The 143,246-nt window shown below is 47.8% G+C and overlaps 1 protein-coding gene across 4 annotated transcripts; it reads left to right on the top strand.

Annotated features, from left to right (window-relative positions):
* The first annotated feature begins 40,750 nt into the window (after window positions 1-40,750).
* MEF2D (myocyte enhancer factor 2D) lies at window positions 40,751-138,080 on the top strand. Of its 4 annotated transcripts, none has more exons than XM_056853175.1 (9): window positions 40,751-40,837; window positions 82,006-82,209; window positions 97,322-97,456; window positions 104,562-104,772; window positions 107,996-108,052; window positions 115,602-115,801; window positions 123,671-123,797; window positions 133,064-133,241; window positions 137,746-138,080. In XM_056853175.1, the coding sequence occupies exons 1-9, from the start codon at window positions 40,784-40,786 to the stop codon at window positions 138,071-138,073; spliced, it is 1,494 nt and encodes a 497-aa protein (XP_056709153.1). In that variant the 5' UTR covers window positions 40,751-40,783; the 3' UTR covers window positions 138,074-138,080. The 4 variants fall into 4 exon arrangements, with proteins under 4 accessions (XP_056709153.1, XP_056709150.1, XP_056709152.1 ...); XM_056853172.1 differs by lacking the exon at window positions 97,322-97,456 and adding an exon at window positions 97,033-97,170 and having other exon boundaries at window positions 123,668-123,797; XM_056853174.1 differs by having other exon boundaries at window positions 40,757-40,837; window positions 123,668-123,797.
* The last annotated feature ends 5,166 nt before the right edge of the window (window positions 138,081-143,246 follow it).

Below are 143,246 nucleotides of genomic sequence, written 5' to 3'. Positions count from 1 at the left end.
CGACGGAAGTTGGTTTCAGGTAGACTCAAGGTTGACTCAGCCTTCCATCCTTCCGAGGTCAGTAAAATGAGCACCCAGCTTGCTGGGAGTAAAGGGAAGATGACTGGGGAAGGCACTGGCAAACCACCCCGTAAACAAAGTCTGCCTAGTAAACGTCAGGATGTGACGTCACCCCATGGGTCAGGAATGACCCGGTGCTTGCACAGGGGACCTTTACCTTTTTATACAATGAAAATCCTAAAGTTACAGAACAATTCCACATAAAGTCAGCTCAGTGCAGCTGTAGTGACTTGAATTCACCAGAACTCAGTTCATAGCGCCTATGAATTGTTCAGTAACTTTAGGATTTTCATTGTATAGCAGATAGTTATTTAGGATCATAGCTGATATTAGTGTATGTATTGGTTGGATATATTATATTTTGGCATACATACATCATGATTTTGTGAATGTTGTTTCATGAGGTTGGTTCATCTATGTGAACTATATTTGTGGGCAGAAAGGTGGCATTACTAATTTAGTAAATACATTAAGGAGCAGTGCTGTGAAGTGAATCCCGTTTCCCCATGGTGTGACTCTGACCTGAATTGGGGTTCCGTGGAGCTGCTGTTTACCAAGAAAGAATGCAGTGGAGATCTGATCTGATTCCCGTGCATCCTCTGATTTTTCCCTTGTAAAATGAATGGGTCAAGAATTAAAACTGACCTTGATAAACACCTGTAATTTTAGCTAAAGCAACAGGCGTATTCTTCCTTGTTTTGTCACAAGCTTAAGTCACCAGGATCTGGTTTCTGTTTTATTTTCTTGAAGAACAGCCTGACACAGAAATTACAGGTAGAAGAAGAAGGTTTTTATATGCGAACTTTCTCTACCACTTAAGGGAGACTCAAACCAGCTTCCAATCACCTTCCCCTCCCCACAACAGACACCCTGTGAGGTTGGTGGGGCTGAGAGAGCTCTAAGAGAGCTGTGACTGGCCCAAGGTCACCCAGCTGGCTTCGTGTGTAGGAGCGGGGAAACAAATCGAGTTCACCAGATTAGCGTCCTCCGCTCATGTGGAGGAGTGGGGAATCAAACCCGGTTCTCCAGATCAGAGTCCACCGCCCCAAACCACCACTTAACCACTGCACCACGCTGCTCGTCTTCTGTGCCAGGAAAAGCTTGTCCCTCTAGCAGGGAGGAGAAGCAGGTTTCAGAGAGTGAGATCATGAAACCGAGAAGATGTTGAAGGGGTTAATCCTCCTCCCCCCCTTTCTGGAGCTTCAAGGCAAATTGAGACTGCGGGGAGCTTGCTATTTGCATTTCATGGGCGGAAGATGAACAGAGCCCTTGAGTGTTCTGAATGGTGGAGGAGCAAAACCAACAGAAAAAGTTGTCTACCCTATCAGCGTTTTGAAGTCCTGATTTCTTTTCTGTAAGCCAGATAAGAGAGAAATTGCCCCCCCCCTTGTGCCTGTTGAGATAAGAGGCAGTGGAGAGATCACATTTTCTTGGGTAGACTGGTCAAGTTCGGGGGAAATGAAATTTCCTCAGGCTTCCAGTATCCATGGCTAAGCACATATGAGTATGCATGCAGAGCCAGGTGAGGATGTAATGGGGATGGGATGTGTTTGCAGAGCTAGATGGGGCCACACGCCATGGAGTTAGGCTGGAACGTGGTGGGAACATGTGTGAGTGCTGTGCACATGTGTGTGTAGACCCAGTCGATAATGTGTCAGGGAGTAAACGCAGAGACTGGCTGGAATCTGCTGCCTGAATCTTTAGATCTTTGCATAGTCTATTTCATGAAACATGGTTTCGTTGTCCAAACCTGTAAAATACTGGTTTGGTTATCATCCTGTATCTTTCATCCTTGCCACAACTGTCCAATGTTGTCTTAAACGAGATATGCTGGAAGGGGTGGGGGTGGAGAACACAACAAAATGGTGTCCTGACCCAATCTGGCTTGATCAAGATCACTCTAAATTTATGTTTCATTATTTATTTACTTCTAGACATTAGGAAGAATTTTCTAACAGTTAGAGCGGTTCCTCAGTGGAACAAGCTTCCTCTGGAGATGGTAAGCTCTCCTTCCCTGAAGGTTTTTAAGAAGAGGCTAGACGGCCATCTGTCAGCAATGCTGATTCTATGATTTTAGGCAGATCATGAGAGGGAGGACACCTTGGCCATCTTCTGGGCATGGAGTAGGTGTCACTGGGGGTGTGGGGGGGGTAGTCATGAATTTCCTGCATTGTGCAGGGGGTTGGACTAGATGACCCTGGTGGTCCCCTCCAACTCTGTGATTCTATGATTCATTTATAGTTCGTCTTTCTTGCGGAAACCCAAGGGAGATGTTCACAGTGGTAATGAGAAATAAAAGTAAACAAGAAAAGGGGGAACATTAGATGCATAAACAGGAGAGTTTCATGTCAGTATATTCTTTGCCCTATAATTTATATCTTTGTTTCATTGCTCTTATTGTAAAGTGCTCGCCTCGTTGCTGTATGTAATGATATTGTGGCATGCGGAATGCGAGGAAGGCTGTTTCCCCCCCTTTTAAATTTAATAAAGGTTCATGGTTTTGTGTAATGTACATTCTGCCATTTAAAAAAATCAATACGAGGAAAGATAATTTTGTTTTAAAAAAATGACTCCGGCGCTAGAAGTATGGGCACTCATGTTAATCTCGAAGAAACGGGGTCGCAATAATTTCATAGGTAGGTGCAATGTGTATTTGGATTTGAAGAGCAAATTGACCCGCTGGAACAACGCAGTTAATTTGATCCTGACCTTGCAGGAGGAAAAGGCCGAAGCACTGAGGGAGCGAGGGGTGGGGGTGGGCAAGCTTGCCTAGGGAACTTCTTGGCCAAGGGGGGATTTGAACCCAGATCTCACTGCTCTCTCTCTCACACCCACTCACAACGGTGAAGGATTGTCACTGTTCAGTTAATGATGTTTAACCACTTAACATATTTCTATCAGTGTGCAAGAAGGGGCTTAGGATCTTGAAATTCAGCCTGTGGGGACAGAGCAGAAGCGTGAGGGACATCAGGGTGGGGATGCCGCCGACTATGAGTTCTGTTCAGTTGGCTTTCTTCCAGTTGGACATTCAGGGCCTGGGAGTTGTGCAAAAAGGTTAATGGGAACAGTGGGTTTTGATGTGGAATTCAAAGGGGGGGGGAGGAAGAGAGACAGCATCATATAAAACATGTTTTTCAGCAATCTTGCCCGAGTAGCCACTGTCCTGGTTTTGCCCCTGGGTGGAGTGGGGTCAGGGGAGGAATGTTCATTTCTTAGAAGCATGCAGCCTCGAACTCCATTAGAGGAATAGTGTGATTAAAAAAACCCCCATGAGGTAATTTTATTAAATAAAAGGAGAATGTCTCTGGAAAAGTGTGGGATATCAGCAGTGATTGATTTAAAGACATTACTTTTTTCCGTCCACGGTGTGCCTGTCTTGCCTCCGACCACAGCCCCAATTGCCCCTGCTTAAAGAGAGCCAGAGTGGTGAAGTGGTTAAGAGTGGTGGTTTGGAGCAGTGGACTCTGATCTGGAGAACCGGGTTTGATTCCCCACTCCTCCACATGAGTGGCGGAGGCTAATCTGGTGAACTGGATTTGTTTCCCCACTCTTCCACATGAAGCCAGCTGGGTGACCTTGGGCTAGTCACAGCTCTCTTAGAGCTCTCTCAGCCCCACCTACCTCACAGAGTGTCTGTTGTGGGGAGGGGAAGAGAAGGTGATTGTAAGCCGATTTGCGTCTCCCTTAAGTGGTAGAGAAAGTCGGCATATAAAAACCAACTCTTCTGCTTCTGATTCTGCTTCTGGTGGGTGGAGGTGGGTGGTGTTTTGGGCTACCGCAGGCGGCAAGAAAGTCGCATTCTGAGAATGGAAACCCTTCTGCCCCTGGAAACCCATCTATGCATCCTGATGGAGTTTGCATGGTCTTTACCAGGTCCTCCCTGGCCCCTGGCATGGGATCAGTTGGGTAGGGTTGCGAGATCCAGGTTGGGAAACACTTGGAGATGTGTGGAAAGAGGACAGGGACCTCAGTAGAGTACAATACCATAGAGCCCACCCTCCAAAGCATCCCTTTTCTCCAGGGGAACTGATCTCTGTAGTCTGGAGATGAGCTGTAATACCAGAGGATCCCCAGGTCCCACCTGGAAGCTCGCATCCCTCATGGAAACTGCAGGGTGAATGCAGCCCAGGTTGTTATTTTATTATCTGTTTAGAGACTTGGTGGTCTTTGAGTGAGTTGGCAGAAAGGACGTATTAAAAAATAACATGCCCTTCTTGGGAAAAGACTCCTCTTCTGGGCTGTTTAGCCAGAGACTCACAAAAGGAAGATATGCTCTGCCCTGAAAGCGTTAACTGATCTTGCACTGGGACTAGAGGTCCAGTAGCACCGATTCTAGTGGAATGCTTTGGCTCCCACGCTTGGACTCTGTACAAGATCTGCGCAGGCATCCCGTGATCCGTGCAACGTGCACTTTGTATTCCTGGGCTGATGCCCTCTATGGGACAACCTGGCTGGCTCGTTCAGTCTGTCCACATCTAATGGAGCTTCCTGGAGAGAGGCTGTGGGTCAGAGCCGTGGTCTCCATCCTGCTTCCTTGACAGCGGCAGAAAGATTGCTTCCTTTTTTGGCTGTTATTTTCCCAAATGGGTGCTTGTGAACTAGGCCGAATGCTTCAGGGCTTTTTGTGTGCTAGGATTCGCTGGAAATGCTGGGGAAAAAACAGGATGTTGCGTTGTGCACATAGGTCCAAGCTTCTCTGCTTTCATTTAAGATTAAAGGGGCGGGGGGAGAGAGAAAGGGGGAAGTTTCTAGGTCTTATGGGTATTTTCATAAGCTAAGAATTGTGTGGATGATTCCTGGTGAAATCGCAGAAGATGAGGGTAGAATAGAATTCCTAGGGGTTGGATATAACATTTCAAAGCATATGGGGTTAGTAATGCCAGCCTACTTTTGAACACATGAACACGTGAAGCTGCCTTATACTGAATCAGACCCTTGGTCCATCAAAGTCAGTATTGTCTACTCAGACCGGCAGCGGCTCTCCAGGGTCTCAGGCACAGGTCTTTCCCATCACCTACTTGCCTAGTCCCTTTAACTGGAGATGCCGGGGATTGAACCTGGGACCTTCTGCGTGCCACACAAATGCTCTACCACTGAGCCACGGCCCCTCACGCAATAACGGTCTTATTACAGTCTTATTGTTAGGATTTTTTGGGGGGGGCGGTGCCGTCAAGTCACAGCTGACTTATGGTGACCCTGTAGGGTTTTCAAGGCAAGATAGGTTCGGAGGTGATTTGCCATTGCCTGCCTCTGCATCAAGACCCTGGTATTCGTTGGAGGTTGCCCATCCAAATACTCACCAGGGCCGACCCTGCTTAGCTTCTGAGATCTGAGGAGATCAGGCTAGCCTGGGGCTATTCAGGTCAGGGCATTACTTGGATTACAACACAATCATGTGTGAAGCGCTTTGAACACCAAAAGTACTATATAAATACTAATAACAGGTGCTCTGCTATATCAGACTAATGATCCATCCAGTCTAGTATCTCTCACTTCTTGCAGTTGGATGGCGTAGCCAAACACACGATAGATATGCCTGATTTGTACTGCTGTATTATAACACCATAGAAAAATATGCACATGTACTTTTCATACTCGATGGGGTTCGTATGTTCCCTTCTGTCTCTGTTTGCCAGCAACAGGCTCTATTTTTCTGGTCTCCATTCCTGGTAAATCACCGTCCTTGTCTTTGCCTTTGGGGGACGTCTTATTAAGACTTTGTTAATGTAAGTTGTTACCATTGTCATTCTTCAGGATTTACTTCCTTCCCCAGGGAAGCTTGAAGCCAGATCTCCGAGACAGATGGATGCATCTTGTCTCTCTTGCGCACGTTGGTGTCAGCGCATGCGCGTGAACACGCTGCAGTTCACAGGCTTGCTATTTCACATGCTGCAGCTGCTGAGAAGGATTGCCAGCATATTGGAGCGCACGTGGGTTGTCAAAAATGTACCTCGGACCCAGAGAAGCAGACAGCAGCAGCCTCTGACTCATTTGTGTAGACTAAGTGCAACTTTTAGTATAGGAGTGTGGGAAGAGGTGAAAAGTCTTGGGCAGTCATGAGCATTTCCCTGCTTCCCTCTGTGAAATGTCGGAGGGTAATGCGTAAGGTTGCCAACCTCCAGGTGGGGCCTGGAGATCTCCTAGAATTGTACCTTCTTTCCAGACTACAGAGATCAGCTTTCCTAGAGAAAATGGCAACTTTGGAGGGTGGACTGGATGAGTTTCGCTAGGTCCTTCCCCTCCCCAAATGACCCCCTCCCCAGGCTACCCCCCCCAGATCTCCAGGAATTTCCCAACCCAGAGTTGGCAACCTCAGTTATGCTGGTGTATGTGTGTATTTGTCCCCTCTGTGCTGCAGGAGGAGAGGAGGATAGATGATAACAGGAAGAACAATTCACCTTTCCGATAATCTCTTCTATCATTTGAAACACTCATAGTTTAATGCTTAGTTAAATTGTGGAACTCCCTGCCCCAGGATGAGGTGATGGCTGCCAACTTGGAAGGCTTTAAGAGGGGAGCAGACATGTTCATGGAGGAGAGGGCTATCCATGGCTACTAATCAAAATGGATACTAGTCATGATGGATACCTGTCCTCTCCAGGATCAGAGGAGCATGCCTGTTATATTGGGTGCTTTGGAACACAGGCAGGATAATGCTGCTGCAGTCGTCTTGTTTGTGGGCTTCTGAGAAGCACCTGGTTGGCCACTGTGTGAACAGACTGCTGGACTTGATGGGCCTTGGTCTGATCCAGCATGGCCTTTCTTATGTTCTTATGTTCCTAATGTTTAAACACAAAGAAAATTTCTAGTCCTTAGAGCTGTAGCCACGTGCTTCAAAATATCTGGGGAATGCCTGCTTAAAGCCTGTAGAACCGGGAGGGGGGGTTGCTTGAATAAAATTTTCAGCAGTTACCGGCTGGGATACTTCTTCGCCCCTCCCCACGTTTGGATCGATACTGGAAAGTCTGTTTAAAAGTTTCAAACCAAATTACGTCCAATGCGAGAGAAGTGAAATTTGCACGGCTTAACGCCGCCTGCAGAACCCCAGCGGTGCAGGACGGCAGTGCCGAAAGCCCGGGGTTTGTGCGTCAGAGTACAGAGCGCTCAGCAAGACTCGGCCCCAGGGGGACCCACGCCAGAGGATTTTCCAGTCTGAAATGTCAAGATCACTTTGGTGTCTGTCCTGCCAGAGCGGCGGGGGTGGCTGAATTCCTCGACCCCCCCCCCGCACATACACACCCTCCCACCTCTCTTTCCAGAGATGGCCATGGCTTCTTTTGGCCGCAAAGGAAGTGAAGCCATGCGGCTGGCTCTGGGGCAGCTGTTTCTAAGCAGCCACCCGGCTCTCCCCCCCCCCCGCCCACTGCCACCGCACACCCTTAACACCCTCCCTCCCCTTCCCGGTGAGTTTTGCATCTGTTCCTGCCCTTTAGCCAGGCCGGTGGTTTCTGCTTGTCATCCCGGGATAGTGTTTGGGCAAAGGGACGGATTGGCTGGACGACGAACAGGGATATACTTTGGGGGTGGGGGAACGAGACTGCCGTGCTCCTGGAGGGGGTGTGTGCTTTGCTGCCAGTGACATTTTAGGGACATTTGTTCAGGCAGTGGCTCGGAGAGGAAACGGGGGGGGGGTGGGAGGCGTGGGGAAGGGGGCACAGAAGCCTTTCTCCTCTCCCTCCGGCCTGTCTCGCGCTCCCGGTTTCCTTTCTGAACATCCCGGGCCGTGTATACGTGGAAAAGGACGCGGCCATCCCGTCTCCCGTAAGTACAGCTTCACTCTTTCCACCGGAGAGTTAAAATTAGCAACTCTTCTTCGTCTTTCCCCCCCCACCCTCCCTCTTCTAAAGGACAGGCATTGCTTGAATGTAACCCAACTACTGCAGAAGGGCCTGTTTCTTTTTAAAGAAGCGGATGGCGTTATGGTTTTTGGAGCCGGTACCAAAGCGTCCCGGCCCAGCTCCCCAGATTAGATCGCGGAGGGGAAAACCTTGGAATGCAACCAGGGACTTCGGCCTGTCAGTGGCCGGGCTTCTTTATTGTACTGTTTTCCTGTTGGTATTAATACTTGTTCCGTTTTTTTTTTTTTTAATTCCCAAAATAGATTCTGGAGGCGTGTTGGGGGGGGGGGAATTAGGGTTTGTTTTCCTTCGTGCGCTATTCTGAGAGGTTTGTTAGATCAGGGGAAACTCCTTGAGGAAAGATTTCTGAGAACTTTTTTTAAACTTGCGAGATCGCGTCTCAATTCGAGCCCCTGTCCCGGATCTTGCCTTGCTAGATCCAGACCGGTTGACTGCCCAGTCCATCGCCCTGTTTCTAGCGGCAGCTTCTGGAAAGCCCTCCAACAAAACAAGTTACAGTTTCCCCTGTATTTGCCACTTGGCACCTGGAATTCTGAGGCATACTGCCTCTAAACGCGGAGGTTCCATTTATCCGTCATTGTTTGATTGACCTCTCCATTTTCATGATTTTGTCTAGCTCCCTTAAATGCTATTTAAACTTGTGCTCATCACTTGTTGCTGTGGCAACGAATTCCATATGTTCCTTGAGCACTGTATGAAGAAGTACTTCGGTCTGTCCTGGATCTATTCTCTTGCAAAACCAGTCAAAACATCTTGTGCTACTTCAACGACTAATAAATGTATTGTGGCATAAACTTTCATTGGACAGACCTCTTTTTTGTTGCAATACACTTTGCTATGCCGTAGTGGTTAGATTTTCAGACTAGGATCTGGGAGACCTAGGTTCAAATCCCTACTCTCTGGGTGTCCTTGGGGCAGTCACTCCTTTTCAGATTAATCTACTCCACAGGGTGGTTGTTGTGATGGAATAGTGGAGGCAGGGGGGAATGTTGTTGTAAAGTGCTTTGGGTCTCCACTGAGGAGAGAAGCAGGGCTTCCGTATCTAAATAAATACAGCTCTTCCAGAATAAATGAGTACACAGTATGCAGAAGGCAGAGAAGAACCAAGGGCATTGTGTAGACTATGTGTGCGTGCATGTGAAGTCTTCAGAGCAATGATCTCATTGGCATGAGAATAGTGGTGGTGAAAAGTCCCTTCAAGTCCCAGCTGAGTTATGGTGACCCTGCACGGTTTTCAGCTGAAGAGACTGTTCAGAGGTGGTTTGCCATTGCCTGCCTCTACAGAAGGACCCTGGACTTCCTTGGTGGTCTCCCATCCAAGTGGTAACCAGGGCCGACCCTGCTTAGCTTCTGTGATCTGACGAGATCGGGGTGTTCCAAACATGTTCCTGTTTTAATCTCTGAAGCAATCGGGCAGGGATTATGTTTTAAATAATTTTTAAAAATATAAACAGAGAGAAGATTGTTATTACATGGTTTCTGTGTATGTAAGGAGGAAATGAATCTGTAAAACCACATGCATAGATACATAGCATTTGTGAATCCATGCTTCTTTGACAGGTGAGATGTAACCTGGATCTGGGTTATATCCCGATTTAGGCCAGGCTGCCCAGCTGGTGCTGTTGGTGTTCATGAAAACGTTTTAACGGCGCAATCCTAAGCAGAGTTAACACTCCAAAGTCAGTGGGCTTAGAAAGGTGTAATTCTGTGGGGTGGGGGTGCTGTAAGAAGTTGATGAAAAGCAGCTCTGAGATGGGGTGGAAGATCCTGCCTCCTGGAGCGACTCACCCACTTAGTACTCCCCCCCTTTGATTTTGCTTGGTCGCTTTGCATGGCTGCCGCAAAACAACTTGAGACTTTCTGTACAGGCCTGCAGGAAGTAAACCTTTGCCGGGGCCCACCTTGTTGTTACGAGCACTTTAATGAAGCTGTTTACCAGGATTCCTTTGCGGTCGTCTTCCTCTTGACACCTTTTTTTCTTCTTCTTCTTTAAAAAATGGGCCTGTGTTTCATTTGGGCGATTGGGGTTGGGGGTTTGCCGAGAGGAAACAGATGCATTGAGAGGAAGGTTTTTTGGTGGGGTTTTTTTTGCGAACCGAGGAGACATATGATTTTGTAAGGGGGCGGCAAGGGACGGGGGTGTTGAAAGGGGCTGAGGCATCTGCAAGATTCTTCATCCAAGACTACTTGATTTGTGACTCTGCAGGGTGCCTGCTCCAGGGTATGGGGCGGTGGGCCCTCCTAAGCTACAAGAGGAGGGACGTCGAAGCTGAAAATTCTCTTGTGTATTGACGGTCCAAAGCAGCTTTTCTGTGGACAGGACTTTCGTCGCCCTTCTGTAGTAGGGGATAAGATGGATTCATGGAGGACAGGTACATAAGAACATAAGAAAAGCCATGCTGGATCAGACCAAGGCCCATCAAGTCCAGCAGTCTGTCCACACAGTGGCCAACCAGGTGCCTCCAGGAAGCCCACAAACAAGACGACTGCAGCAGCGTTATCCTGCCTGCGTTCCACAGCACCTGATATAATAGGTATGCTCCTCTGATCCTGGATAATAGGCATGCTCCTCTGATTCTGGAGAAAATAGATATGCATCATGACTAGTAGTTAGGGTTGCCAAGCTCCAGGTACTAGCTGGAGATCTCCTGCTATTACAACTGATCTCCAGCCGATAGAGATCAGTTCACCTGGAGAAAATTGCTGCTTTGGCAATGGGAGTCTATGGCATTGAAGTCCCTCCCCTCCCCAAACTTTGCCCCAAAAACCTCCCGCTGGTGGTGAAGAGGGACCTTGCAACCCTATTAATAGCCATTCTGACTAGTAGCCCTACGTAGCCCTCTCCTCTGTGAAGACATCCACTCCCCTCTTAAAGCCTTCCAAGTTGGCAGCCATCACCACATCCTGGGGCAGGGAGTTCCACAGTTTAACTGTGGTCTACCAGTGGCTGCTAGCCATGGTGACAAAAGGCAGTAGACCTCTGAAAAGCAGTGCCAGGACACAACATCGGGGAAGGCCTTAGCCTCTATGCCCAGCTGTTGGCCCTCCACAGTAACTGGAAGGCCACTCTGTGGGTCGGGATGCTGGAGCATTGTGGACCACTGGTCTGACCCAGCAAAGCTCTTATGTTCTTACGAGATCCTTTGGTTGGAGATGCCCGCCAGGACCAATCTGTGTGTGTTTGCTCTGCCACTGAGCTGTGATTCCTCCCTGTCTTTAGGACCGCAGGCAAAGGGGGGCGCTTCCCTGTGCTGCCATCTGAAACCCACTATCCGGAGACTGAAATTGGAGCTTTCTGCATGCAAAAATATATATGCTCCACCATTGAGCTCTATTGTGGATTCAGACCTTTTGGGATGCTCCATGCAGGGTGAAAATGGTGGTACGGTCGGGGCATTAGACCCTATCCACTGCCAAACCCTCTTGAGCAAGCCAGCGTGGCGTAGTGGTTAGGAGCGGTGGTTTGGAGTAATGGACTCTGATCTGGAGAACCGGGTTTGATTCCCCACTCCTCCACATGAGCGGCGGAGGCTAATCTGGAGAACTGGATTTGTTTCCCCACTCCTACACACGAAGGCAGCTGGGTGACCTTGGGCTAGTCACAGCTCTCTCAGCCCCACCTACCTCACAGGGTGTCTGTTGTGGGGAGGGGAAGGGAAGGTGACTGTAAGACAGTTTGATTCTTCCTTAAGTGGTAGAGAAAGTCATCATATAAAAACCAACTTTTCTTCTTCTTCTTGGTGTGGAATTGCGACATACACACAGCCAGACATACACAACTACAGAAGCATCGACCAAGGGAGTTCTGACCTATGATTGCTTCAGCTTCTGGATTATTTGCAGGCTTGGAGGTGTGTGTGTTGGGTCCCCCCGAGGTCTTCTGCAGAACCTTGTCTTGCGATGAGCGCTACGCAGGCCTGTGAGAAGTCTCTCTCTCTCTCTCTCTCTCTCTCTCTCTCTCTCTCTCTCTCTCTCTCTCTCTCTCTCTCTCTCTCTCTCTCTCTCTCTCTCTCTTTTATTAAACATTGCATTTGTGTCTGTGCAGAATTTGTTCCTTATGAGTGAGCGGCTGCAGCTGATCACCAGCTGTCCTAATTTTTGTTTTGCATTTTCAGCTGCTGTTTAAGAGCCAGCAACAGATTCCGCCGTGTACACAAAAGGCTGCTTTGCTGCCCGTCTGGTGGCTAGGGGATCGCGCAGGCCCCAGGAGAGAGAGGTGTCCTGATTAGCCGAGGAGCCCCCTCTTCCACGCTGTCCTCCCCCTCTCCCTTGCTGGCCCTTGTTCCACTCCTGTTTGGTGCCTTTAACTTGCAGATAAAAGCTGCTTCCTCCTTTTTAAACAGGATTTTACTAGGGCAGCCCAGTTCGCTGGGCTGAGCAGTAACCATAGCAAAAGAATGAAGAGGAGATGGTTAGCAGGCCCTGTGGTCTCGTGACCCTGATTTATGGGTTTGAGTCCCTTCTGATTACTTAGATATTTGTCTTTTATATCCTCCTCCTGTTTCAGCCCTTTAGAATAAACTTGTGTTTCATTTTACTACCACAGTCTTAAGGCGGCTACCTAGAGTTGCCAGGTCCCTCTTTGCCACCGGTGGGAGGTTTTTGGGGCGGATCCTGAGGAGGGCGGGGTTTGGAGAGGGAAGGGACTTCAATGCCATAGCGTCCAGTTGCCAAAGTGGCCATTTTCTCCAGGTGAACTGATCTCTATCGGCTGGAGATCAGTTGTTAATAGCAGGAGATCTCCAGCTAGTACCTGGAGGTTGGCAGCCCTACGGCTACCCCTCTGCCCTTGAGGATGCCCGGAATGTGGCAGGGGTGTCATTCCATGCTGGGTTGGCAGCACCCCTAGGAGGCGCTGTGCCTGGCTTTGCTTGTGTTTTTGATTCTGGGTTCAGTCTCCTTTAGCGATGCAGACAATTCTCCCTTTCCACCCCAGCTCCCCAAAATTTGTGTTGAGGGGAAAGAAAAAAAATCTAAGTTTCCCCCTCATATTTCCAGATTTTTATCTAAATTCTGCTGATCTAGCCATGCTGGTCCATGCTACTGTAACACCCCCTATGTGGGGCTGCCTGTGAAAAAACCTCCCGAAGGTTCTCATTGATGCCCAATGCAGAGTACCAAGGTTATCTGGGGGCAACCCCTTGGAATGCATAACCTCTAGGGCAGAGTTTCCCAAACTTTTTGAGTCATGGAGCACTTTTCAGGAGATAAATTCATCATGGAGCACTAATTTTAATCTAGCACCTATATACTAAACCGAACGGCAGTAGTATTTTTCTTTCCACTCTCTTCACGGAGCACTAGGAGATGTTTTGCGGAGCACCAAGCGCTCCGAGGAGCACAGTTTGGAAACCTCTGCTTTAGGGGAACCGGTTGGCCACTGTGTGAAACAGGATGCTGGAATAGATGGACCTCTATTCTGATCCAGCAGGGCTGTTCTTATGCTCTTAAGTATTTCCCAGGAATATGACTGCTTCAGGCAGGAAGTGGGGGATGAAATAAAATATCTGAATGCTGGACTCTTAACAAAAATTCCCTGCATGTGGGGAAAAAATTCCCTGCATATGGAAAATGTCCAGCAGAAGGAATGAGCCTAACCAACCCTGATATGCTCTTCTTATGCTTTTTACTCTTTCGCTGCATCTGCTTGCAGTGGCTTGCAGGTCCAATCCAACAGGCTGGGTATTACCTTTAAAGCCCATCATGGCCTTGAGCCCTCATATTTACCAAACTGCATCTCCCTAAATATTCCCCTGTACCAATAATGTCCTATGGACAGCCTTTAGTTTAAGGTGCCCTCCTTTATGATTGTCAAACACATGAACACGTGAAGCTGCCTTCTACTGAATCAGACCCTCAGTCCATCAAAGTCCGTATTGTCTACTCAGACCGGCAGCAGCTCTCCAGGGTCTCAGGCAGAGGTCTTTCACATCGCCTACTTGCCTAGTCCCTTAAACACATTCTGGAATAAGATTGCCTTCCTAAAAGTAGCAAAGAAAGGCACTCTCCAGGCCCACTCTTTCAGGCCGTTTCACAGGAAGGGGCCCACCATGGAAAAACACCACGATCTCACTGTAGTCGTGGGGGGGAGGGGGCTGTGGCTCAGTGGCAGAGCCTCTGCTTGGCATGCAGAAGGTCCCAGGTTCAATCCCTGTCATCTCCAGTTAAAGGTACTAGTCATTAGGTGATGTGAAAGACCTCTGCCTGAGACCCTGGAGAGCTGTTGCCGGTCTGAGTAGACAATACTGACTTTGATGGACCAAGGGTATGATTCAGTATAAGGCAACTTCATGTGGACTTTCGAGGCAAGTAAGAAGCAGAGGCAGTTTGCCATTGCCTTCCTATGCAGAGCCTTCCTTGGTGGTCTCCCTTCCAAGTTCCGACCCAGCTTAGCTTCCGAGATCTGACTGTACCTTACATTCCACATTCCCCAAACTGCGAATAACCTTGTCTCTTTTGCAAACAAGCCTTGTGCTATTCCCCCTTCCAGGACAAAGTCTTGGGGCCGTTTTTTAAAAGGAGACTCCAGTAAGGCAAGAAGTACTGCCTCGTGGGTCTTTGCACTTTTATGGGAACTTGAGTTAACCAGGTTGCCTCCTGGGCATTTTTTTTTTTTTTAAAGGCAGCCCTACATTGCTTAATTAGTTTGCCGGAGAATGGTCACCGGGGCGAGCGTTGTGCTGGGGTGCTAATTAAGCTGCTTTGCATGGGTAGCAGCTCAGCCATGGCAAAGTGTCCCCCCCCCCAAGCTCTAATGCCTCTTCAGCATCACCTTTGAGAAAATCAGGCCTAAGTGTTGGATGATGGCCTTCCTAGCTAAAATGCAGAGGCAGGCAATAGCAAACCACCTCTCAACATCTCTTGCCTTGAAACCCAACTGGGTCGCCATAAGTCAGGTGTGACTTGACGGCACTTTCCTCCACTGCCGTCAAAACAACAGCATGGGCATTTTCTGTTGCTCCCTGATCATCCATTGGGCATCAACTAGATACTGTGTGAAGTTGCTGCTCTTTGGTCAGTGAAGCTTAGAATTGTCTCCTAGGACCGGCAGTAGCTCTCCAGGTCTTTCCTGAAACCTGATACCTGAGATACTTTTAACTGGAAATGCCAGGGTTTCAAGCTGAGATTTTTTGGCATGTGAAGCACATGTGTGTGTGTTAAGTGCTGTCAAGTCTCCTCCGACTCATGGTGACCCTATGAATGAAAGTCCTCCAAAATGTCCTATCCTTGACAGTCTTGCTCAGATCTTGCAAATTGAAGGCTGTGGCTTCCTTTATTGAATCAATCCATCTCCTGTTGGGTCTTCCTCTTTTCCTGCTGCCCTCAACTTTTCCTAGCATGACAGTCTTTTCCAGTGACTCTTGTTGTCTCATGGTCTCATGACGTGACCGAAATACGATAGCCTCAGTTTAGTCATTTTAGCTTCTAGGGTCAGTTCAGGCTTGATTTGATCTATAACCCACTGATTTGTTTTTTTGGCAGTCCACAGAATCCGTAACACTCTTCTCCAACATCACATTTCAAAGGAATCTATTTTCTTCCTATCAGCTTTCTTCACTGTCCAGCTTTCACACCCATACATAGTAATAGGGAATACGATGGCATGAATTAATCTAGTCTTGGTTGCCAGTGACACATCCTTACACTTCAAAATATTTTCTGGCTCCTTCATGGCTGCCCTTCCCAGTCTCAATCTCCTTCTGATCTCTGGGCTGCAGTCTCCCTTTTGGTTGATGGTTGAGCCAAGGAATAGAAAGTCTTGAACAATTTCAATTTCCTCATTGTCAACCTTAAAGTTGTGTAATTTTATGTGAAACACATAGTCTACTACTTTGTCTGTCCCTATAACACAGTTGCCTTTGCATTGGATCTTGGAACAAGCTATAAAGTTTCTGGAAGTTTTGAAGCTGGGGGGGCGGGGATTCACCTAGAAGTAATACTTACTGCCTTACTAACCCTAAACCTATTTTACTGCTCCAACAGTAAAAAGCTTTACAATGGGGACTAGACAGATTCATGGAGGATCGGTCTATCAGTGGCTACTAACCATGATGACTAAAGGGAACTTTAACGTTCATAGGCAGTATAACTCTGTACCCCAGTGCCAGGAGGCAATAGCAGGGGAAGGCCGCAGCCTCTATTAGGGTTGCCAACCTCCAGGCACTAGCTGGAGATCTGATATTACAACTGATCTCCAGCCGACAAAGATCAGTTCCCCTGGAGAAAATGGCAGCTTTGGCAATTGGGCTCTATGGCATTGAAGTCCCTCCCCTCTCCAAACCCCACCCTCCTCAGGCTCCACCTCAAAAACCTCCTGCTGGTGGCAAAGAGGTTACCTGGCAAACCTAGCCTCTATGCACTGTTCGTTGGCCTTCCGAGGCAACTGGTTGCCACTGTGTGAGACAGGATGCTGGACTAGATGGACCACTGGTCTGATCCAGCAGGGCTGTTCTTTTGTTCTTAGGCATTTCCAAGGAATATGACCACTTCAGGCAGGAAGTGGGGGTGAAATAAAACATCTGAATGCTGAACTCTTAACAAAAATTCCCTACATGTGGAAAACTAGCTTGTCTGGCAGAAGGGATGAGCTTAACCACCTCTGATGTGCTACTTTCTGTATACGGGGAGATTTATTTTATTGTACCTGGTGACTTGGAGGTATAGCCTAATAGAAATAGGGACAGGGCTTATAGCTGAAGCTCCTTACGTCAAGCAGAAAATACCTTGGCACCTTAATTCAAACCCATCATCCTGAAATGTAGCTTTCTCCAAATGACGCTACATGTTTGCCTGCCTCAGTCCAGCCCTTCCTTCCTTCCTTCCTTCCTTCCTTCCTTCCTTCCTTCCTTCCTTCCTTCCTTCCTTCCTTCCTTCCTTCCTTCCTTCCTTCCTTCCTTCCTTCCTTCCTTCCTCTGGGAATATCCCTTCACCTTGCTTTGTGCCGCCGAGCTAACAATTATTTCTTCTCCTCCTCATACCCAAATCTGCTATTGGAATAGCCAGCTTCAAAATCTGCCCTGCTTCCGAATACTGGATTCACTGCGGGCTCTGGCTTAGCGCATCGTCAACAAGCAGGCGTCCGGTAAAAAGCCCATAGCTGCTAATGCGGTTCCTTCGCCCCCAACTTCTTGATGAGGGAAATGCACTCACTTGCGCGTGCACAACCACCACCACTGTGTGGTTTGGGAGAACAGAATCCAGTTCAGGATGGGAAAGTAACCTGGGGGAGCAGAGGCATTCATTTTCCTTTTGGATAATTTTTTTAATGAGGATGGTTCTCATCTGTCACACTGAACCCCCCTCATTACCAGGAATCTGAATTTTCACAATGACAATAGTGACAGGGAGGTAACTGATGGTTCCACCTTCCTGCCGAGAGCTGGCGCTTGCTTATTTCATGCCCTGCAGGCAGGGCCATCTTAACACATGGGCACCCTGGGCAATTGCCCGGGGGCCCCACGAGCATAGGGGCCCTATGCTGATCTATGTATGTTGTGACTTGCTGTCAATTAATAAATGAATACTATACTAAACTATAAATATTTGTTATTGGAAAATATATATTTAACATGTGTTTTACTAAAGATAATGAACAATATTAATATTAATTTGGGTTTGGATTAAGAATAAATACTGACATATAATGTAAGAAAGGACTTGTTCATTATAGAAGCACCAATAAATATATCTATAATTTTATTGACCATTTACATTTTTATTCCTGTGAGTGGTTGTGTAGGTAGGGGCCCCAGTGCAGTGCTTTGCCCGGGGGCCTGTAATGCTGTTAAGATGGCCCTGCCTGCAGGGTGCCAAGAGGGGTGTCGGCTGAGGCTGGGAACTCAATAGTCTCACATTTCTCTTCATTTGGATGGAAAGTCATATTTTAGTGCGGGTTGGTTGTGGGGAAGGGAGTCAACTGGCGCCGGTACCTTTGATGGATGGGGAGGAAGGATGTGTTGACTTCCCGGGAGCAAGAAGCAGATAAGTTCACTGTATGTGCTCACTCTGTTCCCTGAAAACCTTGTTTAATTTTGTTCTCAATCCATTTGGCCTAGCAAAAGTGGAGAAGAGAGTGAGTTGTCATCCAGGTAGTCTCCAGTTCAGGGAGGGTTGCCAGGCTGTGTGGGAGCTTGGGAAGTGGAGAGATGGGGTGCGTATGCTGTGTGTGTGCCGTGACATCATTTCCTGCAAAACCTGGAAGTGACGTCATGTCACACTAGGAATTGCCAGAAACTGTATGGCAAAACCATAGAGTTTCTGGTGATTCTTAGAGCAACGTGATGTCATGTCTGTGTTTCCCCTGGACGTGACATCATACTGTGTGCAATGCCAGTGGTTTTTGAAAAAAAATTGTCCCACCATTGTTCAGAGTGGCAGCAGTCAAAGAAATGGCCAGTGGGAAGCTCCCCCCCCCATAGTAGGAGGCCTGGCAACCCTAGACTAGGTGCGCTGGTATCACACAAGCCATACTGTGCCTTGGCCTCCTTGGGAGTAGTCCAGGTCCAGCAATCAAAGGGCTGTGGCTCAGTGGTAGAGCATCTGCTTGGCATGCAGAAGGTCCCAGGTTCAATCCCCGGCATCTCCAGTTAAAGGGACTAGGCAAGCAGGTGATGTGAAAGACCTCAGCCTGAGACCCTGGAGAGTCGCTGTGTTAAAATTATTGTTGATTTAGAGGTACAACCTATTATTTACAGATTAAGCAGGTTCATGATTCCTGAAATATTTTCTGTTCTCAGTTTCACATATTCATAGCCTCAAGATGTCCCTGGATTTATGTTCCAGAAGCTGAGAAATCTTGTCTGCAAAAATTTATTGATCAGTTATTATTCTCTTTTTCTTACACAGTTGTTTTATTGTTGAACACACTGAGACTTAAGCATCATTATAACATACATTCCATTCATTTGAAATATTTGTTCTTTTTTGATCATTGTGTGTGTGTGTGAAATGCCTTCAAGTCGCAGCTGACTTATGGCGACCCCTTTTGGGGTTTTCATGGCAAGAGACTAACAGAGGTGGTTTGCCAGTGCCTTCCTCTGCACAGCAACCCTGGTATTCCTTACACTTTGCTTTTCTCCCCAGTGGGGTACCCAAAACAGCATACATCATTGTCTTCACTTTATCCTCTCAACAATGACCCGTTGAGGTAGGTCAGGTTAAGAGTGACTGGCCCAAGGTTACCCAAAGAGCTTCCACTGCAGAATGGAGAATCAAACCTGGGTCACCCAGTGCCTAATCTGACACTCTAACCAATTTAAAAACAAATAAACAAAGCTAAATAGCTTATAGCATACATTTGTGTTTGAAATTGTGGTGCTAGAATTCAGGTAAATTTCTGTACCAATACAAAAGGGTATTGTAGAGCCGGAAAAGATGTGGGAAAGAGTTATCAAAATGATCGCTGGAGAGGGAAAATTTTGAAAGATTTGGTGTGAGAACCGTTATGGGGAGGAGCAAGATGTTAGAGGGAAATTTAATGGGCTGTAGAGGAGGGACAGGTAACAGAAAGCACTTCTTCACCAAATGCACTATTACCTTGTGGAACTCACTGCCACTGGATGTGGTGATTAGCCACTGGTTTAGATGGCTTGAAAAGGGAATTAGACCCTAATCCATGTAGGAGAAGAGGTTAATTCCCCTGCTTTTAGCCAAGAGAGAGGAACCTCCGCGTTCAGAGGCAGTGTACCTTCCTGGTTATCAAGTGCTGGGGATTAAAAAACAACAACACAGGGGAGGGCTATTGCCTTGACATTCTGCTTGCGTGCCACTTGGAAGCATCTTCCTAGCCACAGTTGTGAAATGAACGATGGTCTGGATGGACCCAGCAGTGTTTTCAAGCCATCATTCTGGTTTTTCCAGGTTCGAAGTGGCATTGTAGTGATCTGGCCTCTTCTGCGTCGAAGCTGGAGGTTGGGGGGGGGGGGGAAGCTTCCATAGGTCGACCGACCCTCCTCTGTAATAAGGCCTGATAGTTTCCTTGCTTTCTGCCGCGACCAGGTCTTCCCTTTGAAGGAGCCTCGCAAGCTCTCGTTTCCTTGGGAAATCACTTCTCATAATTACTTGCAGGCCTTTGTGAGCCTGGAGACAATAAACTATCTTTCTCTCTTTCCCCCTCCCTTCTGCTCCCTCCGGCCGGCTTTTACATTTTCCTGGCCTCGCGCAGGGCTGAGAAAATCCACTCTCTTGGCCTGGCCTTGCTCCGGGCAGGCACTCGGCAAGACATCCCCCCCACCTTTCCCAGAATCGCTGATGCCGCGTAATCTTGTTGCCTGCTGGCAGCTACCCCTTGATGCAGGAGAGGTGGAACAGCGGGGCCGGCCTGCGTTATTAGACCTTTTGCCTCACGAGAGCCCACTTCCAGTAAAAGCCCCTTATAGGTCACACCGGTACGCCAGCGAAATGTGTTGCGGGATTTGAAAATAATTAATAATAGCAGCCTTGAAAGAACTATCCATATTCGAGTGCTCAGTGTGGGGTAGACTGAGGAGATCTGATTGTAATCGCCTCTCGTCCTGGCTCTTAGGGTCAGTCTCTAGGGTTGCCAACGTCGGGCCAGGACCGAGGAGATCTGATTGTAATCACCTGTCGTCCTGGCGCTTAGGGTCAGTCTCTAGGGTTGCCAACGTCGGGCCAGGACCGAGGAGATCTGATTGTAATCGCCTCTCGTCCTGGCTCTTAGGGTCAGTCTCTAGGGTTGCCAACGTCGGGCCAGGACCGAGGAGATCTGATTGTAATCGCCTCTCGTCCTGGCTCTTAGGGTCAGTCTCTAGGGTTGCCAACATCGGGCCAGGACCGAAGAGATCTGATTGTAATCGCCTCTCGTCCTGGCGCTTAGGGTCATTCTCTAGGGTTGCCAACCTCCAGGCACTAGCTGGAGATTGCCCGCTATCACGACTGATCTCCAGCCAATAGAGATCAGTTCCCCTGGAGAAAATGGCCATTGGACTCTGTGGCATTGAAGTCCCTCCCCTCCCCAAACCCCGCCCTCCTCAGGCTCCATCCCCAAAACCTCCAGGTATTTCCCAACCCAGAGCTGGCAACCCTATCAGTCTCTCTGTCTAAAATCCCTCACAAGGCGGGTGTGAGGATAAAATGGTGGTGGATGTGATCTTCTGGGAGAAGAAGAAGAGTTGGTTTTTTATACCCTGCTTTTCTCTACCTTTAAGGGGTCTCAAAGCGGCTTACAGTCACCTTCCCTTCCCTCCCAACAACAGACACCTTGTGAGTAAGGCTGCCAGCCTCCAGCTACAAGCTGGAGATCTCCTGGTATTACAACTGATCTCCAGCCCATAGGGATCAGTTAACTGGAGAAAATGGCTTTGGCAATTGGACTCTATGGCATTGAAGTCCCTCCCCTCCCTAAACCCCTCCCTCCTCAGGCTCCGCCCCAAAAACCTCCTGGTATTTGGAGAGAGCTGTGACTAACCCAAGGTCCCCCAGCAGACTGCGTGTGTAGGAGTGGGGAATCAAACACGGTTCTCCAGATTAAGAGTCCACAGCTCTTAACCACTATGCCACACTGGCTCTCAGTGAGAGCAGTGAACAGGGTTGCCAATTCTGGGTTGGGAAATTCCTGGAGGTTTGGGGACGGAACCTGGTGAGGGCGGAGTTTGGGGAGGGGAAGGACTTCAATGCCGTAGAGTCCAATTGCCAAAGCGGCCATTTTCTCCAGGTGAAGGGATCTCTATCAGCTGAAGATCAGTTGTAATAGCGGGAGATCTCCAGCTAGTACCTGGAACTGATGTCTGTGGTCTGGAGATCAGTTGTAATTCTGGGAGAACTCCAGGCCCCACCCTGCAACCCTATTGGACAGTTTGTAAAAAAAATCTGATAAGCACCTCAGTAAACCCTCAAATCAACCCTGTGAGGCAGGACTGTCAAACGACATGAGATGTTGTTAGCAAAGGCCTCGTTTTTACACGCAATAGAATAAAGTGGTACAGCTTTTCCTGGACTGTACCACTTCAGGCTGCATGTGTGGAGGGACGGGAAGACCCGTTGAATGTAAGGAAATAGCTTGTCAAGATAAAGCTAGATTGAAAACCATGCCGCATTAAATGCATGGAGATTTTTTTTGATAGGTGAGCATTTAGGCATGCAGTTTCCCTCCTGTAGCCTGAAGTAGTACAATTAGAGCAGCGGTTCCCAAACTTTTTGAGTCAAGGAGCACTTTTCAGGAGAGAAATTCATCACGGAGCGCTAATTTTCACTTAGCACCTTTATACTAAATGACAGTAGTATTTTTCTTTCCAACCTCTTCATGGAGCACTAGGAGATGTTTCGCGGAGCACCAATTGCTCCGCGGAGCACAGTTTGGGAACCACTGATCTAGAGGAAGTCTTGATTTTTATCTTGGATCCTCTCAGGCCTTTTGATGGCTCTTTTATGGGACCGGACGCATTCACGGTGGAGGGCAGGCCTACCAACAGCTGTTATCTGTACATGGGAATGCACAGGGGGCTGTGAAGAGTAAGTGAGCGTCTGTCCTTGGGAAGGCAAAAAATCTCCCGGCTCCCCTGCGGAGCGACGGTGCTATCAGTTTCTTAGGAAGCCCCACTTTCTGGCAGGCTCGCATCACTACGCTTCAGGCCAGGCAAGCCTGAACCAGGCCTTCTGAAGGTGCCACCCTGCGACTAGGTAAGATCGGCAACTGACCATTCACTAGGGTTGCCAACTTCCAGGTACTGGCTGGAGATCTCCCGCTATTACAACTGATCTCCAGCTGATAGAGATCAGTTCACCTGGAAAAAATGGCTGCTTTGGCAGTTGGAGGGGAGGGTTTGGGGACCCTCCCCTCCCCAAACCCCACCCGCCTCAGGCTGCGCTCCAGAAACCTCCCGCGGGTGGTGAAGAGGGACCTGGCAACCCTGCCATTCACGCACATTCTCTGCTTGTGGCTTCCTTGTGGAACAGCCTGCCTGAGGAGGTCAGGAAGGGACCCCCCCCCCCCGCCCCGCTTCTGTCATTTTGCAGAAAGCACAAAACTAAATGTTCAGGAGGACATTGCTGTAAAGGGATTAGAATCGTAGTCGAACAGCTCAGGAGGTCGCTTCTGTAAGGGATAGTATTGTGGTCTGTTGCAATGTTTATTGTACACACAGCCTCTCTTTGTCATGCAGTGTCTTCTACCTTTACAACCTCCTTTCTTCATGAGGTTATGTCATGCCTCGAACCGTTTTTGCTGCTTTAGACCAGGGTTCCCTGACGTGGGGCCTGTGGGTGCTGTGGGGCCTGCTGACACCTTTTCTGGTGCCCGCCAAGTCGGGTTGCCAACCTCCAGGTACTAGCTGGAGATCTCCTGCTATTACAACTGATCTCCAGCCGATCTCCAGCTGGAGAAAATGGCCGCTTGGGCAATTGGACTCTATGGCATTGAAGTCCCTCCCCTCCTCAAACCCTGCCCCCCTCAGGCTACGCCCCAAAAACCTCCCGCTGGTGGCGAAGAGGGACCTGGCAATCCTACCACCAAGTGTTTTTTGGAAGTGGGTGGGGCCAGGTAGGGCTTTTGCCCAGTTTCTGATTGATTATTGGAGATGTGATTGGCTGTGCAAATTTTTGTAAATGTTGCTTTGGCAGCAGCTACCACTACAGCACAAGGATCGGCACTGTGTTACTGAAGTTAAGCTGTAGCAATCGTTTTGTGGCTGGCTCTGCCTCCTGCGGCTGTTTTGTGGCAGCTGTTTTGTTACCGTGCCCACCGTGCCATGTCAGAATTCCAAATATGCCCGCCAGCTCAAAAAGGTTGGGGACCCTTGCTTTAGACAGGTATTTTTTGTTTGCATTGTTTTCTAATTCTGTAGTACTTGCCCTGTTGCACTATTTATTGAAGGGCTTTGCCATCTGATTTAATGGCTGTTCATATTCTATAATCCACCTTGAGACTCACAGCCCATTCCTGACTTCTGAGGATGAAAGTCTTCAGGAGGCCAGGAAGGGGCTGCGCCGGCATTGGGCCCCCTCGCTGGCACTGGGCTACTTACGCCGTTGTGAGTGGTCCCAACGCTGTCGGGGAGGCCTGGACGCTGGTCTCCTGACACTGCCGCAGCAGCGCCACCCTTGGATGCGGACTGGGTCTTCCGCTGGCACCCCACCGGCATAAAGGCCTGCACTGGCATTCTGGGGGCGTGCCGGTGCCCCGGAAGCATTCCCGGGGGTTCCAGGGGATGGGCAGGGCTGCCTGTAGGCAACCTCCTGTCCCCTATCACCCTGGCAGGCGCAGCTTCGCTATTTCCGATGGGGTGAAAAGCCCCAGTTAAAAAACAAAAAGCCTTTAAAAGGCTGTTTTTGAGCTTTGGGTGGCCGGGAAACAGGTTAGAAGGGGCTGCGGTGGCGCTTCCTCCCCGCCGTCCCCAGCAGCCGACAGCTCAGGAATGGGCTGTCAGTGAGAGAGGTGGACTATAAATGAAGTTAGTCCAGTAGCACCTTAGAGAACAACCAGATGTTCAGGGTTTAAGCTTTTGAGAGTCAAAGCTCTTTCCGTCATACAACAAAGGGAGCTCTGACCCTTGAAATCTTATACCCTGAAAATCTTGTTTGTCTCTAAGGTACTGCGGGACTCAAATCTAGCTCTTCTGCAGCAGATCAACACGGATACCCTCTGAGACTGTAAATTAAGTTGGTGTAAGCTGCAGGGAGCCTCCATGCTCCAAGGTAGTATACCTTTGAATACCAGATTCTGGAGGGAGGTTGTGTTCTGTTGCGGATGGAGAGTGCAATGCTGAGAGCACTTTGGAGGATATAGAGTATTTGCCAAAAACCACAAGTTCACAGAAAACAATTCTGAAGGAGAAGAAAAGAAAAGACTTCATTCCTTCTCTTGTACATCTTCAAGACCACACAGCACAGATTAATTGCCCATTTGTGGATGCAGTCAGGGTAGGGTTGCCAGGTCCCTCTTCCCCACTGGTGGGAAGTTTTTGGGATGGAGTCTGAGGAGGACAGGGTTTGAGAAGGGGAGGGACTTCAATGTCATAGAGTCCAATTGCCAAAGCGGCCATTTTCTCCAGGGGAACTGATCTCTGTCGGCTGGAGTTCAGTTGAAATAGTGGGAGATTTCCAGCCAGTACCTGGAGGTTGTCAACCCTAAGTCAGTTTGGCTAAAAAAGTGGTAAAAAGTTCACTTTCCCCAGTTTCTTATTTGTGTGCGTGGCGAGCCATTGTGAAGCCAACAAGATTGTTGGTTACTGTTTCCAATTAAATAATCTGGTTTCGTTTCCAGGTGGAAGAAACCAGGTGGAAGAAAGTAGAACAGTGTGGCAGAAAAGATCGCCCCATTCATCTCTGTTTCTCTCCCCATCTTCTCCCAAAAAATGGATTGGGAAAGAATAAGACCCCCCCCCAACCTGAGATGTATACAGTGATGTGAACTTACTAGCATGTTTTGAACGACTAAAAAATGCTCTACATATACAGGCATTTGTCCCCTCTAACTCGTTGCTATGGCACCTGGCTTTTCTCGTACTCTCCAATGAAATGTTCCATGTTTAAACTTACCCCCTTCTTGGGGGCTAGGGTATGGATTAATAATTATCATCTTGTACTTGAAAAAAGGGGAAATTAGGGATGGTAGATGGAGAGAGCTCCTCCCGTTCCCCTGCTTTTTGAGGTTGCACATTCTTGTGAGAAACCTATAGTTAACATGCAGTCATAAAGCTGCTGAATACCGAGCCAGCCCATTTGTTTATCCAGGTCAGTATTGTCCACTCTGACTGGCAGCTGCTGTCCCGGGTCTTGTATGAAAGGTCTTTCTCATTAGCTATTATCTGAGATCCTTTTAACTTGGAGATGCCAGGGACCTGGGGACCTGCTGCGTGCAAAGCGGATGCCTTAGCAGTAAACCATACCCCCACCCCTAGAAGTAATAAATAAATAAATCCTGCTTTTAGGCTATTCAAAATAATGCTTTTTCCACTCTCCTTCGGGGCTGGTTGTCTGCTCACCTATGTATAAGTTCTACTCCCCATAGGTGAGCAGGCGCATGACCGAGTACATCTCTGGACCAAAGGACCTTTGTTTCTGAGCATGGCCAGTCAGAACAAGATGGAGAGTCGAACAGCAGTACTAACTCAACCGAACAAGTCAAAGCAGAAGGCCGGCAGCAGGTGGCTGATCCAGAAGCCCACCTACCTCTTGCCAGTCACAGAGTCATCCTTTCTGCCCAGCTTTTGGTAGGGAATGAGCTGCGTGTGGGTCTAGATTAAAACACAGCAATCCAGCGGGGATGGATGTGAAAGGGGAAACCTACTGAAGAAGTATGAGGCGGCAGCTGTTCAACGCATGGGGACGGGAAAGGGAAAAAAGATTGTGCGGAGCTTGAAAGGGCGAGGAGAGGGGCGCCGGGAGGAAATAAGGGGTTCTTTCTTCCAGCTGCCCAATTTTATTCCTCTTTCCTATTTTTTTTTTTTTTAAACGAGTTGCATTGCGGATTGCTCCCCACCCCAGATGGTGTCTAACTTGGCAAGGTCTGTGGAACTGCAGCTGGCATCCGATATTCTCCAGGGAAAGCTTCAATCTGGGTCAGGAGAATATTATATATGTATCTCTTCTCTCGTCTCTTCCTCTGTCTCTTAAAAAAAATCCTCTGGGGACCCGATGGAATCCATCCTGTTGGTTTTTTTTAAAATCATTTTGGATTCCTGCTGGTGGTACCTGCCTGCTGACGGCAGGGTGACTCGGGAGGCCTTCTGCCAGTCAGACGGGCCTAGCCGACAATCCTCAGAGTCGAGGGCCAAGAATTAGGGTTGCCAGGTCCCTCTTCACCACCGGCGGGAGGTTTTTGGGATGGAGCCTGAGGAGGGCGGGGTTTGGGGAGGGGAGGGACTTAAAAGGCCATAGAGCCCCATTGCCAAAGCGGCCATTTTCTCCAGGGGAACTGATCTTTATTGGCTGGAGATCAGTTGTAATAGCAGGAGATCTCCAGCTAGTACCTGGAGGTTGGCAACCCTAATTGCACCCCACCCTGCTTTCTTGAAACGGCGAGTTTCTCTCTAGAGGAGAAGACGGGGGACCGGGTCAGACAGGCGATACCAGTCGCAAAGCCTCTGGGACGGGACAGGGGAATTTCACTGAATGGGTATTTGCTCAAGGTCTGAGTGGTCACAGCGAAGGGGGTTTCCTTCCTTCACTTCGGGCTGGCCAGGGTCGCATTCTCCCAATTCCTCCAGGCCAGTTGCTGCGAGAACCAGCGCCTCCGTTTCTAACATTCCTCCGGCTTTTGCAAAACAGCCTTCCAGCCCGGGGTGCCTTCTTTCGTATAATTCTCTCCTCAAAATTTTTTTTGTCAGCCTCCAGAAAGCAAAACCCTTTTTTCTCCCCCCCCCCTTCAATTTGAGGCAATTTATTGGGAGTTGGGTATGAATTACAAGGCGCAGCGCTAACGAGCACCTGCTTGTATGTAATTGACTTGCCTGCTAATTGCTGGGATAATCATACTTTCTGCATAATAGTTTTCAGGGAGAGAATTCTTTGCTGTTTGCCAGCAAGTTGCTTGCCTGGCTCTCAAAGGAAACCTGTCAGGCGTCCTTTTTTCCCCACTGCAAGCCAACCACCGAGCTGGTTGCAAGTACTGCATTGAAAGCCACAATAATGGCTACCGGCTTGCGTGCCGCAGGTAGTGCCTTCCTCTGCAAGTGGCCAGCCGGGGAGAAATGGCTTACCTGGTTGCTAACCAGCTGGTGTTTTATCGGTCTGCCCAGCCAAACCTTGTCAAACAGCCAGTAATAGAGTTTGAAAAGGCAATAAACTGCAGCTGGGAGACTCCGCCCAGGAGTTTACCAATATCAAGGTGAGGCCTGGAGTTCTCCTGGAATTACAACTCATCTCCAGACTACAGAGATCAGTTCCCTTGAAGTGGTAGGTTGTATGGTGTCACAGCCCCTCTGAGCTCTTTCCTCCCCGCAGGCACTGCCTCTAGATCTCCAGGAATTTCCCAAGTTGAAGATAGCAACCTTGCTGAGCCTGTGATTTCCAGCTTTGGTCAAGAGAAGAAGGAGAAGAGTTGGTTTTTATATGCCGACTTTCTCTACCACTTAAGGAAGACTCAAACCGGCTTACAATCGCCTTACCCTCCTCACAACAGACACCCTGTGAGGTAGGTGGGGCTGACAGAGTGTGACTAGCCCAAGGTCACCCAGCTGGCTTCATGTGTAGGAGTGGGGAAACAAATCCAGTTCACCAGATTAGCCGCCTCCATTTATATGGAGGAGTGAGGAATCAAACCAGGTTCTCCAGATCAGACTCCACCACTCCAAACCAGTGCTCTTAACCGCTACACCATGCTGCCTCGCTTCCCTGCCCATAATCTTTCAGGTTGCAACTCACTGAGGTCATAAGTCATCAGATCTACCATGCTTACCAGGTGACTTGAGATACTCTGAAGGGTAGGGTGCCACCTCCCAGGTTCCATGCTGGTTCCTCCTCCCAAGACTCCACCCTTGGGTCCTACCCATGCCTCTCCCCTCACTCCCATCTGTATTTTTGAAACCCAAAGGTTGCAACAAATACCTACTTTGGATTCTGTTGGAAGCAGGAGGTGAGGGTGGTGGAGGGATGGAGGAAGAACGCCTTCTCTCTGGAAGCCCCAGCTTAGGGATGGGTGGGCAGTTGCCTGGCCAGATTTACTTGTTCTGTAGCCTGCGGCTACTTAAGATGTGGTAACAAACACCATTCTTCATTTGAAGGACCTTTTAATATTTAATTTCTTGTTTTAGTACTTGCTGCCTTCTAGTCGTTGGTTTTAAGCTTCCAGTGTAACGGGATGTCTTTGTGTGTGTGAGTTCTCTAGAAACCCGAGTCCCGAGATTTAAAACTGAGGCAGTCTCTGGTATTAAACATTAAATACAGCATTAACTGCGCATGTGCAATTTCACCAAAGTTTTGGGTGCCTTGCATCCCCCCCGATAATATCAGGGGATCAGTTCACCTGGAGAAAATGGCTGCTTTGGCAATTGGACTCTATGGCATTGAAGTCCCTCCCCACCCCAAACCCCGTCCTCCTCAGGCTCCACCCCAGAAACCTCCCGCCAGTGGCGAAGAGGGACCTGGCAACCCTAGCTGACAGTTACTGCATCTGATGAAGTGAATTCTGATTCATGAAAACGTAATAAATTTTCTTAGTCTTTAAGGTTCCGCTGTTTGGTTTTTGTTTCTAGTCCTGATTGTCGAGACACTACAGTGGAATAGGAGGGAGGCAATTTTGTACAAGCTCCCTCCTGTAGTATTAAACAAGGAAAGGAGGCGGGGAGTAGGGAAAGTTACCCTCTGGCTACTTCATGACAGAGTAATTTGATGGTGATTTAACATTATTTTAAAGTCTGTGTTTACAAAATTGTGTATGGATCCTGTGCCGATGCTTCATCAGGGAAAGCTGTGTTCATCCGTGCCTTTCATTGGAGTGGCATCTTGTGAAATTTTGGACCTGCAGAGGAAGCCAGTGTTGAGCTGAAAACCCTCCTCTCTGGAAACATTGTACAAACCCCTCTTGGTCGCCTACAGCTTCCCCAGCTTGTCGCTTGCTGGTTTCCAGACCTGTCATTGCTACCTTAAGGGCTAGAAACTTGAGAGCAAGAAGAGGTTCCTTGGAGACTGAACTTGTGCAGGCAACCACATAACCTCCGTGCTTGCATTGTGCAATTGTGGAGTACCCACAAAAGCCCTTGTGGTCGTTCCTTCTCCCTCCCCGAGGGTTTAGGACAGCACCTAAATGCTACCTGAGAGGTAGCTTCTGACCCGAAGAAACTTGCCCTCCTTTCTCTTCTCCCCCTCCAAACGCTTCCCATCCTCCAATTCTTTCTCTACTCAGTGAACCGAGGGGGAAAAGGGAGGAGGGAATCCAAGGAACTGTTGCATGGTAATAGTTACCATGGAGACCACTCCATCTGTAGCCATGCATCCAGGATGCTAGCATCCTATTCTTTTTTGGCACCTCCTGTCTCTCTGCGAATCTGTGAGTGTGAGAGAGAGGAGGAGGGGGCGAGAGGGGCCTTGCCGGCTGGGCTGAAAGGAGCATATTCTTCCCTGGTGGAAGCACCGGAGATTAGTGGCTGTCGCAGTCTGTTGGATAAAGCCATTTGGGCTCCAGATCCCATTAAGCAGTTTCACAAGCGCACTGAGCAGGTGAAGGGTAGGAGGTCTGTAAAGTGTGTAGCAGCAGAGTTTCTTTTTGCGACGGGGGAAGTAAAAAAGGGGCTGTGGCTCCGTGGCAGAGCATCTGCTTGGCATGCAGAAGGTCCCAGGTTCAATCCCTGTCATCTCCAGTTGAAGGGACTAGGCAAGTAGGTGATGTGAAAGACCCCTGCCTGAGACCCTGGAGAGCCACTGCCGGTCTGAGTAAACAATACTGACTTTGATGGACCAAGGGTCTGATTCAGTATAAGGCAGCTTCATGTGTTCAACCTCTGGGCTCTGCTGGGCCAGCTTGGCATTTGTATCGCTACTGCCCATCTGTCTCCCTAGTGGTTACCTGTCCCCCTCCTTTGAAGAAGAAGAAGAGTTGGTTTTTATATGCCGACTTTCTCTGCCACTTAAGGGAGACTCAAACGGGCTTACAGTCACCTTCCCTTCCCCTCCCCACAACAGACACCCTGTGAGGTAGGTGAGGCTGAGAGTGTGTGACTTGCCCAAGGTCACCCAGCTGACTTCGTGTGCAGGAGTGGGGAAACAAACCCAGTTCACCAGATTAGCCTCCGCCGCTCATGTGGAGGAGTGGGGAATCAAACCTGGTTCTCCAGATCAGACTCCACTGCTCCAAACCACTGTTCTTAACCACTACACCACGCTGGCTCTTTAAGCCCCTCCCCTGGATGTGCCGTGAGTCACACATTCCTGCAATTGTAACCAATAATACAGTTGGTATGGTAGTTAAGGTGTTGGCCAGAGAGACCCAGCCTTCAAATGCCAACTCTGCCTTGAAGCTCACTGGGTGACCTTGGGCGGGCTTCGCCCACCGTCAGCCAAACCTCCCTTGCAGGGTGGTTGTGAGGATAAAATGGGGAAGAGGAGAACGACATAGGCTGCCGTGAACTCTTTGGAGGAAATGGTGGGATAAAAATGTGCTAAGTAATAATTTTTAAAAAGGCATTTCAGAGCTGGGAAAAGTACAGAAGGGGGCTACCGAGATGATTAGGGGGTTGGAGGAAAGACTGAAGAATCCAGCGCTTTTCAGTTTAGAAATGAGATGAATAAGAGGGGACATGTTAGAAGTTTATAAAGATGTGCGGGGTGGAGAGAGTTGACAAAAGATAAATGTTTCTCTCCCAAAATACTTTCCTTTCCTTCCAAACTCCCATGACCCACAGGTCTTGAGCAGTTAATGGGGAGTTTTTTTTCCTGTTTCTTTAAGGAAAATATGTTGGAGAGATACTTGACCCCCGCCAGTGTTATATTTGGATCTCTATCCACCAGCAAAAAGGAGGCTATTTTATCACCTGTTACGGTGGCAGGTAGTGTAGTTAAAATAGGAGTGATCCATTGGTCACGTTGGAGTTTGAAATGGGGGCGCTCCAGCCTCATGTGAGGAAGCGTATCATTTTTCTTAATATTACGTGAGCAAAGTCTTTCTGGGTAGGGTGAACTCCCAAAACACTAGAACAACGAAGCTGATGGGTAATAGATTCGGGACAGAAAAAAAGGAAATGCTTTTTTTTTACACAGGTAGTGATTAAAATGTGGAATTTGCTGCCAGAGGATGTAGTGATGGCCACCGGCATAGATGGCTTTAAGAAGGTATTAGACCAATTCATGGAGGATTGGTCTATCAGTGGCTACTAGCCACGGTGACTGTGGCATAGGCGAAGTTTGAACCACAGACCTCTTTGATCTCCTCTTATTCCCCTACCCTCTTAGCTACATGCGCTCTATACAGGTTACACTCCTTTACTAGGTGCGTGTGTGTGTCAAGTGCCGTCAAGTCGCCTCTGACTCATGGCGACCTATGAATCAAAGTCCTCCAAAATGTCCTATCTTTGACAGCCTTGCTCAGGTCTTGCAAACTGAGGGCTGTGGCTTCCTTTATTGTCCATCCATCTCTTGTTGGGTCTTCCTCCTCTTTTCCTGCTGCCTCCAACTTTTCCTAGCATGATTGTCTTTTCCAGTGACTCTTGTCTTCTCATAATTGACCAAAGTACGACAGACAGCCTCAGTTTAGTCCTTTTAGCTTCTAGCGTTTACTAGGTAGGGATGCTGAATGTTTATCGCTTTTTGTTTTTTAAAAAAGCCCATTAATATAAACGCTGGCTGAGTTCTGACATAACATGAAACCACTGTTTATTTTAACTCTGGTTAGTTTGTGGAATCAGGACTTAGATCCCTCAAATCCATGCTGGCCTCAGCAAATGCTGGTTTCATTATAATCTCTGTCCCCACTACCTCCCCGTCAGAAACCTGGCTGGTGTCCCAGGCTGCATTGCTGTGCACCGTTGACGGCACCAGGGTACAAGTCAAGAGGTCTGCCTTTGTATGTCATAGGAAACCTTAGTTAAGGTTGCCGGTGGTTAATGAGCCAAATCATGGTTTCAGATCCCGGTTGGACAGATCCCGCTGACCATAGTTGGTGTAGTCGTCTACATCCATGTTTAACTAAGCTCTCCTTCCCTGGAGGTTTTTAAGACGAGGTTAGATGGCCATCTGTCAGCAATGCTGATTTTATGACCTTAAGCAGATGATGAGAGGGAGGGTACTTTGGCCATCTTCTGGGCATGGAGTAGGGGTCACTGGGGGTATTGGGGGGGAGGTAGTTGTGAATTTCCTTCATTGTCCAGGGGGTTGGACTAGATGACCCTGGTGGTCCGTTCCAACTCTATGATTCTGTGGTTTCGGGTGACTTTTGAACTGAGCTGTTTTGAGTCTGTAAAGAAATTAAGCAATAACCAGTAACATGGAGAGACAGATAATGGATGAGTATCATTCTTTTGCCTGTCGGTCTAGTGTACATGCAGAATTTTCAACCTTCTTCATGCATAGGCAGCTTGGGCATTAGGGCATTGATATGGATTTCAGAGTAGGCAACTTCGGTTGTACTTGTGCCGGTCAGAGAGCCAGCATGATGTAGTGGTAAGGAGCAGTGGACTATAATCTGGAGAACTGTGTTTGATTCCCCACTCCTCCACATGAGCAGTGGACTCTAATCTGGTGAACTGGGTTGGTTTCCCTACTCCACATGAAGCCTGCTGGATTACCTTGGGCTAGTCACACTTCTCTTGGCTCTCTCTCAGTCCCACCTACATCACAAAGTTTCTTGTTGTGGGGAGAGGAAGGGAAGGTGATTGTAAGCCGGTTTGAGACTCTTTAAGGGCAGAGAAAATCGGGGTATAAAAACCAAGTCTTCTTCTTTTTCTTCTTGGTCTATCAAGGTCAATTATTGTCTGCTCTCACTGGCAGTTGCTCTCCAAGGTCTCAGGTTGAGGTCTTTCACATCTCCCGTGATCTGATCCTTTTAATTGGAAATTCCAGAGTTGCATTGGAAGTTCCATTCTTGGACCTTCCACACACATATCGTTCTGCCCTTCTCCGGCATCCATGTGCATTCTCTCATGTGCCAGTGACTGTGTATGTGCATGAATCTGCCCTTGATATAGTTTATTTTTATCTTGTTTTACATTTCTTAATTAACCCGGGGGGGGGGGAGCTTTGTGTGGAAGGGTGGGCATCTGTGTAAATATCAGAATGTTTGTCTGTAGAAATAAGTAATACATTTTGTGGCGGCTTTGAAATGGGATGAGAGGAATTTGCACAGGAGGAGGAGACGGTCATATCCAATTAGCCATGATAGTTAAATAGACTCTTCGTAGTCAGAGGCAACCTACTTCTCAATACCTGTCCGTAAGGGGGTGGGGGGCAGGTCGTTGGCTTCATACTCTGATTGTGATTGACCTGGAACTCTCTGGCTAGACACTTTGGGAATCTGATGCTGGACTAAACAGACCCTGGTCTTGTGTGGCAAGGATACTTAGATTTCATAGGCTTAGTAGGTCAATGAAACTTCCATGCTCTAAGGCAGTAAAGCTATGTACCAGGTGCCTGGGATAAAACAACAGAGGAGGAAGAAGAAGAGTTGCTTTTTATATGCTGACTTTCTCTACCACTTAAGGAAGAATCAGACTGGCTTACAATCACCTTTCCTTCCCCTCCACACAACAGACACCCTGTGGGGTAGAGAGAGCTCTAAGAGAGCTGTGACTAGCCGAAGGTCACACAGCTGGCTTTATGCGTAGGAGTGGGGAAACCAACCCGGTTCACCAGATTAGCCTCCGCTACTCATGTGGAGGAGTGGGGAGTCAAACCTAGTTCTACAGATTAGAGAACCACTGCTCTTAACTACTACACCATGCTCTTAACCACTACACCTCGCTGGCAAGAAGGTCTGTTGCCTTCTTGCCCTGCTCGCAGGGCTTCCTAGAGGCACGTGGTTGGCCATTGTGTGTGTGTAGTGGGTGGGGGAGATGAATGCTGGACTGTATGGACCATTAGTCTGCTCCCGCCCAGTTCTTCTGATGTGCTCAGGAATGCTGGTGTACAAAGCCAGGCCCGATTTGTAAAGCATTCACTTTTGGGCAGGTGCATTAGCAAAAGCAGTGTGTGGTTTTGAGAGCATCGCCTCCAGCCTTCCCAGGAATGTTGCAGAGGTGGCTGGCATTGCAATTGTCAGGGCTTCCTGCGAGGGCGTGAGATTTAATTTTACCTGCTGACTTCTCACTCTTTTGAACGCGCAAAGCTGCGTTGTACTGAATCATCCCATTGGTCCATCAAGGATGGTATTGCCCACTCAGACTGGCAGCGGCTCTCCAGGGTCTCAGACATTCAACTCAGCTACTAATTTATTCTTGCACAGATGTCAGGGATTGAACCTGGGACCTTCCGAATACCAAGCAGATTCTCTACCACTGAGCTCCTCTTTTATGTATAGTTTTGTGATTGATAGTTGATTGCATTCACTGCGGGGGTGGGGGGTATGTGATGCTGAAAAGCAGTTCTGTGGGTGACTGAAGCAGGCAATGCCTTCAAACTTTACCGGCTTCTGGAAGTCACAGCGCTGCCACAGCTTCAGCATCTACACTTGCGTGCAGCTCCCTTTCTAATTGAAAGGGAGCCAGCGTGGTGGTTTGGAGCGGTGGACTCTGATCTGGAGAACCAGGTTTGATTCCCCACTCCTCCCCATGAAGGGCGGCGGCTAATCTGGTGAACTGGATTTGTTTCCCCACTCCTACACACGAAGCCAGCTGGGTGACCTTGGGCGAGTCACACTCTATCAGCCTCACCTTCCTCACAGGGTGTCTGTTGTGGGGAGGGGAAGGGAAGGTATTTGGAAGCCCGTTTGATTCTCCCTTAAGTGGCAGAGAAAGTCGGCATATAAAAACCAACTCTTCTTCCTCCTCATCTTCCTCCTCCTCCTCCTCTTCTTCCTCTTCCTCCTCCTCTTCCTCCTGTGCCCACACCAAGCAATTCCCTGCCATATAAGATTTCTTGTAACGCTCTCCCCCCTCACACACACACAATGATTCTATTCCAATGAGCAGCCAGGGCATACTTCAATGTGTGAGGTGCAGCAGGTGAAATTTCAGAGCAGTGTCTAAGACAGGAGGCGCTTAACAGGCTTTGCAGAGGGTGGGGACTGCAGGGCATTGTGGGGGCCTCTTTGCTTCACCCCATCACCTGCATGAAACATCTGCAAAAGAAAGCAGGTATGTGTGCATTTCTGGCCCAGCATGTGGCTTTAAGAATTCTCAGTATACACTTCTGAGAAGGGAGAGAGCTTTGTTTAAAAAATACACAGCAGTCTAGTCCTCGTCTTTGTTTTCCATCCAATTTGGGCAAAACCTTTTAGGGATTTTATGTCACCTCCCGAGGGGGATCCTCTCTGCCCAATTTCAGGCAGGTCAGAGAAAAGTTCCCAGTTTCAGAGGCAACGAAGTTCAAACAATAAGGAAACGAATGACATTTGCTCGTTTTCTGTTGTTCCCCTTCCCTTTTGCTGTCTGCCTGCCTGCTGGATTGTGTTTTGTTTTTCCATTAGCATGGGACCAAATGTACCTCTCTATAATGTCTGCATAGAGCAAGTGGGACACAAGCATAGAGATGCGAGGGAGTGCCAATCCCTGTGAATCATGTGTTCAGAGAAGCAGAAGTGGCTCAGTGGTAGAGCCTCTGCTCAGCATGCAGAAGGTCCCAGGTTCAATCCCCGGCATCTCCAGTTAAAGGGGCTAGCAAGTAGGTGATGTGAAAGACCCCTGCCTGAGACCCTGGAGAGCCGCTTCCGGTCTGAGTAGACAATACTGACTTTGATGTTCCAAGGGTCTGATTCAGTATAAGGTGGCTTCATGTGTTCAAGTAGCTTCTGTTTCTGCCATCCTGAAACCACCTAGTGGGTCTGTGTGGAGCTCAATAGGGATGAGCAGACCTTCGATTTTGGTGGAGTTCTGCCGTTGTGTTCCCTGGTGTCAGGGAGAACCACGGAGACTCCAAAGAGTTCTGCAGAATTTATGAACCCCTTTATGCACGTGTAGAATCATAGAGTTGGAAAGGGCCATACAGGCCATCTAGTCCAACCCCCTGCTCAAAGAAGGATCAGCCTAGAGCATCCCTGACAAGTGTTTGTCCAGCCGCTGCTTGAAGACTGCCAGTGAGGGGGAGCTCACCACCTCCCTAGGCAGCCAATTCCACTACTGAACTACTCTTACTGTAAAAAAAAAAGTCTTCCTAATATACAACGGGTACCTTTCCGCCTGTAATTTCAACCCATTATTGGGAGTCCTATCTTCTGCTGCCAAAAGGAACAGCTCCCCGCCCTCCTCCAAATGACAGCATTTCAAATACTTCAAGAGGGCAATCATGTCCCCCCTCAACCTCCTCAAGAGAGGCAGCGTGGTATAATGGTTAAGAGTGGTGGTTTGGAGCAGTGGACTCTGATCTGGAGAACCGGGTTTGATTCCCCACTCCTCCCGATGAGGGGTGGAGGCTAATCTGGTGAACTGGATTTGTTTCCCCACTCCTACACATGAAGCCAGCTGAGTGACATAAGAACATAAGAAAGGCCCTGCTGGATCAGACCAAGGCCCATCAAGTCCAGCAGTCTGTTCACACAGTGGCCAACCAGGTGCCTCTAGGAAGCCACAAACAAGACGACTGCAGCAGCACCATCCCGCCTGTGTTCCACAGCACCCAAAATAATAGGCATGCTCCTCTGATACTAGAGAGAATAGGTATGCAGCATGACTAATATCCATTCTAACTAATAGCCATGAATACCCCTTTCCTCCATGAATATGTCCACTCCCCTCTGACCTTGGGCTAGTCACAGCTCTCTCAGCCCCACCTACCTCACTGTTGTAGGGTGTCTGTTGTAGGGAGGGGAAGGGAAGGTGATTGTAAGCTGGTTTGAGTCTCCCCGTAGTGGAAGGGAAAGTCGGCATATAAAAACCAACTCTTTTTCTCCTCTTCCTCCTCCTTCTCCCTTCTTCCTTCTTTCGTCTTCCTTCTTCTCCAAACGGAACATTGCCAAGTACCTCAGCCTTTCCTCGTAGGGCTTGGTCTCCAGGCCCCCCATCATCTCCAGGCATCTGCACTCCCCTCCCCCCCCATCAGAAGCTCTGTCTCCCCTTTCCTCTTTTTTATTGGCTTTCTAAAATAACTGTGCATTATCTGTCCTCAGTGCAAAGTCCTCAAAGAGCTGTGGTGGAACTGCCAGGGCCTGAAACCCCTTGTCCGTTTCATCTGTACATGGACGAAGCATCTTGTGGTCTCAGGTCCATCAGTTTTGCAGCTGTGTTTGGTAGCCCTCGCTGCGGGCGGACGAAGTGAAGATTTGTGTACCGATGCTGTGAAAGAGCAGCTGTGACACCCGTAATCTCCCTCCCCCCCGCACACCTGCTGAAAGTGTTCCCTCCCGAACCTCCTTACTGTAGAAGTGAAACTGATGAGGTTTTAAAGCCCCAGAATTTCTCAGACTTGCTTTCCAGGGTGTTTGGTTATGTGTTTAAGGAGCAAGTTCCAACACTGCATTTTGCACGGTGTATAACGCATGTTTCTCAACATGTGAAAGATGGGCAAAATGTTTCTGCTTCTAACAGCATCTGATTATTTTTTATCCCCTCCTGAGTACCTTGGGTAGAAATTTGCTCATCCAGCTGCTGTTAATTCCCCCTCCCCCTAGAATGATGCACATCAAATCTGATAGAATATAATGTAAGAAAGGACCAAGAGGCTGGTCTACATCAGCAGAATACAACATCCATGTCAGAAACGAAACCTGTCAGATGACTGTGGTGTTCCTATCTCATAAGGGAGGGGAAAGCTGTGATCTCCCGTGGGGTGTTTTTTTTATTTTTTTATTTTTACTTAAAAGCAGCCACAGGGGCCTCTGATTTGGGTAATGTCTCTGTCATGGGTGGTGGTGGGGTTAACTTTTCTCTTCCATGCCCTTTTTCTCTATGTGGGGCAAATTTTTTTTTTCCATTTTTTCTCTCCCTGGGGCTAATTGTAAACCTGTGGGAATTATTTTGCTTCAGGAAGATGGTGCAGGGGGATAGAATCATAGAGTTGGAAGGTACCCCCAGGGTCATCTAGTCCAACCCCCTGCACAATGCAGGAAATTCACAACTACCTCCCCCCCACACACACCCAGTGACCCCCCTACTCCATGCCCAGCAGATGGCCAAGATGCCCTCCTTCTCATCATCTCCTTAAGGTCACAGAATCAGCATTGCTGACAGATGGCCATCTAGCCTCTGCATAAAAACCTCCAGGGAAGGAGCGCTCACCACCTCCCAAGGCCTGTTCCACTGAGGAACTGCTCTAACTGTTAGGATTAATGCCCCAACTGTAAGCTCTGCCCCACTTCTAGAAAACCTGCAAGGAGGTTCCTGGATCTCATGGCATCCCGAGTAACCTTTCCCTCACCCAGTTCCTAGTGTTTAAACTGTGGAGTCTCCCCACCCTGGGCAGGTAGGGTGCGATGCCGGTTCCAGTAGCTTGAGGTTGCCACCAGCCCTCAAAGGGCCATGAAGTAAGAGTCCATTCGGAGAGGCAGAGAATTTTATATGAGATGACTGAAAACAGAGAGAGTTTACGCAGGAAGGAAGTTGAGATGGAACTCCGTTCCTTATCGCAGGCTAAAGTCAGTCGCTTAATCGCCTCCTTTGCTTACTGCTATTGCTATTTTTTTTTTCCAATCTGCTTTTCTTGAAGAATCGCAAAAAAAGGGAAAATGAGTCAGTTGTTTGCTATGACTCTTTTGTCTTTGTGCCTACCCAGGTGTATAATGAGCTCTTCCTGTTTACGGCCTCTGCTGTTTTGGAGGCCATTCTGAGACCAAGTACTGCATGGGGAAACGTTTCCTTAAGATATCTGTATGTGTGAGGGTGTTTTTTTTTTTTTTTTTGGGTGTGGGGAGGGATGTTTTGTGGAAGCTTCCAATGAGTTGGCTTTTAGCCCTTGGCTTCACACTGCTGAAGAGATGGCATGTTGACTCTTTTGAATTGTCCTGTCTCTGCTTTTCCTTTTTTAAAAACACGCATCTTGCCTTTTAATGGCCTTTTTACTTATTTATAGGTTGCCTTCTGCATTTATTAGAATGGGGTAGAAATTTTTCAAAATTAACCTCAACACACACACGGTGGTTGGGGTGTGTGTGTGGCCGTGTTGTTGCATGAAAAACAAATAGTGACACCGTAAAGTTTTATTTTGGCACCCTAAGCTTTTAAGGACTAGAGTTACTGTGACATGCTAGACATGCTAGGTGAGCGGGTGACTTGGGGCAGACTGTCTGTACTGTGGGCTAATGTAAACTGGTTTAGTAGCCATGTCCTCCCTCATTTGTGATTCAGAGTCTGAGGAGCAAATTTAGATGAGATGCTTCAGAGATGCGAGATGGGGGTCTTCCCAGAGTTCTAAAAAATAAATAGCGGCTGTGCCAGTTCGGATCTGGACAGTGGTAGGAGGCAAAATGGGGCTTCATCCTTCTACATCTGCATGCTTTTGCCTGTCAAAATCACCTGCCTGGTTTTAGCCGTGGAAGGAAAAAAGACAGGTACAAAGGAGAGAACCCCACGGCACAGAGTGGTAAGCTGCAGCACTGCAGTCCAAGCTCTGTTCACGACCTGAGTTCGATCCTGACGGAAGTTGGTTTCAGGTAGCCGGCTCGAGGTTGACTCAGCCTTCCATCCTTCCGAGGGCAGTAAAGCAAGCACCCAGCTTGCTGGGGGTAAAGTGTAGACGACTGGGGAAGGCAATGGCAAACCACCCCATAAACATAGTCTGCCTAGTAAACGTCGGGACATCACCCCATGGGATGTCTTCTTCTTATTGTAGTTTTCGAGAATCACAGCTCCATTTGTCAGATATCTCGAAAGCTTATACCCTGAAAATCTTGTTGGTCTTTATTAGACTTGAACCTTTCTACCGCACACCGGCTTGGCTACCCTCTGAAACTACCTGTTGTTTTGAGGATAAAATGGTGGAGGTGAGAACAATGTTATAAGCTACTTTGGATACTCATTGGGGGGAAAGCAAGCTATAAATAACTAAAGGAATAAATAATTAGGAACCCCTGGTTACACGTTATAAGAAGAACAATTTTATGCTTAGCAGTAAGTTTCATTCATCCCCCTTTTCTCTTTCCACAGGGTTTTTAAACTTCACAAAGTCCTGACGCTGTTGGACTGACACGGATGAAGCAGGATATAATGAACTGAAGAAGAGACCCCAGACCTTTTTCGTTTTGTTTTTGTAATTTTTTACCTTTGAAAAAAAGAAAAGAAAGCAAGAGAGAACTTTTAATGACAGCGCTTTGAAAAACAAGGGTTTCCTTTTTAATTTTTGGAAATTAAAAAAAAAACACCACGATTCTCCTCATACACTGAGGATCTCCGCAGAACATGGGGAGGAAAAAGATCCAGATCCAGAGGATCACGGACGAAAGGAACCGTCAGGTAAGCTGCCTGGAAAAGCCCTCGTTTGTACCTCATGATTCTTTCCCCTCGCCTCGCCCCTGGCCTTCTTTGCCAGTTCCATGAAAGCCTCAAAATTACATCTTTCACTTGGTTTGGACCTCTGCTTTCCTGACTGCAAGGTGAAGCGTGTACTTTTCAAGGGATGCTTCGTAGGCTGTTCAGGAGAATGGTGAAGTAGGGTTGCCAACTGCCAGGTAATAGCAGGAGATCTCCTGCTAATACACCTGATCTCCAGCTGATAGAAATCAGATCACCTGGAGAAAAATAGCCGCTTTGGCAATTAGACTCTATGGCACTGAAGTCCCTCCCCTCTCCAAACCCCTCCCTCCGCAGGCTCTGCCCCAAAAATCTCCTGCCGGTGGTGAAGAGGGACCTGGCAACCCTGCAGCAAAGGGTAGTACCAGGTACTGGGTTGGAGGGAACTGTTTTGGGAATGCTTGAGGGTCCCGTCGATATGGTATAGTGGTTAGAGTGTGGCATGAAGATCTAGGAGACCCAGGTTCAAATCACCACTCTGTCATGAAAGCTGGCTGGCCTGAGTCCATCTGGCCTAGCCTACCTCACAGAGGTGTAGTTGGCATAACATGGAGAAGGGGAGGCCTATGATTTAAGCCACTCTGCTCTCGTTGGGGGAGAAAAGTGGGTATAAATAGCCAAGAATGAAAACTAGACCTGCAGATTTGAGAGGGGGAGCATAAGAGAAGAAGAAGAGATGGTTTTTATATGCCAACTTTCTCTACTTCTTAACGGAGAATCAAACCAGCTTACAATCGCCTTTCCTTCCCCGCAACAGACACCCTGTGTGGTGGGTGGGGCTGAGAGAGTGTGACTAGTCCATGGTCACCCTGCTGGCTTTGTGTGTAGGAGTGGGGAAACAAATCCAGTTCACCAGATTAGCCTCCGCCGCTCATGTGGAGGAGTGGGGAATCAAACCCGGTTCTCCAAATCAGAGTCCACCGCTCCGAACCTCCACTCTTAACCACTGTACCACGCTGGCTGTCCAGTGAGAAGGGTCCTGAGGAGGAGCTCTGGCTGAATGGTAGCCCCCTGCTTCGCATATGAAAGGTCCCAGGTTCAATCCCCAGCATCTCTAGCTTAAAGGAATCTCAGGAATTGGGAGACCCTAGTGCTAGCCCCAGTAGACAGTACCGAACTACATTAATTTATTTGTTTGTTTGCTTCTTAGCCACCTTTCTCCCTTGCAGAATTCAAGGCAGCTTACAACATAAATAAAACAATTATAAAAACCACAATTATAAAAACCACAATAAAAACAATCTAAATAAAGCAACGATTAGATTGACAGTGAAGGGGCCAGGGCCATCTCCCTGGGGAGGTCGTTCCATAATCATGGGGCTGCCACCAAAAAGGCCTTCTCTTGTGAGCCCACCAGGCAAGCTTTTTTGGGACAGTCAGGAGGGTCTCTCCCTTCAGTCTTAATTCCTGGGAAGGAACAATATGGGAGAGGGAAGTTGATACGCCGCCTCTCCAAGAGACCTCCTCAAAGGAGCTCACCAAGTAAAAACTATAAATAAGACCAACAGAATTTTCCAGGGTACGTAATAAAAGCAATAAACGTAAAGGCAAGGTGCCACCACTAAAAAAGCCCTGTCCCTGGTGGCTTCCTCCTCACCTCTGCAGGCAGGGGCCTAGAGAGCTGGCTTGGAGAGAGGATCTTAACTGGACCAATGGCCTGACTTGGTATGAGGCAGCTTCGTATGTAGATAAGCCTGGTGAGGGTGGGACAGAACCTAGTGGGGTTTGGTACCAGTGGGACGACCTTGGTCTGATTCCTTGAGGGTGAACAAGAGGGGGCAGAGGAAACCGAAAGCTCAAGCAATGTAGGAAACAGCTTGTTCCCTTGATTCTTGCCCTGAGAATTTATTCTTGCCCCTAGAGACCACAAGGAGATTGCTGAAAAGCCCAGATAACTTCCATCCAACCCCTGTGACATAGCAGTCTGGCCCAGGAGAACAGTGGATTCTTTTTAAAGGAAGAGGGTATAACCTGGGGAACAGTCCATCCCAGAAGCTCATCTTCTGAAGGCCTCTCTGCTCCTGTTGGCCTTAACAATATGACAGGAAGTGGGCTGTATTTGTGCCAATGATCTCCAAAGATCATTGCAAGAATTGGGTATGTTTAGCCTGGAGAGGAGAAGACTGAGAGGTGATATGATAACCATCTTCAAGTACTCAAAGGGCTGTCATATAGAGGAGGGTGCCGAGGTGCTTTCTGCTGCCCCATTGCTTTACTAGGTTGATAACTGCACATGTCCTATATGGGAGACATATATAAACCAGTATTACAACTAGAGTCAATCTTATCAGATGTTTGAGTAATTGGTAATATATTATACAACCTATATACATGCCAGGTTTGATTTAAACTGTTTGTATATGTATATATTTCTGTAAATGTATGCAGGTTTTACATGGGTTTCAATTGACCACTGATGAAGGCCAAATTGGCCAAAACGCGTCTGGCATGTAGTTATAGATATCAACCTCAGGAAATGCCATTGCGCTATTTTAACGTTTTTAAATAATTTTAATTTCGACATAGCGCTTCCAATAAATTCTATTTTCATTATTTATATATATATATTTTTTCATTCTACCCAACCTTGGGTACCCAGCCTCAGAAGGTTGGACCAGAACTAATGGGTTGAAATTACATCAAAAGAGTTTCTGTCTAGACATTAGGAAGAACTTTCTAACAGTTAGAGCGGTTCCTCAGTGGAACAGGCTTCCTCGGGAGGTGGTGAGCTCTCCTTCCCTGCAGGATTTTAAGCAGAGGCTAGATGGCCATCTGTCAGCAATGCTGATTCTATGACCTTAGGCAGATCATGAGAGGGAGGGCATCTTGGCCATCCTCTGGGCATGGAGAAGGGGTCACTGGGGGTGCAAGGGGGGGAGGTAGTTGTGAATTTCCTGCATTATGCAGGGGGTTGGACTAGATGACCCTGGTGGTCCCTTCCAACTCTAGGATTTTGTGAAAGACTCTTGTACAGTGCTGGAATAGATAGAAAGACGTAGTTTGGACTTGGACAGGCATAGATTTAAAAACTGCTGGTGGGTACCTCCTGTGAATCTCATTCCTTATGACTGTCAGGTACTCTTGGGTATAGAAATAAAGAGCTTTTATTAAAATACAGGACACTTTGCCAACCCTAGGGGACCGTGCGTCGAGTGTTTAAGGGCTTCCGAAGTCTAGCTGATAAACAGTATACTGAGCGGAACGAGAGGAAGAAGGTCAGGCATCCAGAGAGAGCGTATTTTGTGAGTCACCAGCCAGGTAGGTTGGACCGATGCCAGCAGCTGGGTTCTAGAACAGGAAAAACTAGGACACGCACTCTCGCTTTGGTAATAAACAGCCAGACCTCTTCTCCCCCCCCCCCCCCAAATCGGTATGGGTTTTCAGGGCGTCTTGAGCTGCTTCTGTGTTATGGTTTCGTGCAGGGAAGTACTCTGAGCTCCTTGTGGATTGATTCTGCCGCTTTACTGGGACAAATTTATTTTCCATTGCTCAACTGCTCCAATCAGACCATAGTTCCAAAGGGCCAAAATGAAATAATCTTTGCTGTAATCTGAACCAGCGGACATTCCGGGCAGATACCTTATTTATTGACAGCCTACTTTTCTCCCAATAAGGGATTCAAAACATTTTACAATATTACTCACCCCCTCCTTCATTGTGTCCTTTAAGAGGGGAGTGGGCACATTCATGGAGGAGAGGGGTACTAGTCATGATGCACACCTATTCTCTCCAGGATCAGAGGAACATGCCTATTATAGTAGGTGTTGTGGAACACAGGCAGGATGCTGCTGCTGCAGTCGTCTTGTTTGGGGGCTTCCTAGAGGCACCTGGTTGGCCACTGTGTGAACAGACTGCTGGACTTGATGGTCCTTGGTCTGATCCAGCAGGGCTTTTCTTATGTTCTTATGTCCTTAGAACAACCCTATGAAGTAGGTTATGCTAAAAGGAAGTGACAGAACGGGGATTCGAACCTGGGCCCCCCAGATCCTAGTCCGCCGCTCTAACCACTATACCACACTGGCTCTTTGTAGTGTTTTACTTCTTCTCCTTTCACCTATTTGAAAAAAAAATGACTTAGCTAGCACATCAGAGTGAGTGTGATTGATTTAATATAGGCATTGCCCTGGTTTTCTGATTTACAGCTTGCGACTAGCTTTTTATAGGGAGAGGGTTTAAAATAAAGCGACCCCTTGCACCGCCCGCAGTCTGAAATATTCTAGTTCAGAATTCTGTCCCTCCACCTGTAGCCTCGTTCTGTATAATGTGTAGCTTTGTGTCAAGATCCAAGGGCCGTTTTTCATCTCCTACTTGGAGACATGTAGGGAGATGAATCAGCTCTGGTGGAATTCTTAGGGCCCAGTTCAATAAAATATGTATAACCTGAGTTTTGCGAAAGAGTCTTCATGGTGTCTCGAAATAGCATAAAATCCACTGCAGACTTGGGTGGAAAGTGCTGTTGAGTCACAGCTGACTTGTGATGACCCCTTCGGGCTTTCAAGGCAGGAGACGAGCTGAGGTGGTTTAGAATCATAAAGCTGGAAGGGGCCATACAGGCCATCTAGCCCAACCCCAACCCCCTGCTCAGTGCAGAATCAGCCTAGAGCATCCCTGATGAGTGTTCGTCCGGCCGCTGCTTGGAGACTGCCAGAGCATGGGAGCTCAACTCCTCCCTACGCAGCTGATTCCACGGCTGAACTACTCTCAAAGTAAACTTGTTTTCCTAATGAACACACATGAACACATGATGCTGCCTTATACTGACTCAGACCCTTGATCCATCAAAGTCAGTACTGTCTACTCAGACCGGCGGCAGCTCTCCAGGGTCTCAAGCAGGGGTCTTTCACATCACCTACCTGCCTAGTCCCTTTAACTGGACATGCCGGGGATTGAACCTGCAACCTTCTGCATGCCAAGCAGATGCTCTGCCACTGAGCCACAGTCTCCATTCCCTGCCTCTGTGTTGCCACCCCGGACTTGGCCCCGCTTAGCTTCCCAGAGAGATTGGGCTAGCCTGAGCTAGCCAGACCAGGGCACTGCAGATATTAACTAAACACTAATGAACCCAAGCCAGAGGATTAAGTGCAATAAGCATCATAGCTGAAACTCGCAGATCCAAAAAAGGAATCTTGTGGCACTTTTTAAAGGATTATCAGATTTATTTATTTTTTGTGGCGGGAGGTTTTGTGAACTAGAGTCTACTCCATGAGATGTGTGAAGTGTGTCCTTAGCTGGCAGGTGCGCACGCACAAAGCAGTCACAAGGAGTGGCGTCAAAGCCATTGATATCAAGAGATCTGGCGCATGACATTTCTGTGCAAAGCTCAGATGTGTACAAGAGCAACAGTGACCATTCCCAATACTATAACAGGGACATTAAGCAATCATGCTAAACTGAGCTAATTTAATACCTGCCATGGGAGAGGAGTCCAGCATCTCTGTGGGCCCTAATAGGATAATACCAGGCTTCATGATTCAGCAATTTCATGTTGAATTCTCCCTTCTGAATTTTTCCCCCCTTGGAAGAATGGTGATGTTTAGTTTGGCTGCAGAGGGGCTTGAGAGGCTGAAATGTTTTCCCACCTGGTTCTGAACGTTTCCCTTTTTGATGTCCAGTTTGTGCCGTTTATCCTTTTTTTGCGTAGAGATTTTAAAAGAGCAGCACAGCCTAATGGAAAACCACTGCCCAGAATACGCCTCAAATACATCTAATGCCCTCTGGGATAAAACAAGCCGTGCCTGGCTTCTGAAGGCCGCCAGGGAAAGGCCTTCCCTGGGGTGCAAGTTCCTTTTGAGCTGCTGCTGAAAAGGCCTGTCATGTATAACCACCCACTGCATTTCAGTTTCAGAATTTAATCTCCATTGAGTTTCTATAGACTTCAACACCACGTTTCATGAAGAAGAAGAGTTGGTTTTTATATGCCGACTTAAGGAAGAATCAAACCGGCTTACAATCACCTTCCGTTCCCCTCCTTGGGGTTGGGAGAGTTCGGAGAGAACCGTGACTGGCCCAAGGTCACCCAGCAGGCTTCATACGGAGGAGTGAGGGAATCAAACCCAGTTCTCCAGGTTAGCATCCGCCGCTCATGTGGAGGAGTGGGGAATCAAACTTGGTTCTCCAGATTAGAGTCCGCTGCTCCAAACCACCGCTCTTAACCACTACACCACACTGGCTCTCGCATGAACACATGAAGCTGCCTTATTCTGAATCAGTGCTAGATGGAGCACGCATATTAATCCCATCTTGCAGGCGCATCAGTGGCTGCCCATCAGTTACCATGCACAATTTAAGGTATTTGCTATCACATATAAGGCCCTTATACGCCATCGTATTCCCTATTACTATGTATGGGTATGAAAGCTGGACATTGAAGAAAGCTGATAGGAAGAAAGTAGATTCCTTTGAAATGTGGTGTTGGAGGAGAGTGTTATGGATGCCGGGGACTGCCAAAAAAACCCCCAAATCAGCAGGTTCTAGATCAAATCAAGCCTGCACTGACCCTAGAAGCTAAAATGACTAAACTGAAGTGATCGTATTGTGGTCACATTATGAGAAGACGAGTCACTGGAAAAAGACAGTCATGCTAGGAAAAGTTGAGGGCAGCAGGAAAAGAGGAAGACCCAACAAGAGGCGGATTGAATCAATAAAGGAAGCCACAGCCCTCAATTTGCAAGATCTGAGCAAGGCTGTCAAAGATAGGACATTTTGGAGGACTTTGATTCATAGGGTAGGAAACGACTTGACGGCACTTAACATACACACACACACACACACACACACAAGGTCCTTTATGGCTTTGGTCCCTCATCCGCTGAACTGCCTCTCCCCCATGCTCCGCCACGACTGTTTTGCTCATCTGAGCGGGGCCTTCTGAAGGTTCCATCCGGCAAAGGGGCAAAATCGACAACTGCCTGAATGTGTGCCTTCTCTGTGGTGGCCCCCACCTTATGGAACGGCCTGCCTGAGGAGGTCAGGAAGGCTCCCAACTCTCCTGGCTTCCTGCAAACTATGCAAAACTGAATTACTCTAGAGGGCTTTTCTGTGCAGGCAACAGAGTTGGCACTGTACTAAATGATTCACAAAGTTACTTGGAAAAATTATCAGGGGCCTGTGGTCTATACCAGTGGTTCCCAAACTTTTCAGGAGAGAAATTTGTCATGGAGCACTAATTTTCACCTATCACCTATATACTAAACTGAATGACAGTAGTATATCTCTTTCCAATCTCTTCACGGAGCTCTAGGAGATGTTTCGCGGAGCACCAAGTGCTCCATTGAGCACAGTTTGGGAACTGCTGGTCTACACTACTGTGTATAGCTTGCTGAAACTTGGATCCAACTATGTGACTTTTGCATCATTTAATGTGTCATGTTAATGCTTTGCTTCGGTTCTGTTTTTAGACTTCTGGTTGGTTCTACAATCCTAATTCCTATTGCATTGTTCACTGAATGCCCCATCCTGTCGATTGCATTGACTCAGTCTGCGTAATCTGCCTGGAGTCCCAGTGAGAAAGGTGGACAATAAATAATGTCAACAAAATAAAATAGATATTGGGCTTATGGACTGGGCTGCTCATCCACTAGTGGAATCAGAGTACAACAGGATACCTCTAATTCACTCTTACAACCTTACAGAGTGTAGTGGTTCAGAGCGGCGGACTCTAATCTGGAGAACCAGTTTGGTTTCCCCACTCCTCCACATGAAGCCAACTGGGTGACCTTGGGCTAGTCACAGTTCTCTTAGAGCTCTCTCAGCCCCACCGACTTGACAATGTGTCTGTTGTGGGGAGGGGAAGGAGATTGCAAGCTAGTTTGATTCTCCTTAAAAGGTAGAGAAAGTCAGCATATAAAAACCAATTCTTCTACACATGGGAAAACATGAGAGTAAATCGCCTGGCCTGATTCATGAGTGAGCACAGCTGGATGTTTTTGGCCTGGCGGTGAGTCCACAAGCCATATTCTTGCCCATTGGGGACAAATAGAAGTTTGTCGTGACACTCACATGCAGCCAATACCTTTACTGAAGTTGGTTTTTGGATGCCTAGGGACAGGGCTACATGAGGGTTTAGTTAGTGTAATTGGGATCTAATGATTAGCATGACTCACGGGAGCCACTTGGGACAGGCAGATTATAAACCAAGAATGCTAAATTAATTGGCTAAAACAGTTGGCTAAAGGGGGGGCAGACAATATAGCTGAGAACTTAACTTCCCACCCCCTTGTCCTGTGAGGTGCCTTCCTGATCTTTTACTTCTGCCGTCATGAGGACTTGGAACTTGCATACTTTAAAAAAAAAAAAAAAAAGCCCTGGGGATTTTCACACAATGCATAGTTAACTTGTGGAGCTCCCTGCCCCAGGATGTGGTGATGGTTGCCAACTTGGAAGGCTTTAAGAGGGAAGTGGACATGTTCATGGAGGAAACGGCTAGCCATGGCTACTAGTCAAAATGGCTACTAGTCATGATGCATACCTATTATCTCCAGGATCAGAGGAGCATGCCTATTATATTAGGTGCTGTGGTACACAGGCAGGATGCTGCTGCTGCAGTTGTCTTGTTTGTGGGCTTCCCAGAGGCACCTGGTTGGCCGCTGTGTGAACACACTGCTGGACTTGATGGGCCTTGGTCTGATCCAGCATGGCTTTTCTTATGTTCTTAGGACTGTTTCAGAAAGCCTTGCAAGATTTTTAAAAGCAGAAGTCCAACTTCTATTAAGCATAAGAACACCCCCCTTACTCCCCTTCCTGTCTGCACCTAATTCCATTAATACGGTCTCAGGTCCCTGCGGTTCTGTTGCTACCAAAGGGATCGTTCTGGCGAGTGGGCGAATTTGCTGCAGCAAATATTTTCCTACCCTTCAGGGAACCACCCTCAAGGTTGCGAGGTCTTAAAATTAACCCATCGTGACAGATGGCCTAGTTAGGATTTCCAGCTACCCAGCAGGTCTGTTCTCTTGGCAACAGCCTCTTGCCGCAGACCGAGGTTGCTTCGATAAACACCTGTGAGGGGGAGAGCGAGTGAGCTGCGAATCCCATTATGAGAAATTAAAATTCCCTCCATCAGAAGTAATCCCTCCAACCCATGTTACAAAAGCTGACAGTAGGAGAGAAGAAAGTGGGGAAGAAAACTAGCAACTGATGCTGCATTCGCCTGAACAAATGCCGACGTTAGTGTGTTGGTTAAGTTTATCCCCAGGAGGTCATAGAATCTTTTCTACATCTTCCAGCGTGGTGTAGTGGTTAAGAGCGGTGGTTTGGAGCTGTGGAGCCTGATCTGGAGAACCGGGTTTGAATCCCCACTCCTCCACATAAGCAGCAGAGGCTTAATCTGAAGAACCAGGTTGGTTTCCCCACTCCTACATGTGAAGCCAGCTGGGTGACCTTGGGCTAGTCACACTCTCTCAGCCCCACCAACCTCCCAGGGTTCTGTTGTGGGGAGAGGAAGGGAAGGCGATTGTAAGCCGGGTTGATTCTGCCTTTAGTAGTAGAGAAAGTTGGCATATAAAAACCAACTCTTCTTCTTCTTCTTCATGGACGAATGTCCCCCCCACACACACACTATTGACCCCCACTCTCCTCCTTTGCATGGACGATTTATCTTTACTTTAAAGTTTTAGTATACCCCATCTTTCAATTAGGTGATTCTCAGGGCAGTTTAGAAACAACCGGTTTATTTATTCAGCAGATTTATAGGCTGCCTCTCCAGAGTTCTGCTTGAGGGGAGTTACAGGTAAAATAATATCATAAAACACCATAAATTATAGACACAAAAATAAAACAAGCCAGGGGCAAAAACACAGCCTAAGACAATGGTTGACCACCCTAAAAAAGAAATCAGTAACGCAGTCCTCAGACAGGTCAGGGCTGGTGGGGCTGGGAGAGGATGTGCCGAGTGAGCGACGGAGTTGTTAGCCCCGGCAAGCTCCAAGCTGAACAGCCCCCATAGCGCTGCCAGTTGCTTGGACTTGGCTCGACTTGCTCCTGTCTGCCAGTGTCCCTCCAGAGCCGTGCTCCGCCAGGTACTTTTCTGATAAGTTAAAAAGCTGGTCTGTCCCTGTCCTCATGTTGCCAGTTCCTGGGCAACCGCCTGGCAGGAGGGATTGGGCCATGCAGCTATTCCTACTCTGGACGGTGCCTGAGGGCGGGCAAGTGTGGTGGGTGTTCTTGCAGCATGGGCCCCTTCCCTCATATATGGTTGTGTTTTGCCGGCACGTAGTGAGACTTCCCGCCCTTCTTCCGTACACCATTGTTTTTTTGTTTTTTTTTAATATGCCGACTTTCTCTACCACTTAAGGCGGAATCAAACCGACTTACAATCACCTTCCTTCCCCTTCCCCACTACAGACACCCCGTGAGGTAGGTGGGGCTGAGAGATCTCTAAGAGAGCTGTGACTAGCCCAAGGCCACCCAGCTGGCTTCGTGTGTAGGAGTGGGGAAACCAACCTGGTTCTCCAGATCAGAGTTCTCCACTCCAAACCACTGCTCTTAACCACTACACCATTCTGGCTCTTTTGACTGCAGTACTGCACTGGGGTATCTTCCTTGCCTTTCTGCAAGGATATGAACTTCTGGTTAATTTGGAACTCTATAAGTGACTTTGCACACTTGCAAGAATGGGGGTGGGGGCTGCTGGACAACTTTTCTCAGTGTCAATCTCTTTCTCTTCACCTGTGGGGTGATGTCCCGACGTTTACTAGGCAGATTATGGGGTGGTTTGCCAGTGCCTTCCCCAGTCGTCTACACTTTACCCCCAGCAAGCTGGGTGCCCGTTTTACTGACCTCGGAAGGATGGAAGGCTGAGTCAACCTTGAGCCAGCTACCTGAAACCGACTTCCATCGGGATCGAACTCAGGTCGTGAGCAGAGCTTTTGACTGCAGTGCTGCAGCTTACCACTCTGCGCCACGGGGCTCTATCTAGCCTCCTCTTACCCTGGGACAAAACGTGTGCCCCTACCTTCCTGACTCTTGGCCGCCATTTTCCCATTGAGTAATACCTGATTAAGCTTCTGATGGATATCAGTTTTATCCATCCTGTCCTCTAAAGACACTGTCTTCTCTCCCTATCCTGCAGAGCTGGCTCAAAATGAGAGGGGAAATGTTTTTAAAGAGTGTTCAAAGCACTTCCCATTCCTCACCTGGTCACAGCACTTTCCAACAGCCCTTTAAGGCAGGGATGTCAAACATATGGCCAGTGGGCCAGATCCGGTCCCTTGTGAGCTCTTATCCGGCCTGCGAGCCAGCCAAGGCACCCATCTCCCCACTCTCGATCTGGGCTGACGAGGCATGGCCCGGCCCGACTAAGTGACATTTATGTCATATCTAGCCCTCGTAACAAATGAGTTCGACATCCCTGCTTTAGGTGCATTATGCTGCATTATGGTTATATTGCTGGTCAACATTCACTGTCCTCCACTTTATCTTTCTTTAATGGATAATTCCCACCCACCCTTATCCAATGGATTGGACTTTGAGGTGTGGCGCTGACCCAGCACTGGATATAATGAACAATGCCAAGCAAGCTCTGTGGGATTATTTCCCTGCCCTTTACGGGAACAACAGAAGAACTTGCAAGTTTTCCTTATTAAAATATCCACTGGTAAAGGGGGTTAAGCCGGAGGGGTGGGGGAGAGAAGTAAAAAAGAAATCGATTGAAAGCATCCCCGTTGTTCAAAGCGTTATTTGTTTCTGAAACCAGCAGAAAACGTCCCATTAATGATTGTTAAGAAAGCTCGGGGAACTTTTATTGGGGCTGTGGAGTTTTGCAGCTCGTGAATGCTGGTGCTGAATGCCAAAGACAGATTTTAATGTATATCTTTCCACAATTATTTGGAGTTGTAAAAAGTGAATGGAAAATATTTTGCAACCCATATTGTTTCTGTGGGGGGGGGGGGTTTGATTGAGCCCAGGTTCCAGAATCCTTCAGGAAAGGAAAAAAAGGTAGCTGTGCCAACACAACAGGCCAAGTTTCGTTTTTTTTTTTTAATTTTATTTTTTGGTTTTCTTTCTTTCTTTCTTTCTTTCTTTCTTTCTTTCTTTCTTTCTTTCTTTCTTTCTTTCTTTTTCTTTCTTTCTTTCTTTCTTTCTTTCTTTCTTTCTTTCTTTCTTTCTTTCTTTCTTTCTTTCTTTCTTTCTTTCTTTCTTTCTTTCTTTCTTTCTTTCTTTCTTTCTTTCTTTCTTTCTTTCTTTCTTTCTTTCTTTCTTTCTTTCTCCCAATAAGATTTATTTAATAATAAATACATTTTAAGCAGTGAAAGAAGACAACAGAAGACCATCCTTCTCTGGTGACATAAAACAGATAAATGGGAAACCCTTGAAAAAAAGTAAGCAGAGAAAATAAAAAGAAAATCCAGTATTTGGAATTCATGGAGTACAAATAACATTTGTTCAAAGTTAAAGTGTGACAAGATATTTGATCTTGGGGTAGGGACTAAGGTTGATAATACCCTAATAAATAAAAAGCTAAACTAAAAACCAGTGATTTGAACAAATCCCACCCCATTGAAGAAGTAGGTCGGTTTTCTTTCTCTTTCTGTTGAGCTGCTCTTTCTGATCTTTAGCAAAGCCTCAGGATTGGGAGCTTTTGAATGAAGGATGGTGCGAGGGAGAGATTTTTGTCAGGAAGTTGAAGAACCTGAATGCCTTTGCACAAATTTCGATAGCCCGCTTTTGGTGTAGTGTTTGGAGCTGGAGGCTTTGCGACTGTCCGGCTCCTCAGTGACCGCTGGAAACATTCTGAAAGTATTCTGCCTGGCTTCTTTTTTTTCTAGAGCTGTTAGGAACCTGGTATGAACAATTTGGATCGCATGAGGAGTTACATAAATTTGCCTACCTACTGTGTGCATTGTATTCATTACCTCTGCGGTAACCGATCCTGCACTGGTTTAAAAGCAAATAGGATACCTTGTTCTCTTTGGATAAAGACATACTAGAGAAAATGCACACAAACGCCATTGTCCCGCATTTTATTATGAACAGCCACAACTGCAACATCGAAAATGTTAGGCTATGTGGTGGTATGTGCCATCTTAGTGTTCATGCGCGGGTTCCAAGCATGGCCTTTGTGAGCTTAGTACAAAATCGTGCCCCTTCCCTTCTAAATCTTGTGCATATAACCTTGTGAGTCATGAAAGAAAGCACGCTGCTTTTTCTGAAATGAGCCCTTTTAAAGTGCTCCTGTTTTCCTGGACACCATGCTCAAGGTCTATTCATATGCCTAGGTTTAAATGCATATGCGACTGAGTCAAGATAAATCTGTTCCCCCAGCCCAGCCCAGCTTGGAGACTTAACTTCTAGAGATCCCCAAGAGGAAGCTAAATTTGGAGACTGGGAACTTGTGCAAACAATTTTTTGTTGGTGAAATGGCATTTACAGTATCTCCCCGAAAGGCAAAAGTGGGGAACCGTGCCTTATATGGCGCAGGTCCTAGGAAACCAGGACTGTCATAGATAGATAAACAGGGCCTGTAACTATGTGTGCCCTGGCCTGGATGGCCCAGGCTTAGCCTGATCTCATCAGATCTTGGAAGCTAAGCAGGATCAGCCCTGGTTACTACTTGGATGGGAGGCCACCAAGGAATACCAGGGTCACAACGCAGAAGAAGGCAATGGCAAACCACCTCCGTTAGTCTCTTGCTTTGAAAACCCTACTGGGTTGCCATAAGTCGGCTGCGACTTGACGGCACTTTACACCCACACACAAATGTGCACTTTGGCAGAACAAAGTTTGAGTCCAGTAGCATCTTAAAGACCAACCAAATTTTCCAGCGTATAAGGTTTTGTGAGTCAAAGCTCACATTGTCAGATAATACTAAGTAGAAGAAGAAGAGTTGGTTTTTATATGCCGACTTTCTCCACTACTTAAGGAAGACTCAAACCGGCTTATAATCACCTTCCCTTCCCCTCCCCACAACAGACACCCTGTGAGGTAGGTGGAGCTGAGAGAGTGTGATTAGCCCAAGGTCACCCAGCTGGCTTCATGTGGAGGAGTGGGGAATCAAACCTGGTTCTCCAGATCTCAGTCCACCGCTCCAAACCACCGCTCTTAACCACTACACCATGTTGGCTCTCACAAATGCTTATATGCTGGAAAAATTATGTTGGCCTTTAAATTGCTACTAGACTCGAATTTTGTTCCCCTATTACAGACTTACACGGTTACCCACCTGAAACCGTGCTCTGGTATGCAGCTGGGTTGGCCCCTTACACGGGTGGCACAAATCGGTGGCATTCCAGCAAGTTGGGAGAACTGGGTTAAGCCAGACTCGGGCCAAAGGCAGCAGCGCTGAGCCAGTAATAGTTCCTAATGACATTACAAGGATTTGAGGAGCGGATTTGTCCCAGCAGATCAGGCCGCTGTTGTGCCGAGGCCCGGCTGACCAACTCGGGAAGCGGCTGGTTCCTTGATGCATCAGAAGAGAGCCAGAAGTCCTCCCGGGCCGCATCGTGCTGCACCGTACAGTAATTCCCGACCCCCGGAGCAAACAGCTTACACCCTGGCACAGGAGATTTGATTACCCACTTAGTCTTAAAAGGTTAATGCTGCCAGATGAGGGTGAGGAGGCCTGACTAAATCCGATCCTGGCCCCAAACTGAGGAAAGCCTTTTATCTGTCTCTTCATGCTCCCCCCCCCTTTCCCAGTTTGGATGGACTTTGGTGCAGAGGTGAAGCTGACGCGTCGGTTGAGGGCAAAGGGACGCTCCTGGGTTCACGGGAGGTTCGCTTGCGTTGGGGTGGATCATTGGTCCATCGAACCCAACTAGCACAGTATTGCCTATTGAGACTGGCTGCGAAGGGCCCATCCTATTCCGTACTTGAGAGAGATGATGGAGATGCGAATCGGTGGCCTTCCTTGTGGAAAGCAGATGCAGTACCTCTGAGCTCTGGCTTTATGCTAAATCAGACTGTTGATTCACCTAGACCACTGTTGGGGGCTGTGATTGGTAGCACGTCTACAAGGTCACAAGCGGGGATTCTTTCCCGGTGATCCATGACGTCTTTTAACCGGAGACGCCAGGGATTGAGGCTGGGACCTTTTCTACCTGCGAAGCGTTTGTTTTATGGCGGAGTAATGGCCCCTCCCAAAACGAATGCACATGAGCAAACGCGATAAGATGTTGAAAGTCTGTGATCGGATTTCCTGTCTCTTTTAAAATTCTTTTAGAAGCATCTCGAGGGGAGGAGATTGAATCAGGATTGTGGTGCTCGAGGAGAGGGGAGGCATCTCCCCACCCCCCGTGCTGTTTCAGTCTTGTAACTTTTCCTCAGGGTCCCGATCAATCGAAAGGAGCAGATTCTCCAAAGAATGGGGGGGGGGGAGATGTTTTCTTTCAGGACCCCTTTCTGTACATCTTCGCTGTTCTGAATCATAAGAGTTGCACAGAAAGCCCATTGGGTAACTGAAAGGGCTATCAGAACAAGATAGATAGATAATTTATTTACAGCCCTTAGCCAGATAAAACAAGATAAAACAGAAAACATGGACTAATAAATTCTTACAAGCAAAGAATTACAGTCCGAGTCTTATAACACTTAAAAAGAAAATTGCGCTAAGAGGCTGTTCTATGGCGTCGAATTTTCATTGCTGCCATGCAAAATTTCGCAACCTGAGGAGTGATTGAAGGATTATCCCCTTGTAGGAACATCTCAATCCTTTCTCCTGCCCTGTCAGGTCCCATTCTTGATAAGAGGGGCTCAATAAACTTCGAACGGGGTAATGTATAAAAATTGCAGTTCAGGCTATCAGAGCAAATTACTACTTAGCTTTTTGTTATTGGTGCCACCCCTTTGTCTGTCAAACTCCCCCCCACCTGATAGGTATTACATCTGCCCAGCATCGCTGAACTCCGGCTGTAGCCTTACTAGGCATGTTGCTCTAAATCTTTCCAGGCTCTGCCCCTCGTATCATGGAAGTGGAAAAGTGCCATCAAGTCGCAGCTGACTTATGGCGACCTTGTAGGGTTTTCAGGGCAAGAGATGAATAGAGATGGCTTGCCGTTGCCTGCCTCTGCATAGCGACCCTGGACTTCCTGGGTGGTCTCCCATCCAAATACTGATCAGGGCCGATCCTGCTTCGCCTGGGCTATCCAGATCAGGGCACCCCTTGTACCAGCATGGTCTAAACCTCAGCAGATCTGTGCCTATCGAGTAGGAAGAGAAAGCAAAAAGATATTGGGGTGGGGGGGTTAGCAGGGGCATGGCCACCACAGAACTTAGGAGCACTTTGTGCTGGTTGAATCCTGCCCTGGATAGTTTCAGAGTGGGCCCACCCTCATAGGTAGTGTGTGAGCCGTGTATTGTGTGTACCTTCGTGCGTTACAAAGTTGTCAGCATATGGTAACACGAGCGGGGGGGGGGGGAATCTTGCTATGGAAGTTAACCAGCCATGTTCATGAGGAATGGCACCCCCCAAAAAAAAATTGCAAGGGGGGCAGCAAAATGTATAACAAATGGTATCTTCATCGGAGCCATGACCCGGATGGCCTAGGCTAGCCTTGGAAGCTAAGCAGGATTGGCTCTGGTTAGTACTTGCCTGGGAGATCACCGAGGAAGTCCAGGATTACTACACAGAGGAAGATAAGGGCGAGCCACCTGTCTGCCTCTTGCCTTGAAAACCTTATGTCAGGGGTGTCAAACTCATTTTTTTAAGAGGGCCAGATATGACTTAAATGCTGTTTGGTCAGGCCGGCCAATGCCTCGCCAGCCCACATAGAGAGCAGAGTGGGGGGGGGGGGCTGCCTCGGCTGGCTTGCGGGCCGGATAAGAGCTCTTAAGGGGGAGGGTCCGGCCCACGGGCCTTATACTTGACACCTCTTCCCTACGGGTCACCATAAGTTGGCTGCAACTTGACAGCACTTTCGTCCACCACCACCATACCTGTCTAAAGTATTTATACATAAACAGCAGGGCCTCAGATGAGATCCCTGAGTATTTGGAAAGGTTTGGATGGTAAGGAGTGCCCTTAAAACGCCTGAGTCCTGGATGGTTTAAGCAACTGAAGGTCTGAAGCAAGACCGTAAATTGGGCCTTGGCAGGAAGGACATTTTTTTTTTTAATCTGGCAACTCTAGGAAAGTTTCAGGTCACGTTCCTTATTGTGAATTTAGAGCTTCAGTTTTTCCGGTTGGTTTGCTTATTTTATTTGCTTATTTGTTTAGTATTATTGTTGTTTGCTTATTTGTTTATGATTATTACTATTATTGGTTTGTTTGCTTATTTATTATGTATAGTTTGCCTTTCCCCCATAACTGTAAGTTGATACAGTCAGTATGAAGAGACATCTAATAAGCAATGTAATAGGATTACAGAAATCTGAATAAGCATAGCATATTAGATACAGAGCACAGATATAATGCAGAAAAGCGGGTATTATATTGATAGAAAACAAAGTGGCAACAGCAAGGTAATAGGTGCAGCGAACAAATAATATATTCCATATCACAGAGGTTGCAGTCCCTTGTCCTGAATAAAGTGCCTTTCTGAACTATTCTGTTACAGTACACCCCTATTACCTTTATGGAAAAATCCCTCCTGAACAGTTCTGCTCTACACAGATGTGGAATGACAGAAACAGCCCGTTATGAACCATCAATAGAGTGTCATTTCCATAGGGGTTTTATTTCCATGCACCCTCAATTCAAATAAAATACAAAGTTAAATCTGGAAATGTCTGGTCTACAGGGGATGAAGCTCCACAATTCCTTTTGCATTCCTTAAGAGCATAAGAAGTGAGGGCCAGTGTGGTGCAGTAGCTAAAGTGTCAGGCTAGGATCTGGGAAATCCAGGTTCAAATCCCCACTCATGCCATGGAAGCTTGCTGGGTGACCGTGGGCCAGTCATACGCTCTCAGCCTAACCTACCTCACAGGGTTGTTGTGAAGTTAAAAATGGAGGAGAATGATGAAAGCAGCTTTGGACCTCTATTGAGGCAAAAGGCAGGATATAAATAAGTAAATAAACGGCCTATTGCTAATGGAAGAGCCAGTGTGGTATAGTGGCTAAAAGTGGTGGACTCTAAACTGGAGAACTGGGTTTGATTCCCCTCTCCTCCACGTGAAGTCTGCTGGGTGACTTTGGGCCAATCACAGCTCTCTCAGAACTCTCTCAGCCCATACAAAGGCAGGCAATGGCAAACCACTCTGAACGACTCTTGCCTTGAAAACTTTACGGCATCGCCATAAGTCAGCTGTGACTTGACGGCACTTTCCACCCCCACATTGCTAATGCTCACAGACCAATGATCCATTGAGATCAGCATCCTGTTTCTAGTTCTGGTCACGCAGGTACTTCCAGGAAGCTCATAACAGATCTCTTTTAGGCGAATTATGCATGGGAGGTTTTGCCTTGGATTTGCTGCTCTCTAAATGCACATTTTCCCCATCCAAATTCTCCAAACTCAACAATAAGCCCCCATGCAGAGTTTTGAGAATTCAGATGGGGAAAATGTAAATCTAGAGAGTGGCAAATCCAGGGCAAAACCTCCCATGCATAAATGGCCTTAGTGTTTGTCCCCAAGCCCTGGTATTTAGAGGTATGCTACCTCTGGATGTGGAAGTTCCATTTAGTGGCAGCTGATGGCCATTGATAGTCGAATTAATTCAGTTCCCTAAGCAAGGGGCTGTAGCTCACAGCTTTGCACACAGAAGGCCCTAGCATCTCCTGCTAATAGAGGAAGAGTATCTCTTATTACACTAAGCACGTAGATCCGGAGTCCCAGTCAAGGAAGAGGTAAGCCAATAATGAGGCCAGAAAGAGCAAAGGAACCTGACAAGTTTTGTGGTGCCTTCGATATCAAGCAAAACTATTCCACTGATGTTAGCGTAGATCTCACTGAGGAGACATGTCAGGGCTGTACCACTTCTGGCAAGGGGGTCACATGTTTGATAGCTCCATTCCAAAAAAATAAAATATCTGCATGTAGATGTCTAGCACTTCTGGGAAAATTCTAGGCTAGGTCCGTTCTCACTGCTGTTTCTTCTTTATGGACTTCATTTGTATGGAGGGGCATTCAACAGTATTAGTCCTGTCCATTTTAAAATGGTACAGCCCAGACGGTAGTCCCCCAACCATGGTTGCGATCTGCAGCTAAAATCTTGCAGCGGGAATAGTTTGCGATCTTGTGGCTGGTTCAACACCTGTTTAAAATGCTTGCTGTTGTGAGCATCAGAAAGCTTTTGATTTTGGGATACTTTATCAATGAAGTTTATTGAAATTGGCACAGCAAATTGATTCTTGTCGGAATTCTGCTTGGCTTCCAAGTTTTGAATCTTGCACTCGGTAATTTTGGGGATCCTTCACATATCCAGTGGAAACGAGGGGTACATTGCCTTGTGGATGGGGTTTTGAATGCATAATCTTCCCATGGGTTTATGCCATTGACTTTGTGATGGATCTTTAGTATAACAACAAAAGGACCAAGGCTCTAGGTTCCTAGATTGCCTTACCGAGCACAGTATTGTCTGCTCTGAATGGCAGCACCTCTACACTGTATTTGGCAGAGAAAGGTCTTTCTCTAACACCTGATACCCATTAACTGGAGATGCCGGGGATTGAACTGGGCCCCTTCTGCTAGCAAAATACCCACTCTACCACTGAGCCAGGAACTGGTGTGTGTGTGTGTAAGAAGAGTCTTATGGCACCTGCGGAAGCCTGTCCACCCACCTCCCTCTCCTTTTCTGGCTCTTAACAAGGCTTGTGAAAGAGCTAGTGGTCAGAACAGGTGAAGGGGACGTGTGCCAGGGCAAAGGTTGCTGGGTTTTGACAGCTGAAGAAATGAAATTGGATGAAGCACAGGGGAAATTGAGAAATGGGGCACAGATGAGTCAGGGAGAGAGTGTGTGCGCGTGTATGCCCAGTTGGAGGAGAGGCGACACTAACTACCTCCCTGCTGAGAAGCCAAGGAAACAACTTATACTAATTCTGCCTACAAACAAAGGCTGGGTCCAGGCTTAATTGTCCATCACCAGAATGGAACTTTCCTGCTTCACCCCTTCCACTCTACAAGAGGGGGGGGGGCAGGGGACCCTGAGAAACAAGGGGGGGTCTACAGTGGGAAGGGCACATGGCCCCTCCTTTTCTGTTTGTGGAAAATTTACCCTGGATCCAACCCAGGTTTAGAAGCTGGGCAAGTCAAGTCATTTTTTGTTTGAATTGTGCATTGCGCTGTCTTCTTGCATGGTCTTATTTTTGCGGGTGGCCGACCTGTGGCATTGGGGCCTGATTGCAATGGCAACAGGCGTGCCTTCTTCAATCCTAAATAGGAGTTGGGTGGCCTAGCTGTGGCACATAGGGCAGTGTGCCTCTAGCTCCTCTGCGTCACTTCTGTCTGGTTCCCCTATCACTTGATGTAAGAAGGACTGGGAGTATCTTTTTTTTTATTTCAAACAACACAAAACAACACATACAACATACCACACATATTCTATTAGAGCAGTTCCTCAGTGGAACAGGCTTCCTTGGGAAGTGGTAAGCTCTCCTTCCTTGGAGGTTTTTAAGAAGAGGCTAGATGGCCATCTGTCAGCAATGCTGATTCTGTGACCGTAGGCAGATCATGAGAGGGAGGGCACCTTGGTCATCTTCTGGGCATGGAGTAGGGGTCACTGGGGGTGGGGTGGGGAGATTGTTTGGAATTTCCTGCATGGTGCAGGGGGTTGGACTAGATGACCCTGGTGGTACCTTCCAGCTATGATTCTAATCGATAATCAGTACTTCATGCTTACCACACTATCTTCATCAAATTCCCTATAGAGCGGAACTAAGTCAATCTATACTGTCTAATTCTAATCTTAACAGTAAATAGAACTTTACCTAGAGGAGAATATAAAAAATGTACTCTAAACAATAACCTTTTTACAAACTAACTAGATTACAAAACTTGAATATTGTTATCTTATACTTATGTCATTTACTGAGCCTCACCAACGTTATATCTAAGAGATCACTAACACTGCGAATTTGTTATAATGAAACCTAATATACCTGTACATATATAACCATTCTTTTAAAAAACGAAAAAGCCTATTTTCATTAAACTACATATATTAGTTTGCTTAACAATCTTTTATATTTGCCACTGCTTTGCCTTTTACAAGCTTGCTACATCTGTCTTAAATTGCTACGTACACATGAACATATGAAGCTGCCTTATACTGAATCAGACCCTCGGTCCATCAAAGTCAGTATTGTCTATTGAGACAGGCAGTGGCTCTCCAGGGTCTCAGGCAGACGTCTTTCACATCACCTGCTTGCCTAGTCCCTTGAACTGGAGATGCCAGGGATTGAACCTGGGACCTTCTGCATGCCGAGCAGAGGCTGTACACCGAGCCATGGCTCCTCCCCTAGACATAATACAGTTTCCAATTCTTTTGAAATTCTTCCATCAGTCTTTTATTCATATTTGTCAGCTTAGCCATCACTGCAAGGACTGGGAGTATCTTGCAGTCAGCTGTGTCCTTCTAGGGATGCAGATAGGGACCTGTTTGCCACACTTCCTATTTGCGTCACTTTGTAAGCCCCCTTCTCTGCTGTGACCCATAGAGATCCAAACTACAAGTGATGGCTTGACACCGTTTTAGAAGCGGTTGTAGGTTGCTATTTTTTTTAAAAAATTGCTGCTGGAAAAGCAGAGCTTGCTGGGCCGTTGCGCTGTGCTCCTGATCCATATCTGGTCCTGGTGGCAATTTTTAAAGAACTACATGTGCATCTATAATGGTGTCGACGGCAACTGTCACTTGCATGTTGGCTAAAAGCTGTTGGCTTGCCTCTCTGCTGTCTCTCCCTCTCTGCCCACTATTACACATTGTTGAAGACTCTTCTCTGCCTGGCTGCGTGCCGTATTTTATTTACTCTGCAATAGTCTGTTCCTCCGCTGATCCAAAAGCCAAGAGGGTGGGGTGGTTCAGTCATTTTAAAGCTATACTAGGAAAGCAGAAAAGTGGTGTAGTGGTTAAGAGCGGGGGTTTTGAGCGGTGGACTCTGATCTGGAGAACTGGGTATGATTCCCCACTCCTCCACATGAGCGGTGGAGGCTAATCTGGTGAACTGGATTTGTTTCCTCACTCCTCCACACAGCGGGTGACCTTGGGCGAGTCACACTCTCTCAGCCCCACCTACCTCACAGGGTGTCTGTTGTGGGGAGGGGAAAGGAAGGCGATTGTAAGCCGGTTTGATTGTCCCTTAAGCGGCAGAGAAAGTCGGCATATAAAAACCAACTCTTCTTCTGCGATGTATTATCAACTGTTCAAAACACACCTCATCAGCTTGCAGGGTCTGTGAAATGGCAGGCTGTGCACTGTGTGGTTCCTTAGGGTTCATGCGCATGCGTTGACATGGATGTTCGCTACACACATATGAGGTATGCGTTCCCTGCTCAGAGATTTAACTTCTGGAGAGCCTGGTGAGGGCGCCAAACCTGACGGGTGACAGCTCAGGACATGGCGATTTTAACAAGGCATCCCCAAAAGACAAAAATAGAGGCAATAATTTACCAAGGGCAGGGACCGAAAAGCAGGGACTGACCCTGGGGCCATTTGAAGCATATGTTGTGTACTATGCTGGCTCTCTGTCATATCTCAGATTTGATTTGGGGTACACTGTGTTAGCTCTGCACAAAGTGGGGATTTTTGCTGATTGCCCCCTCCTGATTGTAAACCTACGTTTCTCCCTTCATGCTGTTGTCCGGGGGAGGAGATCCCCCATTTCAGGGGACATTTTGGGCTGCAGCGGGAATGGAGCGACAAGGAAGTAGCCTTCCGCTGACAGGAATTTGTCAACAGTAATTTTTGGCAGGATCTATGTCCGGAAGGTTGGCCACTGCTTAGGTAGGCATATAAAATGCCACTCTTTGGTGAGCCCTTGGTGAACACAAGTATCATCCAGGTGGCCAGGAATGAAAGACAGCAAAGGTTAAAGCGAGAGTCAAACTTTGGTCTGGCTGTGTCACAGGACTGCACAAACAGGTGGTCTGGTACAACAGGAAAGGGCTGTGGATTGGTGATAAAACATGTGCTTGACTGAAGCACACACCTTGAAGGATCTGCAGATTTACCTCTGCCAGAGACTCTGGAAAGCCACAGCCAGTCACAGTAGGAAAATATTGAATTTGATGGACCAGCGACTTAACTCACATGACACAAATCTATGGTTCTTAGTGCCTGTGTGGTTTAGCGGTTCAGGCGTTGAACTAGGATCTGGGAGACCTGGGTTTGAATCCTCACTCAGACATGGAAGTTGGTTTTTATATGAGAATATAAAAGGAGAATCAAACCAGCTTCCCTTCCTCTCCCCATAACCGACACCTTGTGAGGTAGATGGGGCTGAGAGAGTTCTGAGAGAGCTGCGACTAGCCTAAGGTCACCCAGCAGGCTTCATGTGTAGAAGTGGGGAAACCAACCCAGTTCACCTGATTAGTCTGCCGCTCATGTGGAGGAGCGGGGAATCAAACCCGGTTCTCCAGATTAGAGTTCGCCGCTCTTAACCACTACACCACGCTGGCTCTCTCTTGCTGAGTGACCTTGGGCCAGTCACACACCCTCCTCCCTCTCTCACAACCTAACCTACATCACAGGGTGGTGGTTTTGAGCACAAAATGGAGAACTGTGTTATAAGCCACTTTGGGTTCCTGTTGCAGCGAAAAGTGGGGTTATAAATATCTAAATAAATATTAAAGTTGGCTTGGGAAACCAGGGTTGTGGACAGAAGTTTGCCTTGTCAGCCACTGGCCTTGTTGCCATCGGTCTAGTTAGACATCTCTGTAGCTGGGGACTGTATATGCGTGACCTCGGGGAAACAAGCTAGAATGTCTTGTGTTCATACATCAGACGAAATCCTAGTTAGGACTAATTGTGGTTAATAATGCAACGTTCAAGCCACAGTTTTGGATCCGGGCTTGACAACCTCTGATTAAACATAGCTAGTAGTGTGGCCTGCTTTCAGGATTGCTGTAATCCTAGTTAAACAAAACCACAATTTTGCACGATGCCTGAATGGAACCTCTGACTCAGTTAAAGGTGTGTTCAGGTATATTTTGTTTAGGTTTGTGACTGGGGGGAAATGGTTGCTTTGGGAGGATGGACTGTATGGCATTGTAGCCTGCTGAGGTCTCTCCATTCCCCAAACCCTCCACCCCCAAAATCTCCAGATATTTCCAACCCAGAGCTGGCAATCAGATGTGTATGCCTGGCAAATGTTGGATGTCTACAGGAATCTTTGGTCTGACTGAGCGTGGATAGGGGTGCCAACTCCAGGTTGGGGAATTCCTGGCGCTTTCAGGGTGGAGCCTAGCGAGGGCGGGGTTTGGGGCAGGCAGGGTCCTCAGCCGGGGAAAACGCCATACTCTCCAAAGCATTCATTTCTCCAGGGGGACTGATCTCCGTTGCCTGGAGATCGGTTGTAATTCTGGGAGTTTTCCAGGCCCCTGCTGGAAGTTGGCAATCCCAAGTGTATTTTTTTTTAAACCAAGGGTGCCATATCTGTGTTCAAAATCTTTCGTGTTACAGGGGTAACCAAAATACCCCTAAGTGCCCTTTTCCTCCTGGCTTTGCTAAGGAGAGTAGGGGGTGCCATTGTGTGTGTGTGCTTAAGTGCCATCAAGTCGCTTCCAACTCATGGCGACCCTATGAATCAATGTCCTCCAAAATGTCCTATCTTTGACAGCCTTGCTCAGGTCTTGCGAATTGAGGGCTGTGGATTCCTTTTTAGAGTCAATCCATCTCTTGTTGGGTCTTCCTCTTTTCCTGCTGCCTTCAACTTTTCCCAGCATGATTGTCTTTCCCAATGACTCTTGTCCTCTCATAACGTGACCAAAGTACACAGCCTCAGTTTAGTCATTTTAGCTTCTAAGGTCAGTTCAGGCTTGATTTGAACACATGCCTTCTACTGAATCAGACCCTTGGTCCATCAGAGTCAGTATTGTCTCCTAAGACGGGCAGCAGCTCTCCAGGGTCTCAGGCAGATGTCTTTCCTATCACCTACTTGCCTAGTCCCTTTAACTGGAGATGCCGGGGGATCGAACCTGGGACCTTCTGCATGCCAAGCAGATGCTCGACCACTGAACCACGGCCCTTCCCCAATCTATTTGATCTATAACCCACTGATTATTATTATTATTGGCAGTCCGGGGTATCTGTAACACTCTCCTCCATTCTGTCCCTGGCCATTTTGGGCTACCCAAATGGTTAAGAGTGGTGGTTTGGAGCGGTGGACTCTGATCTGGAGAACCGGGTTTGATTCCCCACTCCTGCACTTGAGCGGCGGAGGCTAACCTGGTCAACTGGGTTGGTTTCCCCACTCCTCCACACGAAGCCAGCTAGGTGACCTTGGGCTAGACACACTCTCTCAGCCCCACCTACCTCACAGGGCGTCTGTTGTGGGAGGGGAAGGCGATTGTAAGCTGGCTTCATTCTCCCTTAAGTGGTAGAGAAAGTCGGCATATAAAAAACAACCACCACCGTGGCCAACGTGCGACAGCTTCAGTTTAGTCATTTTAGCTTCGATCAGTTCAGGCTTGATTTGACCTAAAACCCACTGATTTATTTATTTTTTTTTGGCCGTCCGGGGTATCCGTAACCCCCTCCTCCATTCTGCCCCTGGACATTTTGGGCTACTCGTCGATGGCCAACACGGCAGGGCCGAGGGGTGGGCGGGCGTGAGTCAGGGCTAAGAGATGGGTGACGGGCAAGAGCTGCTCTAATAGATAATTCACAGTGGGTCGCCGTGTTAGTCTGTCTGCAGTAGTAGAAAAGGGCAAGAGTCCAGTAGCACCTTAAAGACTAACAAGAATATTTTCTGGTAGAGTATGAGCTTTTGTGAGCCACAGCGGGAGCTCATACCCTACCAGAAAATATTTTTGTTAAGTCTTTAAGGTGCTACTGGACTTCTGGGGTTGCCAGCCTCCAGGTCATTACGCACTTGAGCTGCCCATGTAACATTGGTAAAGGACACTGCAGCCACTGTGGCTAGACTTCTGTCTCCGAAAAATATTATAAATCACAGCTTTGATTGGTTATTAAACTCGCTGAGTTGTATTTTGGTTCTTGTGTGTGTGCATGTTAAGTGCTGTCAAGTCGCTTCCGACTCTTGGCGACCCTATGAATGAAATAGTAGAAAAGGGCAAGAGTCCGGTAGCACCTTAAAGATTAACAAAAATATTTTCTGGTAGGGTATGAGCTTTCGCGAGCCACAGCTCACTTCTTCAGATACAGTGAGCTGTGGCTCACGAAAGCTCATACCCTACCAGAAAATATTTTTGTTAGTCTTTAAGGTGCTACTGGACTCTTGCCCTTTTCTACTACTGCAGACAGACTAAGACAGCTACCCACTGTGAATTATACATATGTGTGTGTGTGTATATATACGCTCATACCCTACCAGAAAATATTCTTGTTAGTCTTTAAGTTGCTACTGGACTCTTGCCCTTTTCTACTACTGCAGACAGACTAACACGGCTACCCACTGTGAATTATACATATGTGTGTGTGTGTGTATATATATATAAGCTCATACCCTACCCAAAAATATTTGTGTTCGTCTTTAAGGTGCTACCGGACTCTTGCCCTTTTCTACTACTGCAGACAGACAAAGACAGCTACCCACTGTGAATTATACATATGTGTGTGTGTGTGTATATAAGCTCATACCCTACCCAAAAATATTTTTGTTAGTCTTTAAGGTGCTACTGGACTCTTGCCCTTTTCTACTACTGCAGACAAACACGGCGACCACTGTGAATTATACATATGTGTGTGTGTATATAAGCTCATACCCTGCCAGAAAATATTTGTGTTAGTCTTTCAGGTGCTTCTGGACTCTTGCCCTTTTCTAATAGGAGAGGGTGGCTTGGTGCCCTTCTGGCGGAGAGACCCCTTCCCCACCCCCCACCCCCGGCCGCTTTCTCCCCGGGGCAGCTCGGCTTCACCCCTCGCCTTGCAAGGGGAGGCGTCCCGGGCGGCTTTCAGCCTCTCCCCGGCCGCCGGGGGGGGGGGGAAACGACGCTCTGCGGCCGGAACATCACGCGGCGCGCGGCTCAGCGGCCTTCCGCCGTCTGTCGGCAGGCCGAGGGAGGAGGAGGAGGAGGAGGGGAGGCCGGAGCGCGCCGCCGCCGACCCCCGGCCTGGCTCCGGAGAGAATGCGACGCGGCCGCGGCGGCGCGGGCCACAGGCCCCGGCCACGTGACCGCCGCCGGCTCCGAGGGGCGGGGCCGGCTTAGCCGCTCTTGTCCCCCTTCCCCCCCCCCGTCCCCTCCTCACGTGGCGCGCGACAGCTGCGTCGCGTGCCGCCCTTCCCCGCGCCCTCGGGAGGGGCGAGGCGATTAGAGGCCCAGCTCGTTAGCCGCTTTGGGCCTAGCGGGGTGGGGGGGGGGGCGGAGGCGGCTGAGCTGGTCTTGGGCGCGGGGGGGGGGGGAGGAGGCCTCGGTAGGCCCCGGATGCTGGCTGGGACGCGGTCGAGGGCGCGCTCCCGCGCTCGCCTCCCAAACTTGGCTCTTCTCTCTCTCTCTCTCTCTCTCTCTCTCTCTCTCTCTCTCTCTCTCTCTCTCTCTCTCTCTCTCTCTCCCCGTTAAAATTATTTTAGTCCCCAACCTTTTTTTGACCAGGGACCACTAGGACTTTTTTGTTCCGTGCAGGGACCCCAAGGTTCAAAATAAAAATTCCGAGAATTTGAAAATAAACTTTAACCATAACTGTTAGTTCAACATTAAACTTAGAATACTATTTGAATATATTTTTATGATAAGAGAACTTTTAATTGAAAATATTAATTTATTGTGGGTTTATAACTTTGTTTCGCGGACCATAATTTAGTTCTCGTGGACCCCTGGGGGTCCGCGGACCCCTGGTTGGGAACCAGTGTTTTATATAAAACGGATGCATCAGCAGAGGTCTAGTGTCCAGATCACACGAAGTTAGGGTTGCCAACCTCCAGGTCATAGGTAGAAAGGGACGCGTACACAACTCTCTATGCAGAATTATAACTATCATAAATATGCTATCAAACCTATTGTCATCATGCATCGTCATTCGCTTACTTCTGTGCTTATTACCTGGAGGTTGGCCACTCTATATGCAAAATTATCAACAGTGTATTGCAATACAGTGGATGCGACAGCGAAGTGCAAACCTAAACTTATAAAAAATGTTGTCAAAGGCTTTCACGGTCAGAGTTCATTGGTTTTTGTAGGTTATCCGGGCTGTGTGACCGTGGTCTTGGTGTTTTCTTTCCTGGAGAGAGACTGTCCTTCAGTGTTACTCCTCTGAAGATGCCGGCCACAGCTGCTGGCGAAACGTCAGGAAAGAAAATACCAAGACCACGGTTACACAGCCCGGATGACCTACAAGAACCAAGAAACTTATAAACATATAATTATCAAATAATTCTGTTTGCACTTCGCTGTCGCATCCACTGTATTGTAATACACTTTTGATAATTTTGCATATAGAGTTGCCAACCTCCAGGTAATAAGCAGAGAAAGCACAGAAATAAGTGAATGACAGTGCATGATGACAATAGGTTTGAAGCATATTTATGATAGATTGTTATAATATATTCACGTATTTGTACAGAAACGGGACTGGGGAAGAATCGAAACGATCGTATCCCTTTCCACTTTTCTTCAGTTGAAGACGTCAACCTTGGATTGATTTAGTAGAAAAGGGCAAGAGTCCAGTAGCACCTTAAAGACGAACAAAAATATTTTCTGGTAGGGTATGAGCTTTCGTGAGCCCCAGTTTGGAAAATTTGGAAAAAAGTAATAAAAGAAACAAATAATTTGATTAATACGAGAGTAAAAAGAAATCCAGCATTTTGTTTATTGGGGATTCCTCAAGAAAAAATGGATAAAAAAGACAGGGTCATTTGCCAATATAGTTTTGCTGCTGCAAGAATTATAATAGCCAAAGTTTGGAAGCAAGTAAATAAACCTTCAATTAGTGACTGGAGAGAGAAATTATGGATTTAAGGTGCTACTGGACTCTTGCCCTTTTCTACTACTGCAGACAGTCTAACACGGCTATCCACTGTGAATTATCTTCTTGGATTGATTGTTACTGTACCTGGACTAGATATATTTTCACTGTGTACTATTGTTTGACTTTGTAGCTTATTGTTATATTCAATATAATATTGTCATCATGCATTGTCATTACCTTAGGTAATGGTACAGAGGTGTTAACTTTGATTGTTAACCTCCAGGTAATAGCAGACGATCTCCTGCTATGACAACTGATCTCCAGCCGACAGAGATCAGTTTCCCTGGAGAAAATGGCCACTTTGGCCATTGGACTCTATGGCACTGAAGTCCCTTCCCAAACCCTGCCCTCAGCAGGCTCCGCCCCAAAAACCTCACGCCGATGGCAAAGAGGGATCTGGAAACCATACGCAAAGTGCTGGTATCTCTTTACTCTGCGCTGGTTAGACCTCACCTAGACTACTGTGTTCAGTTTTGGGCACCGCAATTTAAGAAGGATGTAGACAAGCTGGAACGGGTCCAGAGGAGGGCAACAAAGATGGTGAGGGGTCTGGAGACCTAGTCCTAGGAGGAAAAGTTGAAGGAGCTGGGTATGTTTAGCCTGCAGAGGAGAAGACTGAGAGGGGACATGATAACCATCTTCAAGTACTTGAGAGTCTGCCATATAGAGGAGGGTGCCAAATTGTTTTCTGTTGCTCCAGAAGGTCGGATCAGAACCAACGGGTTGGAATTAAATCAAAAGAGTTTCTGTCTAGACATTAGGAAGAATTTTCTAATAGAGCGGTTCCTCAGTGGATCAGGCTTCCTTGGGAAGTGGTGGGCTCTCCTTCCCTGGAGGTGCTTAACCAGAGGCTAGATGCTGATTCATCCATGGTGGGCTCTCCTTCCCTGGAGGTGCTTAAGCAGAGGCTAGATGCTGATTCATCCATCAGCAATGCTGATTCTGTGACTAGACAGATGATGAAAGGGAAGGCATCTTGGCCATCTTCTGGGCACTGGGTGTGTGTGTGGGGGCAGGTTGTTGTAAATTTCCTGCATTGTGCAGGGGGTTGGATTTGATGACCCTTGTGGTCCCTGCCAACTCTATGATTCTATGAAAAAGGGGGGGGAAAGGAGGGGGGAAAATAAAAACAAAACATATTTCATCCTCCCAGCCTTAACATTAGGGTTGCCAACCTCCAGGTACCAGCAAAAAATCCAACGCCGTTTCCAATATCTTCCCAAAATAATAATGCCCACTATAGTAGGACACGATCCAACAGCAATTACAGATATCCCTGAAGGGAAGCTGTGGGACGGATGTACCACGTAAAGGGTCTGACTGGACATTATTATTTTGGGAAGATGTTGGATCAGAAACTGAGGAAGAGTTGAAGAATTGAAATGGCCGTCTGGCTTGCTGAATTTCATCTCCCTGGGAAAGGAATTGGATGCACGTACATTTTATACAACACCTAAGCAACTTTAAGACTTACCTGAGTTACGGACTTGTATAGATAATTCACAGTGGGTAGCCGTGTTAGTCTGTTTGCAATAGTAGAAAAGGGCAAGAGTCCAGTAGCACCTTAAAGACTAACAAAAATATTTTCTGGTAGGGTATGAGCTTTCGTGAGCCACAGCTCACTTCTTCAGATATGTATCTGAAGAAGTGAGCTGTGGCTCACGAAAGCTCATATCCTACCAGAAAATATTTTCGTTAGTCTTTAAGGTGCTACTGGACTCTTGCCCTTTTGGACTTGTATAGACATTGTTTTGAACCGCATAACACAGATTACTGCATGCTCATTTTGTGACAGTGGTCACTGTATATTATTTGGATCATTTATATTGACTAAGGTTACTTTTGGACAATTTGTTAATTATATTTTTGAAAGACTGGTTGGAAACTGTGTTGGATTTTTGCTAATATGTAAGTGTACACAGTGGCGCTTAGTTCCTACAACCACCAGGTACTAGCTGGAGATCGCCTGCTATTACAACTGATCTCCAGCCGATAGAGATCAGATCACCTGGAAATAATGGCCGCTTTGGCAATTGGACTCTATGGCATTGAAGTCCCATTCCTCCCCTCCCCAAACCCCGCCCTCCTCAGGCTCCACCCCAAAAGCCTCCTGCTGGTGGCAAAGAGGGACCTGGCAACCCTACTTAACATAGTTTAAATTTTAAAAGGAAAAATATTACCAGATATTCTATCCTTGATGTTAAACATTACAACATCTTAAGATTCACTAAAAAAAGAGTATATTCCATCCCCTGTGTGTGTGAAATGCTGTCAGGTCACCTCCAACTCATGGTGACCCTATGCATTAATGTCCTCCAAAATGTCCTATCTTTACAGCCTTGCTCAGATCTTGCAACCTAAAGGGGTTTTGGCTTCCTTTATTGAGTCAGTCCATCTCTTGTTGGGTCTTCCTGCTGCCCTCAACTTTTCCTAGCATGACTGTCTTTTCCAGTGACGCTTGTCTTCTCATAATGTGACCAAAATACAATAGCCTCAGTTTCCATCCCCTAGGCCTTAAAAAATCTAATATAATAACTTCTATCAAATGTCTTAAACATGCATACATTTAATATATCACTGCAAAATCTCTTGTAAGTTACTTTCTAAATTGTTCAATTAAACTTGGTTTGTCTCTTTAACGGGCTAGATTGGGTTGGGTCTCCGAAGAGCTGAAAACTGGTTTTTCCCCCCAAGGCTGGCCGATGGATAAGAGTTGCCACACCAGATACCCTGCCCTCCCCAGCCTCCACACCCAAATCTAAAGGTGTTTAGCAGACCCAGAGCTGGCAATTAGGGTTGCCACCCACCAGGTGTTGGCTGGAGATCTCTTGCTAATACAACAGCTCTCCATGCAATAGAGATCGATTCACCTGGAGAAGATGGCTGCTTTGGAAGGTGGACTGTATGGCATTATACCCCATTAAAGTCCCTCCCCTCTCCAAATCCTGCCCTGCTCAGGCTCTACCCCCAAAATCTATAAAGCATTTCCCAACATGGCAATCCTACTGATGAACCTTCTGAAAAGGGTCTGTTTGAGAGAGGGCACTCTGGGATTTTCCTTCATGCAAAACCCTGGGGTTTACTGGTAAGCGAAGAAGCATGGAAGGAGCTTGTTTGTGTGATCCTATCGCTCTTCCAGTTGCATGCTGGAAGCTAATTTTGCTACTTTGGGTTTTGGCAAACCGTAGTTTGTTTATTAAATCTCAGCATCAGAATAATTGACATTTGAATGGTCAAACTACTATGGTTCTTGCTTGCCCAGCAAACCAGGGCAAAATGCACACACATACGCACACATATATCCCGCCCTTATTCCAAGGCGCGCAGTCCTCCATACCTTGTTTTCCGTTTCCCACTTTATTCTCACAACAACTTTGCGAGGTAGATTAAGCTGTGAGAGAGCAACTGGCTCAAGGTCACCCAGCAAGCTTCATGGCAGAGTGGGGATTTGAACTCAGGTTTCCCAGATCCTAGTCCAACACTCTTAACTACCACTTTGTGTTGGCTGCCTCACTGCATTTCTAGTTTGCGATCTTGCTTTGTGGGGCAAGTGCGAGTTATAGTTTAGACGAAACATTAAGCTGTAGTTTGCTGAAAACTGGGAAGAAATTTAGTTTGTTGTGTGTGAGAGGAGGAGATATTGTGCAAAAGGGCATGAAGTTCCTTCTTTTCAAAGCAACAAACCATGGTTGGTGTTGTGTGTATGCCAGGCTTTCTGTGGATACGGGTGGTCTTTCCCTGTAACCGTATTCATAAGTATCGCTTCAGCTTTCTACTTGTGATTGATTAGCTTAACTAGTTCGTGACAATAGGACCTGTGCAGCTTGGCCGGGGATACAAAGTGGAAACAGGAGATCGTGCAATATTTGAATAGCCTTTAATCAGACTAATAGTAAATGATGCCATGGTTTGTTTGTTCCCCCCTTCTCCCACTTGTAAATAATTTGGAAAGCTTTTCAAGTGGTAGATGAACAACCAGAGACTGGTTTGCTCAGAAGCGCCAGTTCGTACATCCAGCAGAATCAAGCGGTTATGCTTTACTCGGACTGTACCGCTTGAAGCTGCAGGTAGGAGTCTGTATGATTCATCTGTGCGTTTGGCAAAGGGAGCTCTGACTCATGGAACCTCAAGCTGAAATAAATCTTGTTGGTCTTTCGGTTGCCGCTGGACTCCTCTGTTTTGTTTTGTATGTTTCAGGGTTGCTCTGTGAAAGCGCTCCGTGCCCATTTAAAACAACAACAACTATTTTTTAAAATTGTATGCCACTGAGAAGCCTTGGCCTGAACACTCTCCCTGGCATTCCAGCTTTCCACATGTACATGATTTTCTTTTCAGACTTCTTTCTGCAATCTGGGAAATGCCTTGATCGCTTGTGCCCGGCATAAACTAGGCCTCCGAGTGGTCCGTGGACCAGACTCGGTGGTATCCTCCAATAACATGGGGGCATTCTCTCCCTCTCTTCCTGAGCTACTCTGTTGATCTGTCACGTTTAAAAATAGGAGTGCCGAGGACTGTCCGGCTGGCCTCGACCAGGGCCAGGGCTTTTTCTGCCCCGGCCCCTGCCTGGTGGAATAGCCTCACTCGCAAGGCCAGGGCCCTGCAGGATCTTGCAGAATTCTGCAGGGCCTGCGAGACAGAGCTATTCCGCCGGGCTTATGGTTGAGGCCAGCAGCGGTTTCTCCCTATAAATACAGGCCTCCCTAATCTCTTCCCCAGCTACTGAGTCCCCCCTACTTATACCATCGTGGAGGTAACTACATCTAATTGCCCAACTGCAGACAGTTATTTTTTTTATTCTAGCGCCATCGGGGACATTATTGCCCTATTACTGAAATGGTTTGGGCTATTTTAAAGTGTCTTTTAAATTGTATTTTAATATTTTATTGTTTTTAGTGTAATTCTGTTTGTGAGCCGCCCTGAGCCCGGCCTTCGGGCTGGGGAGGGCAGGGTAAAAGTGCAATAAAATAAATAAATGTATTTGCCTTGAATGGTTTTTCAGCTGCCCCTGTGCAAAAGCCTAACCGGGAATTCATTATCTGGGCATTTAATCATCGGCGAGGCTTCTCTCTGTCTCTCCCTCTCTGCCAGCACCTCTCAGTCCTATAAGGAGTGAATCCTCTTGAGTATTCTCAGGTTTCCGTTCGCTGTGCTCTCTGCAGAGAGAGTGGGCCTTGTCACAGATCAAGTGGCCTACGACCGAAGATAAGGGCAATTCAGCCTGTCCCTGTGTTGCCAGGAGCCAAAGAGGGAGACAGGATCTGTCCTGAGAAGGATGGATGGCTAGAGATGACATTGCCCAAGGACAGAGAGGGGAAAGGGGTCACCACTTTAGGGTGACCCCCATATATTTGTGACTAGAGATGAAGGAAAATGCTAAGACAAGGTTATGAAGACAGCAGTGCTTTGTTACTTGACAACCCTGCCCAGGGAAGGAGGGAGTTGAGATGGTATTCTTGGGTATCACAGTGTACCACCCATGAGCCCTGTGGATAACACATGAAGCTGCCTTATACTGAATCAGACCCTCGGTCCATCAAAGTCAGTATTGTCTCCTCAGACCGGCAGTGGCTCTCCAGGGTCTCAGGCAGAGGTCTTTCACATCACCTACTTGCCTAGTCCCTTTAACTGGAGATGCTGGGGATTGAACTTGGGACCTTCTGCGTGCCATGTGTTTCTCTTCTCCCTTGCACTTGAGCTTGAGAGCCAGCATGGTGTAGTGGTTAATAGCAGTAGTTTGGAGTGGTGGACTCTAATCTGGAGAACCAGGTTTGATTCCCCACTCCTCCACATGTGCGGCAGACGATAAGCTAGTGAACTGGGTTGGTTTCCCCACTCCTCCACATGAAGCCAGCTGGGTGACCCTGGGTTAGTCACAGTTCTCCTAGAGCTCTTTCAGCCCCACCTACCTCACAGGGTGTCTGTTGTGGGGAAGGGAAGGTGATTGTAAGCCGGTTTAATTCTCCCTTAAGTGGTAAGAGAAAGCATATAAAAACCAACTCTTCTTCTTTTCTTCTACGCTGCAGGGAGCTTTAGTGTTCATGCGCATGAGGGGGCTTTCCACCCCTTCCCAAGCACATGCTGCTATAGGTGAAGAGGGAGGTGAATCCCGGAGAATAACAACATTAGCAAGTAACATTAGCATTAACGAGGTATCCCCAAAAGATACGGGGCCTCCCCCTGATTTCTCACGCACGATTGTCAATTATTCCTTTATCTACCAGACCCTTTGATTTCCACAGTGGGCAGATGCTGCAAAAACAGACTCCTATCACTATTGGAAGCGGCTTGCTGCAGAATCAAAGGGGAGATAAATTTCACCCGAGTCTCCAGCCGAGCTTCCATCTGTCTCCTATGCGGCACAAGAGGCTTCCTCGCCTCTGCGTAGGCCAGTGAGCCGTGTTGCCTTGGCAGTGGGAGAAACAATACTCTTGGGCAGAACAGGGTAGAATAGACGAGAACAGTTCTGGTCTTGGATATGCCCGGGTCCCTCTCCGCAACCTAGAAACGGCATCCATATGTATCTGACAGCTGAGCCCAAGGGAGCCGGCTGGGAAGACATCTCGTATTTTCTGAGGCTGCTTGTTCAAGAGCCTTGGATGCCAGGCCTTGCTTGAATCTGCTCCTGGGTGCCAAATGAATTCCAAAATCTTCCTTGCAGCAAGTTTATGGCTCTGGGAGACGGATGCAAAAGATAGTTTCAGAGGGAAGCCGTATCGGTCTGCAGTAGAACAGCTAGATTTGAATCCAGTAGCATCTTCGAGACAAACAAGATTTTAGGGGTATGAAGAAGAAGAAGAGTTGGTTTTTATATGCTGACTTTCTCTACCACTTAAGGGAGACTCGAACCAGCTTACAACCACCTTCCCCTCCCCACAACAGACACCCTGTGAGGCAGGTGAGGCTGAGAGAGCTCTTGCCCAAGGTCACCCAGCTGGCTTTGTGTGTAGGAGTGGGGAAACAAATCCAGTTCACCAGATTAGCCTCCGCTGCTTATGTGGAGGAGGGGGGAATCAAACCCGGTTCTCCAGATCAGAGTCCACCGTTCCAAACCACCGCTCTTAACCACTACACCCCCCTGGCTCTCTTGAGCTTTCAAGAATGAAAGCTGCCTTTGTTAGGATGCTAAAGGATTCACAAACCTGGATTCTTTGGTGAGGTTGGGGCTCTCCTGCTTCCAGTGACTTTTGAGGACATTCCCATTCTGCCCTCACCCCGCAAACTCAAATCTTGGAGTGAATGTATGGATATTGGTTCTTGTAGGTTATCCGGGCTGTGTAACCGTGGTCTTGGAATTTTCTTTCCTGACGTTTCGCCAGCAACTGTGGCAGGCATCTTCAGAGTAGTAACACTGAAGGACAGTGTCTCTCAGTGTCAAGGGTGTAGGAAGAGTAATATATAGTCAGAAAGGGGTTGGGTTTGAGCTGAGTATTGTCCTGCAAAAGGCTTGGCTTCCTGCCCTGAAAAACCTCCAGACAAAGACAACATTCAACAATAGCCATACAGATTAGTTTTGGATTACACACATTAACAGATCACTTCAGGATACAATGGTTCCATATTAACATACCATACCCTCATTAGCACATTATCTTGATACTTACAGGACAATACTTTTGCAGGACAATACTCAGCTCAAACCCAACCCCTTTCTGACTATATATTACTCTTCCTACACCCTTGACACTGAGAGACACTGTCCTTCAGTGTTACTACTCTGAAGATGCCTGCCACAGTTGCTGGCGAAACGTCAGAAAAGAAAATTCCAAGACCACGGTTACACAGCCCGGATAACCTACAAGAACCAATGAACTCTGACCGTGAAAGCCTTCGACAATGTATGGATAGTTTTACATCTTAAAAAAAAAATACTTTGGGGCAACATTGCTGTGTGGACATTTGGAATTCTGCATATGGGTTGTATTTTGGATGGTTTTAGCGAAAGGAGTGAGGCTGATCTCTGTGGCTTTAACTTAATCTTTGCTATGCTATGCTATGCTATGCTATGGGCTGCCAAAAAAACCCAAAAAACTAATCAGTGGGTTATAGATCAAATCAAGCCTGAATTGACCCTAGAAGCTAAAATGACTAAATTGAGGCTATCGTATTTTGACCACATTATGAGTAGGCAAGAGTTACCGGAAAAGACAATAATGTTAGGAAAAGTTGAAGGCTGCAGGAAAAGAGGAAGACCCAACAAGAGGCGGACTGACTCTGTAAAGGAAGCCACGGCCCTCAGTTTGCAAGACCTGAGCAAGGCTGTTAAGGATAGGACATTTTGGAGGACATGGATTCTTAGGGTCGCCATGAGTCAGAAGCGACTTGACGGCACTTAACACACACACAACCTTCCAAGGCATAAAGGTTTACTGATGGGTCAAAGGTCGCCTTGTGCTACACTTCTACAGGTTGAATAGCTGCTAAAGGTGGTGGAGCCCCTATCGGGACAAATATGTGGCCCCTCCCGGGGCAGCAAATTTTATTGGGGGGGGGCAGCCTGAAACCAGAAGATGGCTCTCATGGGGCTTCCCATAATGGACCCTCTTGCTTTTTAACAATCACTGCAATGGCCAGCTTCACCATAGGCATACAACAGTCTGAGAGTTTTAATTCTTTCAAAGTACGTTGGAACCTAAGAAAGAAAAATAATTTGGAACAGCCATCTATACTTCTTGCACGGGAGAAGGCAGGTAATTCCAGGTAATGGGTGCATTGATACCCTTGCCCCCGTGACCCGTATTGCATCTGGTAATTCAGAGGCTTTTTTGTAAGTAGTAATGTATCCCCTGACATTTCTATTGATCCTCTTCTAAAAAATTGCATCCCCCCTTCCTGTATAGTCTAAGGTGGCTTACAGGCATGACCACAGGTCCAGTAACATAATTAAAAATAGTACAAATATAAATTGAATCACACAGCTTTCCACAGAAAGGGAAAAAAAACCCACCACATTAATTGCCTGCCAGGAAAGACAACATTTCAGTGTGAAAATCGCCCTTATAGAACGGCACAGTATAGAAGAGTGGTCTGATCAGCCTTATGAAAAGACAGCAGGGTTATTTTCCGCACGGCCTGTAGAAATCCGTTCTACAACTGGGGGAACAAGGAAAAAAACCCACCGGGGAACATGTTGGGCACAGCACACGGAGGCCTGAGAGAAGGAACCGCTACTTGGTTCCCAGCAGGCACTGAGGGCTGATAACGGAGATTTATTTTGTTACGTTTCTCTCCTGCTTTTCTTCCTTTGCAATTAAGTCAGTGTCCCATTCAGACGCTGATCACACCCTACCTGCTTGGCTTTGACAAGGTGGGCTGTATCTTCTGCCTGCAGATCCTGTCTTGGGACTTCAATGTTACAGGCTGAGAATAGGACTGTGTTTATGACAGCCAGTGTGGGGTAGTGGTTAAGAGCGGTGGTTTGGAGCAGTGGACTCTGATCTGGAGAACCGGGTTTGATTCCCCACTCCTCCACATGAGCGGTGGACACTAACCTGGAGAACTGGATTTGTTTCCCCACTCCTACACATGAAGCCAGCTGGGTGACCTTGGGCTAGTCACAGCTCTCTCAGCCCCACCCACCTCACAGGGTGTGTGTTGTGGGGAGGAGCAGGGAAGGTGATTGTAAGCTGGTTTGATTCTTAAGTGGTAGAGAAAGTCGGCATATGAAAACCAACTCTTCTTCTCCTCCTCCTCCTTCCTCCTCCTTCTTCGATGCCCTTTTTCTGATCCCAAAGATGAAGTCAAGCCCCACCTCCACAGTTACTACACACTGCCAAAGGCTGTTCGCTACCTGCTGTGCGTGAAATAGTTTACTCTGCAACGGCTCTCTGTGCCACTGATTTATAAGCCAATTTCGCAAGGATTGTTAAAAACAAAAAACCACCACCACGATGTACCTGTCTTGTGTGTGTGTTTAGTGCCTGTCTTAGCAGTCAGCAGTTCAAAACCAGCGGGGTGTGAAATGGGAAGCTCTGAGCTGCATGACACCTTTAAGCGTTCACTTCCACGTTGTGCAGAGATGCCTCCATTCACCATTTCGGAGATTTTTAAAAAACATGTTATTTATAGTCTGCCTTTCTTGCTGAGACTCAAGGCGGATTATGTAATGTAGGTCAATACAGTCACTAGGTTGAGACATCTAATAAGCACCGTAATGGGGCTGGAATGGCAGGAATCTGGAAAAAAACAAAAAAAACAAAAATTGGAACAAAGCTTAACTGTTGATCAAGATTTTGGGGAGGGAGCCTGAATAGCCCATCTTAACCTGAGCTCATCACAGCTTGGGGGCTAAGCAGGGTCGCCCATAGTCAGTATTTGGATGGGAGACCACCAGTGGTTGTCAACCCTAGCTTTGGAGGGCAGCCTCATCTCTGGTTTCAAACCCCACCCATCAAGATTTTAGAAGAAAGGCTCCACTTGGACACAGTTTTATATCCATGTGGTTTGGCCAAAACTGAAAATGTTTGTCATTACTCGTTTTGCTGTTCTGTTTATATGTGAGAGCCGCTGAAATGTAGACGTTAGAGCCTTGGATGCAGGCTAAGGAGACCTGGGTTCAAATTTGCACTCTGCTGAGAAGCTACCTGGGTAATTTTGGACCCAGTCACTGTCTCTCGGTTCAACTTGTCTTGCAGGCTGTTGTGAAGGGAAAAGAACCATGAACACCACTCTGAGGTGCTCAGAGGGGAAGGGTGGGATAAAAATAGGGTTGCCAGGTCATAATATGAAAACGTTCTCCGGATTAATAATCACGCTTTCACCACCAAAGTGGTGGTGAAATGAAGATACTCTATCATTTGATAGAATTATGTGAAGGAAGCAGCCGTTATAGCGCGTTGAGTTTTTTCAAGCAAAGGTTCTTTAAGTATTGGCTGAAGAAGCCACTTTGGTGGTGAAAGAGTGATTATTATCATAATATTTTCATATTATCATGCCTAACTTGATGAAGATATTGTCTGTCAGCATGTCTTAATTCACGAAGATATCCACAAAAAAGAAACGAAACAAAAAAGTAGACCAAGCTCAGAACTTTTTGAAATATCAATTTGATATGAACTCATCTTGCACTTACCTTTGAAGAAGGCTCTTCTTGTATGTTTCACATCATTGTTGTATATTTGTTTATTGTGGTCTATACTGTGTTTGTCAGTTGTGGTTTATTAGTAAATTAGCTTTGTAAAATTTCCACTTCCAGGTGATGAATTGTTATTTATACGTAATCCAGAGCCTTATACTGGTATTTTTGTTGACTTACTGTACAGTATTGGTGATTATTTGGATTAGTACCTGGAGGTTGGCAACCCTAGATAAAAATGGAAGCGTTTGTGGATGGCCTTGGAAAGTTGTTCCCACAGGTCAGGTGAATCAATGCAATGGATAAGATTCAAGTTTTTGCTTTCTGATTTCTGATATGTTGAGAGTGACCAGATTTCTCTGTACAGAAACTTCAGAAGAGATTTCTGGCATCTTGTATGGTTGACTGCCAAGCTGATATCTGTGTTTAGGTATTTTTATGATTGGCATAATATTCTGTGTTAGCATTCCATGTTTTGTTGTTGTAAGTTGGTACAAACTAGAGATGAGCCAATGTGGCTGTATCTGAGTTTTTTTTTTTTACATTGTTGGCTTTTGTAGCCGCTGCTGTGGTTTGTTTAGTTTCTTTTTACCCCATTTTTACGCCATCGACGGAGAAATTCAACATACAGAAAAGAGAAATTGGTGCCAAACTAAAGACTTGTGGATTTATTTCTCGTAATGGAGAAAACAAATTTAATTGAAAGGGAGGGGGATTCAAATTGAACCGGATGGCTTTTGAAATTCGATCCCGCCTCTCATCCAACCTTCTTTGGGTTGACCCATAAACCGAGCTGTCTGGTTTAGCCATATCAATCTGACTGTGTCTTTTGCTTCCTTGGCTGCTCTCCTGCAGGTCAAATCAAATCAAATTTATTAATACGGTCAACTGACCCATCACATGCCAACACATCAAAATTTCCAGACCTAATAGTTTTGCACCACAGAATCACAGACAGCCCGTACAAATAAAGGTGTAAGATCAATTAAAACAACCCCTGATTAAAATTGTCACCTTAAAATTGATAAAATTGTAAAATATTCTAACAATCATTCTCTAATAAAGTTTTGCGTATTTTAATGTTCTCCTGCAGGTGACATTCACCAAACGGAAGTTTGGGTTGATGAAGAAAGCCTACGAACTCAGCGTCCTGTGCGACTGCGAGATTGCCCTGATCATTTTCAACCATTCGAACAAACTGTTCCAGTATGCCAGCACTGACATGGACAAGGTGCTTCTGAAATATACGGAGTACAACGAACCCCACGAGAGCCGGACCAACGCAGATATCATTGAGGTAAACAGCGTTCCCCCCTCACCTTCCTCTGGCCATTGTTCTGTCAAGCAACCTGATCTGAGAACACCCCAAGCTGTAGTGCAGCGTTTAGATAGCATGCGACAATCTCCGGTGAAGCCAAGATATGTATGAGCGTGGGACACTGGAACATCCCGTTTTGTGGTAAAGCTTGATAGGTTATCTGAGTGTATTGCTCAATAAGAAAATCGAGATTTCCGTTTCCTAGGGCTGCCGTGGAGGAAGCCCACAGGTGGGGTATGAGGGCGACAGAATCAAAAGGCTTGTGTCCCACAAAGCGACGGCAGAATGAGGTGGTTTCCCCTGCCACCCCTCTGGATCTTCCGATCGTCCCTGAGGTTGCGGGACCTGCGTGAACAAATAGCCCTGTGAGTTGGGGTACTTCAGTGAGGAGGGGGAAGGGGGGCGTTGATGGAAGAGGGAGTGGAGCCGTTTTACCCGCTTCCCACTGCCGCCCTCTCCCCCACCCTTTGAACTTTGACATTCCATATAGCAGTCAGGTCTAATAGCTGTCGACGAACATATCCTTTGTGAATTCAGCCCTGCCCTGCCCCGGTGATAATGAAAGTAACAATTTCGCCGGGAGGGAGAAATTTGGCATGGGCAGCTTCTCCAACCGGTACACCGGTGCAAATTTGATGCACTTCAACAGCTGAAGAAACTAGATCAGGTGAAGTCAAGGGACAGTAGGAATTCAAGTGTCATGCTCGAGTCGTCCGGTGATCTTAGGTTGTCATGTACAGGGAAATGCCACCACAAGGTGAGAAATGTCATCCCACCCCCACTGTTCTTGTAAGTGTTCCTCCCCACCCAATGTGGAGATGAGTAAAGGATAAGGATTATGTCATGACTGCCCTGACCTCCAAGGGTAACTTAATCAGGTTTAATTTCGGGGGTGGGAGTGGGGGGAGGAGTGCGGATCTTTCAGGGAAAAGGAGACTTCCAGGAGCAGTTCTGGAAGCGAGCCAGAAAGCGATCAGGAGTGCAAGTGCAGCCCGAGATGGAGGTTGGCCATTCTCCGTCTTCAGCTTCCCAGGTATCCGTCCGCCCCCAACTCCCTCCCTCTGCTTCCCTCCTCTCATTTCGGCAGCCACTTTGCAAGCCACAAAAGGCTCGGCTTCCTGCATGTGCCACGGGATGGAGCCGAGCCTGCAGCAGCCGCTTTGTCACCTTTCAATGAAAAACTATGTGTGGGCAGCTCCCTTTTATGCTTGGGGAAGTTTAGACAAATGAAAGGGTTGGCTGGGTAATTATTGACATTACAAGAGCATAAATTAAGGCACGCAGAACCTTTAGTCATTCAATTTATCTGCTCTAGACGGTGTGGAATACAAGGCCAGTGGAGGGGTGCAGGGAGAAAAATGTTCTAGGGAGGAAGTGCATTTTTTCACGCATGGTGCGCTCTTTTCACTCAGGTTCCCTCAGTGTATTTTTTTTCTTGTTTGCAATTTTTTTTAAAAAAAACAATGTATAATTATGTTGTCATTGGTTTGCTACAGACCTGATGGCTAAATTATTTCCAGCTTTCTAAGTTCAAAGCAAAAGGTGGGGGAATATGGTAGAGGTTTATAAAATGAGGGATGGGCAGACATATTCTTCACACAATGCACAGTTAAATTGTGGAACTCCCTGCCCCAGGATGCGGTGATGGTTGCCAACTTGGAAGGCTTTAAGAGGGGCGAGTAGACATGATCATGGGGAGAGGGGTATCCATGGCTACTAGTCAAAATAAATTCTAGTCATGATGCAGGCCTATTCTCTCCAGGATCAGTGGAGCATGCCTATTATGTTAGGTGCCATGGAACACAGGCAGGATAATGCTGCTGCTGTCGTCTTCTTTGTGGGCTTCCCAGAGGCACCTGGTTGGCCACTGTGTGAACAGACTGCTGGACTTGATGGGCCTTGGTCTAATCCAGCATGGCCATTCTTATGTTCACCACCAGCGTGGTGTAGTGGTTAAGAGTGGTGGGTTGGAGTGATGGTTATATTGGCTTGTGAAGCTCCATTAGAAAAACCAAAGTCAACCTACATCGATGCCAAATATACGTCAGCAGCGGCAGTGTGCAAAATGGCACCGCTTGACAGTTTAATGGGGAGGGGCCATGACTCAGTGGTAGAGCATCTGCTTGGCATGCAGAAGGTCCCAGGTTCAATCCCCAGCATCTCCAGTTAAAGGGACTAGGCAAGTAGGTGATGTGAAAGACCTCTACCTGAGACCCTGGAGAGCCGGTGCTAGTCTGAGCAGACAATACTGACTTTGATGGCCCAAGGGTCTGATTCAGTGTAAGGCAGCTTCATGTGTTCAATGTTCATGCACGATTGAAGCCCTGAAGAAAGGCTGCTCCAGCAACTAACCATGTTGTAGCAAAGTGTTCTCCGTAAGCAATAACTGGGATAGTGCTTTATCAGAAAACAGGGTCTGTCCCAGGTGGAGCACATGGCTGGTACCCTACATGACCCGGAAGTGTGCATAATGCATGGATGATGGTATTAAGAGGGCATTCTTGGTCAATCTAGGAATATAGGTAAAGGGCTGGGGTAGATTTTTCTACAGCCCAAAGATCCAAAGCTGCTTAGGGTTTTTTTTTTTAGGTCAAACCAACATCTGGGATGTGTTTGCCAGGAAAAGCTGTGGAGGCTGGCAGAGAATTGGGAGCAGGGGTGGAACGTGCTGCCGGTGATCCGCAGCCGTAGGGAGACGCGCTCTCCTGTTCCGCACCAGCTGTTTGTGTAATACTCCTCGTAGGCCGCCCTGCATCGAGTGCGTGACAAACAGCCCATCCTTGTGGCTAGTGGCTCGTGAACGACTGGATCCAGAGGAAAAAAGCGAGCCCGAGGCAGCTTTTAAATTCCTACGAGACAGTCTTGCGCTGAGTCAGGCGATTGGTCCGTCTTGCCCAGGGTTACCTGCTATGACTGGCGGCAGTCCTCCAGGGTCTTCTCCAGAGTGTCAGGATCAGGCGCCTGTCCCTAGCACCCCATAAGCAAACTCATCCAGGCAGGTAGCTCTGAAGCAGTAATACTTTTTTAGGAGCAAAAAGACAGATTAAAGGACTGACTACCTACAGGCAGGTAAGGCTGATAATGGCGAACACAGGCAAGTTACATGCTTAAAGGCACTACTGCCTGAAAAGGTAAACATCACTAGGCAACCCCGAGATAAGCGGTTCCCAGGAAGACAGACTAAACAATACCACAGCTGCAGTAAACAGGGCGAGCGAAACTGTACACAGATGTTCGCAGGCATGAGAACCAAGGACTCGACGTGTAGCCAAAACCTGGCCTAACTCATGTCAAGAGCCTTTACTCCAGCTAAAAGGCAAAAGGCCTGACATTCTGCTCCCCCTAAGGCCCCCCTCCCTCCCAGAAACCGGGCGAGGTTTTTGGGGGTAAGCTTCGTGAAACTGGCGAACCAGACGGGGGGCAGTCACATGGTTCTCAGCCACCCACTCATCATGACCAGGACCCAAGTGTTTCCAGCGAACCAGGTAGTAGAGCACCTTATTGCAGACCCGGGAATCTAGGATCTTGGAAACTTCGAAATGTTCCTCCCCCCACACCAACACCGGGGGCTCGGGAGCAGGATCGGGATGCCATTCTGGTGCGTGCATGTATCTCTTTAGCAAACTGATATGAAACACTGGATGGATGCCCCTCAGGGACTTCGGAAGGCTGAGTTCTACTGTGACTTCATTTATGAGCTGTGAGACTGGGAAGGGTCCCACATACTTCTCACTGAGTTTTTTACACGGGCGTAGGGAGCGAAGGTTTTTTGTGGACAGATATACCTGGTCCCCCACCTTGATGTCCCACCCCGGAGAACGGTGTTTGTCCGCTTGTGCTTTGTACTTGTGCTTGGCCCGTTCCAAATTTTTCTGTAACCAGGGCCAAGTATTTTGCACCACGCTCACCCAATCAGCCACTTCAGTGTTGGCACCCTCCCCCAAACGATCCACACTCCAAAACGACCCGAAGTCTTTTCCATACACTACCTGAAACGGGCTGAAACCAGTGGACTGATGGGAGGCATTATTATAAGCATACTCAGCAAATGGCAAGAGATCCACCCAATCATCTTGATGGTAGTTTACATAGCAACGCAAATAACATTCTAGTACTGAGTTGACACGTTCAGTCTGACCATCAGTCTGGGGATAATAGGCACTGGATAACCCTTGTTCCACCCCCACCAACTCAAGAAAAGCTTTCCAAATTTTGCTACGAATTGTGGGCCCCGATCCGAAATCACCTTGTGCAGAAAACTGTGATATTTGAAGACATGCGATACAAACATTCGAGCGAGTTTTTGAGCCGTGGGAAGTCCCGTGCAAGGAACCAAATGAACCTGTTTAGAAAAAAGGTCTGTGACCACCCAGAGTACCATCTTCCCCCTGCTGGGAGGAAGATCCATGACAAAATCCATGGCAATAACTTCCTAGGGAGCTGAAGGTGTTTCCAAAGGCTTCAAAAGTCCGGGTGGCTTCCCCACCACCCTTTTGGCTGTAGCGCAAGTGGGGCAACTGCGAATAAAAGAATCCAAGTCCGTTCTCATTCCTGGCCACCAGAACTGCCTGCGCAAAAGATGCAGGGTTTTTACAAAACCAAAATGCCCCGCCACCTTGGAACCATGGCCCCGATCCATCACCTCCCTCTGAAGAGAAACAGGAACATACAGTTTATTTTCTTTAAACCAGAACTCCCCCCACTGAGTCATCTTGTTGGGCAGACTATTTGCTGCTCCCTCTGCCTGGCAGGCTTGAGTCAAGGCAGTTTTGAATGAGCCCGGCAGCCCTTCCAAGGGAGGGGACTCTCGGGCTTGGGAGCGAGTAAGAACGGCCAGGCCAGGTAAATTCCCCCGCTCCTCGGGAGTAAATAGCGAGTCTGTGGGACGATCCACCTTGCTCTGATACTGGGGGAGTCGAGAAAGCGCATCTGCCAACTGATTCTGCTTGCCAGCTAAAAGGCAAAAGGCCTGACACAGAGAGCCAGCATGGTATAGTGGTTAAGAGGGGTGGTTAGGAGTGGAGAACCTGGTTTGATTCCTCACTCCTCCATATAAATGGTGGAGGCTAATCTGGAGAACTGGGTTGGTTTTCCCACTCCTCCACATGAAGCCAGCTGGGTGACCTTGGGCTAGTCACAGCTCTCTTAGAGCTCTCTCAGCCCTACTTACCTCACAGGGTGTCTGTTGTGGGGAGGGGAAGGTGAGTGTAAGCCGGTTTAATTCTGCCTTAAGTGGTAGAGAGAGTCGGCATAAAAAAGACAAACTCTTCTTCCTCTTCCACTTCCTCTTCTTCTTTCTGCTGAACGAAATGCTTTCAGATGAAAGTGGAGGGGATTGAACCTGGGGCTTTTGGTTCACCATGGTCGACTGCTAAGCCATGGATCTTCCATGACAGTATATGTAGCCGCTGCTGTCACACTGCCGGCCTAGATAGCCTGTTTTAGTCTGACTCACGTTGGCTCTCCCATTTCCAGCAGCAAAGGCCTTTCTGCAGGGGCCAAGAATGGCACATTACTGCTGTTATCTGTGCACCAGGTTTGAATTAAAGCCCACAGGGAGGCCTTGCAGAGGGTGCTGCAAAATCTATGTATCTTGGCGGCACCGGCTGGCGCATTGCCAGACAGCCCATGTTGTGGGAGATTCTCTCATTTGTTTGGCATTGCCAGGGATTGAACCTGCAGTCATCCACGCACAAAGTGTGTACTCTGCCACCAAGCTGTGTGTGTGTGTGTGTAAAGTGCTGTCAAGCCACAGCCGACTTTCAGCCACCCCAGCAAGGAGCTGTCAAGGCAAGTGAGAAGAAGGGATGGTTTGCCACTGCTTTCCTCTGCAGAGTCTTCCTTGGAGGTCTCCCTTCCAAGTTCTGGCCCTGCTTAGCTTCCGGGATCTGACACAATGGGGTTGCTCCCTGCTGCCGTCCCTCCACCAAGCTAAGGACTGTCTCAGAGTCATATGAAACCACCTTGGAGCGGTGGACTCTGATCTGGAGAACCGGGTTTCATTCCCCACCCCTCCACGTGAGCGGCGGAGGCTAATCTGGTGAACTGGATTTGTTTCCCCGCTCCTCCACATGAAGCCTGCTGGGTGACCTTGGGCTAGTCACAGCTCTCTTAAAGCTCTCTCAGCCCCACCTACCTCACAGGGTGTCTGCTGTGGGGAAGGGAAGGTGATTCTCCCTTAAGTGGTAGAGAAAGTCGGCATATAAAAACCAACTCCTCCTCCTCCTTCTCCTCCTTCTTCTGGCATCAGACTGTTGGCACTTGCTCTTCAGGGGCTCTTGAGAGCCAGCGTGGTGTAGCAGGCAAGAGTGGCGAACTCTAATCTGGAGAACATGGTTCGATTCCTTGCTCCTCCACATGAAGCCTGCTGGGTGACCTTGGGCCAGTCGCAGTTCTCTCAGCCCCACCAACCTCACAAGGTGCCTGCTGTGGGGATAGGAAGGGAAGGTGATTGTAAGCCGCTTTTGAGACTCCTTACGGTAGAGAAAAGCAGGGCATACAAATCAACTCTTCTTTTTCTTGTTTTCCAACCCTGCTAGCAGGGCCCCATAGTTATAGGTGCCAAACCCGGGAACTTTCAGCATGGATCACATAAGCTCTGCCGCTAAAGTAAACCCCCTTCCCCTACCCAGCTGAACACACAGTGTAAGCCAGCCTCAGATTCTCTGGCTCTTTTTGAAAAGAATTCTTGGTCTGGTTTGTAACCTGTGACCTTTTGCCCTTGACTTCCCGCACGGTTCCCCATTCTGAACCGTCCTCCGCACCCCCCCAAGCAGTGTTCGTCAGCATGCGAACGTCAGTGACAGCGAGGAGGAGATCTCTCCGGAGCGGAGACCGCAGCCTTGTTTGCACGGCACGTGAAGGGGGTTGAGACGGCCTCCTGTTCTCCATAGATAATTTACAGAGATTCGCTCTGGCCCATTTTTCCGTCCTGAGATGTAGGGCTGGCAGGAGGAGGGAGGAAAGAAAATCCGACAGTGTAAAGCTTTTTTCTTTCTTGCGCTGAGTGCCAAGCAAATGGAAGGCTGATAAAAAATGAATGTGCCTCCAAAGCGCTGGAGATTGCAAGCTTTGCCGTTGTAACTCTTTGTGTTCCATGTGTGTGTGTGTGTGTGTGTGGGGGGGGCGAATGAAGGTCAATTCCAGGTTTTTTGCTTGGGGGGGTCTTAAGACTCAGACTGTAGCAGTTCAGATGGTTATTCCTTGCAGCCTGCTGTTGCACATGATTAATTATCTTGAGGATAATGAGTCCTTTCCTGGCTTCGGTGTTTCTCAAACTTTTGTGAAAAACCGTGCTCTCCTTTCTCCACTGGTAAAAGGTCTGTCTTCCTCCCCCTCCCCCATGCACATCTCATCCTAGAGAAGTGGTCAAGTGATGACCGTTTTATTTTTGTTCTCCAGATTTCGGCTTCGGTGACGTTACAATCTTCTTCTTCTGCTTCTGTTGAAGTGCTTCTGCTCTCTTTCTCTCTCCCATCAGATTATAAATTGCTGGTGGATTTCTACTTGTGCTGAATCCTGTGTCCTTGTTTGTTGTGGTTTTTTAAAAAAAATAACGATCTGTGTTTGGTAAGCTGCCTGGAGCACAACTGGAGGGAAAGCTGGATTTTAAATAGAGGCTGCCACCCTCGTTCTGATATTCCTCTGTCACCTCCGGTTTGCTTATTGCACACTTTACAGCAGAAGATTCCAGGTTTCAAATTCCAAGGGTCTCAAGTAACAGGTGTTGGGAAGGATCTTCCTCGGCCCTGAGGCCCTGGCATATCTCTAAACCACACAACAACGCTGTTTAGGGAAGTTAAACAGAAGTCTGTAATTCTAAAGACAATATAACAAGACATTTAAACACCGGAAGAACGAATAAAATGGCAGCCAGATAGTTTAAAAGGACAAAATCTAAAAGGTAACAAGCACCCTTTGAGCTACCTCAGTTGAAAACTCGGTCAAATACAAGTTTTAAGTTAGTGCTGAAACTAAAACAGAGGAGCTGTGCCAGCAGCCTGGAAGCCACCACTAAGAAGGCCCTGACCCTTCATAGTTGCCTATCTGACCTCCAAAGAGAGGGTTACCTGGAGCTGATCCTCCAGCAGTAACCTCCATAAAGAGGCAGGCTTTTAGGGATGAAGACATTCTTTCAGATACCTTCATCAGATGTATGCAGTGTACATCCACAGCAGATATGTTTACCTTTAAAGTTAACAAGCAACAGAAGGGGAAGAGCGAAGAGAGGATTGCTAGAGAGGCCAATTTGAAGCCATAACCAATGTCAATCCATTCAGAAACCAGTCAACTGTTTAAGGAAGCTATCCTGGTTGCCTTTCCACTATTACAGGTGAGGCTCAAAGACAGTCGTCAGATTTAGGTCTTGCTGTTCCATCCAGTTCAGAGTGGTTTGTCTAAGGCCATGCAGTGAATTCAGGTCTAAGGGGATTTTCTGCATTTTGACTCATTGTATTAACCTACACAGAATACAAGCATGCAACCCTCATTTTGAGATGCCGTCACCCACTAATGTTTACAGGGGCTTTAAACCAATCATGTGGATTGCATGCTTATCCCCCTCTTCCTCATGTTATCCTCACATCAAGTCTCTGAGTTAGGCTAAGGAGATAAGATAGATGACTGGTTCAAGGAAGTTGCTCATTGAGCATCATGGTAGAGCAGGGATTTGAACTCAAGTCTTGCCAGTACGACATGGAAAACTGCACGAGCACATGCCTGTAGGTGTTGTGGATGGTCCTCACTAGGCCTGTATTGCTATTTAGGGCTGGCTTTATGTGATCAGGACCTGCTTACAGGCAGCTTGGGATGACAGCGGTTTTATCCCTGGTGAAACTCGGTGGCGATGGAATTTAACTGCTTGGCCTCGTATGAAAAGGATTGCGTGCCTCAGTTTATCCGAGTTGTATTTTGTCTTGAGTGTTCTTGCAATCTAAAACCAGTTAGAACATCCGAGTATCGGTTTCTTGTCTGTGGCAGCAGAGGAAGACTGTGAAAGTCTGTTAACAGTGTGCGGAATGGAGGTTGCGTTCATATGGAGTGGATTTTAACTCTTCCCCCTTGACATATTCTCTCTCAGAACTACAAAGGCCTGCTCACTCCAAAGGTTATAAGTCTAATAAAGAAAACACGCGGTTAATGCAAAGCATTCCCCCATTCCCTTAATTAGGCGAGGAAGGAGAGGTCCCCTTTGAAGAGGCCACGCTAGTGACCGCGTGCTTTCCAGTTATGGGCAGCTCGTGCCGGATATGCATCTTGCCAGTACTTCCGATTTCCTTGCGGCCCGGCCGATGTGTCGGATTCCGCTACGTGATATTTGTAGCTAGCTCCATGTACTTCTACTGTCGTATTAATTTTATTTATATAAGACTGTCATGACAACCCACAGAGTTCTGTAAGCTTCAAAGGATAGACTCTTGCCCAAAAGAACTTGTGGTATAAGTAATCGGGTCCACTGTGGCTTTGGAAGCAGGGTTGCGTCGGTCTCCAGCGCTGCGGAGAATGGCGGGAGGGAGTTCTGATGGGATACACCAAAACTCGGAAGTGTTTGGCGTTGCTGGATGTCACACACCAGCCCCTGTCTGATGTGACGAAGTTTCATTAATCCAGTATTGTGTGACCAGGATCTTGAGATTTCCCCAACAGATCTTCAAAGTGCCAGAGAGTACCCACCAGGAAAGTTTTGAACATTTTGGTTTGCTTATCTGCCCCTCTAGCCTTTCTATAAAAGGTTCAAAGTAAACTGTCCTAATTTCTTAGAATCATAGAGTTGGAAGGGACCACCAGGGCCATCTAGTCTAACCCCCTGCACAATGCAGGAATTTCATAACCACCTCCCCCCCCCACACCCCCAGTGACCCCTACTCCATGCCCAGAAGATAGCCAAGATGCCCTCCCTCTCATGATCTGCCTAAGGTCATAGAATCAGCATTGCTGACAGATGGCCATCCAGCCTCTGCTTAAAAAGCTCCAGGGAAGGAGAGCTCACCACCTCCCGAGGAAGCCTGATCCACTGAGGAACCGCCCTGTTAGAAAATTCTTCCTAATGTGTAAACAGAAACTCTTTTGATGTAAGTTCAACCTGTTGGTTCTGGTCCGACCTTTTGGGGCAACAGAAAACAACTCGGCACCATCCTCTGTATGACAGCCCTTCATGTACTTGAAGATGGTTATCATATCCCCTCTCGGTCTTCTCCTCTCCAGGCTAAAAATACCCAGCTCCTTCAAACTTTCCTCATAGGACTTGGTCTCCAGACCCCCTCACCATCTTTGTTGCCCTCCTCTGGACCCGTTCCAGCTTGTATCTTCTTGAAATCCCGTCCCCCTTTGTGAGAGAGCTTAAACTGAAGTGTAGGAACTTGCTCTGTTGTTGCTTATCAGGGATTTGAATCTGGATCTTCGCCATGTAGACCCGTATCTGCTGTCCCAGCCATGCTGTTAGGTTTTCTTTGCTGAACCAAGGCCTCTGAATCCCAGAATTCCTATGTGTTGGGAGGCAGGAAACGCATGCCGTCCCCGGCATTTTTTTAATTTATTTTTTGCTTCTGTCGACACTCTGCTCAGGTTACCGACATAAAAGTACTTTGTGTTTCTCCCCCCCCCTGCAGTTGAGGCATGTTGTTTGTAGTGGCTGCCAGCTGGAAAGGACTGGATCAGCCCAGCCCAGACTCCCTTCCCCCGCCTCCGAGCAAGCTGCCCAGAGACCCAGCAGGCCTGTGTGTACGATTAGCAAGGTCTCAGGAATCTGCAGCCCGCATTGCACGTGGAGGTGGTGTTATCTGTTGCCCGCGGCTCGCCTTTTGAAAGGCTGGGCGTTCTCCATGCCCAAAGGAGGACAGCGGAGAAAGTTGCATTAAGATTATTAATTCATGTACAGACATTGATGCACATAGCTCTTTACATGAATGAGAACAAAAACTCTTGCCCCCCGTCCCAGGGGTGGGCCACTGCTCCAAAGAGCTTACAATCAAAATTTCAGTTGGGCAGGATGGGTTGGCCCAGGCTAGCCTGATCGCCTCACATTTTGGAAGCTAATTAAGGTTGAAGAAGAAGAAGAAGAGTTGGTTTTTATATGCCGACTTTCTCTACCTCTTAAGGAAGACTCAAACCGGCTTCCAATCACCTTCCCTTCCCCTCCCCACAATAGACACCCTGTGAGTAGGTGGGGCTGAGAGAGTGTGACTAGCCCAAGGTCACCCAGCTGGCTTCGTGTGTAGGAGTGGGGAAACAAATGCAATCCACCAGATTAGCCTCCGCCGCTCATGTGGAGGCGTGGGGAATCAAATCCGGTTCTCCAGATCAGACTCCACCGCTCCAAACCACCTCTCTTAATCACTACACCATGCTGGCCCTGGTTAGTACTTCGATGGGAAAGATGTTCAGAGGTTGTTTGCCATTACCTGCCTCTGCATAGCAACCCTGGTATTCCTTGGTGGTCTCCCATCCAAATACTAACCAGGACCGAGATTTGATGAGAGCCAGCATAGTGTAGTGGTTAAGAGCGGTGGACTGTAAGCTGGAGAACCGGGTTTGATTCCCCACTCCTCCACATGAGCGGCGGACTCTAATCAGGTGAACCGGGTTGGTTTTCCACTCCTTCACATGAAGCCAGCTGGGTGACCTTGGGCTAGTCACAGTTCTCTCCGAACACTCTCAGCCCCACCTACCTCACAAGGTGTCCATTGTGGGGAGGGAAAGGAAAGGTGATTGTGAGCCGGTTTGATACTTCCTTAAGTGGTAGAGAAAGTCAGCATATAACCCCCCTCCAAAAACACACACACACACACACCAAAAAACCAAAAACCACTAGCAGAGGGTAGTCTTTTGCCAGCAGAACTGTGCGGATTTTCTGTTCTGAAGCGGTCATCTGGTGCTCTTTCCTCTGGCGATGCAGATTGTTAACCACGGTTGGGCGATTACGCTTGCTCTGCTGGTCAGGCCCCCTTGAAATCGGCCACAGCTTGGCCTGGCACTGAAGGCACCTTTGTGAGGACATGCACGTTCTTTGAGCCCCAGCTTTTAAAGAAGAGACGGTGTTTGAACGCTGCGCTTTTCCCTTTCGCGCTCCTGTTCTCTGCCCTCTTGGTAGCTTGCTGAGAAAGAGAGACGCCAGCTGAGTCTCTGCTTGAAAGGCCTGGAGAAAAGAGCCCTCGCTTGTTAAGAAAGAAGGGATTTCCAACCAAGCCTGGGTTCGTCCCTTTGAAATATTCCCTATAAAACTGTCGCCTTTGATCTCACATTGTTCTCCACCTGCGGGAAGAATGGATGTAGCCTCGTTTCTGAGAACAATCGCTGCCCTCCCCTGTCCTACCCCAAAAGCACATTAGAAATAGGAAGGGACTATGGAAGCTTGTGTCTCAAACAGGATATGGTTTAGTTGGAAGCTGCTGGTGCCTTTATGTCCATGAGATGGGAATGCAGTTTGGGGTCTTTTGAACAGCACGTTCTGAAAACCGCTCATGCTCATTTCCAACTCCCGTATGTCCACAAACTGAAAAAATTGCTTCCTTTTCCCAGTAGATTTTTGTCACCCCACCCCTGGTTATGTTTCCGCTGCCCTTGTTCTGAATTGCGCATCACGGCGCAAGGGTTTGGCTGTGCTATAATGGCTGTTGTCAAAACGTAACGACGTGACATCTGACTGGCCATGTTGGTTGTTGTGATTTTATTTATCTCCGTCGTTCTACCGTTATTCTGCTTTTGGTGCCATGTTCAGTTGGCAGTGCAAAGCTCTATGGAAATCCAGCAGGAAAGGGAGGGGGAGAAGCTTAGGAAAAAAATCCCTTCACTCCCCATGTAATTTGAAATTGCTGAGTGTTGAAAAATTCCACCTCATCAAAACTGAAGATTTTTAAGGTTAATGACAAAAAGTAGATTTCCCCTAATGTTTTTCTTTGATTTCCACACACCAAGAATCTCCAGCTTGGCTTTCAAGTTAAAATGGTTAACCCTGTTTGGAAAAGACCAATTTCCTCCTCCTCCTCCTCCTCCTCCTCGCCCCCCTTTTTTTACACACCCCCCTTTCAATTTCTCGTTGGCACGAAAAGTGCTCAAGACTTCCAGGAAATGTTGCAGCTTTGACTTTTAAAAAGAAATTGGCAAGTGATGCTCCCATAATACAGGCTAATTGCTTCTGGTATTTTGAAAATACAATGATTAAGTGTGGATGAGGAAGGCAGTCTTCAAATTGGCTGCCGCACGTGGAACAGAAATTTCGTAGGCATAGTATTTAATGGGAGAGAGAGGGTTTTTTTTTTTGTTTTGATGATATGCGTCCGGCATGCATTTGAAATGTGTAATTGCTCTTTTTCATAAATGGTAGGCAACCTGAAAGAGAGAGAGAAGTACAGTCTTCTCCAAAAGTTTTTTAGTGCAGTAATTATGTTAGAAATATAAGATCAGACTCCACTGGCATAATCCTTGGATTCTCTGATTACATTTTGTGTAGAGATATTTACATCTTGTGTAGAGATATATGGCTAGATTATAGCCCTCAATTTGAGCTGGCCATACTAGTAGCAGTTTCAGAAGCCAGTGGTGTCCACAAAACCGATTTTACAACATAGAGGACCAGTTGAGACATTATGTCAAAGCATGGTTTTTGTGTGCCTTGGCCTGGAATTGGAAAAAAAAGTGGGTTTTGATTAGCCGTCAAACCAGATGTGAAAACCATGGTTTTAAGTAGGGTTTGCAAACTGTGCTTTGCACTAGCAATGGCTTGGCATAATGTATGTATTGCCAAATCAGGGTTACAGCTGTTGCTCTACTTCCAGAGGCCACTTCATCTAGGGACAGGAATGCTGGGCAGATGGTAGAGAAGCAGCAGTCAACCATGGTTGTCTGTTTAGGAGCTCAGCTGGTGGTTTGGGCTTTAAACTATGGCTTGGTTCAGACATAACGGCCCTTCGTAACATGCTGCTGTGTGAACGATACTTGAAGGAGTACAGGCTTGCTTGCACAGTCCTTCACTCCCTTGTGTGGACAAAAGCAGTGATTTCTGGGTTGGTAGCAAACTGCTATTATATCTGAACTGGCAAACTATGGCTTGGGCTCATCTTGCAAACCAAACTGGTAACAAACCATTGTTTGGAAGATGTAACCATAGTTTGGCATGCTGACTGTGCTTAGTCACAGAGATGCTGTGCATTCCCAAGGTTGAAAGTGAGCTGGTATGGACTGGTATAGATCAGTACCAATAAGTAAGTGACTGAAATGGTACCTCCCATCTTCTGTTTTGTGTCCCCTGAAAGAGATAGTTTAATTTAAGTTACTTTTTCACCCTGTGGGGCGATTTGCAATATGTAAGCTTATTACGCAATGTAAATATGCCAAAGGGAGCCTGTGTGGTATAGTCGTGAAGATGTTGGGCTAGGCCTAAGAATATCTGGGTTAAGATTCCCACTGTGCCCCGAAGCTTCCTGTGGGACACTGGGCCAGTCTCACATTGGGGAGGGGCTGTGGCTCAGTGGTAGAGCATCTGCTTGGTGTACAGAAGGTCCCAGGTTCAATCCCCGGCATCTCCAGTTAAAGGGACTAGTCAAGTATGTGATGTGAAAGACCCCTGCCTGAGACCCCGGAGAGAGCCGCTGCCGGTCTGAGAAGACAATACTGACTTTGATGGACCAAGGGTCTGATTCATTACATGGCAGCTTCATGTGTATTCATGTGTACAATGTGCATACTCGTACGGTTGTAACATTGCACCTTTTGCTGGCAATAACACTGCTCCTTTCCCCAGCTTTCTTTTCCTCTTGAACTCTGGATTTAGCTTCGGGCCTGAACCTCTCCCGGTTGTGCTTTCAGACCTTAAGAAAGAAAGGTTTTAACGGCTGTGACAGCCCGGAACCCGACGGTGATGATTCCATCGACCAGAGCCCGCTGATGGAGGACAAATACCGCAAAGCCAGCGAGGATCTTGATATTCTGTTCAAGCGCTACGGCGTAAGTAAACGTGCTACCCCAGGCCGAAAATCCTTCATTGTCTGTTTTTTTTTCCTTTCCCCTTTTTTTCTTTTTGGTTTGATTTCTCCCCTCCTGATCCAAACTACCTTTCCCTTCCCCTCACCTTACCCCGTCCCCGGCCACGTAACAGGCGCTGAACAAGAAGCATAGAGAGTGTGAAAGCCCCGACGGGGATGATGTCTTTACATTGACGCCTCAGACGGAAGAGAAATATAAAAAGATTGATGAGGAGTTTGATAAAATGATGCAGACTTACAGGCTCGCAGTGAGTAGAGGCTGGTGGCCTGCGAACCCTCCTCCCTCTCCATGGCCGGGGTTGCCAACCTGCCCAATATTAATAAATAATAATAATAACAACATCAGAACACCCAGTGTTGCTCTAGGTACTGGTTGAGCCAGTGGGTTGGACCAGAATTTCTTGCTCGGGACTGTTTGGTGGTAGGACAGAAAGGCCCGGGGATGGGAGCGCTTGAATTTATTTCCCTTTCTTCTTCATTTTAACAACGTGTGCGCGTGTGCGTGTTTTGGACAGAAAACAAAACAAAAGCGGGCACCTTCCGGGGAGGCATTCTGCACGTGTTCAGAAGCACTCTCTGCCTCGCAGCAAGTTCATTTTGATGCAATATGCCCGTGTTTTAAAACAATTCTCCCTTCGCAAAGGGAAGTCAGTCTATACTTCCCCCCCACACACACAAAGCACTCTGAATTTTTTCCCCTCTAAACAAAAAGTTGGCAATCCTATCCATGGGGGGCAAACGTTATGGAGGGGGGAATTTTTGCATGGTTTGGCTTTCATGGAGCCTCAGCTAATTTGCACCCTTCAGGCAAAGGCTATGAAACAGTCCTCTGATGATCGGAGCGGGCCCAGTTGCTAAGGAACAGAGCTGGCAGCGGCAAGGCCTAGTTATGCCAAGGCCTTGTTAGGCCACTCCGGGAGCATGCGCTGAACCAGGCCTTTGATTTTTGAGGACCTTTCCCCAGTACTGGACTTCGCCTGGTTTGGCTCCCATCCTCTTAATGTAGGAATGGGGCTGAGGGCATTTGACAGACCCTGCGGTTCTTGTGGGGAAAAAAAGGGGGGAAATCTCTCAGAATTTCTTTTAGGGTTTTTTCCTGCTCGGGGTAGCGACAGATTTAAGGCTTCATAAGGCTCTGCAGAGACATTCTGTCTTTAGGCCTATTTTTTTAAAAAGGGGGGGGGGAAAGGCCAGAAGCTGCTAGTGTTAAGAAGAGAAGAAGAAAAGAGTTGATTTTTTATATGCTGACTTTCTCTACCACTTAAGGGAGATTCAAACCAGCTTACAAGCACCTTCCCTTCCCCACAACAGACACCCTGTGAGGTAGGTGAGGCTGAGAGAGTGTGACTAGCCCAAGGTCACCCAGCTGGCTTTGTGTGTAGGAGTGGGAAAACAAATCCAGTTCACCAGATTAGCCTCCACTGCTCATGTGGAGGAGTGGGGACTCAAACCCGGTTCTCCAGATCAGACTCCACCACTCCGAGCCACCGCTCTTAACCACTCCACCACGCAAGCCCAATGTCTATAGATGGGCAATGAACCTGTAAAAGGTGTGTGCGTGTGGGGGGAGTGTACTGTTTATTTATACCTTTCTTTTCGCCCCAATGGGGACCCAACTTTACAGCGTTGTTTGCCCCTCCTCCATTTTATCCTCACAACGACCGACTGGTGAGGGTAGGTTAGGCTGAAAGAGACTGACCGGCCTGGTGAGCTTCCATGGCAGAGTGGGCATTTGAACCCAGGTCTCCCAGATCCTGAGCCCCCATTCCTCTGGGGAATATCTGAGGGGAGAGGGTGGAAATACTTGACGAAAATCTTATGTTAAATCCTTGAGATGAGGCTAGCAACAAACACATCCCCAGTAATCCACCTTGTAAAAATAAGAATGGATGATAAGTGGTATAGCATTAAGGCAGTCTTGCTTCCTACAGCCAGCGTGGTGTAGTGGTTAAGAGCGGTGGTTTGGTGTGGTGGACTCTGATCTGGAGAACCGGGTTTGATTCCCCACTCCTCCACATGAGCAGCGGAGGCTAATCTGGTGAACTGGATTTGTTTCCCCACTCCTACACACGAAGCCAGCTGGGTGACCTTGGGCCAGTCACACTCTTTCAGCCGCGCCTACCTCACAGGGTGTCTGTTGTGGGGAGGGGAAGGGAAGGGGATTGTAAGCCGGTTTGAGTCTCCCTTAAGTGGTAGAGAAAGTCGGCATTTAAAAACCAACTCTTCTTCTTCTGAAGTAAGCAGGCACCGGCCAGCCAAAGTTAAATAAGTATATTGAGGGTCCCTCTGGCTTCCTCTGGAAAGTTAAGCATGTGCTTCTTTGGTGGCGGCAGGGGGGCTAACCCAAATAATTGGCCGAACTAACTCATAATCAAATGCTACCCCTATCTGCCCACCACCACCCAAATGGAGCTCTGGCATTCTAAAATGTCTTAGTTTTGTCTTGCTGATTAGTTTTGTCCTGGCTGATGAAATTAATTCCTAACTTTTTTTGAGTGACAATTTTTTCGAGTGACAGCTGACAACCTGGCAACACCCCTGAGTAGCTCAAATCTAATTTTCTGGGTCAATCAAGAATGAAATGTGGGATTGTCATGTTGTTTGGCTGGAGATTTCATATTTAGTAATGAAACAGAAGCTCTCCTGAAGGGTTTATTTGGTATAAGCCAGTGTGGTGTAGTGGTTAAGAGCGGTGGTTTGGAGCGGTGGAGTCTGATCTGGAGAACCGGGTTTGATTCCCCACTCCTCCACATGAGCGGTGGACACTAATCTGGTGAACTGGATTCATTTCCCCTCTCATAAGAACATAAGAAAAAGCCATGCTGGATCAGACCAAGGCCCATCAAGTCCACAGTCTATTCACACAGTGGACAACCAGGTTGGCCTCTAGGAAGCCTTCAAACAAGACAGCTACAGCAGCACTCCTCCACAAGAAGCCAGCTGGGTGACCTTGGGCTAGTCACAGCTCTTAGAGCTCTCTCAGCCTCACCTACCTCACAGGGTGTCTATTATTGGGAGCGGAAGGGAAGGTGATTGTACGCCCATTTGAGTCTTCCTTAAGTGGTAGAGAAAGTCAGCATATAAAAACCAACTGGTTTTGTGCCTGGAACTTTAAGCACAATGAGGAAATTGAAATTGTTGAAGACTTTCTATTCCTTAGCTCCATCATCAACCAAAAGGAAGACTGAAACCAAGAAATCAGAAGGAGATTGAGACTAGGAAGGGCAGCCATGAAGGAGCTTGAAAAGTTTCTTTAGTGTAAAGATGTGTCATTGGCAAACCAGATTGAGTTAATTCATGCCTTAGTATGTATGGGTGTGAAAGCTGGACAATGAAGAAAGTTGACAGGAAAAAAATAGATTCCTTTGAAATGTGGTATTGGAAGAGAATGTTATAGATACTGTGGACCACCCAAAAAACAACAACAACAACAACAACAGTGGGTTCTAGATCAAATCAAGCCTAAACTGTCCTTAGAAGCTAAAATGACTAAACTGAGGTTATCATACTGTGGTCACATTCTGAGAGGACAAGAGTCCCCGGAAAAGACAATAATGCAAGGAAAAGTTGAAGGCAGCAGGAAAAGAGGAAGACCCAACAAGAGATGGATTGACTCTATAAAGGAAGCCATGGCCCTCAATTTCCAAGACCTGAGCAAGGCTGTTTATGATAGGAAGTTTTGGAGGGACATTGATTCATAGGGTTGCCATGAGTCGGAATCGACTTAAAGGCACTTAAACACACGCGCATAAACACACCGTTCTCGCTTCATACCAGTTTTGTGCTAAGGCGATAAAAGTGTGTTCAAGCCATACCACTTCAGACTGCAGGTGGGGATGAGATGCTGGAGTGCCCCCTCCCTGAAGGAACAGATAACAAAGGCTTGGCTCCTGTGGTGTTGTTCCCCGCACATAAGAAAAGCCCTGCTGGATCAGACCAAGGCCATCAAGTCCAGCAGTCTGTTCATACAGTGGCCAACCAGGTGCCTCTAGGAAGCCCACAAACAAGACGACTGCAGCAGCACCATCCTGCCTGTGTTCCACAGCACCTAATGTAACAGGCATGCTCCTCTGATCCTGGAGAGAATAGGTATGCATCATGAACTTTTCCTCCATGAACATATCCATTCCCCTCTTAAAGCCTTCCAAGTTGGCAGCCATCACCACTTTTTGGGGCAGGGAGTTCCACAATTTAACTCACAGCTTCTCTGCATCCGCTGCGGAGCTTTCCCTCCGCTGTGGCGTTCGCTTCCTCTGCTGCTAGTCCTTCGGCAGGTGTGAGGATTCCTGCAAAGAACATTGATCTTGGCACACAGAAGTCCTAGCGGCAGAGGAAGTTACCACCGCAGCAGGGGAAGCAAATTCGGCAGAGGCGGGAGAGAAATGCGAGGGGAGCAGTGTCGTGGGATCCAAGCCAATGTTTCTGTGCACAGAAAAACATTACGCAGAGCCCCCGCCCACAATCCAAAGGGGTACAACCTGGGCAGAGTTTGTCTGCCTCAGTGAGAACTAGACCCAAATTGGTAATTGGGGGGTGAGTAAGAGGGAGAACGTCGGTCAGTGGGCCAGACGTGGTTTGGGGCTTCAAGTCACCGATCCTGAGGCACATCCTGTTCGGACATTTATTTATGCATTTTCACATTTCTATCCTGGCCTTCTTTCCAGGAATTCAGGGCACCCTGTGTGTGTTTTTCCCAATCGTGCTTTTCTCACAACAGCAAACCTGTCAAAAGACTTTATTCATGAACTCTCCCCGCCCCCATCAAAACCTGAGCACTCTCGCTTTGGGCCACTGGAATATGGGAGTGCTGGTAGAGCTCTCTTTAAATTAAAAGACAAAGTAGAGTTTGTGTCTTGGGTGGGGGAAGGGGAGAGAAAACACCAGCAAGGCTATACCCGTAACACTGGATTAACTCCCCCACCTTTAATTCTTTTAACGAAAAATATTTAATTGTCAAAGAATGGTTCAAAACCTGTTCTCCCAGACATTTTTGTACCTCTTTCCTGTTTTGGGTTGAGGGTGTGAACCTCTGAGCCGGACCTGTCTTTCTTTATGTTTGTTCCCCCTGCATCTTATGTTTTTTTTCTGGTGCTGTGGCCATGTGCTTCTGGCCATGTAGACACGAAAGGCGAGGCAGGGTGGTACTCTAGGGTTTGGTGAGGGTCTCGATCCACAGAAGAGACACCTGCCCTTTTCCCCAAATAACCTTGCCTCCCAAAACCTCAATACATATCTTGGCTGAGAGTTGTACATGCACGCTGCCCTCTGAACGCCAGGGAATGTCCCTGGCAGCAGAGAGCCCAGGGCTGGTTGGAAGTGATAGGTTTGGGGTCGGATGATCTTGCTCCCCACCCCAACACCTTCCACCAACAAATCCATCACAGTAAGTGGCACAGCTCTGACTTGGAATGAAGAAGAAGAAGAGTTGGTTTTTATATGCTGACTTACTCTTACCACTTAAGGAAGCATCAAACCGGCTTACAATCACCTTCCTTTCCCCTCCCCACAACAGACACCGTGTGAGGTAGGTGGGGCAGAGAGCTCTAAGAGAGCTGTGACTAGCCCAAGGTCACCCAGCCGGCTTCATATGGAGGAGAGGGGAAACCAACCTGGTTCACCAGATTAGCGTCCGCTGCTCATGTGGAGGAGTGGGGAATCAAACCCGGTTCGCCAGATCAGAGTCCACCACACCAAACCACAGCTCTTAACCACTACACCATGCTGGCCTTAATCCTCTGACCCTGATGGGGGTAAATCCCAGAATGGTCTTGGGGTTGAAGGAGAGAGAGGGCAAGCTGACCACTCTGTCTTAAGTTTCTAAACCTTTTGCAGGGTCCAGGTGAGAAATCCTTGCAGAGGTGCAGTGTCATATACAGAGAATAACCTGTATCCTAGACTGCCTTACCCCAGCTTCCTTTCCTCACTGCATTGCATGGAGCCTGTCCTGAAGATTCTTGGATACAGTGCCTGAATCCCTTAGTTGAGGGAAGGACAAAAAGAATTAAACATCTGTGTTCTCTGCTCACCCCCCCCCCCCATTCAAAGGTCTGTCTCCATTGCAAGCTTGCCTTCCCTGTCTCCGGTCATGCAGATGATAAGTCCCTTTTTATAAAAGCACAAGATGGCTCATTTCAGACAGCAAAACAACCAACCAGGGTTTAATTAAACTAACCTTGGTTAGTGTGATTGTCTGGATGCGACTTTAATGTTTCATCACATCAGGATCGGAAAGCATGGTTTTGAAGTTGGCTTATTAAGGACAATTAGTCTTAATTATGGTTTTGTGTAATGTACGGAATGGACATCCTGGCTTATTCATATTCTGGCCGCTGTCCTCTCATGCTCTTCAGCTGTAGAAATCCCTGGATAGAACTGAATGGGGTAAAGCCAGTGTTGGTTGAGGCAAGCCAGGGTTTGAGTCTGTGACTTCCCAGTGGGGGAAGAGATTTGCGGCTCTGTTCACCAGAGTGCAAATGTGAAACCACGGTGCAATTTGTTTGTGAAACCAGGATTCTCTGTGAGCCGAATCCCGCTTTCACAAGCTATAGTCAAAACAAACCATTCTTTCATGTAAGATCTGGTCAGAGCCATATATGTCTGCCCCAAAAGCCTGCTTCCCCACAGACATGTGTGTGTTAAGCGCTGGTCAAGTTGCTTCCGACTCATGGTCACCCTATGAATCAATGTTCTTCAAACCGTCCTATCCTTAACAGCCTTGCTCAGGTCTTGGAAACTGAGGGCTTCCTTGATGGAGTCAATCCATCTCCTGTTGCATCTTCCTTTTTTCCTGCTGCCTTCAACTTTTCCTAGTATTATTGTCTTTTCCCAGTGACTCTTGGCTTCTCAGAATGTGACCAGAGTACGATAGCCTCAGTTTAGTCACAGATGAGCATCCTCCATTTTTATTATATCTGGAGGGGGGTATAAACTCCTAATGCTGAGCATAATTCAAAAAGAAAAATTGAGCTTTTCAAAAAAATGTCTGGAAAGGTCATAGAATCATAGAGCTGGACCACCAGGGTCATCTAGTCCAACCCCCTGCACAATGCAGGAATTTGACAACTACCTCCCCCCCACACCGCCAGTGACCCCTACTCTATGCCCAAAAGATGACCAGGATTCCCTCTCTCTCATGAACTGCCTAAGGTCATAGAATCAGCTTCCTGGGATGTTGGCTGATGTTAGCAAGCATCCAGATTGTATTGATGTGTTGGTGTGTACATACGATAGTGTGGTTTCTGCCTGGCAAAACTAATCCCAGCTGTCTTCTTGTCCACCATGCAGTCGGGATCTTCTCCTGTGCGCCTCCCTTGGGTTCCCAGCATCTCTAACCCTGCTTCTCTTTCTTCTCAGTCTGCAGTTCCGGCGCCCAATTTTGCCATGCCCGTGACGGTTCCAGTGACCAACCAGAACACGCTGCAGTTCAGCAACCCTGGAGGCTCCTTGGTGACTCAGTCTCTGGTGACCTCTTCGTTGACTGACCCACGGCTCCTGTCGCCGCAGCAACCAGCCCTCCAGCGGAACACAGTTTCCCCAGGCTTACCACAGCGACCAGCCAGCGCGGGTAAACTGTTTTGCTGCTGCCTTTAAAAAAAATTATAAACTTAAAAATAGAAATATATGTGTGTTTTTTAAGTACAAACATCCAAAATAAAAGCGATGGCATATAATTTATAGGCAAGTTAGTCATATGATCAAGAGATACACTTTCTAGCCTTCCTTATTAATGGTTCGGAGTAGCGGTTCCCAAACTTTTTGAGTCATGGAGCACTTTTCAGGAGAGAAATTTGTCACGGAACACTAATTTTCACCTAGCACCTATACATACGTACACACACAAAGCTGCCTTATACTGAATCAGACCCTTGGTCCAACAAAGTCAGTATTGTCTACTCAGACTGGCAGCGGCTCTCCAGGGTCTCAGGCAGGGGTCTTTCACATCACCTGCTTCCCTAGTCCCTTTAACTGGAGATGCTGGGGATTGAACCTGGGACCTTCTGCATGCCAAGCAGATGCTCTGCCACTGAGCCACAGCCCCTCCCCAATGTGAGACTGGCCTAGTGTCCCACAGGAAGCTTCGGGGCACAGTGAGAATGTTAACCCAGATATTCTTAGGCCTAGCCCAACATCTTCATGGCTATACCACACAGGAGAGTTCTTTCTGTCTTCTGAATATATTTTGAGCTTACCTTGTCTCCAAGGAGCCCAAGGCAATGCCTGTACATAGGTCTCCTTTCTCCCATTTTACCTCACGAAAACCCTGTGAGGTAGGGTAGGTTAAACTGAGAGAGAAAATGATTGGCTCAAGATGAGCCAGTGAGCTACATGGCAGTATGGGGATTTGAACATGGGTCTTCCCGATCCGAGTTCAACCATCTAGCTATTTGCACCACATTGGCTCTCTTAATTCTGCGCTGCTAGTATTGTTTATAGTTTCAGATTTTAGGATTGCGGCTGCTGTTAGTTTTATTTTATATGCAGTTCTAAACTGTTTTATTTTTATATGCAGTTCTAAACTGTTTTATTTTATATGCAGTTCTAAACTGTTTTATCAGTGATGTTTTATTTTATTTTGATTTATTTGACCGTAGCCCACCTTGGGTGCTTTTGAGCAAAACCTTAAGCAGTTAAGCTCAGAATCCTACTCAGGTCTATTCACTGGGGCTTATTCCCAGGAAAGTGCTTTTTGGGATTGCAGAACTGTTTAGGTATAAATCCTCTTTATAATAAATAGTATCGTAAGTTTGACTGTAACATGCCCGTCAATTAGGTAAATTAATTTATTGCCTTTATTTTGATAGGCTAAAAGATAATGCAACCAATTAATTGGGCAGCAGATGTTAAAAATGGATTTATTATAACTTGTTAATATCAGAACTTTCCAAAATCTGTAGCTGGCAAGAGAAAGGGGGATGACTCTTCTAAGATGTTGCCAGGTATATATTTAATCTGAAAGAGAATGCTTTTTGCTACAGAAGTTGAGGTTTTATTCATGAACACATTTATGCAAAAGTAATTGGTTAATTGACAAATCAGATAATTTTTTTTTTTAAATTAACATTCTGGTGAGATGCCTAATCAAAAGACATAATGTTAAGCCAGTCCAGGAAATAACAGTTTACAACAGATTTCTTCTTTTCCTTTCCTTTCCTTTTATCCCTTAGAAGCTCCTTGATCAATTGATCTTGAGCAGCATATATCTAGTGTTGGAGGGATATAAGGACTGAAACAAATCTTGCCACTGACAATGTAGCCTTGGGGTCCCTATTGCTTAGTAAAAAAGGCATTATGTCAGTCACAGAGGCATTGGATTTGTATATTAAAAGGGGGAAAATATAGTGCGATCGAAGTTCCTCGTAAAAGCGGCATTCCAAAAGGGCATGGGCTAATGAGTCAATAGAGCCACAAGAGCAAGGGCAGATCCTGTCTGAGTATGGTATATTCAGAATTCTGCCCTGCATTACCATAGAAGGGTTAGCATTCAATCTAGCCAAGCAAAAAGCTCTACAGAGACGAGGAGTTGTCAGATAATATGTATAGGCAGGCAGACCACGTGGAGGGGGTATTCCGAAGAACTGGGATGAGATTTCTTCTTTTGAGGAAGACTCCTCTCTTTTAGATCCATGTAGTCTTCACAACAACCTAGTGAGTTGGGCCAGCTCTTATTCTTAGGTAATAGATGGGAAAAGTGAAACAAGAGATGTTAGTCTCCCCCCACCCCCGAACTGCATGCCTGGAACAAATGCTCAGGGGTGTGTGTGGGGGGTGCACACTCCTCGGCTCCACCCTTGACCTACATGTGTGCATTGGAAGATATGCACATAGGACTGAGGCATATAAGGGTTTTTGTTTAGGCTCATCTCTGCCCAATCAGAAACCCAGAAAAGGTCAGGCTCCTGATTGCAGGGAGAAAGCCCTGTGTGCATAAGACAAATGGACAGCGTCTAGTAAATAAGAATAGTTTAGGGGGACTACCTGGTACTGCAATTTATGTCCTCTCCAGTTCTCTCTGCATTTTTTTTCTGAAAAGGGTTAAGTTGCCTAGTAAGAGCCAAACTGAATGAAATATCCTACAGTCCGCAAGGCAGCTAACAGAATTATAGTTAAAATATAATGCTAAAGACAATATAAAAACACATTTAAACACCGGAAGAACAAATAAAATGGCAGCCAGATAGTTTAAAAGGACAAACTCTAAAAGGTGAAAAGCACCCTTTGAGCGACTTCAGTTGTAAACTCGGCCAAACACAAGTTTTTAAATTGGTGCTGAAACTAAAACAGATAAGCTGTGCCAGCAGCCTGGAAGCCACCACTAAGAAGGCCCTGTCCCTTCATAGTTGCCTATCTGACCTCCAAAGAGAGGGTTACCTGGAGCTGATCCTCCAGCAGTAACTTCCATAAAGAGGCAGGGCCTTAGGGATGAAGACAGTCTTTCAGATATCTTGGCCCTATGCTATTTTGTTCTCAGCACATCCGAATGCCACCCCATGTACAACCTAACACCCTCCACCGATCGTTTCTTCTACACCAGCATGGTGTAGTGGTTAAAGCAGTAGTTTGGACCGGTAAACTCTGTTCTGGAGGAACAGTGATTCCCCACTTGTCCACAAGAAGCCAGCTGGGTGACCTTGGGCTAGTCACAGTTCTCTCCGAACTCTTTCAGCCCCACCTACCTCACAAGCTGTCTGTTGTGGAGAGAAGAAGGGAAGGAGATTGTAAGCTGGTTTGATTCTGCCTTAAGTCGCAGAGAAAGTCGACATCTAAAAACCAACTCTTCTTCTTCTTAGGGGCAATGCTCGGAGGAGACTTGAACAACACAAACGGCGCCTGCCCAAGCCCAGTGGGTAAGTCATTGTGAAAAAGCCAAGCTTGCACTTTTTGGCAGCCAGATGATGGGATATAGACATATGGAGATGATTGATTCTTGTGTTCAGAAGCGGGGGACTGTCTACAAGGCTTCTGAAGAATGTTGCTATTATGATGTGGACTGTGAAGGCCACTCAGCCCCCAGGAGAGTTGTGTGCTTGGAGCACTGCTCTAGCTGCTCTGAGCTACCCAGTTTATCAGCCAGAAGTCAAACTGTTCCTGGCCCAGGTCTGGCTCCAGCATTTTTGGGTGCCTTTGGCTGGTTTGGCCCATCTGACTATCTAGAATGAACTAGAGAAACAACTTATAAGAGACAGAAAGGAGTGTAGATGAATTTCCCCAGAGACATTTGAATCTTCGGAGAACATAAGAAAGGCCCTTCTGGATCAGACCAAGGCCCATCAAGTCTAGCAGTCTGTTCATACAGTGGCCAGCCAGGTGCCCCTAGGAAGCCCCCAAACAAGATGACTTCAGCAGCAGCATCCTGCCTGTGTTCCATAGCACCTAATATAATGGGCATGCTCCTCTGATACTGGAGAGAATAGGTATGCATCGTGACTAGTATCCATTTTTACTAGTAGCCGGGAATACCCCTCTCCTCCATGATCATGTCCACTCCCCTCTTAAAGCCTTCCAAGTTGGCAGCCATCACCACATCCTGGGGCAGGGAGTTCCACAATTTAACTGTGCGTTGTGTGAAGAAAAACTTCCTTTTATCTGTTTTGAATCTCTCACCCTCCAGCTTCAGCAGATGACCCCGCGTTCTAGTATTATGAGAGAGGGAGGATTTTCATGTCATCTGCAGAGGTTTATTCTCTGTTAGTCCAGGGCCACTGGACAGGTGGGAGAGAGAGCACAACCGCCTCTGATGAGGTCGGGCCAGGGCCAAGACGGAGGCAAGTTGGCCACACTGGGTCTTGGCTATTTTAATAGATCTGGGCCCTGGCAGCTGCCCCACCTGTGCCAGCTTTTGATGATGCCTTCTGTTGATCTGCCAGTGGCACTAGAGTGACTGACAAGCGCTTGGCCATTGGGTACTTGCTCTTTTAAATGTGGCTCATGTTATTTGTAATGGGTATAAATTATGGGCAGAAAGGTACTGGCTGGACATTTTGTGTGTGTGTGTTAAGTGCCGTCAAGTCGCTTCCGACTCATGGCGACCCTGTGAATGAAAGTCCTCCAAAATGTCCTATCTTTGACAGCCTTGCTCAGATCTTGCAAATTGAAGGCTGTGGCTTCCTTTATTGAGTCCATCCATCTCTTGTTGGGTCTTCCTCTTTTCCTGCTGCCCTCAACTTTTCCTAGCATGACAGTCTTTTCCAATGACTCTTGTCGTCTCATGACGTGACCAAAATACGATAGCCTCAGTTTAGTCATTTTAGCTTCTAGGGTCAGTTCAGGCTTGATTTGATCTACAACCCACTGATTTGTTTTTTGGGCAGTCCACGGTATCCGTAACACTCTCCTCCAACACCACATTTCAAAGGAATCTATTTTTTTCCTATCAGCTTTCTTCACTGTCCAGCTTTCACACCCATACATAGTAATAGGGAATACGATGGCATGAATTAATCTAGTCTTGGTGGCCAGTGACACATCCTTACACTTCAAAATCTTTTCTAGCTCCTTCATGGCTGCCCTTCCCAGTCTCAATCTCCTTCTGATTTCTTGGCTGCAGTCTCCCTTTTGGTTGATGGTGGAGCCAAGGAATAGAAAGTCTTGAACAATTTCAATTTCCTCATCGTCAACCTTAAAGTTGTGTAATTCTCCTGTAGTCATTACTTTTGTTTTCTTGATGTTCAGCTGTAGTCCTGCTTTGGCACTTTCTCTTTTAACTTTCAGCAGTAGGCTGGACATTAGGAAACATTTTTTACAGTGAGAGTAGTTCCGCGGTGGAATTGGCTGTCTAGGGAGGCGGTGAGCTCCCCCTCACTGACAGTCTTTAAGCAGTGCCCAGACTAACACTTGTCAGGGATGGTTTAGGCTGATCCTCCATTGAAAACCCTATGTGGGGGGGTCACCATAAGTCAGCTGTGACTTGACGGAGTGCATGCGCATGTACACATGCACACAATTCCTTGATTATAGTGATCCCCCCCCAAATTCCAAAGTTGCTTGCCTCAGTTTGCTGCACGTTTTTGAGTTAAACAGAACTCTTTGTCAGGCACCAGCCTGACAAAGCTGTTAAACAAAGAAAAATAAAGTTAAGCAAAGAAAAATAAAGGAGAGGGGAGAGAGGAAAGAGAAGCCCCCTCTGCCGGCAGCAAAGTACGTACTTTCTGCATGCATATGCTTCTTTTCCTGAGAAACATGCAAAAGCAGCTTACTAAAAGAACTCCCAGCAATGTAGCTTCAACAGCCCATGTTTAAAAGCATTAAAACAGCAGCTGAAAATACTGCAAAAAAACAGCTGCACCCACAAATGATTGGGATATACTCTCTGGAAAAAAACACTTATCTGGAAGGCTGATATAATTACACACTTTGAAAAACTAACCCTAGAGAGAAGGGGAATGGAACCCACATTGTAGGGCCAAGACCAGAGAGTCCCTGGATGAGCCTGTTTTTCTGCTCCGATTTTAATTAGAGAACGAGCTTCACCCGAGGTTGGTCCTTCAACCTTGTCAGTTTCCAAATCAACCCTTGTTAAAATTCATCGTTCTGGGTTGCTTCAGAAATGTTGCCCGAATCCTTTTTTTTAAACGGCTCTTTGATTTGTTTAATTACTGTGTGGCGATGGGTGGTTACGGTTCTAATTTGGCTGCTGAGACATCCTGGCCTTGGGCTGAGATGCTAGAGTAGTCGGGCCTCTGGTAACCTTTTAATAATTGTGTTCCAGGGAGAATTTGGGAGGGGGGGATGTCGCTTTTCCTGTTCCAGCAGCGCAGTGAGGGGAGAAGCCACGCCTGCCCCCTAGTTCCGTCTCTTTCCACTGTTATCCAGGTCTTCGTTCTGTGACATCAAGAGACAAGGGAGAGGGGCATGTTTGCCACAGCTGATCGTGACCTGGGGGCTGGAGGCCTGAGTGGGGTGGGTTTGAACCCCCAGGGGCCCTGGTAGGGTTCATAGCATCATAGAATCATAGAGTTGGAAGGTACCACAAGGGTCATCTAGTCCAACCCCCTGCACAATGCAGTAAATTCACAACTACCTCCCCCGCCACCCCCCGTGACCCCTACTCCATGCCCAGAAGATGGCCAAGATACCCTCCCTCTCATGATCTGCTTAAGGTCATAGAAGCAGCATTGCTGACCGATGACCATGTAGCCTCTGCTTAAAATCCTCCAGGGTAGGAGAGCTCACCACCTCCTGAGGAAGCCTGTTCCATTGAGGAACCGATCTAACTGTTAGAGAATTCTTCCTAATATCTAGACAGAAACTCTTTTGAATTAATTTCAACCCGTTGGTTCTGGTCCAACCTTCTGGGGCAACAGAAAACAAATTGGCGCCATCCTTTATATGCCAGGTCCCTCTTCACCGCTGGTGGGGTTTTTTGGGGACGGAGCCTAAGGAGGGCAGGGTTTGGGGAGGGACTTCAATACCATAGAGTCTAGTTGCCAAAGCGGCCATTTTCTCCAGGTGAACTGATCTCTATCGGCTGGAGATCAGCTGTAATAGCAGGAGATCTCCAGCTAGTACCTGGAGGTTGGCAACCCTAGGCCATGGCCAGACAGGCACCTGTGTGCCAAAGGCAGGAGAGACCCCTTTTGCATTTCAGTTAAGGTACTGAAATGCCAAGGATCAGTCCTGCCCGAGACTCCTATGCACACTTGCTGTCTCTGTCAATCATGAGCACACACGGCCTCCGACGTCCTCCCCCCCCCACTCAGTTTCTCTCCCATCTCCAAAGCAGCCCCCATGTCAGCTGTTGTGAGCGGCTGTTCCAGCTTGTAACTTGGCAGGGTCCGTGAATGTCAGCATTGACGTCACCGAAACATTCCCCTCATTCCAGGAAACAGGAGCAGGGAAGCGAGAGGAGGGCCTCTGGGGTGGGGGCGCAGACCCTCGCAGGGACCTTGGGACGTTCTCAGGACCTCGGCTCCTCTGCCCTGGCCTCTTTTGTCCCGTCTTGCGAGTCAGTCTCCACGAGGAACCAGATTAGCCGGAGCGGGGTTAGTCACCTGGAGCGTGGAAACTGGGGTGAAGAGGCCTCGTTTACGCCCCTCAGCGTAATTGTGATGCTGCTGAGGACTGATTAGGAGACTTGCTAGGGATGAGCAGTGAGGAACTGGGAGTGAACCACAGTTAGCAAGAGCATAGGAACAGCCCTGCCGGATCAGACCATTAAGAGCCAGCGTGGTGTTGCTGTTAAGAGTGGTGGTTTGGAGCGGTGGACTCTGATCTGGAGAACCGGGTTTGATTCCCCACTCCTCCACGGGAGCAGTGGACGTTAATCTGGTGAACCGGGTTGGTTTCCCTACTCCTCCCCATGAAGCCAGCTGGGTGACCTTGGGCTAGTCACAGCTCTGTTAAGAGTTCTCTCAGACCCACCTACCTCGCAGGGTGTCTGTTATGGGGAGGGGAAGGGAAGGTGATTGTAAGCCGGTTTGATTCTGCCTTAAGTGGTAGAGGAAGTCGGCATATAAAAACCAACTCTTCTTCTTCATTGTTCTGTCCAGTCCAGCATCCTACCAACCAGTTCCTCTGGAGTGCCAACAAGAGGGCGTAGAAAGCGAGGCCTTCTCCTGATGTTGCCTCCTGGCACTGTTATTCACAGGTTTCCTGCCTCTGAATGTGGAGGCTCCCTTCATAAGAACATCAGAAAGGCCATGCTGGATCAGACCAAGGTCCATCAAGTCCAGCAGTCTGTTCACAAAGTGGCCAACCAGTGGCCTTCAGTCACTGGTGGTTAGTAGCCACTAACAGACCTATCCTCCATGAGTCTGTCTCACCCTCCTTTAAAGCTGTCTGGGCCTGTGCCTCCCCCCCCCCCCCCACTAAATCTTCTCACTTGTTGAGTAAAAGCTGTGAAGTCAGAGGGAATAAAAGATTTTAGGGTATTGCAGCAAAAACACAAACAGGCGTTTGTGGCACCTTAAAGATCACCAAACGTGAACTGCGGCAGGCGTTTTAATGAGCCAGAACTGCCTTCTTGTTTGGGGGCTTCCTAGAGGCACCTGGTTGGCCACTGTGTGAACAGACTGCTGGACTTGGTGGGCCTTGGTCTGATCCAGCATGGCCTTTCTTAGGTTCTTATGTTCTTATAAGCGTGTGAGCTGTGCCCTTGGTTGGCAGAAGTGTGTCTGTACAGTGGGTTGGATCCAGTCGACATTTCCATTGGTGGAAAAGGAAGGAGGGGGTCCCCCTTGACTGCCAAAAATGCTCTACTGGGGATCATGGAACAGGCATGGCCCAAAGCCATGTGGAACAGGGGCTGTACCTGTAATAAAGAGAGGAATTGGGACAAGATGCAGAGGAAAAGCCGGCTGGATCCAACTCAAGTGTATTTGTGTGTGTGTATGTGTACAAAGACCAGGGTAATGTTCAATCATTGTGAGGCTGAAAGGCCTGCTGATCCAAGACAGATATTGCTAGGGCATTACATTATTGTGCAGAACACAACAGAAGATGGATAGTCTAAGGAAGCCCAGCGCCTACCTCTGATGAGTGAATCACTCCTCTCTTTTGCTGAACTTGCCAGTGAGCTCCAACCTACTAGCTTCAGGCTGGGGACCTCCCTCCCTCCCTTCCTTCCTTCCTTCCTTCCTTCCTTCCTTCCTTCCTTCCTTCCTTCCTTCCTTCCTTCCTTCCTTCCTTCCTTCCTTCCTTCCTTCCTTCCTTCCTTTCTTTCTTTCTTTCTTTCTTTCTTTCTTTCTTTCTTTCTTTCTTTCTTTCTTTCTTTCTTTCTTTCTTTCTTTCTTTCTTTCTTTCTTTCTTTCTTTCTTTCTTTCTTTCTTTCTTTCTTTCTTTCTTTCTTTCTTTCTTTCTCTTGCTTGCAAAACATGTCAGCTTTCAAATTTGAATGTCCAGGAAGATCAAGGAGATGTCCAGGGAGATGCTACTAAAATTATGAATGTGAACTGGTCCCAAAAGTGCTCAAAAACAGAGGCAGCCTAGCCGTGGCCGACGTGGGCAGAATTCCTCCCCCGACCTTGTAGTGCAGGGGTGTCCAATCTTTTGGCTTCCCTGGGCCACATTGGAAGAAGAAGAATTGTCTTGGGCTGCACATAAAATACACTAACACTAACGATAGCTGATTCATAATGTTTTAAGTAAGTTTACGATTTTGTGTTGGGCTGCATTCATGGCCATCCTGTGTTACGCTAAGCACAGAGGGTCTCCTTTATTTGGGGAAATTAGCTGGAGACTAAATAGAGCTTTGAAAGAGGCTGGCATGGGGATCTTTCTAAACCAATTCTGCCCCTAGGTGAGCAAGCCAAAATGGAGAGCAACCCAATAATGAGGAGGCTTTTATGAATTTTAAGGGTTTTATTAAAAGTAATCAAATAGGGTAAAAACACACACAAACAAACAATTCCCAACACACACAGAGCTAAGAAAGTAAAGGGTTGAGATTCCCAAGTGGTTCATAGTTACCTTTCCTGCAGAACGAGGTTCCAGAATAGCAGCTGCACGAGGGAAGGGGAAAAAGGACTACACGCCAGGTGTAGGACTCACATCTTGTGTTCTGGATCCAAAATGAGAAGCCACTGACATGTGCCAGGGCTCTTTTTTTAAAGTCAAATTCTGCCCCTGGGGCAGACTGACTCACAGGGCATGTGAGCAGTGGGGCACAGAGGTAAAATTGCTCGAGATTGGATTAGGAGGGTGCAGTGAGGAAGGTCATCAGAGATGATGGCTGAACACTTCAGAATTCAGTGTTTGAGCCTTGAGTAAGAATTGGAAATTGAGGGTGGGGTCTGGAAGGAGGAAGTCAGAGAGGGCTTGCTTGGCTCTGGGATGAGATTAGGAGTTAGTTACAATAGAATTGATGAGATTTGGCAGGGTGCTTGCCATCTATTGCCAGAAAAGTATAGAAATGCTAAATGCTTATCCATTATCTCTTTGTCTTCTTCGGAAGGCTGCAACTTTCCTGGGAGGGTATGGCTCACCTTTTGCTGTTGTCAACCCCTGTCACCTTGCTTCAGCCTTGCACAAACAAGATGGATTCCAGGAGACCCCTTTTGTCTCTGGCTACACAGCAGTGTTTCCATCCTTTGCGCCCCAGCTTGTCCTGTACACTTGTGGGGTGTCCCAGGGTAGCTGCGGGCCTATGAGGGTGCCGTAACACCTGGGCCGCATGTGGCCTGGGGCGGGGGGCGCAGTTTGGACAAGTCTGCTGTAGTGGTTCCTTAATTTGCAGTGGAAGGGGAGGAGAAATTCCGGATGCAATAGGTCTCCCCCCCCCTTTTTTTCTGTAATTTATTAACTTCAGGCCCTGTAAATGGCTGGATCCTGGACTGTTACCCTCGGGCATTTTTTTCTGCCCAGTGGACACGTGGGCTCAATGGAGTGACATCTGGGACTACATGTGACAGTGCGCCACAGCATAACCATAAAAACAACCGCTCTCTTCTTTCCCTTTAGGTAACGGTTACGTCAGTGCCAGAGCCTCCCCTGGTCTCCTCCCTGTGTCCAATGGCAACAGCTTGGGCAAGGCCATCCCGGCGAAATCGCCACCTCCTCCGCCACCACCCTCCCACGGCACCCAGTTGGCCGCCAACAACCGCAAACCAGACTTGCGCGTCATCACTTCACAGAGCGGGAAGGGACTCATGCATCACTTGGTGAGTTCTGCTTAGGACAAAGGAACGCAAAACTGCAGCTGACGTCCCCGACATTAACGGGTCGGCGTGGCTCGGGACCAGTCTGCACGGATCCTCACTCCCCTCCCCTTTTGGGGGGTTGAGTTGAGACGGGGCACTGGGTAGATCTTGGCCTGTATGGAAGTCTTTTCCTAAGCGAGATAAGCATTTTGACCCGTCTCCTCAGAGCCAGTGTGGTGTAGTGGTTAAGAGCGGCGGACTCTTAATCCGGAGAACTGGGTTTGATTCCCCACTCCTCCACGTGAGTGGCAGACTCTTAACTGGAGAACTGGGTTTGATTCCCCGCTCTTCTACATGAGCGGCAGACTCTTAATCTGGAGAACTGGGTTTGATTCCCCACTCCTCCACATGAGCAGTGGGCTCTAAATTGGAGAATCAGTTTTGATTCCCCACTCCTGTGCATGAAACTAGCTGGGTGACCTTGGGCCAGACGCAGTTCTCTTAGAGCTCTCTCAGCCCCCACCTACCTCATGAGGTGTCTGTTGTGGGGAGAGGAAGGGAGGGCGATTGTAAGCCGGTTTGATTCTCCTTAAAAGGTAGAGAAAATCGGCATATAAAAATCAACTCTTCTTCTTCTTGCAGATAAGTATCCCCAACATACAGTGTGTGCGACCAACAATAAAAGGCTTTGCCCATTCAGGGACGGAGGGGCCCTTTAGCTTATCAAGCAAGTTCCTAATGGGACTTTGGGGGGCCAAGTTGAAGCCAAACCAAGCACTGATGTCACTTGTAGTGCTTTGGGATCTGACTCGGATCCTGGTGGCGGTGACGATGGACAAAGTTTCATCTGCCGCCTCCTTCCTTTCCTGGAGGAGGAACAGGCAACCTGCCATTGCTGGCACTCAGCCTGGCTTGCTTCTTGGCCTTTATTTTCCCAATCCACCCCTAATGCGACGCCTCTGGTTTCAACCCTTGTGAGAAATAACTCCCGAGATGTCATCCAACCAGAGATTTGCTGAAGATTTCGCTGGACTGGCACTCAGAGGGGAGGAGGGCACCATTTTAAAAGGCTCCATTTGCACATACCGCGTGTGCAGAAAAGTTTCAAAGATGGCCCTTATCTGAGAGCCTGGGAGCCTTCTAGGCAACAGATGCATCCCATCGCCGATTAGACTTGCCAGGCACTGTAGTTCCACCAGCGGGAGCTTTCTGGGGCCGTGGCTGTGGCGCATGACGCGCCTACGTCACTTCCGGGTTTACCTGGAAGCGACGCGGACACTCTAGCGATCTCGGCTAAAACTCTGTGGTTTCCATAGAGTTTTATCCAAGATTGCCAGAGCGTCTGCGTCACTGCGTGCGTGCAACTCTATCGCTGATGTTTTCCTACATTTCGAATGCATTCTGTTCCTTTGCAGTCGTTTTTAAAGTTTTTCAACCAGTGTTGCGACAGGCCTTTTTATGTGTCCTTTCTTCCATATGCGGTAGAGAGAGGGATTCTCGGCTAAGTCTAGGAGTGATCTCAACATTAGGGGTTTAAATTTAATTGTCTCCCTTGGTTTCGTTTCTGTTCTGCCCCCAGACGGAGGATCATTTGGATTTGGTGAGTTTCCTTCCTTCTGCTAGTGTGTGTGTTTGCGTGCACTCCTGTTTGAAACGTTTCGTCCCGTTTAACCATGCGCGTTTTGAAACGGTGAGACCAGCCTCTCAAAAGGGGAACCATGAGGGGATTCGCTGGGGGAATGTGAACCGCCTTTCTGCCCGGGGTTTGTAAATCCTGTCGGTGCCAGAAGGTGGGTTGTCAACTTGCCCTCTTGCCAGTTAGTGTAATCCTGGCAGCTGCATCGACTTTGAATGCTCTTCCGTGTTGACCAAACTCTGGTCTGTGAGGGGGCTGAATCCTAAATTTTCCAGGAATCCTACATTTTCCAGAGCCAGCATAGTGTAGTGGTTAAGAGCGGTGGTTTGGAGCGGTGGACTCTGATGTGGAGAACCGGGTTTGATTCCCCACTCCTCCACATGAGCGGCGGAGGCTAATCTGGTGAACTGGATTTGTTTCCCCACTCCGACACATGAAGCCAGCTGGATGACCTCGGGCTAGTCACAGCTCCATTAGAGCTCTCTCAGCCCCACCTATCTCACAGGGTGTTTGTTGTGGGGAGGGGAGGGGAAGGCTATTGTAAGCTATTGATTCTTCCTTAAGTGGTAGAGAAAGTCGGCATATAAAAACCAGCTCTTCTTCATCTTCTTCATCTCCTTCTCCTTCTCCTCCTCCTCCTCCTCCTTCTTCTTCTTCTTGAATTCGTCTGGGGGCTACACCCAGAGAGAAAGTCGGCATATGAAAACCAACTCCTCCTTTCTGAGGAGGAGGGTTTGCCTCTTCTGAATAAAGCCAGAAATCAGAAAGCTTTATAGTTTCTCCTTTTTGCCAATGGTTACTGTAGGCTGGGCCTCTTTGGGCCTCTTTGGCAGATTCCCCCTCTCTCATCCACCCCCATACCGTCCTCCTCTGTATTTATTTATTTTGCTGCATAAAAACTCTCAACCGCAAAAAAAATTAAAATTAAAAAGCTTGGAAGGCAGCTTGCACTCAACAGCCATCACTGAAACACCCGTTATTATTCATCAATAATTAACAGTGACTAGCCACATTTTTAAAAAATCAATTAAAATATCATTAATCAGTAAAAGCAACAGCTAGCAGAGAAAACCAGCCATATTAGGTTAATCAGGGAGTATAAGCTGTCTCCCCCCTTCTTCCTGCCCCAACCCTTGCATCAGTTCTCAATGAAAAGCCTGCAAGAACAGAAATGTTTTCACCTGATGCCAAAGACTAACCAAACTGTGGCTCAGTTTGTAGAGCATCTGCTTGGCATGCAGAAGGTCCCAGGTTCAATCCCCGGCATCTCCAGTTAAAGGGACTAGGCAAGTAGATGATAGAATAATAGAATCATAGAGTTGGAAGGGACCACCAGGGTCAAAATGGTGAAAGACCTCTACTTGAGACCCTGGAGAGCCGCTGCTGGTCTGAGTAGATGATACTGACTTTGATGGACCAAGGGTCTGATTCCGTATAAGGCAGCTTTATGTGTTCAGAATTAAGTGCTGTGTGAGCAACTGGGAGGGAGTTTTGGAGTCAAGGTACTTCTACAGAGAAGGCCCTTCTGTGATCACCCATCTCACTTTTGAAGGTGAGCAGAAGCTTTACAGAAGATCAACTGACAGGCAGCATCTTAAGGACTTCCTTCACTTTGTGTTCCATCCTTCTTCTGCTTTGGCCTGTCCTTGAGGCAGCATTCCCACGGCACTTTCTCCAGAGCGCTGTGTGGCTTGTTATTTGGCTCTTTCGGATCATGGGGGAAAGCTGGTACAGGGCATGTTGCATCGTCTTAGCCACAGCAATTCTGTATGTGATTTGATAGCTCTGCCCCTTGGAGTTTGTGAGGCAAGACCTGCTGATGTCTTGCGGCGGGGCCTGCTGACATCTTACAGTACAGTCCATTTCATTCCAGTCGAGGTTGATTCGGGTTCATGTAGGGTTGCCAGGCTGAGCCAGCAGGAGGAATGAGGGTGGAAACATGGATGGGGGGAAGGATGCAATGTCGCTATGTCACTTCTGGGTACTACTTGGAAGTGATAACAGGTAGCTCTAGGAATTACCAGAAACTCTATGATAAAGTTCCTGGCAATTCCCAGAGCTACACTTTATCACTTCTGGGTTGTACCCAAAAGTGATATTGCAAACGGAGCTGTTGCTGGTTTTCCCCCCTCTCCTGCTGCCACTCCCATCCAAAAAAACTATCCATCAGGAAAGCCTAGGCCCATGTAACCTTTTGAGTCATGCACCCCTTATCTAGAGGGACTGAAGGCAATACAAGGCAGCTTCAGAAGTCAGGTAGACCACAGGCCTTGCATATAGAAGTTTCCAGGTTCAGTCGGCATCACAGCCATGGCCTGCGGAAGATGGCACCGAGCGGCCATTTTGTGGCAAGTGTAAACAGTGCTGACTGATTGACGGTGAGACGTTCAGTCTTGGCAGCTTCAGGGCCTTGCGAGGAGCTGCTTCCTCACCAGTTTTTCAGTACCCCCTGCTGAATTCTGCCCTAGGCAGCTACTCGGTACGCCTGACATGACAGCCGGTCTTGGTTCACATACAAACAAGCCTTGCACAAACCAGACTGCATGGACACAGAACTAAGAGTCACTCTTGTGTGCTCACCCTGCATGCGCCGAGTGGCCGGTGTTTTGCACTCTTCTTCCTTTTGTGCTCTTCAAGTCTCTGCTTCACCCGTCCGTGTCAATGTTTGGTGCCGTGTGACTCCTTTGCTTAAAAGGGAAAAAAAAGATTTTCAACAAAACAGCCAAATTTATAGTAAAATGCCTCATGCGGTGAGTAAAGTCTAAAAAAAACTTGTTGAAGAATGAGAGGGTGTCAGATAATGGTGGGGAGAGAGCCCCCTAGAAGCACAGGAGGAGGCCGGAGCGAACAGCACAAGGCAAGAGACGCAGCAGGCTCTGGGGGACTGAGTTCAAATCCTCACACGATCAAGAGACTTGCCGGTGTGACTGTTGACCAGTCATATTTTCTCAGCTTAACCTCCCACCCAGGGTTGTTGTTAAGATAAAACGGGGAAACTCGTAAGCCACTCTGAGCTCCTTGGAGGGAGGGCAGGGTAAAGAAAGATGACAGGTTCATCCAGTTGATGAGTGCGGCATCCAGCGATTCCTTTTTTCACAATCAAAGCTCAGACAATGAAGACGGAACTTCTTATCACCAGAAATACAGTTCTTTTCAATGGAGGCAGTGCCATACGTTCAGCTATGGGGCGAAAATAAACAGGAGTGCAGCGGCATCGTAAAGACTAACTGAATTTTATCCCAGCGTAAGCTTTTGTGGACTAGAACCCCTTTCTTCAGCTGCAACGGCACCTTATGTAGGAATGATGCAAAAACACAAGACGTCTGCGCAGCAAGGATCCACTCATCATCATCACCATCATTCCTTTATTGGCATAAAAACACAACACAGAAGGATACAAAAGGAATGGAAATATTAAAAGGTGCCCTTTATAGAATAGTTAGAAGACAGTTACATTGAATAGCGCTGTTTGTTGATACTGCCATTGAATTAACTGTTTGGCGGGCTTTCAAAACAAACTTTAAAAACTGTGCAAGGATCCACTCATTGCATCTGAAGAAGTGGGCTGTACTCCACGAAAGCTGATGCTGGAACAAAACTGTGTTAAGTCTTTAAGGTGCCGGGGTGGGGGGCGGTGTCCTGTTTTGCTGCAGCAGACGGATGTGGCTCCCCTTCTCTGGCTGCGGTTTGGAAGAGCGCTTGCTTGGCGTGCACGACTCCTGGGTGTAACCAATTTGCAGCTGTCCAGGTAGAAGGATCTCAGGAAGCGGGTGTCCGAGAAAGACCTTGGTCTGCCAAAGAACCTGCCAAAGAGCAGCTTCTGGTCAGAGCAGACAAGGTAGACGAGGGCTGGGTAATGTCAGTGGTCTGACTCTGTATCAGGCAGTTTCACTGTTTGCCAAGAGCATTTTCGGCTGTTAGAACACTTGGTTTTGACAGCGTCACGTTCAGGCTCTGGGTAGCAGGAGAAGACCTTCTCCCTGTGGCCTTGAAGAGCAGCTGCTGGTCAGATCAGGCAGTAGTTGGCTAGGTGGACCAGTGGCTAAACAGCCTCAGGACAAGACGGCTTCATGTGATAGATCCATACCTTAGAGGTAGTGCACCAGCCCTAGGTTCAGTCCCCAGCATGTGAAATTAAAAGGTTCTAGGATACCAAGAAAAGAGGAAGACCCAACAAGAGATGGATGGACTCAATGAAGGAAGCCGCAGCCCCCAATTTGCAAGATCTGAACAAGGCTGTCAATGATAGCACGTTTTGGAGGACTTTTATTCATAGGGTCGCCATGAGTCGGAAGCGACTTAACGGCACTTAGCACACAACACAGGATACCAAGCCTGGGAGAGACTCTTGATCAAATTCATGGAGAACCACCAGTAGAGAACTGCTAGCATTCAGAGGTGGCAACCTTGCCTTTCAGTGGTGCAATCCACTCTGTCCCTTCAGGATTCTACCACTCTATGGTAGGCAGAGCCTGAGGCCTGGTCAGGGAACAGATACCTGCAGTCTTATCTCTCCGATGCTCCTTTGGGAGGGAGGTATTCCTTGCCAGGGTAGCAAAGCCAGCATGGTGTGGTGGTTAAGGGCGGTGGACTCTAATCTGGAAAACCAGGTTTGATTCCCCACTCCACATGTGGGGCAGACTCTAATCTGGAGAACCAGGTTTGTTTCCCCTGCTCCTCCACATCAGGGGTGGACTCTAATCTGGAGAACCGGGTTCGATTCCCCTCTCCTCCGCATGAGGGGATGACTCTAATATGGAGAACCGGGTTTGTTTCCCTGCTCCTCCACATGAAGCCTGCTGGGTGACCTTGGGCCCGTCACAGTTCTCTCCGAACTCAGCCCCACCTACCTCACAAGGTGTCTGTTGTGGGGAGGGGAAGGAGAGGCGATTGTAAGCTGCTTTGAGACTCCTTAAAAGGTAGAGAAAATCGGGGTATGAAAACCAACTCTTCTTCTTCAAACACTGAACTTTGACTCACAAAAGCTTATACCTGGGGAAATTTTGCTGGTTTTTAAGGTGCAGCTGGACTCGAGTTTTGTTCCCCCTGGAATCATTCCCAAGTGAATCAAGAACCGGAGGTTGGAGGAAGAAGGAGAGCAGTGAATGCTGAGAATTTGTAGGGGCTCGAAAAATGTGCCGGGGCTTGAGGATTTGTTTCCTCCAGAGTCCCCCGGTCAGTGTCTGTCCCCTCCCCTCCCCTCCCCTCCCCTCCCCCCGTTCCTCCCCCCTGCCATTTAAAGGACCTGAGGCGACCTTCTGAGTGAAGAAAAGGGAGGGAGCAGAGAATCCTGCCTCACCATGAAAAGAATTTGGTCTCAAATTCTCTGAAGGGGTTGGGGGATGGTGGTCCCAGCCCCAGCTCATGTCAGCTGCAGGCACCTGCCAGAAAAACCTGCTTCCCCCCGGCTTGAGGGCTTAATCATGGCTTAGTGTGAACTCTGTGATTCGGAGTCAACTCATATTTCGGAGGGGTGCAACCTCAGCCCCATCGCCTCTATTTTTGCCTTGGGAGATACAGCACCTGAGTCTGGAATTCTCTCAGGAATATTGTGGGTGTCCAGGCACTAAGGTTTTGCTTTACCTCTGCTTTTGGCCTTTTCTTCGTAGGGCGGTTTTCGAATCCTTAAAATTGAGGTGTTCCCCTTCCCACCCCCAGTGCTCTCACCCTCCCAGGGTTTGTCGTGCACAGAACTTAAAAAGAAATCTGAGCAGAATTTCTGTGGCTTGTATAAATTATGCGTCTGTTTGCATGTGTGTGCCCCGTGCTTGGTATTCCGGCAGAAGGGGCTGTGAAATGCGCTGGAGTTGATCTCCCGACTATTGGAAAGATATAACGTGGGTGAGAAGAAAAAGCTGGCTGACTTCAGACAATAACGTAGAACCAGGGTTAGCTGGTGAAACCAAGATTCGGTTCCCAGGTAATCACTCAAATCCTGGCTTGCCTGGACAAATGCTGGTTTTGCCACCTTCATTTTTTTTCCGTCTCAGAGGCGTACCTGGTCTCCTGGCCCCGCATTGTGACAAGGGGATAAGCCAGGATTAAACCTGGATGTCTGTATCCATGTATCATGCCAAACCGTGGTTAGGTCTAACAGTGGTTACTAAAACAATTTCAAACCATACTTTGAGATTCTGGTTTGACAGCCTGAACCCTTCTTGCTCCCAAACCAAGGCCGGAGAACTTGCACAAGATGCTGCCGCGTTTCCCACTATAACCGCCTTCCCTTTCTCCCGTGTGCTTCCTTCCAGCAGAACACTCAGAGGCTCGTTGTGTCCCAAGCGACACATTCTTTGACCACGCCAGTCGTTTCCGTGGCTACTCCGAGTCTCCTGACCCAGGGCTTGCCCTTCTCGGCTATGCCCACGGCATACAACACAGGTAAGCCCCGCAGAGCTTCGTTGCATGAGACGTGTGTGTGTGGGGGTCATTTCTTCCCTCCCTACTTTGAAATTGAGGCACAAAGGAACACATGAAGCTGCCTTCTACTGAATCAGACCCTCATTCCATCAAAGTCAGTATTGTCTGCTCAGACCAGCAGCGGCTCTCCAGGTTCTCAGGCAGGGGTCTTTCACATCACCTACTTGCCTAGTCCCTTTAACCGGAGATGCCAAGGATTGAACCTGGGGCCTTCTGCATGCCAAGCAGAGGCTCTACCACTGAGCCATAGCCCCTCTCCCACATTATGGCTACACATTATGCTCCCCAAGTGGAAAGGAGCCCTGCCTGTTGAAAAACCCCTTGCTTATTTAAATCCTGTTTTTGCACGCTTCCGTTCTCAGAGGGGGGCGGTTATGTTAGCAAGGTAAAGCAATGGAAATAGCTCCACACCGCTTCATGGGGGAACTTGCCACAATGGAGGGGGAGATGGGCTGACCCCTCACTTTCTTCTGATCCTTGGGAAAATGGAGGACTCTCAGCATGACCTGGATCCAGGCTGGAGGGAGGGGCGCCTGGCTGCTTCTCCCCCCTGACTCTGATGGGTCCCACTGATGGTCATCAGAGTGCAGGAGGGACGGGGTCCTCTGAGCTGGATCCAGAAGGGATGCCTCCTTCTGAAATCCGTCTGGTGACCTCATTAATGGAATTCCTGAAGGCTCCCTGGCAGAGAAGAGCAAAGAAGATAGTAGAGGAAGATTCTTCTTTATTTAAACAAGTGATTAAAATGTGGAATTCACTGCTAGGGGATGTAGTGGTGGCCCCAGGCATATATGGCTTTAAGAAGGGATTTGGGGAGGGGCTGTGGCTTAGTGGTAGAGCATCTGCTCGGCATGCAGAAAGTCCCAGGGTTCAATCCCCGGCATCTCCAGTTAAAAGGACTAGGCAAGCAGGTGATGTGAAAGACCTCAGCCTGAGACCCTGGAGAGCCGCTGCCAGTCTGAGTAGACAATACTGACTTTGATGGACCAAGGGTCTGATTCAGTAGAAGGCAGCTTCATGAGTTCAAGTGACAGGTCTATCAATGGGCTACTAGCCATGGCGACTAAAGGAAAACGCCACATTCAGAGACCGTAAACATCTTGCAGGGGGCAACCTCAGGGGAAGGCCTTGTTTTCTCTGTTGTTGGCCCTTTGGCATAACTGGTTGGCCAGTGTGTGAGCCAGGATGCTGGACTTGATGGACCACTGACCCGATCCCGCTGGGCTCTTCTTATGTTCTTATGATGAGCATTTGGAATCGGGTGCCCCTAGCTACCTTTCTCCCTCCCCTGTTTATCTCATCAACTTATTTCCTCCCTTCTCCCCTGCCTCCCAGGTGCTGGGGAAAAGTGGTTTGGATCTCTTTTAGAGGTAGAGAAAGTTGACATATAAAAACCTACTCTTCTTCCTCTTCTTCCTCCTCCACCTCACAGAGCAGCTTCCTGTAGAACCTGCTTAGCAGAAAGCCTAATGGGAAGGAGGGAGTGAAGGAGGCATGCTAGGTTACCTTGTCCTGAATGGAGGGGACAAGAAAAAGTGTAACGGGGGTGGGTCGGAGTAGGGAATAGCCCAGAGCAGAGAGAAAAAAATTCTCCCACTACTAGATCTGGGTCATTGATCGAAATCGATCAGCAGTTGGCAGCTTTCACTGTTCCGAGCTGCATTTGAGAGCCAGCGTGGTGTGGTGATGACAGCGTTGGTGTAGGATTTGAGGGACCCAGGTTTGAATCCCCACTCTGCCATGGAAGCTTGCTGGGTGACCACGGTCCAGTCAAACACTACCAGCCTCAGCTACCTCACAGGGCTGTTGTGAAGATAAAACGGAGTGGAGGAGGCTTACACTTTCGGTCCCCACTGAGGAGAAAGGCGGGGTATAAACGATGTAAATAAATGTACAGTCTCCTAGATCAGTGGTCTCCAGCCCCACTGATCACGGGCCCTACTGATCTTCAAGCTTGTTACAGAAATTCACATGGCATTGGAGCCGTGTGACCAGAAGAGGGGGAGCCGGAATGATGACCTCAGCGGTGTCAAGGCCAGGACCACGGACAGCAGACCTAGAGAGCCAGGGACAGGAAACACAAGCCGGGGACTGGGAGAAAGAATCCATGGGTCAGAGCCAGGAAAAAAATCTTCACCACCACTCAGGGACCACTCAGGGACCTATTCTCTCCAGGATCAGAGGAGCATGCCTAATATATTAGGTGCTGTGGAACACAGGCAGGATGCTGTTGCTGCAGTCATCTTGTTTGTGGCCTTTCTAGAGGCACCTGGTTGGCCACGGTGTGAATAGACTGCTGGACTTGATGGGCCTCGGTCTGATCCAGCATGGCTTTTCGTATGTTCTCATGTTCTTATGACCTCCCCTCACTGTCCTCTTGCTGTTCCCAGCATGTGTGCCCAGAGAGGCAGAAGTCATGGCACCCTTGCTCTCTACGCAGCAGGCTTTCCCAAAAGTCAGCAGAGAAAAGGGGTCGCTCGGTAGGGCAGGGGTCCCCCACCTTTTTGAGCCTGTGGGCACATTTAGAATTCTGACTCGTGGTAGGCACAGCAACCAAATGGCTGCCACAGGAATCGGAGCCAGACACAAAACGATTGCCGCAGCTTAACTTCAGTAACACAAGCACAGATCCTTGTGCTGCGGTGGCAGCTGCTGTCAAAGCAACATTTTAAGAAATTGGCCCAGCCAATCAAATCTTCAGTAGTCAATGGGCCCTACTTGGCCCCGCCCACTTTCACAAAACACTTGACGGGAGCCAGAAAAGGTGTCGATGGGTGCTGTGGCTCCTGTGGGCACCGTGTTGGGGGGCCCTGCTGAAGGGTCTCACGATCCAGCAGGAGGGGGGGTCCACAGCCTACCTGAAGGTCCTGGCCTTAAATGGCTTTGAAATATGTATTTGCCACATTCATAGCGGAGACATCTATTTAACTATAACAGCTCTGCGAAAGCTCCTCTTACGGTGGCCAGGTCTACCTGCAAGCCCTCGATGGAAGAGGGATGGGCTCTCAGTCATGCTGTGTTCCTGCTTGCCATCTTCTCAAATCCTGGGAATGCGGTAGAGAACTAAATGGAACCTTGGTCTGATCCAGTGTAAGGACTGAGTGTTTTGTTTAGGCAGGGAGGGAGAGGGGAGAGGCTTTTGAATCAAGGGATAGAAGGCCTGAAAGTGGGCCCGGAGTGGGATGGAGATCCAGCCAAAGGTCTTAGGGAGCGGGCTGATGTTGCAGAATGGAATGAGGCGTAAGGACAAACACGCCTTACTTAATTAGCAGATGTGGCCCAGCATCTGTCTGCTAGCGAGCGACCGTCTTTCTCGGGGCGGTGGTGGCAGATCATGCCGGTGCTCTTGGTCACTGCTGCTGTAACTTGCAAATAGACCTCACCTAGAGTATTGTGTTCGGTTTTGGGCACCGCAATTTAAGAAGGATGTAGGCAAGCTGGAACAGGTCCAGAGGAGGGCAGCAAAGATGGCGAGGGGTCTGGAGACCAAGTCTTAAGAGGAAAGGTCGAAGGAGCTGGGTATGTTTAGCCTGGAGAGGAGAAGACTGAGAGGGGATATGATAACCATCTTCAAGTACTTGAGGGGCTGTCATATAGATGATGGTGCCGAGTTGTTTTCTGTTGCCCCAGGAGGTCAGACCAGAACCAATGGGTTGAAATTAAATCAAAAGAGTTTCTGTCTGGACATCAGGAAGAACTTTCTAACAGTTAGAGCGGTTCCTCAGTGGAACAGGCTTCCTCGGGAGGTGGTAAGCTCTCCTTCCATGGAGGTTTTTAAGCAGAGGCTGGATAGCCATCCGTCAGCAATGCTGCTTCTGTGACCTTAGGCAGATCATGAGAGGGAGGGCACCTTGGCCATCTTCTGGGCATGGGGTAGAAGTCACTGGGGGTGTGGGGGGGGAGGTGGTTGTGAATTTCCTACATTGTGCAGGGGGTTGGACTAGATGACCCTGGTGGTCCCGTTCAACTCTATGATTCTATGATGCTTAGAAGGCATGGATGGGTGGGCAAGGCTCAGCCTTTGAATTGGCAGCGAGTTCCTTTTCTCTGAATTTGGACCTGGGTCTCCCACCCCTAAGCCAACACCACTGTCCACTATACTCAAGCAGGTTATTGTGACTCGGAGGTTCTTTGTATCTCTCATGACTCTTTAGTCGTGCCAAAGGTAGGTCTGTCCATGGCTTATTAGTCATGATAACTAAACTGAATCCCTTTGTTCCGTGGCAGTCTACCTCTGAATGAAAATTGTCGGCTGCACCAGTGGGAGAACTATGACCTCGTGTTCTGCTTATGGGCTTCCTGGAAGCATCTGATTTCTTTCTGTGTGAAACAGGATGCTGAACTAGATGGGCCCTTCAGTCTGATCCCGCAGGGCTCTTTCTAAAGTTCGTTTGTTTTTCTTACATCCACCTTGGGGGTGTGACCCACATTTTCCCAGTGAACGTTGCAGCTGTTCACTCTTCGCTTTTGAGCGGGATCTGACAGTTCAGGGTGTGTGTCTCTCTGTGTGTGTAAGGGGGGGGGGTGACAGAAACCGCAGACACCCAAAGCAAGAATGGGACAGGACCGGACAGCTGAGGGGCACACCAAATATTCGGGTTTCACTGTGTTTCACATCAAGCCCAAAGAGACAATATGACGGAACCGCCTTCAGGGGAAGGGGAAAAAACTATCTTGTTTGGAGGCTGACGGTTTCTGGTGGAAAGAATTAATTCCCTCCTCCATCAGAAAGGTGAAGCTTTGTCTCCTGAGGTTTTTATTGCAGATGTTCGGGGGGATCCCGTTCCCGCCTTGTTCGGGGCGTCCAACATGAGAAGATGGGAATCCAGTCTCTGTTGCACAAAACCCCTTTTTTAATGTTAAGGTGGCAAAGAGAGACTTTCGGTGTTGAAACAGAGAGAAGTGACAGAAATTTCTATGGTAGATATTTCTTTCCCACCCCAAAAAAGGAGGTTTGGGGAACAATAGTAAAAATAAATTATGCAGAAAAACAGGCCTTAACCTTAGACCCTCCCCGTCCCTAGTCAAAGATTTCTATTATTTTATCATTGGCTTGGGAGAGTATTTTTTTCTCCACCAAAGTCTAACGTGCTATTTAACTAACCAACAAATGGCTTCCAAGAAGCCCATAAGCAGGACTAGACAGAGGTGATAATTTTATTTATTTACTTCATTTATGCCCAACTTTTCTCCCCAGTGGGGACCCAAACTGGATGATGGCATTCTCCCCTCCTTCGTTTTACCCTCACAACAACCCTGCGAGGTAGACTAAGCTGAGAATGTGAGACTGGCCCAAGGTCACCCAGCGTGCTTCTGTGGCTGAGGGGGAATGCAGACCTGGTCTGACACTCTACACCCCACCCTGCTGTTGATTCCCTAGTAATTGGCACTCACCAATACCCCGCCTTTGTGGGATGGAAGGCGCCATGGGATGGGCTGATCTTGTCCAATCTCGGAAGCTAAGCAGGGTTGGTATTTGGAAGGAAGACCTCCAAGGCAGACTCTGCAGAGGAAGGCAATGGCGAAACACTTCTGCTTAATCACTTGCCTTGAAAGCTCCTTGCTGGGGTCGCCAGAAGTCAGCTGCGATTTGACTGTGCTTCACACACACAGCGCCCTGCCTTTATACGTGTAAATTTTGTTTACCTAACCCAGTGTGGTGTAGTGGTTAAGAGCGATGGTTCGGAGCAGTGGACTCTTATCTGGGGAACCGGGTTTGATTCCCCACTTCTCCACACGAAGCCAGCTGGGTGACCTTAGGCAAGTTACGGCTCTGTTAGAGCTCTCTCAGCCTCACCTACCTCACAAAGGTATCTGTTGTGGGGAGGGGAAGGGAAGGTGATTGTAAGCTGGTTTGAGTCTCCCTTAAGTGGTAGAGAAAGTTGGCATATAAAAACCTCTTCTTCCTCTTCTTCTTCTATCTGTTTTCATCCTACCTTTCCTCCAAGATGAGCAAGAGAATGAATGAATGCCTGGCCCAAGGTTATCCAGTGAGCTACAGGGCAAAGTAGGGAGTTTGAACCTTGGTTTCAGTTGTTTTAATCTATTAGACTCTTAACCATTCCCCCATACTGATTCTTACCAGTGATCACATCACAAGAGCCCTGATGAATTATTAGACCAATCAGACCTATTTTGTTCAGCTTCCTGTTTCCCACAGTGGCCATCCAGGTGACCCCCCCCCCCAAAAAAAAGGCCCACCAGCAGAGCCTGAAGGTAATAGCCCTTTCCCATTGTTGCACCCGAGCAACTGGACTGAATTAGACCATCGAGGTCAGTATTGTCCCCTGAGAGTGGCAGCGGCTCTCCAGGGTCTTAGGCTGAGGTCTTTCACATCACCTTCTGCCCGGTCCTTTTAACTGGAGGTGCCAGGGATTGAACCTGGGACCTTCTGCACGCCAAGCAGAGGCTCTTCCACTGAGCCACAGCCCCTCCCTGTGACATACTGTCTCTGAACATGGAGGATCCATTCAGCCATCGTAGACGGCAGCTGTCAACCAACCTCATCCGTGGATTCGTTGAGTCTCTTTGTAACAGCCCTCTGCCAGTCGCAGTAGTGGCTGTTAGCGCTCTCGTGGTCGGGGTGGGGTGGTCGAGCCATTTGCAGTGGGGAAGGGTTGAGCGCGTGCTGAATCCCGCATTTCATTGGTGCCTGTGAGTATGTATGTATACACTGAAAATGTACCCCCACACACACAATCTTAGGAAAGATCCACAAGCATGTTTTCAGAAAACAACAATTCTGAGTGTGTCGTCCCCCCCCCCCAAATTGGTTCCTATTCATCCTTTGTTATCCTGTCTCTACGGCTGCAAGTTCAATGGGGCTGGATCCTGTCTTTGTTTATGATTGAAACTCTTCAGAGCATCACTCCATACCAACAGCAGTAGTGCGTGAACAAGAACAACAATGGCCTTCTAGTTTTTGTGAGTTTGTTCCCAGTCATCAGCTGCAGAACGATACCCTCCAACTCTTATCTGCTTATTAGATGTGGAACCGATTTCCCCCCTCCCATGTTTGTGTCCCCCTGCGATGACAGTCTTTCACTGAATTGGCACCTGATAATTGTACCTAATAGCCAATGTGGTGTAGTGGATAAGAGCGGTGGCTCCAATCTCTCTCGGAAGCTAAGCGGGTCCAAGTCCGGGGTTGCAACATAGAGGTAGGGCATGGAGACTGTGGCTCAGTGGCAGAGCATCTGCTTGGCATGCAGAAGGTCCCAGGTTCAATTCCCGGCATCTCCAGTTAAAGGGGCTGGGCAGGTAGGTGATGTGAAAGACCCCTGCTTGAGACCCTGGAGAGCTACCGGTCTGAGTAGACAATACTGTCTTTGATGGACCAAGTATAAGGCAGCTTCATGTGTCCATGTGTACATAATTCTGTGAAATCTTTCAAAACTTCTCCGGGAGAGGCCATACTACTAGACCTCATGGAAGTGGCTGACTCAGCTTGCTTGTTTCTACACTGAGGGATGGTTAGCATGGCTGTAAGTCTACTGGCGGGGGGCCCTCTGACAACAGCCAGCCCATGGGAGAGCTCATGGGAGAGCTCATGCTTTGTACCGGAAGGTCCCATGTTCTGTCCTTTTCTCTCCAGTTGAAAATGTTTGCCGTTGCTCGTGTTGGTAAAGACCTCTCTGCCTGAATGCCGTGCACCATCAGAACAGACAGTGCTGTTCGACAGCAAATTAGGGCTCTGCCAGCTTCGTTTGATTGCATGCATGATGTCGCCACATGCAGGGCTTAGCTTTTAGCACACTTCCCCAGTTCTTCCAAAACCGTTTGCTTAAAAAAAATGAATCTTGGCACCTGCTACTGCAGGAAGCAGATTGCCGAGCGAGATGGACCCTTGGTCTGATTCAGTAGGGCAGTTTCTTTCACACTTACGAGCTGTGATCACAGAATGGAACTTCCATGGACAGAGACAGAGTACCTTTGCTGTGGACAAATGACAGGAGAAAGCCATCACCAGTCCTGCCCTGCTTGGGAGTTTTCAGCAGCATCTGTCTTGGCTGGGGTTGCCAACCTCCAGGTACTAGCTGGAGATCTCCTGCTATTACAACTGATCTCCAGCCAATAGAGACCAGTTCACCTGGAGAAAATGTCCACTTTGGTGATTGGACTCTATTGAAGTCCCTCCCCTCCCCAAACCCTGCCCTCCTCAGGCTCCGCCACAAAAACCTCCGGCCTGGGTGAAGAGGGACCTGGCAACCCTAGTGTTGGCCAGCTCTTGGAAATAGGATGCTAGACTAGACATATCCTTGGTCGGATGCAGCAGGGCAGTTTGCTATGTTTTCATGCACGTGACGCTGCAGGCGCATGACTGGCTCTCCACCACAGCCCTGGAGGCATGTGCAGGTTTCTTTGGTGGCAGCCATGCGGCCATGCAGTCATGTGACTAGCCCCCCCAACATGTCCCCCTCTCTTCCATTCAATATAAACCAAAGCCTATTTTTCTGCCTGATGTTTGTGTTTCTGTGTGCTGTAGCCCCATCTAGTGGTGCATAATTTTATAAACATCTCTCTTTCACCCCCCCCTGCCAAAATTAAAACCTTTTAGGTTTCCTTTGTGTCTGTATTCATGCGGTGTGGTGTATTTGGCAGCAGGAATTATGACTCTTGGGAGTGGGCATGTGTGTTTGTACATGCCTGTTGTGTGCACATGAGCCATTTGGCATGTTTTTGACCCAGAGTTCACTTCCCTTCGCTGTGGAAGGCACTCCTCTTTGCCCGAAGCTAGTGAACTGACGTCGCTGAAGTCTCTCTCTCTTTCTGTCTCTGTCTCTGTGTATTTGCTTCTAAAATAACAGAAGCGTCTGAGGGCATCCTAAAGACTAACATACTTGTTAGAAACATACTGTGAGGGATCTCAAAGGTCATCTAGTCCAACCCCCTGCACAATGCAGGAAATTCACAGCTAACTGCTCCTTCCCATTCCCCCAGTGACCCCTGCTCTATGCCCAGAGGAAGGCAAAACAACAAGAACAAAAATCTCCAGGATCCCTGGCCAATCTGGCCTGGAGGAAAATTCCTTCCTGTTCCCAAAGTGGCGACTGGCATTACTGGGCATGTCATAAAGGGCCACGAGAGCCGAGCCCTGGCTCGTCCCTTCCTGCCCTCCCTCTCACGATCTGCCTAAGTCCACGGAAAGCTTTCGTGAGACGGAGTCCACCTTGTCAGATGCACGAAGCGTTTTGCGGAGCCTAAATCCCCGTTTCCCTTTTTTTCAGACTATCAGCTGACCAGCGCAGACCTGTCATCCCTCCCAGCTTTCAGCTCGCCGGGAGGTCTGTCTCTTGGCAACATCTCTGCTTGGCAGCAGCAACAGCAGCAGCAGCAACAGCAGCAGCAACAGCAGCAACAGCAGCATCAGCATCATCTTGTTCCCGTATCGCTAAGCAACTTAATGTAAGTGCACTGGCAGCAGATTCTTAATGGCACTGGGTGGTACAAATTAGCCTGCACCGTGCTTCGGAGCAGCGGTGGGATCATGACTCAACCCGAGAAGCAGAGCAGGATCCTGTTCCCAATGGAAGCCGGCCAGATGCCAATGTGGTGTAGTGGTTAAGAGAGGCGGTTTGGAGAGGTGGACTCTGATCTGGCGAACTGGATTTGTTTCCCCACTCCTACACATGAAGCCAGCTGGGTGACCTTGGGCTAGTCACTCTCTCTCAGCCTCACCTACCTCACAGGGTGTCTGTTGTGGGGAGTGGAAGGGAAGGTGATTGTAAGCCGGTTTGAGTCTCCCTTAAGTGGTAGAGAAAGTCGGCATATGAAAACCAACTCCTTCTTCTTCTCCTTCTCCTCCTCCTCCTCCTCTTCCTCTTCCTCCTCCTCCAAGCAGGGATTGCCACTGGGATTCTCCCCCCCCCATTGTTTTCTCCCAGGCAAGCAGTATTCTGAGGTTTACTGCCTTTGAACATGGAGGTTTTTCATTTCACATTTGTGGCTGTTCATGACATGAGGAGAGCCCTGTGGTGTGCGAGCGAGGGCTCATCTAGCCCCGGATGCTCTTTCCAACGTTGTCCAGACAGATTATTTTGGGATGCTCAGGGAAGAGGGCATGAAAGTAACAGCCCTCCCGCAGCAACTGCTGTTCATTGGTAAACTGTCTTTGGACATGGAAGTTTTATTTATTTTTCCTCTTCAATTCTTAGAAGGTCTGCCCATCTGAATGCTATTTGCAGGGAGACCAATAACCAGATAGGGCTTTTGTGTCTCTCTTACTGGGCTTCCCAGCAGCATCTGCTGGGGGGAGAAACAGGACACAGGACTTGAATGGACCTTTGGGCCAGACCTTTGTTTTTGTGATGTTCTTCTCAGCTACGATAGCTAAATGAAACCTCCACATTCCCGTGCAGTCTACCTCTGAATGCCAGCAACTACAAACAACGTGGGAGGGTTTGTTGCCTTTGTGCACTTAGGTGACACCTGGCTGGCTCCAGGGGGAGACCGGACGTGGCGAGCTAAACAAATCCTCAGCCTGATCCAGCAGGGCTCTCTCATTTTCAAATGTGCCTTCTCAAATTCCCCAGTGAAACTGCACAGATCTCTCCTGATGTTACAAAATGATCCGGCATTACAATTCATCATGCAAAGAAAATTGTGTTGTGCAGTACAGGCAAAAGGGGCGCTCTGTGGCTTAGACGGAATTTTTGAACGTCGACATTTGGACCCCTTTAGTTGAGACGATTATATTTCCATATCCTGTGACATTTTACAGAAGAAAATGGGGGCCCTGCTTGTCATGTGCCTTGTTTCTGCTCCCTAAATGCTCCTTTCTCAGCTGCCAAAGGATTTATTCTGTTTCCTGTGTTGATTTACATATGCAAAAGCCTGTCTCCGGTTGATTTAAAAGCTGAGAGGGCAATTTTGGTCAAGCAGCACTAGGAAAGTGGAAATGCCTGGCAGTATATTACCTACTTCTAGAGAACTCAGGGAAGGGAGTGGGCCCTGAAAAATCTCTCTATCCTACTGTTCTTCCAAAGAATTTAGGACGGCATTCGTTATTCTCCTCTATTTTATCATCCCTCAACCATGTGAGGTAGGTTAGGCCCAAAGTCTTTCAGTGAGCAGAGCCTGGGGGCGGGGGAGGGGGTTGAACCTGTATCTTCAAAATCCTAGAGCGACACTTCAGTTGTTACACTACACCAGTAACTGATATCAGCAGCTTATTAGCAGGCTGTCTCAACAGAAGGGTAAAAATAGAGGCAAAGATGAGAGGCTCATAAGGTGAAACATAGAGCTGGAAGGGACCTCAAGGGTCATCTAGTCCAACCCCCCAGCACAAAGCAGGAGATTCACAACTCCCCCTTCCCTCCCTTCCCCCAGTGACCCCTGCTCTATGCCCAGAGGAAGGCAAAAAAGCTCCGGGATCTCTGGCCAATCTGTCCTGGAGGAAAATTGCTTCCTGACCCCAAAGTGGCAATCAGCATTTCCTTGGGCATGTAAGAAAGGGCCACGAGAGCCAAACACTGACTCATCCTTTCCTGCCCTCCCTCATGATTTGCCTAAGTTCACAGAATCAGCATTGCTGTCAGATGGCCATCAAGCCTCTGCTGAAACCCTCCCCAAAGAAGGAGACCCCACCACATCCCGAGGAAGCTGTTCCACTGAGGAACCCCTCTGTCAGGAAATTAGGGCGCGTGGATCTCTTGTTGTGCTCAGATTCAAAGTTGTCTCATTCAGTTAAAGAGAGTCTTGGATTCCTGGACACAGAGTGACTCCTTTTGGTTTGGAGGGGGAGGCAGTAGATAAAAAAGACCTGACCAAGGAGAAATTTCTGAGTCGAGCTGCCCTTCCGCACGTCACAGCCGCAACCTCCCCTGTCACAGTTTGTGCTGTCACCGGCGGACGTTTCTGAACGGGCTGAAGAGGTTGACGTGAAGCTGTTGCTGCAGCGAACCGGCCACCAGGCCTGACTTCTGACCTGCAAAGGGAGGAAGGATCGGGCGCTTACATAAGCAGCCCAGCAAAGCTACCAGGCTGACTTTAGCTCCGTGGCAAAGGCACCCATTATTGTCCTCAATCAAGGGGGTGGGGCCAATTGTTCATCATGCAGAGCTGAGTCAGAAGATCGGCTGTAGCCAGAGAGATTGCAGGCCAGTTATGGGTTCCATAGATCACTTTTTGCAGGCAGAAAATCCCAGGTTCACTCCCTAGTATCTCCAATTGATGGGGCTGATAAAGACAGCCAGCATGGTGTAGTGGTTAAGAGCAGTGGTTTGGAGCGGCGGATGCTAATCTGAAGAACCGGGTTTGATTCCCCACTCCTCCACACGAGCGGCAGATGCTAATCTGGTGAACCGGATTGGTTTCCCCACTCCTACACATAAGGCCAGCTGGGTGATCTTGGGCTGGTCACAGGTCTCTTCGAGCTCTCTCAGCCCCACCTGCCTCACAGGGTGTGTGCTGTAGGGAAGGGAAGGAGATCGTAAGACGGTTTAATTCTTCCTTAAGTGGGTATTCGCTGCACCCATTCTGGTAGGTTAGTCCAGAAAACTGGCTCTACCACAGAGACAGCTCGAGATCACACGTTTTGAAGCTCGTTCCCCAATTTTTTCCCTTGGGGGAAAACCCAGAAATTTGGGGGGAAATTGAAATATATACAATATATACTTTCCTATAGAACCTCATCCAATTTTGCTTCTTTAACAACAACAAAATGCATCATTTATAACTTAGCTAGCATATAAAATCGTATTAATTGGCAAATTCATGGCATTTTAAAGAATAAATGCCTTAGTTTTCTACAAACAAAATTGCACATTTCACCATTTCCAATGAATTTTTTTTCCATTTCTCATATTTTTTCACGCTGTACATTTTGAGTCAATAACACCTTGTGTTCAAAAGCATTTCACTCATTTCAAAGGAAAAAATATTTCATAGGAGGTTTTTTGTTTTGTTTTGTTTTTGTTCCAGTGCTCCCCGAAATCTCCCATTTTTTTCATTGGAAAGCCCTTGAAAAAAAGCCTTTTCAAATTTGTCCAGGCCTTCACATCTCTACCCCATGAGCCGGCTGTTGCTGTACAAACAGTCCTTTTTAAAAATTTTAAAGTTTTTATTATAAATCAAATCCCTTAAACAGAAGGAAATTAAAAATATAGCAAAATATAGCACCTGTGGTGCCAAGTCTACAGATAAGCATCTATAAAAAGTTCTTAAATATTTAGAAATATGTCCATGCGCAGTGGTTGTCTATGTGTGATATGTTAAAATGTTGATAAGGTGGTAAAGTCCTCAATCCATTGGGGTTGATAAGGTGGTAAAGTCCTCAATCCATTGGAGACTGGCATTTATCTTTCCAGTGTTGTAATATACAAGTCTTTTAGCAACAGTAAGGGCACGGAGGGTCCCTTATACAGACAGTTCTAAGAGGGGCCCCCAAAAGGAGACCGGCTGACTGAAGAACATCACTAGAAGAAGAAGAGTTGGTTTTGGCATCCCGCTTTTCTCGACCTTTAAGGAGTCTCAAAGCGGCTTACAATCTCCTTCCCTTCCTTTCCCCACCACAGACACCTTGGGAGGTAGGTGGGGCTGAGGGAGTTCGGAGAGAACTGGAACTAACCCAAGGTCACCCAGCAGGATTCATGTGGAGGAGTGGGGAAACCAACCCAGTTCACCAGATTAGAGTCTGCCGCTCATGTGGAAGAGTGGGGAATCAAACACGGTTCTCCATATTAGAGCCCACTCCTCTTAACCACTACGCCACGCCACTAGCACAGGGGAGTGTCCTGGGGGATGCCGTTCAACAAGAATGCATAGGATTGAGGCCGTGTGAGTCACCACTGGTGCCTGGAGCCTAGAAGGGCCAGGCTTGGAAAGCCTGTTATGATAGACCTTGGCCGCCTTCTAACAGCCTCTCTCTTTGTGTGTGTGCGTGCGTGTCTCTTGTGCCTCCCCTCCTCAGACAAGGAAGCCACCTGTCTCATGCCACCACATTGACCGTCAACACCAACCCAAACATCAGTATCAAGTCGGAGCCCGTCTCGCCCAACCGGGAGCGCAACACGGCCACGCCGCTCTCCTCCTTCCCTCACCAGGCCCGCCACGAGCCCACGGGACGTTCGCCCGTCGACAGCCTCAGCAGCAACGCCAGCTCCTACGAGGGCAACGAGCGGGAAGACCAGTCCCGGGCCGACTTCAGCTCCTCCCTCGGCCTCTTGAGACCCACCACCGAGGCCGAGGGGGAGAACCAGTCCGTAAAGCGCATGCGCCTGGACGCTTGGGTAACATAACTGCCTCCCCCTGAGGGCCCAGCTCCTTCCTCCTCCCCCCCAGGGCTGCTTTTGGCTCTCACGTTATATTGTGTGCGTGGGGGGGAGGGCGGGAGTCGGGGGGGGGGGGAAACAAGGAAAGGAGTTGGGAGAGGGAGGGGGAGGCGCGGGGGGGTGGTGGGTGGGAAGGGGGGGCTTATTATAAACTGCCTGAGAAATAGCTTTAGGATTTTGTAGGCGTCCGTTCTAGCGCAGCAGGTGACATTATGCAGTACAAAGAGACTCCGGAGGATCTTCCCGGGGAGTCCCTAAAAGTCGGCTATAAATCCCTCACCAGTAACCGGACTCTCAAAGGCACTGGGCCCTGCTCGACACAGTGACACGCGCTGGTCCTGTGCTAGGCCGAAACCAATAAAATAAAAACTTCTAGCATGGAAGGAGAAAAAGGGGGTTGGATACTGACGGTGGTGGCGGACGGACTGCAGTGGGGGCGGGGGGTGCACAGAGAAGGGGGTGGGTAGGTGAGAGACTTGACTAGAACTTGCCAGTTACACGGTTGGTCCTAATTTTGTGAGAAGAGTGCCTTTGGAGATCAGAGTGTTTTAAAAGACCCGGAAGAGAGTTATTCTCCAGAGGCTCTTTTTTGGGGTGGGGCTACGCCAGGGCTGCCTCCAGAACGGGGCTCAGATAGCGCTGCTTTAAGCTGGGGAAGAGGGAGGGGAGGTTTTCTTCTAGCTCATCCCTGCGTGGTGGGGAGGGAAGGTCAGAACCCTCGGTGGGATTAGCCTAACCTGCTTTGTATCTCACTCAGCGGGTGTCTGGGACAGGGTGGGGGAAAATGTAGGTTTGAATTAGTTTTATCCAGGTCAGCCCAGGCTGAAGACATGCAATAGCTTTAAGAGAATTGACTCTCTAACACAGCATTTCCCAAACCTTTCATACCTGGGGCACAGGGTTTTGTTTTTTTTCTGGATTACAGCCGGAGGCCACAGTTCATTTGGACGCTCGAAAAGTCGCGCCTGTATTTTCACAATCAGCCCCCCTCCCCCATATGACGGACGGGCAGGTCTTCGTTTTTTTTCTTCCCCCCACCCCCAGCTTCAGGATAGCCTTGTTGGTGTTGCTTCCCGACATTCTGCGCTCCCGCTTTCCCCGATCAATCAGGGCTCAGGGATTGAACCGTGGCTCCCGGGTGACGGGATTTGTTTCCCCTTGCATCTGCCGGCTGCGGTATGGGCTGCCTCAGGGAATCCTGGTTCATCTTCCCGCCTGAGGGGGTGGCGTCACACAGCCCTGTGTTTTCAGGGAAGGGATGTGCTGTGCCAGGCCTCTCCTGGGGGGGGGCAGCATTTTGGGCTAACGTGGCAGCTTTAATTCCTCAAGGCACTCTCATGCCTTTCTCCTAGCACACTAGCCATCTTCAGAGTTGCTAGTCTCATTGGGTGGTTTAAGCCCAGTAGTCTCTGGGCAAAGAAGAGAGGGATGCGCGGTGAAGAAAATACCTACAGATGAATAGGAGCAGGCAACAAGTTGACCGGGGCAACGGCGGAATCGTTTTGAGAGTCCTGTGATCTTTATGGGATGGGTATTTCCCCCTTAGCTTTGGAACTCTTAACTGGGTTTCTGCGGTCGGCCTTCACTTTAGCGTTCCTGCATTCGTCCCCTTCACAAGTTAGCGTATCCTCAGACGTTTCCAAAGTCTAGATCAATGAGGAACATGGCAGCTTGAATCTTGGAGGAGTGACGCTACGGAGACACGGGACCTCTTTAGCACATGGAGATCTTTACTCCAAGCTGACTTGACTTGGGGGCCCATTCAGACGTTAAACGGCAACAAACCCGTGTTTGCTGCTGAGTGTGTGCTTGTCAGAAAGCTGCGGTGGATCCTGGCGCTCTGTATCATATGCGTTTAAGTCACGCAACTGTTTGTGACATTATGTTTTCTGTAGGGCTGTGATCCAATTAAGGGAATATTAGTCAGTTGTGTGTGGTTTAGTCAATTAATTCGTCAATTAATTGATTCAATATGCATAAATTTGCGTGTGAGCAATAGTTCTGAAGGAAAAAGGGTATGTTTCCTTAATTTTTAGATGAAGCAGACATGGGTTTCCGCAGGCACCAGCTTAGAAGAAGCATTCTCCCTTCTGTAAGAAGAGGGGTTCCTTGTCATAAGTGACATCTTCGCCTTCTGTCTCCCTCTGTCTGTCACACAAGAAGAGGCATCTTAGAAGAGGCGTTCCACTTCTGTCTCTGACTTATACATAAGAGAATGCCTCCTCTAAGACTGGTGACTTGCCTTCTGCAGATCTTGTAAGTACTTGTAATTAATTTAAAAATATCTTGAAATAGCTGATTGGGAGTACCCCTCTAAGTCGACCGAAATGTGTTTTTAGTCAGTCTTGCAGACAGACTAAACACCATTTTTTTAAGATGTAAAAAAAAAAATCTGTTGTGTGTGGAAAGCCTTTATGTGATGTAAAAGCTAGAAATGGGCGAGTCGGTTTGAGCACAATTGCACAGTCTCCAGGGCTATTTTTTTTTTCAGTTTGCAAGGGAAGAAAACACTAGCTCACAGGCTTCCTTCTTCCTCGGATCAGCCATATAAGATTATACCCTCGTGTTGTGGTCTCGTCCGTCTATCTAATCTCACTTTTATCCGGCTGTTCCTTGAAGGCACCTACAGCAGGGTACACGGTCCTCCCCTTCTCTGTACCGTGAGGGTGGCTCATGTGCAATCATCTGTTCTTCTAAAGCCGTCCAGCTTTTCACTTTGGCAGAACCTTGCTTGCCTAGACCCCCTTTCTGCCTGCATGCTCACGGCACTCACGGGACTTAGCCAGGACACGGCACGTCCCTCACGACTTGGGAGCTCTTGAGAATCTAAGATGTGCTGATCAAATTAACCAGCGCTGGCAAAGCCTATAGAAAGGGGTGTCTTAGCCTTGGCCGCCTCCCTTACCACTGGGAAATCCTGTGTTCCACCATGGGGTTTTTTTTCTTTAAAAAAGCAAGGAGGCATTCATAGTTAGCTCAGGAATCTTGTATTGAAGGGCTGCATGGGAGCTCTGGAGGGGATTTGCGAGGCATCGAAGGACAGGTGTTCGGTCCCTCCACTCGAGAGCTGCCAGGCGAGAGCGTCAGGGCTCGGTTTGTAAATTTTACGGGGTTTCGTTTTGTTTACATTCATCATTGGCAAGAATTTTGTGGGTTTCCAAGTGACACGCACCTGCACGCTCGCTTCTTCAGCTGTGTTCACTGGACCCCCCACCCCAGTGCAGAAGACCACGGGTGTCCCCAGAATTTCCCTGTCACCTTAGATATAATCACGGCTGAAATTCTTGTATAGCGTTCCTTTTATTGGGGAGGGGAGGGGGGAGAAACCGTTGCTCCCAGCCACCAAATCATTGGTCGGGAAAAGGTTGAGAGGGAAGGTGAAAATGGAAGTCGGGGTCGGAGTTATCACAGCTTTCCAGGCAGAACTGGGTCAGTTGGAGGGGGAGAGGAGGGTGCGTCCTCAGTGACTAAGGGGTCAAGCCAGAGCAGCTCTGCGCCTCTCGCCAAGACGTGCACGCCAGTGTCCGTCAGGCACAAATCTTTGGCTGTCACAGCGGGATGTTCCAACTCTTTGCTGCCATTTCTGGACTTCACAGTCTGCCGCGTTGGCTCTGTCCCGCCCCCCCCCCCCGTTGGCTTTCCCTGACCAAAAACAAAGGCAGACGCTCCTTTTTACGATGCCCGCCCAACCCTTTTCCCCACTCTGCATAGCTTTGCGTTGAAATATTTCTCACCGACGTGGCAGCGGCTTTCCCTGACATCCGGCAAAGAAATGGTTTTTTTCCCTTCCTGGCAGGAGACTTTAACGGCAGTAATCATGGACATGTACCTCAGCGCATCCTTCATGGGAGGCATTCCTCCAGTCCCCCAAAACAGTAGTTCACAGGTATAACCAAGGATATCTTGTAATCATATAAATGCTGCATGAACATTGCTGTAGGAGCTTTGACCTTCTCCTTTGGGTCCTTTAAAAAAAAATCAACTTGGTTGCTCTACGAAAGAAAATCAACCAGGATTTGGGGGACAGAAATTTACAAAGGAAGGGTTGAGAAGTGAGTTCCAAACATCACATACAGTTCAGGGGCGAATCTGGTACAGAGACAACTTTTATTGGCCGGTCAGGCTTTCAGTATGGCTGACCATTGGGGGTGGCGAGGGCATAAACGAAATGCCCGCGTTGCATCGCTGTTTACTCAGATAAGGTCTTTGTTGTGTTTCTCACCATCTGGGTTAATACTGTCCGTTGTTCAGCACTGGGACATATATATATATATATATATATATATATATATATATATATATATATACTTCTGTCCCCACCCTTCTTCCACCTCCTCGTTTTTGAGAGACAAGCAGAAGAATGACAATCTATGAAATCAACACCCTTGTTTGTATTTCTATAAATATATTTCTTGAGATCTTTTTAATTTTATTTCTCGTGTTCATCCGTACTGTTGACAGTTACATTGTGTATAATTTTTTTTTTAATTTGGAAGCGAAAATTTTTTTGCCGTTTGTATAGGGTTTTAGTTTTAAAAAGTTATCTATATATAAATATAAATATATATATTATATATATTTTCCATTTTTAAAAAGGGGTGTTGCAAAGAAACACAAAATTGCACGATTTAAAATGACTTTAGTTGAAAATGCTGCAGTTTTTAGAGATGTGGGGGGGGGAAATGGAGCTTATTTATTCTCAAAGGCTACAAAGTGTACAATTGCATGAAGAGACAACAAAAAAAACATTTACAAAAAAGACAAAAAAAGACAAAAAAGTGTAACCTGAACAAAGTGTAGCGTTTAAAAAAACACACAAAAAAATTTAAACAACAGAAATGGCTAATATATTGTGTTTTTGGCTGGTTCGCTTTTTGTTTTTAAATGTTTTCCTTTTTTTTTCTTTGAGAATGAAATACAATAGTGTATATTTTCATATAAGAAGTATGCACTGATATGTTTTAAAAAATGATATATTACTTTCTAAAGGCGTGGTTAATTAACCGAAGTCTGTTTCTGCTCTTTTCCTTTAAAACAAAAAAGACTTTTATAGATCCTCAAACATACACGTTGCGGTGGTGGTGGTGGGTCAAATACCAATAGCCCGATTGGTAGCCACTGTATGCTGACCAGAAATTAA

The sequence above is a fragment of the Euleptes europaea genome, chromosome 7 (genome assembly GCF_029931775.1).
Source record: "Euleptes europaea isolate rEulEur1 chromosome 7, rEulEur1.hap1, whole genome shotgun sequence".
Classification (NCBI taxonomy): domain Eukaryota; kingdom Metazoa; phylum Chordata; class Lepidosauria; order Squamata; family Sphaerodactylidae; genus Euleptes; species Euleptes europaea.
Note: the sequence above shows the minus strand (reverse complement) of the source record. Positions and strands in the feature narration are given on the sequence as shown.

Excerpts from the sequence above, each read along its gene's own strand:
- MEF2D (XM_056853172.1), top strand. The coding sequence starts at position 40,784 with ATGGGGAGGAAAAAGATCCAGATCCAGAGGATCACGGACGAAAGGAAC. Across the intron at positions 40,838-82,005 it reads CGGACGAAAGGAACCGTCAG|GTGACATTCACCAAACGGAA; the intron begins GTAAGCTGCCTG and ends GTTCTCCTGCAG. Across the intron at positions 97,171-104,561 it reads TTCTGTTCAAGCGCTACGGC|TCTGCAGTTCCGGCGCCCAA; the intron begins GTAAGTAAACGT and ends CTTTCTTCTCAG.